Below are 144,179 nucleotides of genomic sequence, written 5' to 3' on the forward strand. Positions count from 1 at the left end.
GACCCTTTTCTTCTGCATTTAGAGCGCCAAGATGCCTTCTGTGGACCGTCCAAGCATTTATCTGACCCATCCCCTAAACCCACGCCAGGCTGCCTTCCAAGGTCACGTCTGCATTCCAGTGGCAGCCCTCTGTGCCTCATCCAAAAAGAGCGAAAGGAAAATTTGCGGCGACCCCAGTGACTGGTGTGACCACAGCTGGAGTCTGCTGGTTCTGTAAAGCCAGCCTTCTCATCACAATCTCATTCTTTGTGCATCTGGCAACTCTCCCCAGGCAACCAGACCTCTCCCCCCAACAAGCCTGACAGGCACTCCTGTCACACCTTGGGGATCTTTGAGGAGGCTCAGGCCATGCTTCTTTTAACCAGTATCGAAAACGGCCTCAAGGGATTTTTTTTCCCTTGGAGGTTCTTTCCTGTATCATGCTAAGCCAAGTTAGGCCAGGTGGGGTTTTAAAAACCTCCACCTCTTGTGTTTTTGTTTTTGTTTTTCCTTATTTCTTGACTCGACACCCTTCATCCTTAGCAGCAAGCAGAGGGCTCATATTCATTCATTCATTCATTCATTCATTCATCAAAGAGTTGTTAAGCACCTACTGTGTGTCAGTCTGAATCCCTGGGGATTCAGTGGGGAGCCACGCCCACAGAACCTTGGTGGCAGGGAGCTGCCAGTCTAACTTAGGAAGCCAGGTTTTAAATGAAAAAACAACAGTGTGAGATGAGGGTTATGGGAAGAATATGGGGAACATCTCAGTCTAGAGGTCAGGGCAAAGGTATGTGTGGGAGATTACCTGAGCACACCTGAAAGCCTAAGAGAAGACAGGGGTCCCTGGGAACCCTGCCGGGAGTTAGGTTCCCCCCAGACACCTTCGAATTCCCCCAAAGTTGAGGGTCCTGTCTATATTGTGGGAAAGGGATCTAATCGGATCTTCTTTCATAGCCCATCTCAATTTAAACTCTGGAGCTGTGGAAGCCTCTGTTTATCCACAGAATATTTTTTTTTTATTGTTTATTTTTGTGAGAGAGAGAGGGCAAATGGGGAGGGGCAGAGAGAGAGAGAGGGCAAATGGGGAGGGGCAGAGAGAGAGAGAGAGAGAGAGAATCCCAAGCAGGCTCCAGCTCTGATGTCAGCACAGAGAACGCCGTGGGGCTTGAACCTATGAACCATGAGATCATGACCTGAACCAAAGTCGGATACTTAACCGACTGAGCCACCCAGGCGCGCCCCGTAAGTCTGTTTTTGACAACTGTCAGCAAGACTCTGTCTAGGGCTCAGCAAGGTCACTGGAGGGTCCTTGCTGACCCTGTTTTCTGGGGGTCAACACAGGCGGACCTTGGCGCCTACTGAGCCTGCGCAGGAAGGCGAAAAGCAGTATCACGAGCAGCGTTTTCTCAGCCTCGTGTGTCTCGGGAAGGGGTGACTCCACTGGTGAGGGCCGGCCTCCGCCTCAGTCCCGTGCGCCTGCGGGACAAGCTGCTCCACAGCCCCTTCCTTCGCCTTCCCGCCAGGTGTCTCCTGCTTCCCACCGTCCCAGGCCGCGCCAGGGCTCGCTCCTTCCAGAAGCACCTGGACCGGGAGGCTTTGAGCGGAGACCCGGCCCCTGGCCGCCGCGGCAAACGTGGAAAATTGCCCCGTTGCCTTCTCCCTGCACATTTGACAAGAATTAAAGCTTCCCCCCGGGGGACCCAATTTCACATCTTGAAACCAAACTGTTTTTCCTTCTTCGAGTCTCTCTCCTCTCGGCCGCGGATTGAAAAGGAGCGGTTGCCTCTGCGAGCCTGCGGCCTGCGCTGCGGGTGCGGCGGGAGACGGCGCCCGCCCGGGGGCGCCCGGTTTAAATTAGGCCGCCGCGGCCGGCCGTTCGCGCTCACGGCTCTGAACGTGTTTCAGGGCTGTCACTACTCATATCCTACCGGGGCAAAACCTTGTTTTTCCCTGGAAAAATAATAAAATGCGGAGCCGGTGCCTTTTAAAATGGCTTCTGTTTCACAATTCAAGTTGAGTTTTCTGTCAGGAAATGATTAGCCATTAGGCCTTTTAAGGTGGAGGAAGGGGGAGGTGAGGCGGGGTGGGGGGAGGGGGGGATGCAGAGAAGGAGGAATTTCGGGGGGGGGGGCTCTGCTCCGTCTGCCCTGAGTCAGCCTGGCTTGGGCCGAACTGGGTGGGCAGGCCCTCGGCCTGTTCCTCAAAGTCTGACGGCATGGAATAATCCAGGCATGGCGGAGCCCACGCTCATGACCAAGCAGCGGCTATTCTATCACTCTTCTGTCTGTGGTGGGGTCACTTATGCAGCTCTGGGCAGGGCCCCATTCAAAACGGACAGGGTCCAGCATAGCTGGACGGAATATACATCTGTAATGAAGCCAGGCAGCCACTGGATGTCAGCAGCCGGTGTCATTTCAGGACCACGGGGATGGGCCAGTGAAAAACCCCAGGCGGCCCTCTACAGGCCAGCCGCCAGGAAAACAAAAGTGGAGATGGTACGGGGCTGGGGAGAGGGGAGCGCGGGCAGACTGGGGAGGGAGCACAGCCATCAGTGTGCACGCCTGGGCGGCGAGTATTGCAAATTGAACGCTAACGCACACGTACGTAGGGCATCGTGGAGCGCGTTGGTGAACATCCCCCAAAGGGCGGAGAGCTCAAATACACATTTGGAATTTTCATTGGAAACACATGCACAATTAAACAAAAATGAAAGCGTATCTTAGAAAAAGTGAACTTGCACCTAGGCAATTAGCAAGCTGGTTCGTTTTGATTTGCTCCGTTGTGGGGCTCAAATCACCAACTCTTGATGCTGTGGCAGAAGTGGAAGTCTAGAAGGTTTTCAGATATGTTTAGTCCTATAGAAGCCTTTCCAGATTCAGGCTATGGCTGGAGGGCAGGCTGGAGGCTGGGCTTTTTATATTTAACACCTTGTGATTCCCAAGTTATTCGGTTTGGAAAAGGGATTTAGAGAGAAAGTATTCATCCTATTTTTAAGCTTTTCATAATGCACAGAGAAGCGTGTCTTCTCAGCTCGATGAGTTTTCTCAAACCAAACACATCTGTGTGGTCAGCATCTAGCTCACAGGAAAGAGCACCAGCAGCCCCCCAGGAGCCCCACTCAGCTCCCTTCCTGGCACTGCTGTTTCCCCCTTGGTCATTATAGTTTAAATGACACTTTCCTTGTCAGCCACCAAGGTGATGATCGTTTATCTTGTGCCTAAACTTGAGGGCAGAGCAAGCCCAGGTCACAGGCATGCTGTGTACCCCAGAGCCCTCCACAGGCTCCCCTGGCTGTGCCTCTACTTCCCTCACACTTTCCAGTGTTACCCAGAGTCTGGCTCAAAGATCGTCTCCCTAAAAACTCTCCAGATTTCTACCGCCTCGATTGCAAGTGGCCCTTGGAGTTTGTAAACGCCCTCAGCTTATCTTACATATTGTCTTAGTCTGTTGCGGTTTCTGCATGGACACCTGGCTTGTCAACAACAGAAATTTATTTCTCACAGTTCTGGAGGCTGAGAAGTCTGGGATCAACGTGCCAACAGATCTTGTGTCTGGTGAGGACCTGACTCCTGGCTCCTAGATGGTTGTCTTCTCCCTGTTTCCTGAAATGGTGGAAGGAACGAATGAGGTCTCTATTACAAGGGTACTAATCCCATTCACAGGACCTGTTAGGTCCCACTCTCATGACCCAATCACCTCCCAAAGGCCCCATCTCCAAATACCATTCACCTTGGGGTTAGAATTTTAATATATGAATTTTGGGAGGATTCAAACATTCAGTCCTATCCCAAACATATTGAGAGCCAACTATTACCAGGCTCTCTGCTCTTGAGAAGCTTAGGGACCTGTGGGGGGAGAAAAACAAGTAAACAACAGGGTGTGGTCACTGCTAAGGCCATAGTCTGCACAGGGGGAGGAAGAGAACCCAAAAAGGGAACATGTAGTTTGGTCTTAAGAGGTCAAGAAAGGCTTCCTAGAAGAAGGGAAGCCTAAACAGGGACCCGGAGGACCAACTCAGAGCCATCCAGGTAAAGGGGAAATGGAGTTCAAAGTAAGGAGAATGGAGTTCAAAGCACGGACAACAGCATGTAAAAAGTGGGAGAAAGGTGAGAGGTGAGGTGGCAGAGATTGGCTGGGATCAGCTCATGAAAGTCCTCTATGCTCTGGGTGACCTGATGTCCCAGTTTGCCCTCATATAGTCTCTACTCACTTCTCTTGTCCCAGCATAAAAGCCACCCCTGCGCCTCCTTCACTTTCAGTAGTGATTGGTTTGGACCACAAAGTGATACGATCGCACTTGCAAGCCATACCAAAGAATCTGAATTCGATCCTGGGGACCCAAGGAGCTGGTGAAGGCCTTTGAGGAAGAGAGACACACGATCACATTCGCAGTTTAAAGACACTACTTTGGTGGCAATAGAAGAATGTTTTGAGGAAATGAATACTGGAGGGAAGAGGTGTTTCAGATTATTGCTTAAATCCAAGGTAGAGATGATGGTGGCCAGGGTGAAGAGATTGAAAGTGATGGTGGATGAATCCAAGATATATGAGAAATATGGAGAAGGAGGAATCACAAAGTCTCTGTCATTTGGCTTACTCTGTGTTCATTAGTCATTTATATGCTGCCTTCTGAGATTTAAAACTGGATTCTGCTGGCAGACTAGTGCTCGGGTTCCAGGAACACAGAACCCTTGGAAGAGCTGGAAGAAGAGAATGACCAGCCCAGCGTGGTGTTTTCCCTCTCTGGAATGCAGAGCTTTCTTGTGCTGAGCCGGTCCCAGCAGTGGCCTGGGTTGAAGCCAAGGTCAGGGCTGGGGCAGGGCGGTGCTGGTTTGGGGTGCTACAGATAGCGATGGGCTTCTCTGCTAAGACTTCACCCTTTGACTGGGAGGCGGGTTCACATCCTGAAAGTTTGAGGAATGTTACAGGCTTGTGAATTACATTTTAAAAAATATTTTATCAACACCTCTAACGTAGAACCAACTCCAGTCAATGCCACATGTGTTTTCCATGTGTGTTGTGACTGTAGGAAGTAACCAAACAACTCTGTATTGAACTTGTCAGAATATAATCAAAAATTCCGCTAATTACTTCAGCATGAAGCCTACCGAGCGCTCTCCCTTAATCATCAGAAGCAGGTCCTATTAGCGAGCACCATGGCTCAATAACACCACTTTATTGTGTTTCTTGGACAACTGCAAAAGCTTATCTTTCACTGCAAGGTTTTCTCATTTTTGGAACCTTCGTCCCCATAACAGTCATCATTACTAACTACATCAAGAGAGCAGTTCTGGGAAAAGTACTGTGCAAAGAAATTCCTGAAATGGGAATGGACATTCATGTTGAAGTGGTGGTTTTTGCCAGAAAGTTAAACTCTAGCAAATGAATTGATTTTTCTAGGCGGCTGGCTTCGTTGCCCGAGCGAACGCAGCAAACAAAAATGTGCTGTGTGTACATGCTAGTTAGCACGTTTGTTTTATCTCTGAGAAGCCAGTAATAACGACAGAACAAAGTTAAAGCAGCTTTGAGGCCAGGAAGAAGAATTAAGAGGTTTGTAACATTTACAAAGAAAAACATGACTTCTCTTTAATCTTTCTTGTCTTTCATTTTGGCTCCCTTTAAGCATCTGCACAGTCTGAGGCTAAAAGGAAAGAAAGAGAGAGAGAGGGAGAGAGGGAGAGAGAGAGAAGGAAGAGAAGCAAGTGAAAACAGGGAAAATAAATAGCAAGTTCCCGAATAGAGAGAATGCATAAGTATTTATATGGATAGGAGAGCCTTACTGCAGCGTCTGTAAATGTTTATATTTTGTTTTTAAATGAAATATGGGAAGCCCCATTTACTATTCAGAAATCCAAATTTATAAAACAGATTTTTTGGTTATTGTTGTTAGCGGGAAGAGGAGGTGGAAATGGGCTGGAATAGGAGTTTGTTCACAAGGCATAAAAATTCTTTACTTCGCAAAATGATTCACTGAAAGCTTCCTTTAAATAACAACTCTGCTGGTGCATTTAATTTACCAAAAAAAATCAATTTTAAACAGAACTTTAGGAATAAAGTCTACGTTATGCGGTGGAAATGTAGTAGGCATTTAAAAATAAAAACAGACTGGAGGGAATATTAAAATAAATTTGCATTCTTTGAATAAACTCTTACTAGGCAAGTATCAGGATGTGGCCCAAGTAAGAGCCTGATGAGAGGGTCAAGTGTGTGTGTGTGTGTGGGGGGGGGGGATGGGGTGCGGGTAAGAGAAGGTTGAGGGAGTAAATTAGGATTAGGTAGGATTAGGTGAGGAGAGTTGGATTTATATTTAAAAACTGGACACAAAATCATTTAAAGAATGAGTTTTCATAGGAGACCTTGCTTCAGTAACAATAACTGAATGGATTTCTAGTTCAAGAGGCAGAGAAGCCCCCTGCATTTAAGCATGCAGGTGATTTCCCCTCCCTGCCCAATTTCCAATTGAAGAAAGCAAATAAATACATAACTGAGAAATCTGCATCAGTGTTTACCTGGTTTCTATAAAAGCAGGAAAGACAGGAAAGAGCACCGAAGCGACGGGCGGCAGACTCTAATATTTCTGGGCTGCTACTCCTGGGAAGATTGATAGAGGTGACTTGAAAGGCCATATACAGGGGCTCCTGGGTGACTCAGTGGGTTAAGGGTCTGACTTCAGCTCAAGTCATGATTTCGCGGTTCATGAGTTCAAGCCCTGTGTTGGGCTCTGTGCTGACAGCTGGGAGCCTGGATCCTGCTTCAGATTCTGTGTCTCCCTCGCTCTGCCCCTCCCCTGCCCACGCTCTGTCTCTCTGTATCTCAAAAATAAACATTTAAAAAAATAATAAAAAAAAGAAAGGCCACATACCTAATGTAAAAAAGTAATTAATATTAGTAATTTGGGTCTAAAAGCTTACATTATTTCAACAGTAAATGTGGAGCAGAGCTGGGGGATATAGAGTTAATAGGCTGTTTCGAATCTTGTTTTACAAGAGGGACAACAAAGAGATATGATTTCTTGCCTGTTTGTGACCAATTTTGGGGTTCAAATATTATTGAAAGGCAACCTCCTGTAAAAACAACAACATAGGAATATAGAGAGATAAAAAAATTATAGCTTAAGTCATGCCAAAAAGAAAAGAGAAGTCCTCGTATCGGTCTTTTCAATATAGAGAGACAATTTGGGGGAAAGACGGAAACTTAAAATCACACGCAAATAAGCATAGCATCCAGAAAAGTTATACCCCTTTTCTAGCATGCTATGTTAATGAGTTTTGGGGATCTGCAAAGGCAGGTAGACTTGCATAGGGGCGAAGAGCTTACCTGTTACCTATGCAGAAGTAAAGGTCCCATGAAGAAGTCAACCTTACATGGTGGGACAATAGTCACCTGTGGAGAAAGGTGGCTGGTAAGAAATCTCTAATGTCAGGATGATCAAAGAATTTTTTTTTTTAATTTTTTTTTCCAACATTTATTTATTTTTGGGACAGAGAGAGACAGAGCATGAACGGGGGAGGGGCAGAGAGAGAGGGAGACACAGAATCGGAAACAGGCTCCAGGCCCTGAGCCATCAGCCCAGAGCCCGACGCGGGGCTCGAACTCACAGACCGCGAGATCGTGACCTGGCTGAAGTCGGACGCTTAACCGACTGCGCCACCCAGGCGCCCCTCAAAGAATTTTTAAGAAGAGGTTTGCCCCATCTGATATTTTGTTTCTTAGGCTGCTGTAACTCACATTCCCTTCACCACCTTGAGTGTTCAGTAAAAGCTTCACAGAAGGTTTGGAAGTAATTAAAAGCTTGTATGAGGTTTGGAGTGACCAGAATATTGAGGGGGATTAAAGGCAGACGGGTGAGAGAACGCATCTGGGCCAGAATGAAACTGTGGGTATCCCAGAGCCACGGCAAGTGCTGCAAAAAATATTGAGGGTGGAAGACACAAACGATCTGAGCAAAATTCACCATGAGAATTTAAGTTCCTAGAAATTTGCCTCATTGAATGTGGAAGAGTGGGTCAATCGTTTTGTTTTTAAAAATCAAGGAGACATGTGACAGCTGGGGTACACAATGTCTATATTATTAGAATTAAAAAGATACATCTATGAAAAAGTAAAATGAACAACACCCACAAAGCATTAAATAAGATATACGAGGTTGGATCAAGTAAAGCAGTTGCTACATTAACTTAACTTGCTCTTAAATGACAAATACTTAGAGACTTGGCTTCGTGGCAGGATGCAGTAGGTCCCAGTTCCCTGATGTTCTCCCTGTAAAATCTAGACAAATTTAGAAATTTTCCAAAATTATATGTTTAAAGACACAGCAGAGTTGTGGAAACAAAGAGAACTAGATGGGTAGGAATTCTGGCAATTATCGGCTAATCTCTTTGCTGAGCCCACTTGCCAATTTGGTTAAAATATGAAGCTGACTGTGTGCTGTTTACGAGAGACTCACCTTAAACAAAATACTGTTTGTATGAGACTTTGTTTATAAGGGCACAAGAAGATGGAAAAGTAGGAAGAAAAAAGATATGCCATACAAACACTAACCAAAACCTAGCAGATATAGCTGCATCACTGGCAAACAACAGGATTTCAGACAAGAAGTGTTAATAGGGACGGAGGGATTTCCATAATGACACAAGAGCCAATTCATCAGGGAGGCACAAAAATTTTAATTTTGTATATACCTACTGGTTATAAAAGCTATAAAGCAAATGTTGATAGACCTAAAAGTGGTAACTGATAATCCACAATTTTAGTTGGAGATTTTAATACACTGTGCTCAGTAAGTGATCATAATTGATAGTAATAAGCAGAGAAAAAAATTAACAGAAACATGGAAGATCTGAATGTAACTGACACATACAGAATATCACACCCAGCAACCACAGAACACACGTTCTTTTCAAGGTTACACGGAACATTTACCAAAATAGACCATATGCTGGATCATATAGTAAGTCTCAAAAAATTTCAAAGGACTAAGGATACACAGAGAATGTTTGTGACCACAGCAGACTTAAACTTGAAAAGAGTAATGGAAAGATAAGAAAATCTCCAACTTTGAATAACACATGTATCAAAAAAGAAATCACCCTAGTAGTTATGAGATATTTTGAAATCAATAATAATAAAAATGTGGCATACCAAAACTTGTGGAATGCCATTTCTGACCAAAGAAAAATGGATAGTTCAAATAAGTATAGGGGGCGCCTGGGTGGCTCAGTCGGTTAAGCGTCCAACTTTGGCTCAGGTCACAATCTCGCGGTCTGTGAGTTCGAGCCCCGCGTCTGGGGGCTGTGCTGACAGCTCAGAGGCTGGAGCCTGCTTCAGATTCTGTGTCTCCCTCTCTCTCTCTCTGCCCCTTCCCCGCTCACGTGTGCACGCGCGCGCTCTCTCTCTCTCTCTGTCAAAAATAAATAAACATTAAAAAAAAGAAAAGAAAATGATGGTCAAATGAAAGTTGACATCCTCAGTTGTGAGAACTCAGCTTCCTCTTTCTTCATTTGGGTCTCAGACAACTACAGCCAGCGTGAACTCACAGAAAATTAATTGATTCCTTTCTTAGAAAACCTCAGAGCCCCAATGAAAAGACTACCTTAATCCTTTCTTGCAAGAACTCTGTGTTTTTAAAGCCCAAAGAATGGGCTTTCAACAGGACCCCAGTGAGACAGTCAGCTGGTGTCCAGGCTCTTGGTTCTCAACATTCTGCACGTCACCTGGAGAGCTTATAACCAATATCCCAAACTGTCCCAGAGGCTCCACCTAATCTGGGCTTCCTACTGCATTTGGAGAAGGATTTAAGACAATTTAATTTGAATGGTAAAAAATACAGAGTGCAGTTGACATCTGGATTATACCTATATGAAGAAAATAGCAAAAAGAGACGAATATCTTAAAAAAATTGCAACGATGTTAAATGCACCCTAATTTAATAAATAAATCATAATATAGGTTTTAACAAAATCAGTCCAATGGTTCTAAATTTTATTCAGAATAATATAAAAGACAAAAAGTTTGAAAGGATAAGGACTTAAAAAGTAAGTAGATTTATTATATAAGATATAAAAATTAATCATAAATTTATAGGAAGTGGTATTTTACATTAGTAGGGAAAGAATAGATTGTACAATGAATTGTGTTACTAACCACTGGAAAAGGGAAAGAGGCATGATTTTATATCTTTTCCAAAGGCTACTTAATGAAAATTTGTGAGAACGAGGGGCATCCCATGTCAAAGTTGGTAACCTTGAGTGTTCCCAGTTTCCCTATTGGTAAAGAAAACATGATTGCAATGGTTGCCTGCTAAGATCCCTCTCAGCTCAAATCCAAACTAAGATGGTTCTGCATTTGTTTGTCTTTTTCAAAGCTCAATTGAGCGGTGGCATTTGGTAAATCAAAATAGAAAGACAAAAGTTAAAATAAACTTGTCTGGCTTTCTCTCTTGAAAGAAGAGGAAAGATGTCTGAGATGGCCCATTCTGGCCTCGGGGGCCTGAGGGACTCCTGGAGCTTTTTGACATGCACTGTTTGTTTTCAATGGGAAATTACTCAAAATGTAATAAGGAAATATTTTGCTGAGTAAATAGATTCGTTTACATCTTGTGGCATGGACGGTTAAAAAGAATCCTGGCCTTTTAGCTCACTTGGCTGAAATCCCTCATCCAAGAGAGGGATTTCTCTTTTCACTAGTACTTCTGTCTTTCCAAGGGGTTCTTCCTCCTCCTTCTTTTGAAATCAGATATTTTAAGAAATTCGAAATCCAGAGAGGGAAAATAGACTTTATTCTACTGCAATGGGGAAGAAAATTATTAATGTTTTGTGGCCACAGCCTTTCCTGGACCTCCTGTGCCTCTCTCAAGAGAATTCTGGCTTTGTCAGCTCGGAGCCTACGTTTAGGATGTGGAGGGAGGCAGTGGCTCAGACAGACACACAACTGGACAAGGGAGGACAGGGGGGTTGATGCTGGAAAGGGCAAGATTATTCATGAAAAAGAAAGCAGAGATGAATGGGAGGAGGAAGATGAGGAGTAGTGCGACTGGGCCACGGAGAGACCTGGGACTGGGAGCTGAGAGGGAGGGAGACCAGGTCTGGGCTCAGCTGCCATCTTGGGGGTGAGCACTGGCAGTGGGCAGCCTTGGAGACAGGACTCCGCATGACCGGCTGCACTGAGCGTGTAGCTTTCTCCACGTTTCTTGGCAATTTTTCTGTAAGTGCAAGTTGGAACTGATTTCATTTATATTTTTCAGCAGAGTGTGGTTCTTTGAATCAAAACGTATGTGCCGAAGCCGGGCCAAGTGGGTTCCAGTTATATTTGGGTTACGCCACAAAAGCCAAAGGTTGGATCACTCTTGGCCCTTGTCACTCACTTTTCTCTTGGCCTTGCCCCATCTTTTTGCCTCATATAAGGGTTCTCCTGTTCCTTGCTCATGGGCCTTCTCTCTGCAGGCTGCCCTTTCCCAATTCCTTTAATCTCCGTATAGGTAAAAACACATCAAGAAAAAAAAAATCAATCTCAAGTACTACCAGTGTCACCTCATCTTTGTCCTCATTTGCAGACTCTGAAGAAAATTTCTAATATATTCCTTTTCTTAAATGTATCTGTTTTAAGACAGAGAGAATGAACAGGGGAGGGGCAGAGAGAGAGAGAGAGAGAGAGAGAGAGAAAGAATCCCAAACAGGCTCTGCACTATCAATGTGGAGCCCGATGAGGGACTTGAACTCATGAACTGTGAGATCAGGACCTGAGGCAAAATGAAGAGCCAGATGCTTAACTGACTGAGTCACCCAGGCACCACTCTGGAAAAAACTGTTTGGAAATGATTACTTGTTTTAAAATGACTGCAGGATGTTCCCTACCAACTGGCTATCTACACACATAATGGTATTATTTTTGAATTACAAAACCCAGGTCTCCAGGGTCACCTGGGCGGCTCAGTTGGTTGAGTGTCCGACTTTGGCTCAGGTCGTGATCTCACAGTTCATGGGTTTGAGCCCCGCATCAGGCTCTGTGCTGACAGCTCAGAGCCTGGAACCTGCTTTGATTCTGTGTCTCCCTCTCTCTCTGCCCCTCCCCCATTCACACTGTCTCTCTCTTTCTCTCTCAAAAATAAATAAAAACATTAAAAAAACAAAACAAAACCCAAGTCTCTAGTGGAAATGTGCAATGCTGGGTCCTTGCTTCCTCACGTACCCTCCTTCTGTTTCCAAACACACAAGCACTCACTGAAAGGCAGTTGCCAACACCTACATGTTATATGCATGCTTCCATTCAATGAATAGTTATCAAATGCCCGTGTGCCAGGCACTCTCCAAGTGTGAGGATGTGGCAAGACAAAAAGACAGAACAAAACAGATTAAAAAAAAATCTGCTTTCATGTGTTTACAATCTGGGGGATATATATTAGATAGATAGTGGTGAGCATTAAGAGTTAAAACTGAAGGGAAGATAAGGCTAGAAGCTATCAGGATAGATGGAGACAGTTGAAGTTTTTGATGAGGTGGCCAGTGAGTTCTCACAGAGGAGGTGATGTTTAAGTAAAGACCTGAAGGACGTAAGAAGGAGAGCATTTCAGTAGAAGGAACAGCTAGAGGAAGGCTGTGAGGAAGGTGCCTGCCGGAGTATTTGCAGAAGACTGAGTGACTGGGGGAGGGGAGGCAGGGGAGCCACACAAGATGATTTCCGAGAAGTTGTGGGGGCATAGGGGAGATCACAGGGGGCCTTGCAGGTCATAGTGAGGACTCGGGCTTTTACTTTATGTGAGATGGGAACCCACTGGAGGAATTTGAGAAGAGAAGGGACAGGATGTGACAAATTATAACAGGGTCATTTTGGCTTCTGTTTTGAGCAGAGAGTGAAGCTGAGGAGAGAAGCAAGGAGGCCAGCTATGGAGCTTCTGCAGTGATTAGATGAAAGAGGATGGAGGCTGGCCCCAGGGTAATAGCACTAGAAGGGAGGAAGACTAGATTCCATTATATTTTAAGGAAAAGCTGATGAGATTTGCTGGCCATTTAGATACAGGATGTATGGGAACTAGAAGATTCAAAAGTGATTCTAGACGTTCGGTAGGATAGAGTTCCTATTCACCAAGAAAGAGGAAAACTGGATGGAGCCGACCTGGATGGGAACATCAAGAACTTGGTTTTGGGCATGTTAAGTTTAAGATATCTAGAAGACATCCAAATGGGGCTACCAGGTAGGTAGCTGTACCGATAAGTTCAAGGCAATGGCTGGGACTGTAGATGTAGATCAGGGAGCTGCCATTACATGGTTGTTATTTAAAGACACAAGACAGTTTATGATCAACAGGAGAGCGTCTATAGATGGACAAGAGAAGATACCCAAGGACGGAGAACTGGAGTACATCAATGTTTAAAAGTCAGGGAGTGAGGGAGAACCAGAAGAGGAGACTTAAAAGGTGTGGCCAGAAATGGGTTGTCCTGGAAGCACAGGGAAGAAAGCACTTCAGGAAGGACTACGTGATCAGATGTCAAATGCCGCTGATGGGTCAAAGAAACTGAGGATGAGATTTGACCACTGGATGTAGCAAAGTGGAGTTTATCAGTGGCATGGACAAAAGCAATTTCAGTGGAGTGGTATGGGTGAAAATCTTGCTAAAGTGCTGCACACAAAGAGGGAAATTAATAGAAAGAGGGAAGAATTGCTGGAGCAATGTCCTTTAATACTGAAGGGAAGGCAATATCGAACGTACAAGTAAATGGGTTGGCTTCAGTTTGGTGTATGGATCCTAACTGGAGAGAATCTGGAGAATATGGGAACAAAAGAGGATTTGTGGATGGATGTGGTGATTGGAACTAGTGGAAGACCCCCCCTTCTTTTAATTTATTTTATTTATTCTTTTTATTTATTTTGAGAGAGGGAGAGAGAGAGCAGACACAAAGGGGAGAGGCAGAGACAGAGAAGGGAGAGAGAATCCCAAACAGGTTCTGAGCTGTCAGCGCAGAGCCCAATGCAGGGCTTGAACCCACAAGTCATGAGTCGAACCTATGAACTGTGAGATCATGACCTGAGCTGAAATCAAGAGTAGCATGCTTAACTGATTGAGCCACCAAGGCACTCCTAGTGGGAGACTTTTGATTACTGTCTTTCTTTTTTTTTTTTTTTTTTTTAAGATGAAATAAGATTATAAGCTGGGAGGGAAGGTGGAGAAAGAAGCATGAAATGGTTTTCTAGGTTTTCTGAGATAGGAGAGTGAACAGACTGAAAAAAAAATCTGTTTAACCAACAAATAACATGAAACATCCATTAGAAGTTAGTGATCATGAATTAAAACAAGACCAGTGAATGTGGTCTTAAAACAAGACCAGTGAAATCTACCCCCAGACAGCTGTTCCAAATAGAGTTGGATTTAACCACAGTTGGGATTTTGTCATGGTAATACCCTGAAGCAAGAGAAAAGCCAAGGCACTGTGGGTATATATGAGGGTGTGAGTGAAATTTTAGTTGACTCAAGAGCAAAATGAGAATATGAAGGAGGTAAGGGACGGTGGAAAGGTGGTAGGATTAATAAATTGAAAGTTCTACTGTCTAAGGACTTGCTGGTGTTGGGGTAACAGAAAGAACGAACTGGAAAGAGAGGAGATATTGGATAGAGGACAAGAGCTTTGAACTCGAGAAAGAGGATTTGAAATTTCTGTTAATGTCAGGGTAAAACATGTGACCAAAGGAGTGAGTGACCGAAATAGGATGGTGACAAGACCACTGGAGAGGAGGTGCTGAAGGAACTGGTTTGCCAGGGTTTTGGAATGATCCTGGGAAGGGCTGAGGGTTAGGGGACAATGAGGGGTAGGAAGACATGGAATCTGAAGATAAGGGATCCACAGAGTTGTGGATAGTGGTGTGCTGGAAATCTCTAGCAATTGGCTCTCTAAATATATGTATATTGTTTATTATAGACTTTTACTGATATAAAGGATATGTAGTAGCATACAGTTAATAAATAGTAATAAAATATAAATACCTATGACAATATAAACAATAATCTTCATTCTAAATAACATACACCTGTCACTTCACTGCACCCTTTTTATCTTGCAAAATCTACTATAGTTATTTTTTATTGTGGTAAAATATACATAACACAAAACTTACCATTTTAGTCATTTTTAAGTATGCAGTTCAGTGGCATTAGCACATTCACGCTGTGCAACCATCACCGCCATCTATCTCCAGAACTTTTCATTATCCTATACTGAAACTCTGTATCCATTGAATAATAATAACTCCCTATTCTCTCCTCCCTCTAGCCCCTGGGACATTGTTCTCCTTTCAGTATCTATGAATTTGACTCTTTTAGGTCCTCATATTAGTGGACTCATACACTAATGAGTGTACCCTTTTGTGTCTTTCTTTTTTCACTTAGCATAATGTGTCCAAGTTTCATCCATTTTGTAGCATTTGTCAGAATCCTATTCCCTCTGTAAGGCTGAAAAATGTTCCACTGTATGTATATATTGCGTTTTGCTTATTTACCCCTCAATGGACACTTCAGTTGTTTCATCTTTTGGCTATTGTGAATAATGCTGCTATGAATAAGGGTGTAAAAACATCTCCTTGAGTCCCTGCATATAATTCTTTTGGGTATATACACAGAAATGGATTTGTTGGATCATATGGTGATTCTGTGTTTACTTTTTTGAGGAACCCTCCTAGCATTCACTATGGTAACTGCACCATTTACATCCCCACCAGCAGTGCACAAAGGTTCCAGTTTCCCTAAATCCTCACTAACACTGTTTTATTTATCTATTTTTTGGTAATAGACAACATAATGGGTATGAAATGGCATCTCATGGATTTGATTTGTATCTCCCTAATGATTAGTGATGTTGAGAACCTTTTCATGTGCTTATAGGACATCTTGTATATGTTCTTTGGGGGAATGCCTATTCAATTCTTTTGTTTAGTTTTAAATTACATTTTGGTTTTGTTTTGTTTTGTTGTAGGAGATCTTGATATATTCTGGTTACTAATCCTTTTCAGATATATGATTTGCAAATATTTTCTCCCATTCTGTGGATTCCTTTTTTTTTTCTCTGTAGATGTGTCTTTTGATTCACAAAAGCTTTGAATTTTGATGAAGTTCTATTTGTCTATTTTTTCATTCATTGCCTGTGCTTTTGGTGTCATACCCAATAAATAATTGCCAGATCCAATGTTCTGAAACTTTCCCTTATGTTTTCTTCTTAGAGTTTTATAGTTTTAGCTGTCATATTTAGGCCTTTGATTCATCTTGAGTTAATTTTTATATATGGTGTTAGGTTAAGGGATCAACTTCATTCATTTGCATTTGGATATCCAGTTTGTTTGTTTGTTTGTTTTCAGCACACTTGTTGAAAATTTTCTCATTAACTGGTCCTGGCCCCCTTATTGAAAATCATTTGATCATGTATTCAAGGGGTGATTTCTAGGCTTCTTATTCTGTTCTATTGGTCTGTATAACTGTCTTTATGCTAGTACCACACTCTTTTAATTACTGTAGCTTTGTAATAAGTTTTGAAGACAAGAAGTATGAGTCCTCCAGTTTGATCTTTTTCAGATTGTTTTGGCTATTCATGGTCCCTTGAGTATTTTAAAATGGATTTTTCTATTTCTGCAAAGATGACATTAGAATTTTGTCAGGGATTGTCTTGAATCTATAGGTTACTTTGAACCATATTGACATCTTGACAACATTAAATCTTCTATCCATGAACATGGGATGTCTTTCCATTTATTGATGTCCTCTTTAATATTTTTCAGCAATGTTTTGTAGTTTTCAGTGTACAAGTCTTTCAGATCCTTGGTTAAATTAACTCATAAGTATTTTGCTCCTTTTGATGCTATAGTAAATAGAATTGTTTTCTTAATTTCTTTTTTGGATTGTTGATTGTTAGTGTTTAGAATGCAACTGATTTTGTGTGTTGGTTTTGTATCCTGATGGATTTCTTGTGGAATCTTTATGGTTTTTACATACGTGATAATTTTATTTATTCCTTTCCAATTTGAATGCCTCCCCCCTTCCCTTGTTGCCTAATTGCTCTAGCTAGAGGTTCCAATACTAAGTTGGATAGAAGTGCCAAGAGCAAAAATCCTTGTCCTTATCTTAGAGGAAAAGACTTTAATCTTTCACAAGTCACCATAATGTTAGCTGTGGATTTTTCATATATGACCTTTATTATGTTGAAGTAGTTTCCTTCCATTTCTAGTTTGTTGAGTGTTTTTATCATTGAAAGGTTGAATTTTTTCAAATATTTTTCTGCATCAATGGAGATGATCATGTGGATTTTTTCTTTCATTCTGTTAAAGTGCTGTTTTACATTGATTAATTTTTGTATGTTTAATATCCTTATACCCCAGGAATAAATCCTGTTTGGTCATGCTGTATAATACTTTTAATATGTTACTGCATTTGGTTGATAGTACTTTTTTGAGGATTTTTGCATCAATATTTATCAGGGATATAGGTCTGTAGTTTGTCTGTTTTCTGTGTAGTGTCTTTGGCTATAGTATCAGAATAATGCTGGCCTCATAGAATGAATTAGGAAGTGTTTTCTCCTCTTCAACTTTTTAGGAAGGATTTGAGAAAAACTGGTGTTAGTTCTTCTTTAAATGTTTGGTATAATTCACTAATGAAGACATCTGGTGCAGGGAATTTTTGATTATTGATTCTAATTCCATACTATTCAGATTTTCTCTTTCTCATGAGTTAGTTTTGATAGGTTTTATGTTTCTAAGAACTTGTCATTTCATCTAGGTTATCCAGCTTGTTGATATACAATTGCTCATAGTACCCTCTTGTAATCCTTCTAATCCATAGAATCAGCAGTAATGTCCTTGCTTTCGCTTTGGATTTTAGTAATTTCAGGCTTATCTCTCTTTTCTTAGTTGTCTAGTTCAAGTTTGGTGAATTTTGTTGATCTCTAATGATTTTTTTTTGTTTTGTTCATTTTCTTTATCTTTCTTTTCTAGTCTCTATCTTATTTATCTTGACTCTGAGCTCTAATTTTTCCTACCTTCCATTACCTTTAGGTTTAGTTTTTTCTTCTTTTCTAGATGCTTAAATTGCAAAGTTAGGTTGTTGATTTGAGATCTCTCTTCTTTATTGATGTATGTGGTTACAGCTATATATTTTCCTCTTAGCACTGTTTCACAGCATCCAATAAATCTTTGATGTGTTGTGCTTTTGTTTTTATTCATTTCTAAATATTTCTAAATTTCCCTGGTGATTTCTTCTTTGATTCATTGGTTGTGTGAGTATTTTGTTTAATTTCCACTATTTGTGACTTTTTCAGTTTTATTTTTGTTATTGATTTTCAACTAGATCTTGTTGTAGTTGGAGGAGATAACTTCATATATCTATATTTCTAAATCCACAAGGCTTGTTTTGTGGACTAACATATGGTCTATTTTGAGGAATGTCCCATATGCATTCTGTAGTTGTTGGATGAATTATAAAGCATATATCTATTAGGTTTAGTTGGTTTATTGTGCTGTTTTAGTCCTCAATTTCCTTACTTCTATCTGGTTGTTTTATTCACTATTGAGATTGGTATATTGAAATATCCAATTGTTATTGTAGAATTATTTCTCTCTTCAATTCTGTTGATTTTTGCTTCATATATTTTGAAGATCTGTTATTAGGTGCACAAGTGTTTATAATTATTATATCTTCTTATACTGAGTTTTTTATTAGTATATAATTTCCTTCTTTGTCTTTTGTGAAGTGGTAAATTTTAATTTCTTTTTCTTTAAAGTTTACTTATTTTGAGAGAGAGAGAGAGAGAGAGTGCAAGCAGGGCAGGGGCAGAGAGAGGGAGAGAGAATCCCAAGAAGGCCCTGCTCTGTTAGCTCAGAGCCCAATGAGGGGCTCAAACTCACAGACTGTGAGATTATGACCTGACCTGAGATCAAGAGTCAGATGCTTAACTGACTGAACCACCCAGGAGCCCCTAAAATTCATTTCTATTTTGTCTGCCATTAGTATAGCCATCCAGCTTTCTTTTAGTTACTATTTGCATGAAATATTTTTTTACATCTTTTCACTTTTTTTTTTTAATTTTTTTTTTCAACGTTTTTATTTTTATTTTTGGGACAGAGAGAGACAGAGCATGAACGGGGGAGGGGCAGAGAGAGAGGGAGACACAGAATCGGAAACAGGCTCCAGGCTCTGAGCCATCAGCCCAGAGCCCGACGCGGGGCTCGAACTCACGGACCGCGAGATCGTGACCTGGCTGAAGTCGGACGCTTAACCGACTGCGCCACCCAGGCGCCCCAACATCTTTTCACTTTTAATCTATGTTTCTGGATCTAAAGTGAGACTGTTGTAAACAGCATATATTTAGAGTATATATAGTTAGATTATATATAAAAATATATAATCTAACTATATGCTCTTTCCAGGAGTCTCACTATTTATATGTGTGTGTGTGTGTGTGTATTATATATATATATATATATATATAGTTGTGGTTAGAGGAGATAACTTCATATATCTATCTTTCTAAATCTGCAAGGCTTGATTTGTGGACTAACATATATATATATATATATATATATATATATATATATATAACCCATTCTTCTGGTGTCTATTTTTTGATTGGACAGACTAGTCCATTTACATTTAAAGTAATTACTGATGGGACTTATTTCTGCCATTTTGTCATTTGTTTTCTCTATGCCTTATAGCTTTTTTGTTTGTTTCTTCTTTTAAAAATTTTTTAAAAAATATTTATTTATTTTTTTAGAGAGAGAGACAGAGTGTGAGTGGGTAAGGGACAGAGAGAGAAGCGAACACAGAATCTGAAGCAGGCTCGAACTCGAGAACCATGAGGTCATGACCTGAATCAAAGTCGGATGCTCAACGAAGTTGGATGCCGAAGTCAGGCACCCAGGTGCCCCTTTTTAATTTTTTATTTCCTTCATTACTGTTTCCTTTTGTAGTGAGTTGATTTTTTTTTTTTGTAGTGAAATGCTTAAATTTATTTCTCATTTTCTTTAGTGTATAGTCTATGGCTATTCATGCTATTTTCTTCAAAGCCCTTACCATAGGCTTTACATTTAACATCATAAAGTTATAACACTCTAAGTTGACATTATACCAGCTTAATTTTAATAGCATATAAAAATTCTGTTCCAATATAGCTCTGTCCCAACCCCATCAACTTACTGATGTTACAGATTACATCTTTATACATTGTGAGTCCAAAAACTTAGAGTAATATTTTCTTAATAAATTAGTCTTTTTAACCATGTGGAAACTGAAAAGTGGTGTCACAAACCAAAATTATAATAAAACTAATTTTTATAATTGTCCATATATTTCCCTTTACTGAAGATATTTATTTCTTCATATAATTTATAGATACTGTCCAGCATCCTTTTATTTCAACATGAAGGATTCCCTTTTACACTTCTTATAAGGCAGATCCAGTGGTAATGAATTCCTTTAGCTTTCTTTATCTAGAAATTTCTTAATTTATCCCTCATGTTTTTTTTAAAGTTTATTTATTTTGAGGGGGGGGGCACAAATTGGGGAGGGACAGAGAGAGGGGGGAGAGAGAGAGAATCCTAAGCAGGCTCTGCACTGTCAGTGCATAGCCTGACATGGGGCTTGAACTCACAAACTGTGAGATTATGACCTGAGCCATGATCAAGAGTCAGATGCTTAACCAACTGAACCACCCAGGTGCCCCTATCCCTCATATTTGGAAGGACAGTTTTGCTACATAAAAGTCAAAAGTTTGAAAAGTTTTTTCTTTCAGCACTTTGAATATATCATCCCACTGTCTTCTGGCTCCAAAGTTTCTGATAAGAAATCTGCTAATCTTATTGAGACAATGTATGTGACAAGTCATTTCTGTCTTGAATATTCAAGGTTCTCTTTGTGTTTGTCTTTTGACAGTTTGATTATAATGTATTTCTGGGAGAGGTCTTTTTAAGATTATAGAACTTGTAATTTGCAAGCTTCTTGGCTTTGCAGATTCATATTTTACATCATATTCAGGAAGTTTTTGGCCATTACTTTTTCAAATAATCTCTCTGCCCTTTTATCTCTTCATCTTCTAAGACTCCCACAATACATGTGTTGGTTGGCTTGATGCCCAGGTTCCTTGAGCTCTATTCACTTTTCTTTGATCTTTTTTCTTTGTGCTTCTCAGAGTTAATATTTCAGTTGTCTATCTTTATATTCACTGAGCTTTCTTCTGTCTGCCTAATCTGCTTTTGAATACTTCTAGTAAATTTTTCATTTTAGTTATGTAATTTTCAACTCCAAAAATTATTTTGTTTTCTATCCCTCTCTTGATAACATCTATTTTATTTTGTTCATACATTATTTGCTTGAATTTGTCAATATGTTACTTTACCCCATTAGAATCTTTAAAATAGTTATTTTAAAATCTTTGTCTAGTAAGTCTGCCATCTGATCTTCCTCATAGATGTTTTCTGTTGATTTATTTTTTCCTTTGAATTTTTTTTAATGTTTATTTATTTTTGAAAGAGAGATAGAGCATGAGCGGGGGAGGAGCAGAGAGAGAGGGAGACACAGAATCTAAAATGGGCTCCAGGCTTTGAGCTGTCAGCACAGAGCCCGACACAGGGCTCAAACTCACAAACCATGAGATCATGACCTGAACTGAAGTTGGATGCTTAACCGAGTGAGCCACCCAGGTGCCCCAATGTATTTTCTCCTTTGAATGGGACATATTTTTCTGCTTTTTAAAAAATATCTTGTGATTTTTTTGTTTGTTTAAAACTGGACATTTGAATATTATGTTAAGTCTGGAAATCAGATGCTTCCCTCTCACCAGGGTTTGATATTAAAAAAATATTATAGGGTGTCTCTGTGCTGGGAAGAAACCTAATATATAAATTTAAGATCTTCTTAGATTTTTAGATTTTTTTCTGAGCCTATGTCTTTCCTTGAGCATATTGGTGACTGTATAAATTGCTGCACATGTTTGGTTGCTTTTGAATGTCCTAGTCCTAAATATCTGGCTCCCAAATGTAAAAAAAAAAAAAAAAGGGAAAAATAAAGGGGGGTTAAAAATAAGCTTGGTTTCTTTAAATTCCTAAGAAGTCACTTTAGCCAGTGGATGGGGCTTCCAACAGTGGTGGCCCACCTCTGTGTCTGCACCTCTACAATCAAGCAGCAATCAGTGATCAGAACACAGATTCCAAATATGTGAGGGACAAGGTCCTTTTTGGCTACCTTGGTTCCCACAAGTTGCTTCAGGAATGTTGGCATGGATGCCTGCCATAGGGTTAGGAGCTGGGGACTGGAAAGGCACTACTATGCTAAATGCTGATATTGACTGAATTTACCCTCAATTTACAGGCCAAGCTTTCCCCTGGAAGCTGCAAACTTTTAAATAGACTGAAGAGTTCTAAAATATGTACATCAGACGGATCCTAACAATACAGTTGTCATGTAGGTGGAGAGATGGATTTCTGGAGCTATGCACTCTGTTGTCTTCCCTGACGTCATTCCTCCACTAGCAAGTTTTATACCCGCATCATGAAATCAGGCTGGAAATAATACTTGATTACTGTATGATTTAGCAAATAAATCACCCACATCATTAGTGTTGGCTGATATTTTTGTTTATTTTGCTTAAGACGAAAGTGAAGCAAACTAGAAGTATGCCAGAACTTCACTTGTTTGGTAATGATGTGAAAGATTTCTTTGTTGGATAATAGTTGGATAATAGTTTCCGAACACTGAGAACATATTTACTCAATTTTTTGTACTATTCATAATGTAACACTAAGAGACACAACACTCTTAATTTTAATGTTTAAGAATCTGCATTCTTAACATTTCCTTCTCATTTTCCTAAATCTAGACCAGATCAGAAAACTATTTCTGTAAAGAACCACATAGTAAATATTTCTGCCTTGCAAGCCATACTCTCTCTGGTGCAATGACTTAACTTTGACAATAGAGCGCAAATTAGTGATAGACAATACATAAACATGGCTATGTTCCAATACAGCTTATTTATAGATGCTAACATTTGAATTTTTTGTAGTTTTCACAAGTCATGCAATATTATTCTCTTTGTGAAATGAATGAACTAAGCATTCCTGACCACTCTTCTAATTGCACAACCTGCCCCAACTCCTCACATTCTTCCATAAACCCTCTGTTCATAGTTTTTCATACCACTCAGCACGAGCTGAAACCATTTTGTTCATTTACATGTTTTCTCGTTTACTCTCTTTCTCTCCACTTTAGAATGGGAGCTTGATGAGAACAGAGAGACCTTATGATTTAGCTTCTTGTCTCTAGCACCTATAACTGTGCCTGCCATCTGGTAAGAGCTTATGTTGACTTTTTTTAAAAGAAAGAATGGAATTCAAGAGTAAATCCATATTCACCTTACCATCACTTTCACTCTGGTATGTATTTTTATGCGACAGGGCCAAAGAATATTTCACATTACAAATGATGTGGAGAATTCCCGCTCCATTTTGCTCCTAGAAAAGCTGCAAAGAGCCATGCCCTGAGAGCACGCTTGTGTCTGCAGGAGGTCCTATAGCTCCTTATAGAACGAAAGCACTGTTTCAGCCAGGGCAGCTATATAAGGCAACGCTCTGTTGGAAGTTGGTTGAAAAATATTTGTGAGAAATGTTTTCCTTAGTGTTCACAGCTTAATGGAAAGTTGTTATTTTAAAGGTGCTGCACGAAGCCAGTCGTGTTCCTCGAACTGGTTCTCTATGAAACAGCTCTAAATGAGTTTCAGGCTCTCTGGGGACTTTTTTGATAGAGACCAAATTTCACAGTTCCTGACTTGGCTGTGTTTGCTCAGGGAGACAGTCTTGTTTGTCCTGCTCAGTAATTGTGAGGCGGAGCTTCCTGAGAAACCAGCCAGTTTCACCAAGGCCTTGGGTGCGGGCGGGTGGCTGATGCTCCTGGCCTCCTCTCAATGTGTTTTAAATCTGTCTTCTAACTCAAGGTGGATCTGCTGACCTGTAAAACTTGGAATAGGTGTCACTGCAAGATGCATGCTAATACAAATTATCATCTTTAAAACTGACCTGTGTCCCTGTCGTGATCATGGAAACAACATCTGCAATCATATCCAAATAGAGCATTTTCAGTATTCTTTGTCACTTTTATCATAGGTTTCAGAGTTTATAAGGCAACAGAACCTTGTTAGTTGGAATGTCAGTATTACCTAGATCAACAAAAATTCTTACAATTTGTATGTATAACTGCACTCCAGAGCCATATAGTTTAAGCAGATTTTCCACAAGTGTCTCAAACTCATCAAGTTAAAAAAGAAAAAGAAAAGAAAAGAAAAGGAAAGAAAAGAAAAGAAAAGAAAAAATAAAGAAAAGAAAAGAAATGAAAAGAAAAGAAGAAAGAAAAAGAAAAGAAAAGAAAAGAAAAGGAAAGAAAAGAAACCAAACTTTCCCTCATAATACCGCTGACCTGACCTGGTTCCCATGAAATGTATGCTACCTCTGTCTTTCTTTTATTCTTCCAGTCACCCAGTTACTACTCTCCCGGACCCTCTGCCCTCATTTAGGACTGAGCGCTTTCATTTCTCTGGAAGCATCCATCAGAAGGCTCCCCACCTGCTCTGTGCTCTACTCTCCCCGCTTCCCCTGCCACAAAGCCTGCCCCACACCCACCATTCTTCCACTTCCAGGCCTCAGGAACTTTGCCCTGTCCATTTTGTGTCTTTAGAGCTTCATGGAGTCCCTGGTTGTGGTGATCTTGCAGAAAGTAAACAGAGAGGATCTCAAACTCCACGAATATCCTCTGAGTCCAAGGGCAAGGAGAAGTGGCCAGAGAAGGGCACCCCTGGTTACAGTACCTTTGGCCAGCATGAAGAAGGTTTGGTCCCCAGACTTAGACAAAGGCAACCATAGCAAGGGCATGGGAACCCAGAGAGCAGCACTGGGGGAAGAGGCCACGATAAGGGTCTTCTGTCAACATATTACCTTTTAGGAGCTGGGTCAAGGGAAAGTGTGTGGCTCTGGGAGGCCCTCCAGGCCGTGGTCAGTGGTAGGCATTAGAAGGTTTCTTAAGCAGCAGCAGCAGGCAGAAGGCCAAGCAAAGAGATTGGCTGGGCTAGGAGGCCGTGGGGGCCACCATGGCATGCAGGGGCCAGCTGTGTCTTTGAGCAGAGGTTGTTCTGGGAGTGGCAGACCCAGGAGGAAGCTCAGATACCAGGAAGCCAGAGAGCAAGACCCTGGCAGAGCAGCTTTGCCGGAAGCAGACTGGAGTTCCACTGCCAGGAGAGTCCCAAACCCTGTCCTCAGCCCCCAGTTAGTGGATCCCACCAGCTTAAGAACATAAGGGGGCTTTGGAGCAGAATCCTTTTGGCATAAATACTAGGCCTGCATGGAACCCTCCTTGTTCAAAAACGAGTGGAAAGGAAACAAAAGCAGCCAACAATGTGGAGGTCATTTTTTCCTGCTTGTTCTTAGATTCCCTGCCTCTGGAGACCGCTCTGTATCAAAGGCCTTCTTGCTCTCTGGAGGCACCAGCCAGAGACCAGAAGGAGGGAGAAAAGTAGAAACCAGGATGTTCTGTCTTTGCTTGGAAGGCCGCTCCGCAGTGGCCCCCAGAGCTCCAGCTCCCACCGGACGGCTCCTCCTTTCTCTCTGTGGTCCCAGCCCCCTGTGCAGCTAGGGCCAGGGAGCTTGGCTCCTGGCTTCCCCTAGCTCCTCTGCTCTCATCTCCTCCCTCAACCCTGTAGCTAGTTCTCTTTATATAACTTCCCAGTTTAAAATACCCCGGGTGTTTATGCTTTCCTGATTGAACCCTGACTCATACAGGATTAGGAAGAAATTCTCCAACACAAGAAGGAAAACATAGCCTTCAAAAGGCTATGGGAACGTAATTTTATAAAAGATCTGTTGCAGAAAAAGGAAGTCATATTTAGGCAGCATCTGCTAAGGACTCAATCAAATTTAAGAAAACATGGACTTTATGAAATGGGACTGAAATCAGTCATCAAGCTAAGATTCTCTTGAAAAGCTAAATGGGGTATGGAAAGAATGCTATGAAATACAAGATGAAATAAAATATCTGAATTGCTATCCTGGAACACCAAGTTAGTAACATGGAAGACAAGCTTAAAAAAAAAACCTCACAAAAGAGACAAGGAGGAAAACATATTCTGAGAGAAGAAAATAGTTATAGAGGCCATCTTTCTAAACTTAGTAAAGAGTTTTATATTTTGGTTAATGCAAGATAGAAAATTTATTATAAAGCCAAGGGACATTTGGCTAAATTTCCCCTCTTCCTGTTTGTCAAATTTAAACTTTAGTTAACATATAGTGTGTTGGTTTTAGGAGTTGAATTCAGTGATTCATCACTTACATACAACACCCAGTGCTCATCACAGCAAGTGCCCTCCTTAGTAAGCATCACCAATCTAGCCCATCTCCCACCCATCTCCCTCCGTCAACCCATAATTTGTTCTCTATCATTAAGAGTCTCTTGCGGTTTCCTTCTCTTCTCTTCCCTGCCTCCCATATACCCATCTGTTTTATTTCTTAAATTCCACGTATGAAATCATATGGTATTTGTCTTTCTCTGATTGACTTGTTTCGCCTAGCATAATACATTCTAGTTCTCTCCATGTCATTGCAAATGGCAAGATTTCATTCTTTTTTTATTGCCAAGTAATATTCCATATATATATATATATATATATATATATATATATATATATATGGTGGAATATCTTCTTTATCCATTCATCGGTTGATGGACATTTGGGTTCTCTCCATAGTTTGGCTATTGTTGATAATTCTGCTATAAACATCAGATGCATGTACCCCTTTGAATCTGTATATTTGTATCCTTTGGGTAAATACCTAATAGTGCAATTGCTGGATCACAGGGTAGTTCTATTTTTAGTTTCTTGAGGAACCTCCATACGGGTTTCTAGAGTGGCTATACCAGTTTGCATTCCCACCAGCAGTATAAGAGTGTTTCCCTCTCTCCGTATCCTCACCAAACCCTGTTGTTTCTTGTGTTGTTAATTTTAGCCATCCTGACAGGTGTGAGGTGATATCTCATCATGATTTTGATTTGTTATTCCCTGATGATGAGTGATGTTGAGCATCTTTTTCATCTTTTCATGTGTTGGTTAGCCATCTGGAAGTCTTCTTTTGAAAAGTGTCTATTCATGTCTTTTGACTATTTCTTAACTGGGTTATTTGCTTCTTGGGTGTTGAGTTTAATAAGTTCTTTATAGATTCTGCATACTCGCCCTTTGTCAGATATGTCATTTGCAAATATTTTCTCCCATTCTGGAAGCTGCTTTTTAGTTTTGTTGATTGTTTCCTTTGCTGTGCAGAAAATTTTATCTTATTAAGGTCCCAATAGTTCATGTTTCTTTTGTTTCCCTCGCCTTCAGCAATGTGTCTAGTAAGAAATTGCTCTGGCTGATGTCAAAGAGGTTGCTGTCTGTGTTCTCCTCTAGGATTTTGATGGCTCCCTGTCTCACATTTAGGTCTTTCATCCATTTTGAATTTGTTTTTGGATATGGTGTAAGAAAGTGGTCCAGTTTTGGTGCATCTGGATGGTTCAGTCGGTTAAATGTCTGACTTTGGCTCAGGTCATGATCTTATGGTTCGTGAGTTTGAGCCCCATATGGGGCTCGCTGTTGTCAGTGTGGAGCCTGCTTTGCATCCTTTGTCCCCCTCTCTCTCTGCCTATCCCCTGCTCATGCTCTCTCTCAAAAATAAATAAACATAAAAAAAAGAAAAGAAAGTGGTCCAGTTTCATTCTTCTGCATGTTGCCATCCAGTTTTCCCAACACTGTTTATTGAAAAGACTGTCTTTTTTCCATTGGGTATCCTTTCCTGCTTTTTCAAAGATTAGTTGATCATATAGTTGTTGATTGGCTAATTTTTTTAAAAGTTAGATTTTGAGCAAGATATAAATGTGTGTCATATGGAACGCCTGGGTGGCTCAGTCGCGTAAGCATCCGACTCCGGCTCAGGTCATGATCTCACAGTCTGTGAGTTCAAGCCCCGCATCAGGGTCTGTGCTGACAGCTCAGAGCCTGGGGCCTATTTCAGATTGTGTTGTCTGCCTCTCTCTCTGACCCTCCCCCGTTCATGCTCTGTCTCTCTCTGTCTCAAAAATAAATAAAAATGTTAAAAAATTTTAAATGTGTGTCATAGTTTGTATCAGGAATTCTAAAAACCAGTTGTGAATCAGATTCACCTGAGAACTGTTAACAAACAAAAAATTCATGAACCCTGGCCTCAGACGGTTTTTGAGTAGGTCTGGGACAGAGCATGAGACTCTGTAATTCAAAAAATGATCTCAGCTCATTTTGACACAGCTAGCTCTGACCAGGGTTTTAAAACTATGGGTTTGAACAAAAAGTTAAATTACTGCACCATCTGGTGGCAGGATACCCTAACTGCAGATTCTGTGTGTTGATGGTGGGGGGGTGGTTCCTGTCTGGAATAGGTCCTGATTTCTCTTTCTTCTTTCTTGCTTTCTTGCTTTCTTGCTTTCTTCTTTCTCTTTTTAAAGTTTATTTATTTACTTAATTTTAGTAACCTCTACATCCAGTGTGGGACTCAAACCGATAACACTGAGATCACGAGCCAGTCAGATGTGCTGGACCTGATTTCTTTTAACTGAGTTAATGCTATTGAACAAAAATTAGGCTCAGGTCATGATATGGCAGTGTGTGAGTTTGAGCCCCACGTGGGGCTCGCATTGGGCTCACCACTGTCAGCACAGAGCTTGCTTCCGAGCCTGTCTCCCTCTCTCTCTGCCCCTCCCCTGCTTGCTTGCTTGGTCTCTCTCAAAAATAAACACTTAAAAAAATTATCTCAATAGATGTGAAATAAACATCTATTAACGTTCAATATTCATTCATGATATTGGCTGCAAATGTTTGGGGAAGGAAGAAGGAGATCATTAAGTGAGCTGGGCATGAAAAGACAAAAGAAGTACCAACGTCCATAATGAATTAAGGCCCAAATACCCTTCCATTAGTTTTCAAGCGGGACGCTCTTTTTTGAGAGAGGTCCTAAGCCTCTCCCTGCCATAGACACTCTGCTGTCAGGGTCATGCTGGCCTCTGGGACTCAATGAATCCTTAAGGCACTCAGGCCTAAAAAATGGCAGAGGCCAAAAATTGACTCCCTGAGAAAAATTCTTCAATCATAGATAAGGATAACCAAAGGGAAAAAAAATGTACAAAATACTGAAAATGAAGGGAGTTTACCTTGTGCGGTAGTGTGCAGCCCAAGTCGCAACCACTTGTGGGACACCTGAGTATCAAATCCAGCCTTGTTTTGAGACTTTCTTTTCTGGGTGTCAATTTAAAAATGCCATATTTAACAACCACCATTCAGGAGTGTTTTCCCCCTCCCCCTGCAGATGTTAGACCCTGTGATGTTCTGACCAAGAAAAGCTGAACCCTATTTCACACCTACCTAGGTCCGTGCTCTTGGTTCCAATTTCCTTTTTTGAAGCTCAGCTTCTTTCCCAAAAAAGCTGGCCCAAGAATCACTCCATCTTTCCAGTGAGACTCCACCTACCAACGAGAGTGCAATCCAGCCCTTGTGGATTCAACAGTAAAACCGTATTAAAACACAACACAACCATGTCATTTTCATTCTACAAGACACCCAAATACGGTAAAGAGTTGTTTACAGAAAGAAGTGTTCACATTGGGGCTGTTGGTGTATGTGTGCATGCATGTGTGTGTATGTGTGTGTGTTGTTTGTTTTTAGTATCAGAATGCTGACTTCAACTCAGAAATGAATTGCTAAGTAGCTATATAAAGAAGAAAAAGGAGGGGCGCCTGGGTGGCTCAGTCGGTTGAGCGTCCGACTTCAGCTCAGGTCACGATCTTGCGGTCCGCGAGTTCGAGCCCCGCGTCGGGCTCTGGGCTGATGGCTCAGAGCCTGGAGCTTGCTTCCAATTCTGTGTGTCTCTCTCTCTCTGCCCCTCCCCCATTCATGCTGTGTCTCTGTCTGTCTCAAAAATAAATAAACGTTAAAAAAAATTTTAATAAAGAAGAAAAAGGAGACAGAAAAGGAAAATAATTAATTAAAAAGGAGTCCGAAAGTAAAACCAAAGGGTGGGGCTCGGTTAAAAAAATCGTGTGCTTGCATAGGCTATTTCTGAGGACAATGGTGGAGGAGAGAGTGAAATGTAATTCCAGATACTTTATTGCAGCTACACTTTGAGCTAAGAGGGCAGCACAGGAAGCAGTCAGCTCCGTTCTGGTTTAACGTGATCAGGAGCCTTCCCTCTGGGATGAGATGCTAAATCCACTGGCTCCTTTCTGAAAGGTCTTAATGAGCCAGCTCAAAGTTGAAGCTGTTTCTCCATTGGTCAATGGCAAAAGTATGGAAAATTCCAGACAGTAGATAAACAAAAATCTTCGAATGTATTTGGCTTTGGGGGTGCATGATATATGATGGTAGAGTTTTCAGTAGCAGATTTCCTTCCTAATGATGTTTTTCTTCGGCTAATAAGGCAGTCCCCCTCTCTGTGCCTGCACATTTGTGGCTGCACCAGCTCACCCTGCCTCAGAAGCTCTGCCACTCTGGTTTTCGCCACTGTCACCTGCGCATGTGCAAGTCCTTCTGATGATTCTTAACAAACATAAGCAGATAAATGCAGTTAAGCTCTACTGCTTATTGTAGAAGCTTGAACCTGGCATTGTCTGTGGTGACCGGGTAAAATAACTTAAATATTTGGTATACATATTGGTATGCTCTCTCTTTCTCTCTCTCTTTTGTGTCTATGTGACAAATACGATTTCCTGAGAAATCTGAAAATAAGCTTTATAGGAACCAGCATTGACTCTAACTGGGAGTCATTGGGTAGAGACTCCAACGACATGAAAGCAAAGTCACTAAATGTCAATTGATTTCATGACCAATTTCCTCAATTAATGAGGATTTCTCCCCAAGTTTGGTGTTGCTTTGACTTGGCCACAGGTCTCTGACCCTGCCCGCTTCTGTCCTTGTCACTTGTGTATGCAAGTGGCCAGCTTTCCGGTAACTACACAAGATGCTGACTGTCTTCTACTCCAACAGATTTTGCCCCTGACCTGGTATTTGCGTTTTCAGCAGTATCTGCCCCTGCGTCTATAGCGTTTTAGAGAGAGGAGGATCCTTCCTGAAACAGGGCCCTCTCTGTTTTTGCTGATTTGACCACTGCTTCTGCAGCCCCACCCTTGCCAGGTGCCTGTACCTGCCGCCTGCCTCTGGCAGTGAGACCGCAGCAAACTGGTCGCCTGGTGTGAGGGATTTAGGGCCTGGGCAGAGGTCACACTGGCCACCAGCCCACTTGGTGATTTGGAACACCGGCTCCGTGATTTGCCTGCTTCGTGGCCCCACCTCCTGCTGAGGCTGTGGCTCTTCATGGCCACGGTTGGGGAGGGGCTGCAGAGGGACAGGAGCCTGGTGATGGTACCTGCCCAGGTCTCCACGCCCCCCAGGGAACTGGGCAAGTGCTTTTGTTAAATCTCAGCGGTGTCCAAGGGAATTGCCTCAGTGCCCATGGCAGGGGGACTACTCAAGGGGGTGTCACAGCCTGCCTGCGAAGCGAGGCAGGGGGACCCAGGGTGGGACTGTTTGGGGAGGGGAAGCGTGGGAGACAGAGGTCAAGGTGGCACCTCCAGGAGGACGGCCCAGGAATGGAGAAATGGTGGAACCGGGTGGAGAGAGATCCACCCGCACATAGTCAAAGGGCCTTTCGTTCTGAGTGAGGACAGAGGATCCAGGGGCAGGACGGTAATGATGTACATTTACTCAGGTTCTCTCGGAAAAGGTAAATGTGAGGGGTGCCTGGGCGGCTCAGTCGGTTAAACAGCCAACTTTTGGTTTAGGCTCAGGTCATGATCTCCCAAACTGAGATCGAGCCCCCGCATCCAGCTCTGCACTGGCAGCGTGGAGCCTGCTTGGGATCCTCTCTCTGCCCCTCCCCTACTCTCTGTGTCTCTCGCTCTCAAAAATAAATAATTAAATCTTAAAAAAAAAAGAGAGAGAGAAAAAGAAAAGGTAAATGTAGAGGAAGTAAAAGTCCTGAAGTTACTTTCTGATGTCTTTTTATTACTTTTTTACTTTTTACTTCTTATTTTTTTTTAACTTTTTTTTTTTGAGAGAGAGAGGGTGCAAGTGTGTGAGGGGGCAGAGAGAGAGGGAGAGAGAGAGAAGTGGGGTTCACCTGGAGCGGGGCTCAAGCTTGCAAGCCATGAGATTATAACGGTATATATAATGTATGTATTATATATATATTACCGAAAAACACAGAAATACAATTTTTAAGTGTACAATTAAGTGGCATTAATTACACCCATAATGTTGAACAACCATCACCACTATCTATTTCCGGCATTTCCTTACTTCCAACAAGAAACTCTGTACCCATTAAGCAGTAACTGTGCATTGCCTCTTCCTTGGCTCCTGGTGACCTTTATTCTACTTTCTGTCTCTGTGAATTCATCTCTTCTAGATACCTCAGTTAGGTGGAATCATAAAATATCTTTCCTCTAGTGTTTGGCTTCTGTTACTTAGCATAATGTCTTCAAGGTTCATGTATGTTGTACACGTGTCAAAATTTCTTTCGGTTTTATGGCTGAATAATATTCGATGTCTCTTTTTTGACCGCTGGATTTCTCCCACTTTGCAAAAACACAGAGTACTCCATGGCATATATGAAGCCGTGCACATCATTGAAGGCTTTGTCTTAAAAAAAAGACACCAGGGCTGGTGGCGAAGCGGCCCCTGGCAGTTCAGGTTGCTGAAGAAAAGAGTTGCCGCCTTAATAAATCCACTCTTTCTTTCCACGGACATCTCCTCCCCATCAAGAACTGACCACATTTGACCTTTCTGAGTTGGGTAAACTTGGAAGAATGACCCGGCAAGGAGTTAAATATATGGAGAAAGATGATTCAGAGTCCATTTTAATCTTTGCCTACACCTTAAAGGAAAAGAAATGTTCCTAATTTGTGGTTATTTACAGCACTGTAAATCAAGCAAATGCCATGAAGTGCCAATAAAAATTTTTAAAAATCAGCCTTAAATAGCTAAACTCTCAACAGCAGCTCATAAAGTGAGGCTTGGCAGTTGTTAGGTAGTTATGGTTAAATTGACAGTCCTTTGGGGAGTTAAGATATCCAAGAAGCAGAGGTAGTTCAGACTATAGTGATAAATGGTTGGGCTTGTTGGTTGAAGAGATTTTATAGCACGCATTTAAGCTTCACCGCCTGTGAGAAGGTGAACAGGAAAAAGAGGTTATCACTTCTTCATAGCCGCTCCATTCATTATCGACCTCAGGGGGTCTTGAGGCACCCTGGAAAAGGCAAGGCGGAGGCTATTTAAAGGCGGATCATTTCTAGGTAATGTGATATTGTCAGGCAGAGAGAGATAGGGAGGGAGGGAGTTAGAGAGTTGTGCAAATCTAGTAAAGATCCAGAAAGAGAACGTTAAAAAAAATATATATATATCAGAAAAGGAATTTTTAAGACCACAACAAAGAAAAATAACAAAAATGTAATTTCCTCTGAGACTCTCTGACAGAAGATGGTAGGGCACAGTTATACTGACTCCACTCCCTATGCTAGAAGCTCCCCAAATAACAAGAAGAAAAGCAAAACAAAAGAGGGCACAGTTCCATAGTTGATGAAACTTGGCTTGGGCTCAACCACAGGGTATGATGAATATCTGTTGTATGCCGTGACATTTTCACCAGATGAGTCCTACCTCTCAGGCAGGGGAGTGCTCTGAAAGCAAGTGGAACAAAATGCTAAAATAGCCAACTAACTCTCCCTTACTTAGAAAGACAAGGACTTGGGTCATGAGGAGACACAGGAAAAAGTGTAAATCCTGATGGGCTTTTCGTTTCTTAACCTAGAGCTAGAGGGAAGGCCAGACTTATTTTCCCCTATCCAGAAATGGATGAGAAGTGAGACAGGCCTGAACAAAAGACAGAAAACATGACCTGGCTTCCAGTCACTTACCTGAGTCAGCTGAACAAAGAAGTCAACGGTGAGAGCTGCCATATTTCACTATGAGCTTTTTCAAGTCCTGCCTGGGACACCTGCTCCTCCTGGAGAGAAGAGTTATGCCCTCATACAGAGCAGATTGCCTGAGAAGTATGAGCCCAATGTTGTTTTGAAGCACATACCTGGACTGAAGTTGCCAGGGACACTTTGCCCTCCCTGGTCCCACAACCATTTTTTAAAGTTTACTTATTTATTGGGGGGGGGGGTCAGAGAGAGAGGGAGAGGGAGAGAATCCCCAACAGGCTCCACCCTGTCAGCGTAGAGCCCAACATGGGGCTCGAACCCACGAACGATGAGATCATGACCTGAGCTGAAACCAAGAGTTGAAGGCTTAACTAACTGAGCCGCCCAGGTGCCCTGGTCCCACACCATTTTTGAGCAAAGAGTAGTAGTAAGTTTAAGGACAAAAGGTGGGACCTGAATGTTATTTTCAAAAAGGACAAAATCAAACAGAACAAGCAAAAAGCAAGTGCAGAACCTATATGAAAAGAAAATTTCCAGAAAAAGAATAACATTTATGACAAATATTACTCTATGTACTCTACCCAGAAACTAAAAAGGAAATACATTTTGAAAAGCAATCTCACGGGGCGCCTGGGTGGCACAGTCGGTTAAGCGTCCGACTTCAGCCAGGTCACGATCTCGCGGTCCGTGAGTTCGAGCCCCGCGTCGGGCTCTGGGCTGATGGCTCAGAGCCTGGAGCCTGTTTCCGATTCTGTGTCTCCCTCTCTCTCTGCCCCTTCCCCGTTCATGCTCTGTCTCTCTCTGTCCCAAAAATAAATAAACGTTGAAAAAAAAAAAAAAAAAAAAGAAAAGCAATCTCAAAGAAGATATAAATGATATAATTATCACAGAGGAGAGAATAATAAGGGCATGAAAAGTGAGCCTCCTAAGGGCAAGAAAGAAATGCAAGATAATTTAAAAAATAAAACAGGGGTGCCTGGGTGGCTCAGTCGGTTGAGCATCTGACTTCGGCTCAGGTCATGATCTCACGGTTTGTGAGTTCGAGTCCCGCGACAGGTTCTGTGCTGACAGCTCGGAACCTGGAGCCTGCTTCGGATTCTGTGTCTCCCTCTCTCTCTGCCCCTCCCTCCCTCGCACTCTGTCTCTATCTCTCTCAAAAATAAATAAACATTAAAAAATTAAAAACAACAACAACAACACCCATAGAGATGTGAAAACAGAAAAAGGAAAACTCAATACCACTAAACTTAAGATGAAAGACTGAAATAGGAGATTTAACTAGAATTTGACTCTACTCTGTTAGTATGCATGACTGATACCCAACACCTAGTAGAGTGTCTGGTGCAGTGTAGGTACATATCATTGAATAAATGAATCAGGAAAATGGCAATTTTGAAGAAGGGAACAGAAAAGGGAACTGAAGAAATAATTTAGATATAAGAATTTTTTTTTCCTGAAATAAATTAGATTTCAGTCTGTAGACCCAGAAGACACAGAATGCTGTAGAATGCTTCAGATGGTTAAGTTGCTGAACTTTTAAGTGTAAACAAAGAGTTGTATGGGCCTTCAGGCAAAAACAAAACAAAACAAAACAAAAGACAAAAACAAAAACAAGTAATGGATTGGCGAGAATATAGATAATGTAGGGCTGGCCTCAGAGTTTCCCACCACACCATCTCATTAGTCAGTTAGTAGTGGAGCAATGACAAGAGTTCCAAGTGGGAAAGTAAGACCCAGACTCATATACTTTTCTAGATTGTTATGAATGTATAAGGGAACAAAGGACAGCTGCCACCTGAGAGAATACAACATTCATGAGCACGTCTTGGAAAAAGAAAACTATAAAAAACAAAATCCATCCAATCACATGATAAATGAGAATAGAGAACTCAGAAAAGGGAAGCAGTGTACAAAAGGACTCATAGTGAGCGTTAAACCCATTTTTGTAACAGTGGGACCTATGATTTCAGAGAATAAGTAGCACAAATACCAACAATGTAAAATTAACAAGAAAAGTGTTTAAATGGCCTGTGAGAATGAAAAGAAGTATGAGTTTTAGTGACTTCATCCTTCATATTGAGGATTCAGCAGATAGTATTTAAAGTGTGTAGCTCTAGGGGCGCCTGGGTGGCTCAGTCGGTGAAGCGTCCGACTTCGGCTCAGGTCATGATCTCACGGTCTGTGAGTTCGAGCCCCGTGTCAGGCTCTGTGCTGACAGCTCAGAGCCTGGAGCCCGTTTCAGATTCTGTGTCTCCCTCTCTCTGACCCTCCCCTGTTCATGCTCTGTCTCTCCCTGTCTCAAAAAAAAAAAAAAAAAAAAAAAGTTAAAAAAAATTAAAAAAAAAAAAAGTGTGTAGCTCTAGAAATAGAGAAGGGGAAGATGGCAGTACATGTGTGCTTCTCAGCTGCCCTTTCCCCCGCTGCTGGTTCCTACTCAATGCCTGAAGAAGCTGCTCTTACGTTGTCAGGCAGAACCTATGGAGTTAAGAGGAAAGAGAGAGAGGGAGAGGGAGGGAGATTGTAAGGAGAAGAGGGAGAGAAAACCAAGGAAGAGTAGGAAGGGGAGGAGAGAAGGAAGTGGGGGAGGGAGGTGATTTATTTGTTTCCTTTTGTCCAGACCAGAACTTAGAGAAGAGCCCCAAGGTGAGTATGGAGCTCCAAGTTCTTAAAGAAAGTCTACCTTGTGAAAATAGAGAGCTCTCTGAGAAGGCAGCTTAGGCAGGGTGAGGCCCTGACCTTCAAAGCACTCTGGGATTGCTAAGCAATTAGTCAGGGTCTTCTTTTTTGTGGTTCTGCAGTCTGGTGAGCAGAAGGGATGACTGTAGGTGCCTTAACAGGGCATTACAGCTTGCCAAGTGGTCCATCTCCTGATCACAAGGGCTGAAAGTGTCTGTCCCATCCCCATAACCCATAAGTTGTCCACTGCCTAAGATGAACTTGGGTTCACATCGAAGAAAGTCTTGAGCAGGCAATGAAAATGGGGATTGAGCAGCCAGAGAAAGAATAACAAACACAATCAATGAAACAGGCAGTTTCTACTGAAACGATGGCTGGAGGAGAACTATTACAACTGGATAACAAACAAATAGACAAACAAACGCATTTAAGGAAGTTCAAGCATAGTATTTTGCAAGATATTTTCTGTAAGAAACCTCCTACATACACACACACATACATACACATGAACACAAACATGCACATCTGCATATCCAGAATGTATTAAGAAACACTTTAAAATCAGTGAGAAAAGGAACAACCTAATACAACAATGGGCAAAAAAGTTGAAAAGGCACTCCACAATATGCAAATAGTCGATACATAACAAACCCACAAATTAAATATTAATTAAATTTAATATTAAATGGTATTAATATTAAATAATATGAATCTATAATATTATTTTGTTTTAATATTAAAAAAACAAATTAAAACTACAGTGAGAGGCATCTGCAAATCTACCATAATGACTAAAACATTAAAAACTGTGTAGCAAATAGGTCTCTCAGATCCTGCTTGTGGAGATGTAATCTGGTGCACTATAATGGAAAATTGTTTGATAATATCCACTGAAACTAAAATATAACTCAGTAAGTTCACTTCTATCTAGCAGAAATACATACCTAAATTTACCAAAAGAAATGTACAAGGATGTGTTTATAGTAGCATTATTTTTCATAGCCCCCTAATCGGAAACCAATCCGAATATCCATCAAGAGTAGGATATATTAGGGATGCCTGTGTGGCTCAGTTGGTTAAATGTCTGACTGTTGATTTCGGCTCAGGTCATGATTTCAGGGTTGGTGGGTTCAAACCCCACACTGGGCTCTATACTGACGGCATGAAGCCTGATTGGGATTCTGTCTTCCTCTCTTTCTGCTCCTCCCCCTGCTCACACATCCATCTCAAAATAAATAAACATTTCAAAAAAAAGGATAGGATGTATTAATAATTTGTGGTATATTCATATAATGATATAATAATATATAGCAATAAAAAAAATGAATCGGGGCGCCTGCGTGGTTCAGTTGGTTAAGCGTCTTGATTTTGGCTCAGGTCCGTGAGTTCCAGCCCTGCCTCTGGCTCCACACTGATAAAATGGAGCCTGCTTAGGATTCTCTCTCTCCCTCTCTCTCTGCCTCTCCTCCGCTCATGTGCTCACTTTCTCTCTCTCTCTTTCAAAATAAATAAACTTTATTTATTTATTTAATTAATTTTTTAAATTTTATTTACTTTTGAGAGAGACAGACAGAGCGAGCATGAGCAGGGGAGGGGCAGAGAGAGAAGGAGACAAAGAATCCGAAGCAAACTCCAGGCTCCAGCTGTCAGCACAGAGCCTAACTCAGGGCTCAAACTCACCAACCCCAAATCATGACTAGAGCCAAAGTTGGATGCTTAACAGACTGAACCACCCAGGCACTCCTAAATAAACTATTTTAAAAAGAAGACTGAATTGCTGCTATATGCAACAAGAGGGATGAATCTCACAAATCCAATACCGAGCAAAAGAAGACAGAAAAAAGGGTATAACTCTATGACTCCATTTATTTAAATTTCAAAAATAGGCAGAAGTCAGACAAATGTTTACCTTTAGGGGGGAGCTTCTGGAATATTTCTAATGATTTTCATCTTCATTTGTGTATAAATCGTGTATAAATCAACATGCATTTATAATAAAATCTTTCAGTAAATAAAGAATGAAAGAATATTGTTAAAATATAAAAAAACTAACACTACAAACCAAGATCTTTTATTACATATCATATTTAAATACTACCGGTGAGCCCATTAATGTCAGGAAAAATACGAGGAAGCTCACTATCACTTATATCATTAAAAAATTGTTCTGGTGGAAAAAATGTTCTGGGAATGTTAGTCAACTCTGCAGGTAAGAGAAATAGAGTATAAATATCAGAAAGGGGTCAATAAATTTCATTATTTGGGAATAATATGATTGTATACCTGGAAATCCAAATGATACATCTGAAAAATTAATTTAAAGACTAGGTGAGATGGCTAGCTAAAAAAACCCTCAATATTTAAATATCAATAGTTTGTCTATAGACAAATGATAATTAAGATCATAAAAAATAGAAAAATCACATTCACAATGTAATACAAAAATAAGTATCAATGAATAAAAATTAAGATACATGAAGAAAAATAAAACTGTTGAGGATCAAATGAAAGAAGAAAATTAGACAATAAAACTCAATATTGCAAAGTGTCAATTGCCCTATATATTCATGCAATCCATAAATACCCACACAATTCTGGGAAGAGTGGGGATTTGATAAAGTAATTTATCATGTTTATCTCTAAAAGTTAAGATGAGGAGGGGCACCTAGGTGGCTCAGTAGGTTCAGTGTCGAACTCTTGATTTCGGCTCAGGTCATGATCTCACAGTTTGTGAGACTGAGCCCCACATCAGGCTCTGTGCTAACAGCATGGAGCCTGCTTGGGATTCTCTCTTTCCTTCTCTCTCTGCCTCTCCACTACTCATGCGCGCTCTCTCTCTCTCTCTCAAAATAATAAATAAACTTAAAATTAAAAAAGTTAAGATGAGGAAAAACCAGGAAAATTATGAGAAGGGATAATAAAAATGAACTCTATACTCACTACTGTAATAAGAAACTGAAGAGAGAGTTCAAAAGCAACTATTTAGTAGATTATCTAGCAAGTTGTTTTGAGACACCAGTTAGGTTTTCATTTGTGGGATGGGGGCGGGGGTAGGAACCAGATACCTAGTTCACTTTTTAAAATGTAAAACCTTTTTATTTAGACTTTATCTTTTAAAAGCAGTTTTAAGTTCACAGCAAAATTTAGGGGAAAGGTACAGAGATTTCCCATATGCACCATGTCCCTACACATGCATATCTTCTTTCATGTTCAACATCCTCCACCAGAGTAGTATATTTGTTACAATTGATGAACCTACATTGACACATCATTACACTGAAAGCCCATAGTTTACATTACAGTTCACTCTTGGTGTTGTACATTCTATGGGTTGTACAAATGTGTAATGACACGTGTCCATCATTATGGTATCACACAGAGTGTATTAAATGCTCTAAAACTCTTCTGTGCGCTGCCTACTCACCCTTCCCCATCCCCACCTCCTGAAAACCACTGATCTTTTTTCCATCTCCTTAGTTTTGCCTATTCTAGAATACTATATTGCTGGAATCATACAGTATGTACCCTATTTCACATATTACTAAGTGAAAGTTTGGCTACTTTCCTCTGTGTCTTTTCATGGCTTGATAGCTCATTGCTTTTTAGCACTGAATCATTCTACTGTCTGGTTATACCACAGGTTATTTATTCATTCATCTTCTGAAGAACATTTTTGGTTGCTTCCAAGTTTGGGCAATTATGAATAAAGCTTCATCTTTGTGTGTAAGTTTTTGTGCGGACATAAGTTCCCAACTCTTTTAGGTAACTAACAAGGAGTGTGATTACTGGTTCATACGGTATGCCTAGTTTTATAAGAAACTTTCCAACTGTCTTCCAAAGTGGCTATATCATTTATGCTAGCAATGAATGAGGACTTCTTGCTGTTCCATACTCTTGCCAGCATTTAGTGTGGTCGGTGTTCTGGACTTTGGCCATTCTAATAGGTATATAGTTGTATCTATTGCTGTTTTAATTTCAACTTCCTGATGACATATGATGTGGAGCATCTTTTCCCATGTTTACTTGCCATGTGGGTATCTTCGATGAGTTGTCAGAAAAGGTCCTTGGCCCATTTAAAAACTAATCAGGCTTTCTTATTGTTAAGTTTTAGGAGTTCATTGTATACTTTGGATAAAAGTCATATTTATCAGTCATAGTTATCATATGTGTCTTTTGCAATTTTTTTTTCAGTCTGTAGCTTGTCTGCTCATTCTCTTGGCATTGTCTTTCAGAAGATTTTAATTTTAATGAAGTACAGTTTACCTATTGTTTCATTTATTGTGCCTTTGGTGTTGTATCTAAAATGTCATCGTCACCCTAAGGTCAGCTAGATTTTCTCTTATGTTATCTTCTAGGACTTTTATAGTTTTGCATTTTACATTTAGGTCTACATTTTGAATTAGTTTTTGTGAAAGATGTAAAGTCTATGCCTAGGTTTATTATTTTTTGCATGTGGGTATCCAATTGTTCCAGCACCATTTTCTAAATTTTATCTTTTCTTTCAAAAATTCTTCTTGAAATTTACCATTTTATCTTCTCCATTTTATTGCCTTTGCTACTTTGTTAAATATAAGTTGTATATAGTTGTGTGGGCCCATTTCTGGGTTCTGTATTGTTTCATCATTTAATTTGTACATTTTTTCACCCATACCATGCTGCCTTGATTACTGTTTAAGTAATCTAATTAAGTAAGTGATTTAATTTAAGTAAGCTAATTACTATTAGCTTTATAGTAGATCTTAAAGTCTGGTAATGTCAGTCCTCCGCCTTTGCTGTTCTTCAATGTTATATTGGCTATTCTGGGTCTTTTGCCTCTCCATATAAACTTTAGAGTCATTTTGTTGATATCCACAATATAACTTGCTGGGATTTTGAGTGGGATTGCATTGAATCTATAGATCAAGCTGGGAAGAACTGACATCTCAGCAATATTGAGTCTTCCCATCTATGAACATGGACTATCTCTCCATTTATTTAGTTCTTATTTAATTTCATTAATCAGTTTTGTCATTTTCTTCATATGGTTCTTGTACATTATTTTGTTAGGTTTATAAATAAAGATTTCATTTTGAGAGGGGTGCCTAGATCATTTTTTTATGCCAAAATAAATTGCCAATGGATATAAGGTTTAAACGTACAAAAGTAAACCATAATACTAACAGCAGAAAAGATGGATGAATTTTTGTATGATCTTGGCACTAAGTGTGAGGTACCATGATTGCAAGTGCTTTATATATAATAGCTAATTTAATCCTCACAACTCGACTAAGTAATCATTTTTATGGTCCGTATGTTACAGATAAGGAAACAGAGGCTAGATAGGTTAAGTGTCTTGTCCAAGATTATAGAACTAGTAAGCAGAACAGATAAGATTTGAATATCAGAAGTCTAGCTCCAGAGTTTGTGTTTGGAATACTACACTGCTTCTCTGGTAACCAAATATATGCAGTGCCCTCCTACACATCCTATGTATATGCACAGATGATATTTAAGTTTCTGAATTTAAAAACATTACGCAAAGTAAAAAATATTTATAAAAAGCAATCTTGGAAAATATTTACACTATATATTATAGACAAGGTACAGAATTTTCAAATATGCAAATAATGTACAAAGCACTAACAAACGGATGACAAAAAGGAAGGAAAAAGAGGCCAACAAAAATAGAAAGACATGAACAAGCTGTTGATTGAAAACAAATACCAATGGCCAATAAGCTTATATGTGCCATTCATCTTGAAAAAGTACCAGTTAAAACAATGATAAAATATCACTTTTGTCTACCACACTGTCAAGTATTGAAAAGTTTAATAAAAATCAAGGTTTTGAACAAGTTGAGGAAAAACAGACACATACTACTGTCAAAAGTGTAAACTGGTAGAAGTTTGACATGGTGATTTGGCAGCATCCATCAAAAAAATTAACGTAACTATCATTTGACCCATTAATTACACCTCTAAGTATTTATTCCATAGATGGAATGAGTGGCTGAAGATACATATGCACCAGAATGTTTGCTGCATCAGTATTTATAACAGTGGTGTTGAAGTATAGTCTATATGATGATGACAATTCACCAGTTGTTGGTTATTAGTCTGCGAGGAGATAAGGGATCGGAATATACATCAACTAAGAGTACTGTGAGTTCACGTGACATTTTTTTTCATAGAAGTTTTTCGTGCAGTATGTTGGTTTATATTTGGGGCAAGCTCCTTATCTCAGTGTGAAATAGCACTTTGAATAGCACTAGTTTATAATAACTAAAAAATGGAAATAACCCAAAAGTCCACCCAGGAGGTATTTGCTAAGCAAATCATATTAGATACAAAATAAAATTCTACACATTCACTTAAAATAATGAACTCTACACACACACACACACACACACACACACACGATGGAATGGAAAAAAATATTGCAGAACAATATGAATATAGTAAGAAGTGCAAGATGAAAAAGTACAATTTTGTGTATGCATTGAGTTTCCGAAAATACACACAAGACATTGTTAACCATGGTTATCTTTGGGGTGTGGGATGGGGTCATGGGGAGATAGGGTACGGAGTTTTTTACCTTATGCCCTTCTACACTGCTTACATGTTTCTACAACTAGCATAAGTTACATTTGTACTTTTTCAAAACATGATTTCAAATTTTAAATTTTATTTAAAAGTTGTGAATATAAGTCAGAATGAGACTCACTGCAGATCAAATTTCCAGAAACTGGCTTTGGGCTGCAGTTTGTTTCAGAAGACTTACTGAGGCAATCTTTGCATGAATTTCCACGGAGTCATCTGTGTAAAGATGTAAAAAGCACATCAGCTTGTTTGTCCAAACTCAGAAATTGGTTTTTCTCACCTTAAAAAAAAAGAGTTTATTATGGGCAATGCATACACTTCTCAAACCAAATTTTTAGTCCATTTCTAAGATGTGTCTGAATAGTCAGGATTCTGTCCCTGCAGTGTGACAATCACTCACCTTATTCTGACCATAATTGTTATAAAGAAGTATAGGATCAGGAGACTGTTCAGGAAGGCCCAAAGATGGTAGACCACAGTATGAATTGGACAAAATCTGGGGGTCCTACATGCTTCATGGACGCCACAGTTTATATTGCCAAAACTTACGGGATATTAGGCCTTTCTGAGTCATCTGGAACACATTAATAATCATTACCAGTTGTACAGTACATGCAGTTTGCAAAGTACTTTTATATCCACTGTCTTACTTAATCCTCACAACAGATCTTTGGAGTAGGTGAATTTCATAGATCAAATTTTATAGATGCAAACACTGGGTATACAAGGCTTATTGCTTATTCCCCAAAGTCACTAAGCAGCGAAGAGGCAAAGCCAGGTTATGCCAGTCCAAGTTCTTACCACCACCCCGCACTGCTTTCCAAGGCATGGCCGACCTAAGCTGCCCCAGACAGAAGAGTCTGGGAGGCTTGCTTATTCTCTGTGTTTATTTGCATGATGTTATGCTGTTGAGCTGGAGGAGTTTAAAAGCAGACCATGGCTGTTGCCACTGTTTGTTAAACACTGCTACTTGGAGCAAGCAGAGAACACAGACCGCAGCTTGAGTTCTTAGTCATCTTGAAGAAGATCAGGCAGGATGAATACAGGGAAAAGCAATTCTAGTTGATATGGATGAAGGAAGCTCTCGCACATGCTGTTTTCTATTGGTATGTCTGTTCTTTCCTACCTTTGTTCTACTTTGTGCTTTTCTCCATGAAGTTCAAAGTAATGATAATAAAATGATCTTTCTTGAAGGTGTTCCCAACTCTGATCCCAACTGTTAGTACTTCAAATGTTTATTTATATTTTTCAGGGAAAGAGTGCATGTACATGTTGGGGGAGGGGCAGAGGAAGAAGGAGAGACAGAGAGTCCCAAGAAGGCTCCATGTTCTCAGCACAGAGCCTCATGTGGGGCTTGATCTCACGAACCATGAGATCATGACCTGAGCCGAAGCCAAGAGTGGGGTGCTTAGCCAATTGAATCACCCTGGAACCCCAACTATTATTACCTCACAGCAGTCTTTCGTGTCAGATAGCTTTCCTTTCCCAAGGCTCTTCATTAAACTATCCTTTTCTCATATTCCATGTGTATTTCTACTTGCACTCAAACCTTATATAGAGGAATTATAATTATATGATAACACTTTCCATTTATTAAGCACCTTTTAATACCAGGCACCGTGGTAGGCACTTTATATATCCTATGTGATGATCTCTAAACCTTGTATCAAATCAAGGTATGACTCATTCTTCTCACTTTGCAGATGAAGAAACCCAAGCCCAGAAGTGACTGAATCTGGATCTTATAGTAGTGAGTGGGAAGAGCTGAGATTCAAACATAGATCTGTCTAGCTTGAAAGTCAAGATTGTCTCCAGTACATACATAGCACATGGTAATAATGCTTATTGTCATAGCTACTGAAAGAAGGTATTTAGTGAAAATGTTCATTTTGAAGTTATGTATTTTAACAGCATCATACTCTCTTTTCCTCGGCTCTTAAAAGGTGGGTTGGTGGTCTAAGGTGATGAAAGTCAAACCTAATACAAATGCAGTACTCCCATATCATATCCCTTACCAACCTAAAGAGAGTTACAACATATAATGGACCCTTCTGTTCTTTCTCCACCTGGTCAACTCTCAAAGGAAAACAAAATTCATATGATCATTGAGGTCTAGAAATTAACTTTTATTTTCAATCTGTCAAGAACTCCTGGCAGTTATTAATTTTATTAAAATGATTACATATGGCAAAACAAAGAATAGAGGTAATTCTATTTCTCTACAACATAAATTATGAGTTAGATTCTTAGCTGCTGGCTCAGCATTGTTCAGGATTCTTTTAAAGGATTTGGGAGGGGAGACTTTAATTTCCAGAAAATGTTAAAGCAGCAAGAGAAAAAATAAATTAAGAGTAATTGCAAATGGAGATATTGCCAAGGATGTCCTAATTATAAAATCTTCTTGATGTGTTTATAGGCCAGATTCCAAGGTTTGGTATTAAAAAAAAAATCATGTGAAAGCTCTCCTATATTGGCTTGTCATCCATATTTTATATCATAGAGCAAATCTGCTGATTCTTTTTAAAAAGATGGCAAAAGTGAATTATGACTAATTCAAACAAAAAACAACCAGCATCCATTCATCTAACTGAAATATGTCAAAACAAAATCAATTTTATTAAAATATTTAATACCAGAATAACTTATAATAGTATGAAAAAGAGTGAAGTACTTGTCCTTAGTTTTCTCTGACATGATCACATTTTGACAAATTAATTTATAAAGATTCCAAAGTTTTTATCATGGATCCGTAACTACTTAAGGATGTAAACCAAAAGAACTCATACTTCATCCGATCATACAGTCATAACTTAACATATCTTGCTTTGCACTTACTGTTACTGCAAACAGCAATTTAGAAAACAAAGTAAAAATATATATATACAAAATATTTTTATATCAAATTATCTTCATTACACTAAATAAACCCAATCCCCAAATGCTATGTTACATGAAAAAGTGTCCTACAATTTATATCAAGAATGATATTGTCCATGTATCAACTAGAGCAGCCTTTGGTTTTAAAAGCGTTTTGCAAAATAAGGAAAAATATCACCACACGGCTGCACTACTGGCTCTCATTCACACTCACAAAAATGCTTTCCAGTTAAAAAAAAATTACAAAATAGATTACATACCCAGAAAAAACATCCCACCATAAAAGAGTCAAATCCTTTTTTACTTCTCTGTAGCACATATACTCTGTTATATTTGGCATCTCTGGTGTTTATTCAAGTTTCAAGTCTCCCCAAGCTGATTAGAATATTATTGTTTGATTGAAACCTATATTCTTCTTTCTTGATATTGATTATTCTCACTCAGTGATAGTCTAATTTAGAAACAAAATGTTCTTTCTTTTAATGCATGATTTCACTTAATTTTTACTTAAATGTCCTACTTGGCAAATTCAAAGACTGTCAATGTTTTGTTTTCCATATGTTTTAAATTTAAAAATCAATTTTATGTCTGTATATGTATATTCACATAGAGATACATTTCTTTCATTGTCTTGTTCTCGTTGCAATATAAATTGTCCATCAGCAATTATAATTTGAAATGAACCAAATAAAGGGTTTTCAGCCATTCCATATGAAAAAGTTTCCATCACAAAAAGCACTGACCTCTAATGCAAACAGGATTATGTGTTAAAACTAAACTACAGGTTTAGTTCTGCACAGGAAAAATCTGAGTAACTTACGTAATAAAATTTTAAAACACTTATGCAAAACTTAAGAAAGAGAAAATCCAAATTACTTCTAAAGGGCATTGTGGTGTTTCCCAGCAGTGCTTGGAAAAAGTTTTCCAGATCACAACGGATTCACTGGGATTCTTCTTAAATAAACATATTATGTGATTGCCGCTCCTTTCATTTTGGACCTTTGTAGTGTGTCAGATAGGCAGGCAAGATACATGCATGAAATTCTCACTGTCACTCTGAAAAGCATGCTGAACAATTTTAAGTACTGCAGCAGTTTTTTGTTTTTTAAAGGAACATCTCATTTGGGCTGTGTAGATTTCCAAGTTTTAACATGTGAATTACTGAAAACATTTTGAGGGCTTTCAGCAGTTCTGGTTTCTGTCCTGAAATGGTTAGGCCCATCTGGAAGGACACACACGGACTAACAAGCATTGTGGCGTTGTCATTTGAGGCACAGCAGCTCTGCTGTGCCCACGTTGTTGCTTATTTTGGGGGGAAGCAAGGCACTTACTGTAATGGCAATGCAGACACTTTATGCATAGTTTGAGTAACATAAAATAAGTTACTACTTTTGATTAAAGTGAGGTTTTTATAATTTATATGTCTCTTATAGAAGCAACTAAATGATATATTTAGGATAATTAAAAACAAGAAGAGGTTTGAAAGGGAGTCATTTTCACTTTTGCTTCGGCTCTTAAGATGAGGGTTGATGGGAAAACACTGACACGAAGAGCAGCCGTAGGTCTGAAAAGTGACAAACCCTTAAAATGGCTGAACCAGTGGCACTTTGACCGTCTTTACTTCTGCTATATGTGATGACTTCTGGATGATGCAGCTGGTTGTTCCCTGCAGTGTGTCTTTGCCCTGTGCAAGATTGGTTAAGGCCATCGCTGCATTAATCTCCTTCCAGTATGTATCGTCCTTGCTTGGTCCCTTCCTATTGGCTGCACTGGATTTAAGCAAAAAAGAAAGAAAATGATCAAACTCATTGCAGCATACACAGAAAATGCCATCAGCGAAACGCATAAATGGCAAATAAAAACATATTTCTCACCTGTCACCCTTATTGGATCCATTTTCCAGAGCGTCTGTAAAGACAAGCAAAAATTCAATTACTTTTCTTTTTTTCTTTCTTTTTTAACGTTAGGAGCTGCATCATTAATTTACCGGCATAGAGATTCATCAGGAAATCTGGTTGAAATTAATTAATTTTTTTTTACAAAGAAAAAGTAGTTTAAATTAAGATACAAAAGAAATCTCTTTGCAAAGAAGCAGGATGAGAACAGGTAATAAAGAATTAAAAATAGCTTTCATAAGTAAACAAAAATCTGATGTTAATGTATGCTGAAAAATTGGGCCTTTTCATGAGGAGGAAGACAGCACAGGGACAGGAACACTAGCTCTTCCTGGGCCAGGTTCTGGTCTCACTCCCTCACTCACCTGCTGTCTACCTTTGGATAGACTATGATGCCCCCACAGTCTGGGATGCAGTTTCCTCAACTATAAAATAAGGGAGTTCCCAGAAGATCTTTAGAGCGCCTCTGTGATTTCATGGGACTCAAACCTTCATCCCAGAAAAAGGACTGGCAAATAGTTCCCTCTGACTAGCTAGCCAGAGTGACAGATTCAACACTGGCAGCAGCACTGGACTTCTGGCATGTTAGAGTAAGCAGACATCAGTCTTCAAGCTGCAAAGGAAACCCTCTTACTGTAGGAAATGAGCATTAGGGTGTGAGCTTTGCTTATGCACTCTCTCTATTGGTGTAGATTCCCTCCCTCTCTCAGGCACTAACGTCTACCAATGCAAACATCGTTATCAAGAAGGACGAAGTGGCCTCTTGGTCTTGATTAAATCTCCCTACGTAGCTCTCAGGCTAAAAGAATATGGTATTGGGAACACAAAAAATAGACATGCTGGAGGGAAAGATGCTCAGAAGGTAAAGAGGGTCCGCTAGCATGGCATGGGAAGTGGGGACAAAAGAGTAGAATTGAAACTCCCCATCAGCCTACGAGTCTCCAAAACTAGGTTAAGTCACCACCACCACCACCATCATCATCAACAACTATAGCTACAGAGTGAGGCACTTTGCCCCACACAGGAAACATGAAAAACACAATGTGTGCTCAAGGCCTTCTTCTGTTTCTATGGCCTTTGGAAAGCTGTCTTTTGCTGCCTGCAGTCCTCTCCCTTTGTTTTACCTCCCCCCAGCTCAAAAGGTAGTTTTTTTTTTTCTCTGCAATGCTCAAGGCTAGTTGGGTCAGACAGCATAATTTCCAGATTTGGGCTCTAAGAGAGTCATGGGACTTGAGAATAAGAGCATCAACATAATCATAATACAGTGTGACCAGGATAAAATTCTCCAAGGAAGATATGGTCAAGAGAAAATGATTAAATGTCCATGGAGATGAGGCAGCTGAACTCCTATGTCCTTTAGGAAGGAAAAAGAATTGGGAAAGCCTGTTAGTGCATCCTGAGTCAGGCCTCAGGTCGCTGTGAGCTCTTTTGGATCACCCTTGCTAGAGACCCAGGAAGTTAAAAAAGAAAGAAGGCAAGTAAACAAAACAAAAACATAAATGACAAGGTTGTTATGAAGAATAAACGAGATGTTATGTGTCTGGCCCCAAACAGAACAACAAACATTAGTCTCTTTCTTTGATCTTTCACTTATCCTTTGGGGAAATAGCTGGGTCTGTGAGCAGATGGATGGTCACCATCTGGATCTTCTGGTCCCTACTAGGTTGCCCTGGATGGTTAGCTATATTTCTGCTGCTTTTGATATTTTGAATTATAAGATTACTTATGTAATTGGAGGCAAAGAATGACAAGTTTTAATTCATGGAACTCCAATAATCTTAGTTTACAGGTCACTTTCTATGTGCTAGGCACTATTCTAAACACTTTGTGTCTTAGCTTATTTAGTATTAGTGACTTTCTATGTGCACAGTATGTCTCTGTTATGTCCGCTAAGTCATTCTTTGTTTCATACTATTATCTGTAAATCTTTACTCAGGAATGACAGAGACAAGGCACTACTAAAACAGAGAACAAGTCAAGGCCTTTGTTTAGGAGGAGGGAAGCCAGCAACATTGGATATTTTACAGAGGAAAAAAAAAAAGATCTAGGCCTTTGCTCAATTTTGCCCACAAATTGCAACAATTCTGTTGCCAAAGTGAAGCAATAGGTTATGGAGATATTTATTCAATGGAAAGACTTGGCAAAAGCAGAATAAGTTCCATGAAGCTTAAATAACATTAGGGAAATAACAAAACATAATTTAGAAAAGACCATGTAACTGATGCTCTGGCTTACAAACAAAGCAGTCTCACAGATTCAAAGAGGACCAGAGTCAGATTCCCTACCTGAATGGTCAACCCGAGAGTGATTGCTGCATAGATGACAAGAAGGAAGCCTGGGGCTATCAAATATGTAATGGGTTACAGAACCCAGAAATGCCCTAAATGAGTGGAGGAGCCTGCACGTGAAAGGGGAACATGTAATTCACTGTTAAGGTCCATGGAGAGCTTGCATTTAAGACGAAGAGTGAACTTGTATGTCCTGCAGCCCCATTTATGGCTGGATACTGCTGGCACTCCCTGGGGCTGCCTCCCTGAACTCATTCCACTGAGAAACAAGTTTACTACAGCCAACTGTGAAATTATAAAACTCTGCTTACTCTTGGGGTGTATGTGTTTTACAGTTTGGTGCCTATGAAAATACCTTTGAAGTGTAAAACATAGATTCCAATGCCTGTTTGGGTATTCTTAATTAGTTTCACAAATTTCAACAATATGCTCGCCTGTATTCAAAAGAACGCATCCTGTATTTTATTTCTCAGGCAGATGGGTATGTTTAATGTCATTAGGTATGGATTTAGGTTTTTCCCCATCAACAGTAGAAAAGTCTTCATTAAAAAGTAATGAACAGAAGAAAACATTTTGCTTCTCTATCAATAGCAATGCTAAAACAGTGTGTAACAAAACTCAATGTCAAACATTTCAAACCAACAAGAAAGAGGTGACCACTACTTTTTTTTTTTTTTTTGGTGGGGGAGGAGTCTCCGTGTCCAGGGTGCTTTTGGTTTAAACATAAATTGGTATTAGGAGGACATGCTTTTCCTGTTGCTGTTATTGGTGAGTTGCCTGCTGTCACTAGGATATTATGCGTCCAAGAGCCACCTCCTTCAGAGCTGGGTGTTCTAGTTCCCAGAAGAACCAGCAACAGGAAGATAGCAAACAGGGGTCGTTTTACTCTGAAACATTTGTGCTTTTGTAGGAAAGCAAAGGACAATCAAGATCTGGTAGTTTGGGGAGACTGTTTTTCTATTCCTCATGTGGAGATGAAATCTGGGGAGATACCCCAGCTATTTTAGAGAACTGATATCATTTGAGGGGAACTCAGAAAATTTACAATCCACTCGTTATATTCAATAACTGTATTAAACGTGAAGATGTTTTTTTCTTATGCTGGCTCTTATCTGATTCAAGTATTTTGTGTCTTTTCAGCCAATAGTTAAGAGCAGTGGGTCTACGGACCCATCACCAGGGCTCAGGGGGCTCATGCCACTTCTGTCACTACAGACAGGTGGTCTCACAGGCTCGCCTCCAGAAGTGGCATCGAGGAACAATCTGACAGGAGAAGGAAGGATTCTGTAATGCTGCTGAAAAGAGAGAAATCTGAAGTCTGAGCCAGAGCAGACGTTTCACTGCTGTTAATTAACATGCACAGACTTAGGGTCTGACTGCCCCACATTCAGCTCAGCTGTATCTCTCACTCTGCAAGTAGCTTGGCTCGGCCTCTCCAAAGTCTGGGCTAAAACGCCTTTTTAGATTGTAAGGTTCCAAAAATCAGCTACGCTGTCAATTACCATAAAAGCAACTGGTTGGCAGGAACAACTTATTGAACCAGCCAAAAGAGCGTGTTTTAAGACCAAAAAAGAAAAGGAAAGAAAAAAAGAGGTGCGTAGTTAGGAAAATCTTGGATGCCGTAAAACCCAAACCATGTTAAAACTTAAAGTGGGGCTATCCTCAGTTTGGACATGTGTTTCCTTATAAAGTTACGTAGAGAAACAATTATATTGAAAACCACTTCTATTGCAATTCGAGATGTGTAAGCACCGAGCTCTGTGGGCAAAGTGTCCACTCAATTTTGATAAGTGCAATTTAGAAACGTATTAGTTCTGATATATATTCCTGAAGTAAAGAGTTATAGTCATAAAAAGAGACAAAAATATGGCCAAATCTGTTTCTCTGAGATTTTTTTTCCAAATGTAATCAATAAGCCCTAAAGTTAGGAATGTTTCAAAAATTCTGCAAATGTGAAGTAGTAACTCACACCACTGAAATGTAAATAAAGAATATAAGGATTAAAAAAAATAATCTAAAAATCATGCTTTATGTATTTCCCTAACTTAAAATGGAGACAGTCAGAGCTCCAGATGCTTGACAACTGTGTTCTTTCACACTGTGTCCGTTTTGGGGCTATTACTGCGAACAGCAGGTGTGGACAGCCAGGGTTTGATGTGTTTCTGATCTTGGACGTCCTGAGAGCCCCCGGGACGCCAGATCAGTTTCTGGAGTGATTTACATACTTGGAACAACTGAAGTAAAGAACGCAACCCTGGCGAACTGGGCAGACGGAAGACCTCTCTGAAGATTACAAACTACTGATGGCTCAAAATCTGCAGGACCTTACACCAAATGGACGGAGCGATCCTTGGGGCTCCCTGCTCCCACTTTCCATGGTCTCTATCTCTACTTCCCCCACATACTACTAGATCCAGGCAGGGCCACACACACACCTACAGATTGTGACTCTATGCTTCTTTGCTTTTAAAATTAGCATTGATGGGGAGCCTGGGTGGCTTGGTTGGTTGAGCATCCGACTTCAGCTCAGGTCATGATCTCGCAGTTGGTGAGTCCCAGCCCCGCGTCGGGCTCTGTGCTGTCACCTGGGAGCCTGGAGCCGGCTTCGGATTCTGTGTGTGTCTCTCTCTCTGCCCCTCCCTTGCTTACACATTCTCTCTCTCAAAAATAAAACATTAAAATTTTTTTAAAATTAGCATATGCTGTTTTTCTCTAATAAGAAAGGAACACAGGTTCACTGCAGAAAATCTGGGGAAAAATATACAAGAGAGAAAAAAAGGAAATTTAGGGATAATGAATATAATATTTGTATATATGGCTTTCCAAGCAAGTTTATATACGTTTTTAAAAATGGGGTCATTCCGTACATGTTTGCTTTTTTTCACTGAACTTCTACTTTTGCCTTACACTTTGTTAATAAATAAGGTAATAATCTGCCATTTGGCTTTCCCTGATGTGACAATGGTTTTTGTCTGTGAAATAGAAACAGATTGAAAGAATTCAAAATCCGGCTTCATCTAGTTTAAACTTGAATATTGACAGACCCCGATGTTACATGAAGGGGTTATCTTTAAAATAAAGTAAACAATTACTAACATTGATTGAATGCTTATTCAGATTCCAGGCACTATGCCAGGAGCTCTAAACCGTTATCTGCTGAAATGCTTACAATAACTTTGTGGAAGAACATCATGGCCCTTATTTACAAATGACACTGTAGCTTAGAGGGGTCCAGAAACTTACAAAGGACTCAGTTTGGCAGTGGGGGTGGTGAGTCTCAGCTCTACATCAGTTGACTCTGAAAGTCATGTTTTTTTTTTTTTAACTCTTGCATTCAATTATTTGAGTGCTCTCTGTTGATAAAGCCACCTTCAAAGACCACGGCAAGGTTTAATGCACTGTTTACATGGAAAGCCTGTGGAATGACAACCTATTAAAAATCTATTGGAGCGCCTGGGTGGCTCAGTCAGTTAGACGTCTGACTCTTGACTTCAACTCAGGTCATGATCTCATGGTTTGTGAACTCGAGCCCCACATTGGGCCCTGTGCTGGCAGTGTGGAGCCTGCTTGGGATTCTCTCTTTCCCTTTCTCTCTGTCCCTCTCCCACTTGTTCTCTCTCTTTCTCTCTCTCTCTCAAAATAAGTAAAAATAAGCTTTAAAAAATCTATTAAGCACATTTTCTGTTCTTTTTGTTAGTATTTTAGACCACAGAGGTGCAAAAAGAGACTTTTTTTCTGCCTATAATGTCATCTGTAATATAAAAAAAAAATCTGTCCAAATCACAGAGTAGGAACTCTAAGCTCTCTTGAGCTCTTCCCCATGCTTTAATTAGGGTGACATTTTAATAGATGTGATAGCCTTATAACCACTCTTCTCTTGACCAGAGTGAATTACTGCTAAATAACTCCTAGACAGCTGTGGCTGCATCACTTTTAGAGGAAATTTCTGTGGTTAGCCATTCTTTGGGGGTAGTTGGAGCTTCTGAATGAGTAATGATAAATCATTCTAAGTGAAGTCTGCCCCAATAGGAAGGAAAAAAAAATACCCAACAACCTGTAACACTTATCTTTTGATGACTGAACTGCTTCTTCCAGTTCTACCACAACCAAAAGTGGGTTCTACTCGAATACTTCAGCATGACAGGACAAGATTGTAACTGAACTTGGGGAGGTACCACGGACATTGCTCATTGAGTTTTGAGAGCCTTGAGGTGGGGGAGTTTTGAAAGCTTTCTGAATAGTGAGAATTATAAAATGAAACCCACCCCATCTTCATGGGTAGAGTTAGTATTTTTTCCCCCTTTTGCAATATGCTAGCTAAATTATTTATCCTGAGGCCTTAAAGAATGAGTGGCTTCCAAAATCATTTCAGAGTTTGAAGAAAAATCTTTTCCAAAAATTAAGCCAGTGTTTCCTCCAGCCATGACTTCTACCATCTGGCCCAAAATTCTTTTCCTTCCTGCTACCTCTCATGTGGGCTGGCCCCTCACTATGGCTAATGATGCCCAGATGTCCTGGATCCACAGGATCCCCACCTTCAGCTGCCTCTCTGTCAATGCATCATCTCCTCTAACTCCTGCCAGGAAATAAAAATTGGAAACCACACCCCTCTCTTTTGAACCAATCACGAAGAGCTCCCTGGTCAGGGTGTAGGTAAGTTGATATCTCAAAGCTTTCAGGATAAGATTATATTTCCATTAACAACAACAGAACATCTTTATTGTTTCCGTAGTACCCATGTCTGCGTGTAAACCTGTAAAAGTGTTGCTTGGCTCCTTATTGGTCAGGGAGTAGTAGCCTTGAGGGCGTTCCTTAGCTCCCTTTCTTACTGTGAAACAGGTATTCTGACCTCATTAGTCTAGGCTGGAGGACTAAAGGTGTAAGAAGTGGGATTTGTAACTTGAAAGTAACTTTTCAATAAGCAGAGTACCACCCAGTTATAATGTCTCAACTTCACTTTTAATCTTTTTCACTAAATATATTAAATATCCTTGATGCTAAGTTATTCTGCATATTCCTATCTGCTAAGATTGCTCCTCTATGATCTCAAAGACTCCACCTTCCCAAAGTCTAAAACATTCAGTCTGAAACTTCACTTTGAAGATTAGAATGCAGTCTATGGGGAGGAAATTGTTGGTGAATGACCAGAAAGGGGGTCTGGAAATGTTAAATATTCTCATTTCTATTCTTAGCTCATCGCTATTAACTACGAGGGTGGTCTGGTGTGAGGCATGGAGGCAGCTCAGGGCAGTGGTTGGAGCCCAGACCCTGGAACTAGAAGCAGGAGTTGGATCCCTGCTCTAACACTTACTATCTGTGTGACAGCTGGCCAGCTCCTTGACTTCTCTGTGCTTCAACTTTGTCACCTATACAATGGGGCTAACAGTACTAGACTCATAAGCTTCTTATGAGGACCATATGAGTGAACATTTTCTGAAAGAGAAGGGAACCTGAGTATATATACCAAACACTATATAAACCCTTGTAAAATAATAATAATAAAAAAATTAACCTCCTTTCTGACTTTTTTACATCTAAGATATGGGGTTGAATGTAGTCACTAGGAAAATTAGTATGGTTCAGAGATTTAATAAGAAAACCATTATGTAGGGGCGCCTGGGTGGCTCACTTGGTTGAGTGTCTGACTCTTGATATTGGCTGAGGTCATTATCTCACGGTTCATGGGATCAAGCCCCACGTCAGGCTCTTTGCTGACAGCATGCAGCCTGCTTGAGATTTTTTTTCTCCCTCTCTCTCTCTGCCCCTATACCCCACCCCACCCACCCCCACCCCCTGTACGCATGCTATCTCTCTCAAAATAAATAAAATAATTAAAAAAAAAAAAAAAAGAAAACCATTATGGAAGAACAAAATACTTTAACTCTGGGCAAAGCCCATAGCTCAGATTCATGGATTAAGTGTGCAGAATCTATCATCTTCAAGGACAAAATGGCTTTTCTGATGTAGTTTTGTGCCAAACTAACACAACATGCCAAGATAAAGAATCCTGGAGCCACAAGAAAGAATAGCTACAAACTTTAAGTGTCTAATGGATTCTGTTACTCCATTTTCTCAAGGGGAATACTGGAGATGTTACCCAAAATGTTTCATCCATGAAAGCTAGGTTTCCAGCCAAAGTCTCAGAAAGTGACTTCCTAACGATGCATGAATAACTTCTGTGTGTGCCTGTGTGTTGCAAGGAGCATTAATTGTTTATAAAATCACTCCTTTTACATGCAAGTTGGGCTACTAGTTCTGACAACTGAATGGACTTACCAATTCTTAGCTAAATCTTAATTTTGGTCCAAAGTTGATATCGATACTCATTCTCTAAATTCTACAATAGCACAAGAACTCTTTCTTCCGAGATCAATTTTATAGCTGCCACACTGTAGTTCTAGAAGGTTGACTTGTTTAATGAATATATAACTGCATAGTATTAGGTTATGAAGTATTAATATGTGTTTCTTCAGCAAAAAGAAATGGAAAATATGCATTTGTAATAATCTAGAAACTGGCTGGAGAGTGTGGCTCCATCTATGTATTTTTAAGCTCTTCAGTATCTCTGAAAAACCATCAGAAAGGATTTTTCCTTTGATATATGAACCGTAGTGTATCTTTGAATTGGCTCACATTTTTGCCATGCTTTTCAAATTCCTCAAATTACCATCTCCAGAAATGGCACTGGAGACCAGGAGACCTTGCTGTTAAACCTGTCTGACTGCATTAACACCAGAAATGACACAGTAAAAGAGATGACGTTCACAAACTTCTTGGATCTTTCCGAGGAGTAAGTAGCAAATGACAGCTTCTCTACTCACAGTTCATCTGCTGTATTTATTAATAGAAAAGAAACATATTTTAGACATAAGATGAACAGTATTACCAGCCCTTCTACTTTTCAAATACATTTCAATGTTCTTAATATACTTAAAATGTTAAAACTGTACTTGGCATGTCAGTGTTCTATGTTCACACATTTCTACATTTAAAGGTTCTGTGATTTTCTGCTTTTCATTTCAGAAACAGTCACTTAAAGTCTCAAGTGGGGTGGGGAGGGCTTTGAAATGAAGATTGGGAATATTTTTGCCAATGATATTGAAGGACATGAGAATTTAAAAAAGGAAGTAGATGTAGGGTGCATCGATGACTCGGTTGGTTAAGCATTGGACTTGCGCTCAGGTCATGATCTCGTGGTTTGTGAGTTCAAGCCCCGTGTCAGGCTCTGTGCTGACAGCTCGGAGCCTGGAGCCTGCTTCAGATTCTGTGTCTCCCTCTCTCTCTGCCCCTCCCCTGCTCATGCTCATGCTCTGTCTGTCTCTCTCTCTCTCTCTCAAAAATAAATAAACATTTAAAAAATTAAAAAAAATGGAAGTAGGCATAAGGGGGAGGTAAAATTCCTTCCTATGCTTTGGCTGTGGTTGGAGTTCTCAGAGTATTTATTCCCAGTCTAGAGGTCTTCTGATGATCTGTTTTGACCAAGAGCATACCAAATACCCCGTGCCCCCCACTTTAAATCTTGCCAGAGGTATCCACTCTAGATTTTGTTCAGGAATCTACATCCCAGAGCATATATTAAATTCCAGTGGAATACAGATCCCAATCCACTATTATCACTTACATTTAGAACTACAAGAGATTTCTAGGAAAAAAAGTGGGGGATAAATTGCTGAATATTAATAAGTTGATTTGTTTGGGGGGCGGGAAACAAATACATTTTATGGATCAAAACCCACCTTTTTGTACAATAATTTGTTGAAGCACAGGATGTGTCCTAGGACTATAGGAAAATAGCCGACTCATGAGGTATGTGACCTTGTGTAAATTATTTATGCACACTGCATCCAAGTGTCTTCGTCTATAGCATGGGGATAATAGTAACACCTACTTCCCCCTGGGGTTGCTGTGAGGACTAAATGAGGTGTTAAACTCTTGGAACGGTGCCTGACCCGAAGGAAAGTCTATGGCGTCACGATTCCTGAAGTGAAGAAGAGACACTTGTCAGTCATTCTTCACCAGTCACAGGGCTATGTCGAATTCCATGGAGAGGCTAAGCCCCATAAGGGGCTTCCACCACCACGTCCTAACCTCTAACGCATATTCTCGAGATGGTGTAGAGCATTGGAATACACAAGGGAACTTCTCCAAAGGGCAGGCTCCTGGATCCCACGTCTGAGATGATGATTCTGTAGGTCACAGGGATGCCAAGGCACGTGCCTTTGAACAAACTCTGCAGGTGTTCTAATGCAGATGGGAAGAGGGCTGCCACTGGAGAAAACTGCTCTGGAGCATTAGGAGTGGCTAATTCCCAGCCACTGGAATTCTTGGGTTTTCACTCAAGTGTAGCAGCATGAGGCAGAATTTCTTTGGTAGTTTTCAAAAATCATTATGGATTCTTGGTGTTCCAACAAGGGTCAAATAACAAGGCTGTATTCAACAAACCAAGTTCTTGATTCTACCTTCATGTGAATAGGAAATATAACACTTTTGTTGGAAAATATTGTTCAGAAATGGGCACTCCAGCTTCAGAGATACTTTTTTACTATTTTTTGCTCAAAAAGAAATATAATAACACTAAAAATGACTTTTTAAAGATTTTTTATTCTTTTATTTTAAAGTAATCTCTACATTCAATGTGGGGCTCAAACTCACTAACCCAGATCAAGAGTCACATGCTCCACTGACTGAGCCAGCCAGGTGCCCCCCAAAATGCCTTTTTTTGGGGGGGATAAAACTTCACTTTACTTGCATTGCTTTCCCAGTTATTATAATTTTTAAATTTTTTTTAATGTTTATTTTTCAGGGAGACAGAGACAGAGTGTGAGCAGGGGAGGGGCAGAGAGAGACACACACACACAGAAATTGAAGCAAACTTCAGGCTCTGAGCTGTTAGCACAGAGCCTGATGCGGCGCTTGAACTCTGTGAACCATGAGATCATGACCTGAGTGGAAGTCCGATGCTTAACCCACTGAGCCACCCAGGCGGCCCCCCAGTTATTATAATTTTTGATATGCTATGACATATAATTAAGGGACAGTAGTTACAAATACAAACTTGAGAATAAAGAAACCCAAGATTTTCACTGTAATATATTACAGAATACTTCAGAAAAATCAAATCATCCTCTTCTAATTGGAACAGTGATGGTAACAATATACTGTTATAAGATCTGTGTTTTCTGTTTTGAAAATAAACATGTTGGCACAGCTCTATATTGCTGTGATGGTGGGGTCTTTATTTTTGTAACTCTTTTATTTTTTTATCTTTCCTTTGGGAAAATAGGGTGACAGTTAGTAATCCACATAGGGTCATCAAAAACTAATTATTCAACCTAACACAGAATTTTTTATTTCTAGGGTAGGATAATAAGCTTTTTTAAACTAAAGTAAACTTAGTTTCTGCTGCCTTTAGTAGAATATTTTATTCAGGCCTGTCTCAAAAAGAAAAGAGCATTGTTTTATTATACATCAACATAGTGATGAGGTTCTACAAACAGCTTTTGGCTATTTTTAATGTTATTTTTACAGCAACACTGAGACGTAGCTAGAGCTATATGATCTCTACACAGGAACACGGATAAGGGGTACAGAACCACCATGGAATAAGGATTAGGGGTACAGAACCACCATACACCAAGGCCAAAATCACTAAAATTGAATGCAGTGGTTATGATGTTGAATACAGTTCCGAAGAAGGATTGAGAGGGTCCTGTCCTAGATTTTCTTTTGAACAATGGCAGAATGCCAAGGCATCTGTGACCAAAGGACTGAAGAGAACCAGAGTGCTAATGGTGGTTGCCTCAAAGCCACCTAATGGTCCATGAGCAGGCTGAGAACTCAGAATGACTCTTGGCTGGGTGTCTGTGGAAGGGTGAGCTGAGAATGTTCTTTCCCCAGAGTATGCAGACTCATTCTGTGTTGAGGTCACTACTGCCAAGGGCCTACCAAAATTAGACATAGCAAGTCTAAAATGACAAATTTCCACCATAGCCTTAAGAAACGTAGTATTCAGGGGCGCCTGGGTGGCTCAGTCAGTTGAGCATTCGACTTTGGCTCAGGTCATGATCTCACAGGTCGTGGGTTTGAGCCCCACATAGGGCTCTGTGCTGACACCTCAGAGCCTGGAGCCTGCTTCGGATTCTGTGCCTCCCTCTCTCCCTGCCCCTAACCCACTCGCATTCTGTCTCTGTCTGTCTCAAAAATAAATAAACATTAAAAAAAATTTTTTTAAAATAAAAGAAATGTAGTATTCAGGAGGGGTACTTCTATGAGCATTACAAGTATTAAAAAAAAGAAACGTAGTATTCAGGAGGGGTACTTCTATGAGCATTACAAGTATTAAAAATGACAAGTATTAAAAATATAGTACTTAAGCATGGAAACAAATCATAAAGAGAAAAGCAATCACCCTTAAGATCATACATAAAAAACCCCAAAAACCAGAGCTCAATGACTACCAGGAAAGGAGAACAAGTACAAAATACAAAAAAGTTCTCGCGAAGCCATTTCATAACAATTTAAATACAAAAGAATGGCATGCTTTCATGATTTAAATATATTTAAATACAAGCAGCTACCATGCATATTGTCTTATAAATATCATATGCTATTATAAGTCAGGCACCTTTAAAAATAAAAAAGTAAAGATTTATTTTAGTCATTAAAAATTACTGATTTAGAGAAAGGAACGATGAACCTAATGCTTTTTCCAGATTAAAAGTAATCCTCTGCTATTCTTTATATTTTCTACCCCTTCCCATATTTTTTGGACTTTAGAGACATATGTAGTATTTTAACAAATAATACAAGCCATTTTTTTAAAGTTTATTCATTTAGTTTGAGAGAGAGAGAGAGAGAGAGTGCATGTGAGTGGGGGAGGGTCAGAAAGAGAGGGAGAAAGAGAATCCCAAGTAGGCTCTGTGGGGGGCTCAATCCCATAAACCGTGAGATCATGACCTGAGACAAAATAAAGAGTTGTATGCTCAACCAACTGAGCCACCCAGGTCCTCCTAAACCAATTTTAAACAAAAGAGAGATAGAAGGGAAAGGCAGAAAGTTGTGCAAAGAATAAAAGAAAGCAAAAGTTACATTTCCAGAACAAACTAGACCCACTTACCCACTCTTTTGTTTCTGGTGATAGAATACAAGAAACATTCTTAAAAATAATTTAAAAATGAAATTATTCAATTATAAATTTTGTCCAGACACCCAGAAATAGATGGTGAATAAGAAATGAGAAAAAGATAGTCATTATTGCCTTGAATCAAAGTATTGTATAAAAGAGCCTGGCTCTCATACATAAGAGTAAACAAACTACATATTTTCATCATGAAAGCACACAAAAAAATTGCCCTTTTCTTTGGGGTGGGGGGAGACTAATAAGAGCCAGAAAAATCATACATTCCTTGTAAGATTCCCAAACTCTTGTAGATATGTGGCCTTCTCCCCTCCCTAATAGGATCTGGTAGTTCTAGTCACTTCCACGCCCAGGAGGTGGAAGCAAGAGGGGCTGCTATTCAAGGGCAGACTAGTTTTGCACAAGAAACCAAGAACTGTGAAGTCCCCTGACCCTAGAAAAGTACCACAGCACCATTGTTCATGACATCTTCTGTTATTTCAGATGCACACCCAGTTAATTCCCTGCTTGAGTGCACCACTCTCTATTATGCATACAGGTTGCACATGGGTCCAAAGCCAAGGTTGCTGAAGGCGTCTACTGAGCATTGGAGGAGAAACCATCCTTCCTAGGCCACCCACAATGGGAGCTGAACAAAAGTTACAAAACATACATGAAGAAGTGAGCCATTGTTTCAGGCCTCAGGGCAGCACTTAGTTACACAGACCTCAGTGTCAGATGAGAACAGGAGGTGAGAAGATGGAGTTGGCCAGTAAGGCATTTTAGAAAAAGTATTTCTCTTATTTTCCAAATTTGAAGTAGCTGCATATAGTTTCCAGTTGATTTTCAGCCTACTTTAGGAGGTTTATAAAAGCCGTTCTATAAGATAGACAGTTTATTAGACAACATAATACATTGATTCTCACTTGGACAAGAAGATGACCAAGAATACTCTCAAAGTGAAAGAAACAAGAAATTTGAGTTGACTTATAGGAGCTCATAGGAGAAGAAAGAGTAAAGAAATGAAAGATGAGCAGTGATGAAGAGCCCTAGGTAAAAATGCATTTAATTATTCACATGAATAATCAGTATAGTAATAAAAATAATTGGCAGGGCTAGAAAAAGCAGAAAGTGGTCCCAGAAATAGAAAAAAGATGATTTTTATACTGAAGAAAAGAGGAAGTAATGGGAGTTGCATGGGGGCAAGTGTCGAAAGCATCTATCAAGAGGTTGCTTTAGAACTGAGAAACTTAACAGAAACCCATGGGGGAGGGGAAGGAAAAAAAAAAAAAAAGAGGTTAGAGTGGGAGAGAGCCAAAGTATAAGAGACTTAAAAACCGAGAACAGACTGAGGGTTGATGATGGGAGGGAGGGTAGGGTAGGTGATGGGTATTGAAGAGGGCATCTTTTGGGATGAGCACTGGGTGTTGTATGGAAACAAATTTGACAATAAATTTCATATATTAAAAAAAAAGAAATGGGAGTCAGAGTTTATGATTAATTGAAGAATTTTTCAAATGGGATCCCATGTTAACTTTAGCAGTCTTGGAGGCACACAGAAAGAGAATAACCAATTAGTTATTCAATTCCTTCAGCTGCTTTAATGGGATTCGTGCCTTTGTTTCGGTTTATCATGAATTAAGTACACCTGTTCCCTGCTAATCAGTGCAAACTGTGAAGGATGCAATCACTTAACCACACTTGATTCCCCCCAAAGTAAAATACACTGTTGTGTATAGATTTGGAAGCAGATAGGTTGGGGTCTGAATCCCAGTTATGCTGCATGTTAGCATGTGGTGTGGGGCAAGTTACTTCATCTCTCTGAGCCTCTTTTTTCTCATCTGCAAGATAGATACAAAAAATACTGAACAATGAGGAGTACTGTAGAAATTAGAAATAATCACTGTAAGACACAAGGCACCCAGTAATACTCAATACACGGCAGCTACAATTATTCCGCAATTGGAAATACGTTCTTTCTAATGGTAGCAATCTTTGATGAATGTTGGATTTACCTTGAAGGGGAGCAGATAACAAGTAACATAACAAGTTGAAATAGTTTCTGTATTTGAATCATCTAAGCTAGGTCAAGGACAGCCATGTTATGTCTACGATGCTCTAGTGTGCAGAATTCTCAAAGCAGCAAGACTGCATATTATGAAGGCTTCAGTTTTGCAATGGCTTAGAGAATATCACTTCACTTGCTCTAGTAGCCATAATATGCAAAACATGAGCACGGAATCTTCGGTGAAAGTGAGAATGAGCATACCAAGGCAAATTCCAGGATTATGTCAGCAACTGCTCTTCTGCTGCTCATTTTGGGGTAGGCCCATGTAACAGCTATTGGACCAGTGGTTTTCATGTGTTACCACACAATCATATAGCTATGTTGCAGTGTTTACTCTTAATTGCCTGGAGAAAGTTTTAAATGTGAAGGCCCTTACTCAAGATAGAATATAGCACTTGAATTTGGGGAAACAGCTTTGGAAATTCCCAATTCTTACAAGCTACTTCTCTCATATTTGTTATTAAGAATTTTCTATGAAGATCTGACTAACTTATATACCTGTCCTTTTCACAAGGAATAAAATGACTACTTAAATAATATTTAAAAGATGTTAATTGCATCACTGCTTTATCCTAAACAACTGTATTTGATATCCTTAAATTCTTGACTGATTGGAAAAAGAATATATAATTTCAAATACTCATGATATGTTACAAAGAGACTGATAATTATTAAAAGTTCTTCCCACTGCATGTCAGAATAGGAAGAACACTTGATTTCTTCTAGATTTTTTTGTCATTTTGGATGGCTGGCATTTGATAGAGAATGTATAACCGCATTACAGTGACTCTGAACTGTAGAAAACCAAATTATCTTCTTGTGTCAAATGGAAAATTATACTTTGTACATATCATTTCATTTCCCTATATCCCCCCTGCCTTTTTGGGGGCATAGTTAAGGGCTAGGTTAACACAATTCAGGTGTTGATAATATTTTATTGAGCATTTTGCAAGTCATAAATGTGCAATTTATCTCATTTCCTTTGTGCACATATATCATCTACCCGATTTTATATTGTGGAAATTGAGACTCAGAAAAAATGACAGGTCCAAGGCCAAATTGTTAGTAAACAATAGGGTTAGTACTAGAAGCCAAATCTTTTAATGTTCAGTGCAACAGAATTTGCTCTTCTCCAAGTTGTCTTTATTTACATTATTTACTTATTCATGAGTCCATGGTTCATGCAGCAAATATTTACTGAATGTATCTTATATGCCAGGCACTGTTGTAGGCCTTAGAAATACAGACCACAAATGGACTTCATCCCTAAGCAACTCATACTTTGAAAAATAAATGACAACAGCTCCTGATGGGAAGTGCTGTGGAAGCAAGGAAGGGAGGAAGCCAAGGTTGGTGGGGGTGGGGGTGGGTCGTGAAAGGAGAAGATACCCTCGGGCAGCAGGTAGAAGCCTCCCTTCATGCCAGCATGCCCAACCAATGTTATCATCATTTGAGTGCCAAGTCCTGGAAAAGATGGGAAAGCACAGGCCTGGGGTACAGATGAGCAGGAGTTACTCAGGGGAAGAACATGGGGAAAAGCCTTCCAAGGAAAGGGAACGGCTGGCTGTGTGAAAGCACAATGTCATGACGTTGTATGGCTCCTTTGGGAAACTCTTTTTGGCGTAGTTGAAACGAATGAGGCTTGAGACAGGGCAGTAGGGAAATAAACCAAGAGAGATTAGCAGAGGCCAGGCACTGAGGGGTTTATGGGTTTGTGTACCAAGATAAAGAATGTGAACTCTACCCTGAAAGGTATGGGAAGTGAGCAAAGGATATTTAGCAGTGGTATGATGAGATCTGGGTCTTAGAAAGCCCTCTCTTGCCCTAGTGGAAGACCCGATTGGAGGAGCCAGGCAGGATCACGGCAGGGACCTGCAGCAGAAGTGAGGAGTCCTTGAATTAAGGAGGTAACAGTGGGGGTGGCAAGCCAAGATTTGAGACATAAGGGGGCAGACTTGTTGAATGACTAGGTGGGTGCAGGGATGGGAGGCAGCAGTCTGAGATGTCCCTTAAATTTTTGTCTGGGATGACTGGGTGGACAGTGATGACATTCTCTGAGTCAGGGAAGAAAGGCAGAAAAACAAATTTCCCTTTGGAGGAGGCAGGCCATACTATGTCCGATTCTGACATGTTGAGAGTATGAGATGCTTTGACAACCTTTAGGTGTGGATACTGATGTATTCATAGAGATGTATGATGCCACCCTTAACGTAAAAGAGAAAACTGTGTTTCTGGATAATTTTTAGGGATTTTTTGATATTTTCGACTGAAAGCATTTATTTTACCATGGAAATTCATCAACATATAGGAAAAGTAGGTATACAAATAAGTAAAGGTGGGTCTTACAGGAATCTAAATACAGAAGCACATAGATCTAAATATTTTTCCATGTGCTCTGTTAATATTATTCAAATATATGATTTTAAAAAGCATGTAAAATACCAATCTTGAACAGTGAATTATTTAAAAATCTTTATTAGTCCCACACCCATAAGACATACTGCATTTACTCTGAGAAGGAAATGTACACCCGAAGGGGGAAGGGGAAAAAATAGTTTCCTTGAGTGAAGGAATGGGAAGAGCCGATCTGTCTGGCCGCTAGCCAAGTGAGAGAATATTGAAAAAGCTAGATGTTTCAAGATAAATCTCCATTAATCCATCTTTTACCAAAGTTATCACTTAAAGTCCACCTTTTGACATGAAATATTTAATAGGAACTTATTTTAGTCACAAAGCACCCTTTAAAAGAATATAATATTGGACCCTGTACTAGGCTAAAAGAAGAAGGTATTAGGTGACTGAAAAGAAACTTGCATTTTAAAAAAAGGGGTGGGGAGGGGTGCCTGGGTGGCTCAGTTAAGCATCCTACTTCAGCTCAGGTCATGATCTCAGGGCTTGTGAGTTCAAGCCCCACATCAGGCTCTTTGCTGACAGCTCAGAGCCTGGAGCCTGCTTCAGATTCTGTCTCCCTCTCTCTCTGCCCCTCCACTGCTCGTGTGCTATCTCTCTCTCTCTCTCTCTCTCTCTCTCAGAAATAAATAAAAACATTTAAAAAGTTTTTTAAAAAAAGGGATGGGGAGAAGGGACTTGTGGAAAGCCAAAAGTTCATGAGAGTTTCTATTGAAAACTGAAAGGTTAATGACAACACAAAAGTTTCTTTGCTGTTGAGGACAGACGCTTCTTATAGAATGGATAAATCAATAAAGTTCATTTTCTAGTGGCATCTGGAACCACAATTTCAATCTGTTGAAATGGCACAAAGACAAAGAACAAAGCACTAATAAACACAAAAAGGTTGTCTTTTAGCAAGAAGCTCCGTTTAAATGGCTTCCACTCTGGCAGCTTATATTCAGCTCCCTGATGGGGACCAAGTCCCTCAGGAAGGTGTCTTTTTGTTGGGGGCGTCCATGATGTTCATTCGTCTTGCATAGAAAAATTAGAACATAACAAGCTTCTAATCATCACTTGTTAATTCAAAACAAAAAGAATTCTTTATTTTTCCATTGAAAGCAGATTGTAGTAAGAAAGCAGCATTCTCCAAGGTCATATGCTGTTGGCAAAGCTCAAAAAAACCTTGTAGTCCAACTTGCTTATGTTCAGCTGTGTTTACTTAGACTTAACATGACAAAGTCTGCCTCTGATTATACTATTATACTGTGCAGTCATCTGCCCACAGATAAATAGATATTACACAAACTTTTGGAGAGAATGACATTTGGCCTCCATAATTTTGGAATAATTTACTAGGTACCTTCAACTGAAAACACCAAAACGATCCACAATATGTTTTTGGGAATGAAACATAAATATTTCATCTTACAAAGGGAGCCGTCTCCCTGACCTTTATGGATTTTAGGTGATTTACTAACAAAGTATGGTACTGGTTTGGAAGGTGTGGGGTAGCTCTGCAACAGGCACTTTGAGGCAACATTTATTTCAGTCTTTTCAATAACCATCAAGATTTCAAGGAATTTCTGTAAACACACTGTCACTTAAAGAAAATAACTTTCCATCAACTTTTGCAACAATTCTCCAGAACAGAACATGCATATAAAAATAAGAGTTAACTAAATTATTTCCAGAGACTGCATCTTGGAGTCATGTTTATACTATTGGTAGAAAGCAAAAGCTCAATGTTTTACCACCATAGCTTACACTAAACGCACAATTTTGCTTTTGGAGTAATGTAAACCATTTCCACAGCATACAGTCTGTTCCCGATTACCTAAGAATTGATGCTGGCCCATCATATTTACTTTGCTTGCTGTTGTATTTACGTAACAAAAGGTGTACATACTTTCCTCTCCAAACTAAGACCGTTTCCAAGGTGGGAGTACTTATTATATTCCCTGGCTATCGGTCAGTAAACCAATCAATCAACAGATCTTTAGTGCACTTTGCTAACAGCTGGTAATACAGTAGTGAACCAGAAGGAGACGGTTCTGCCTTCTGAAATTTACCTAATGAGAAAAATGATAAATGGAACACATGCTGTCACTTTCTGGGTTGCTCAGTTTAATTTATATAATTATGAAGGGTTTTCCTCCACTGAAATGGATATATTCTCAACCCTGACTCTCATTTTGTTATTGAATTAACTTAGGGCTGGAGCCCTTCATTCGGAATTGCGGTCTGTCAAGGGAGCCCCAGGTGCTGTGTTGTGCCAGGCCCTCTACCAGCTTAGGCCATGTCTGTGAAAGGATTAGGTTTGGACTGATTCATAAAAGCCTTCTATTTTGGCTTTTATTCCAATTTACTAAATTTGCTTTGATAAGCGCTCTGTAAAGGGAACTTACGTAAAGGAGGGCACTGCCACTGTTTTAGCAACTGCCGCTTACACTTAATAAGCAAAGATCTCCAAAAGCCTTCCCCTCTAAAGAACTGAATCGACCCACGTACCTTACGGCACATTCCCCCATTGTCTTCTTTTACCGACTTTGAGATTCACAAAAGATGATCTCATGTGTGTGTGTGTATGTATGTGCATATATGGAATATCTTTCTAAATGTGCATGCCTTTAAGGTCAGCAAACAAATCCATAACATGTGCTGGAAACTACTGTCCTCCTCATACCAGTCTCTGCAAGAGAATACATTTAAGCCTCATTAGCTTTCAATGTAAAACTGCACCCACAAACATTCTAGAAAGGGCAGATTTCTCAGATTCGACGCGTAGTCAGAGAACTGAATCCAGGAAAATGAGGGAGTACGAAATTCTCTTCTGAAGCCCAGCCACATGACAAAGCCACTGATGAAACAGCAAGCCCGGTGAGAAGGCTGCTGCTGCTCAAAAGAAATGACTTTCACAGCCTGACATGTAGGTCCTGTGAGAGCTGCCTCAAAGAGGAAGGTAAGTGGTGTCAGAAAACATGGGGGACATGCGGATGACCACACAGTTTACTTTCCAAACATGGGGGCCGGGGTGGGGCAGGTGATATATTAAAGTAATGAAAACCCTTTAAGTTCCAAGCCAATACTCAATCACTTGCTGGGTGATTTCTTACAGAGGAAAAGTAAATTTGCAAATCTTGTTAGATTGGACCGAGACATAACCAAGTACTTGCACAAAAACTAGGACAGAAGCTCATTTTTAAAAGGAATACTAACATCCTATATGCACAAATTATTTTCCATTCAGTCCCGGCTACCGGGCGGCAGTGTTAGGTCTAAGAAAGGAACAGCAGCCATCGGTATCTCCAGACAAGCAGTTCACTCTCTAAAACACAGAATTTAACACAAAAGAAAATGTTAGTTAGCAGATCACTGATGGGTATTAGTTTGCAGAAGACATGTAATTGAATCAAACTTATACGGCTCTCAATGTTAACCAAAGTTGGAAGGAAAAAAAAAAAAAAAAAAGGAAAGCTTTCACAACCAAAAATCTTGAAAAATTTCCTCTATTTTCTGGTTTCATTTTTCCCAGAACTGAAACACCACAAAATAACACCACCTCAGTGCACTCACTTCCAGCTCAGTCAGGAAGTGCTGAGGTACATAAACATTTTTTTATTTCACTTTTTTACAAGAAGGTGACCAACATTTTCTTAGCCTTCCAAAAAGCTTCAGGTTTGGAATACATTTTGGTTAAATGTCAGCAAAGGAATTTGCTCATCGTTCAAAAAGCACTTTTTCTTTCCAACCTTGGAATATACGTAGCAACCGTGTTGTGAATGGAATGACAAAAAGGCTCTGAGCCACAAAAGGGGAATCCAGTTTTACAATTCCGAAAAGAGTTGTGTGGGGAAGCATTCTGTACAGGAGGAAACAGGAATAACAAGGGACATTCATAAAGCACAGCTTGTCGAGTGCTTTCACGATCATTATCCATAGCTCTGGGAGGCAGGAAATTTTCTTTCCCTCATTTTACAGATATGGAAATAAATCAGGGAAGCTAGATGATTTATCTAATGTTTCTCTGTTAGTGGTAGAGAAAAAAATATCTGAACCCAGATCTTCAAAGTCTAAAGCCATAACTGGAAGGCATGGATTGAAAACCAAACGCCAGCATCGTGCATAATGGGAAAAAACGAGAAGTGTTGCCACAAAGGTCAGAAGCAAGATAAGAATGTACACCTTCATCACTACTATTTAACACTGTACTTGGGGGTGTAAGTCAATGCAATAAGCCAGGGAAACAAACTCACGGCAAAAAGTTCAGAAGGGAGTTAAAACCATCACTCTTTGCATGTGATGCAATTGTATTACTAGAAAACAAGGAAGTCAAGTGAACACTCCCCAAAGTAATAAGTAAATTAAGGTGGTACCAGAGTATAATGTTAACAATTGGAAATTAATAGCATTCTCACATAAAAAAAACAACTAGTTAGAAAGATGCGATGGAAGAAAGGACTCGACTTACAGCAAAACATAAAAACAATAAAATACCTAAGAATAAATTTAAAAAGAAATATTCGAGACTTATTTAGAACATTTTAGAGCCCTACTAATGGCCGCAAAAGAAGACACGGACAGATATACCACATGTTTGGATAAGATGATTCTACATCCTAAAAATATCAATTTTCTGTAATTAATTTGTAAATGTAACACAATTCCAACACAAATAACAAAAGGTTTTTTTGTAGTAGACAAGTTGATCTTAAAGTTAATATGAAAAAATAATCAAGCAACAATATCTAGACAAACTGAAAAAAGAAGAATGAAAGTAAGCACTGCCAGATATTAAACATATTCTAAAGCCTCACTAATTAAAACAGTGTGAGACTGGAACATGAGTAAAAAGAGAATTCAGTAGAGAATAATGGAAAGATAAGATAGGCTCAGTTTAAAATGTGGTATTTCCAACCAGGGAGGAAGGAAAAAGATACATTGATCAATAAATGGTATTAGGATAACTGAGTAGCTACGTGGAAAAAAAGTTGAATATTTTTTTTTCACGTCATGTGATACCATATCTCAAACTAAGATGCATTCCAAATAGAGAAAAGACTAAAGGTAACAATTGAGACCATGGAAATATTAGAAGAAAACTTGTGATACTCCCTTCAAAGTTGTTAAGTGAGAAAGTTCTATCGCTTAAAATCTAGAAGTCATACAGGGAAAAAGTATGAAATGTAATTACATTTTTTAAAGGTGAATACTTGGGGAAAAATCAAAAGGAAAATAAATACATGTATATTTAACCGGGACAAAATATTTGTTACTCACAAGTATCTCCCTACTCCATAAAGTGTTCTTCAAATTAATAAAATATTATCCACGAGAGAATCCCATATCAAAAAAAAATATGAATAGATACACACACTGGAAAAATGAAATTTTGTGACTGGCTTATTTCATTTAAAATAATGTCTTTAAGGTTCATCCATTTTATAGCATGTGTCAGAACTTCCTTCCTTCTTAAAGCTCGAATCGTGTAAACACCACATTTGTTTATCCATTCATGTGTCAGCAGACACTGGAGTTGCTTCTACTTTTTGGCTATTGTGAACAATGATGTTATGAATGTGGGTGGACAAGTATCTGCTCGAGTCCCTGTTTTCAGTCCTTTTAGATGTGTACCCAGAAGGAGAGTTGCTGGATCATGTGGTAATTCTATTTTTGCTTTTTATGAAGAATTAGCATACTGTTTTCTATAGGGGCTGCCCTGTTTTGTATTCCCACCAGTGGTGTACAAGGGTCCCAATTTTTTCACATCCTCGCCAATAGTTGTTAATTTTTTTTAAATGCTTATTTATTTTTGAGTGAGAGAGAGAGAGAGAACACAAGCAGGCAGGGGCAGAAAGAGAGAGGGAGACACAGAATCTGAAGCAGCCTCCAGGCTCTGAGCTGTCAGCACAGAGCCCGACGTGGGGCTTGAACTCATGGACTACAAGATCATGACATGAGCCAAGTCGGACGCTCAACTGACTGAGCCACCCAGGCATCCCGAATTTTTGTTTTTTTTGATAGTAGCTATCCGAATGGGTATGAAGTGGTACCCCATTGTGGTTTTGATTTGCATTTCTCTAATGTTGAGCGTCTTTTCATGATTTGCCATTTGTATATCTTCTTTGGAAAAATGTCTATTCAAGTCCTTTGCCCATTTTTAATCGGGTTGTATTTTGTTGCTGAGTTGAACAGTCTAACTTTTATATAAAATAGGGAAAATAATAACTTATATTCATATTTTCTTTTAAATATATAAGGAATCTCTGCAAGGGCACATTAAAAGTCAAATATTTAAAAAATGTACTTAGATGACATCCCTCTGTTACATATTTATAGCGTCCTGTATTTCTTTGTAGTATTTGGCACACCTCTTTGTTCAATGCTTGTTTCCCACAATATGCTGTCTGTCATGTTCATTGTTTTAGCTCCACGTAGCAGGAAGGATTCTTACTGATTCTTTGATAACAGACTCACTAACTGATGAAGAGAGTCATTTATCATGTTAGAACATATTATGTTATGAGGATGCTAAACTGTCAGATTACAAATAGTAGTAGTCATGTTGGAAAGCAGAAGAAAGGACCTGAGGGAATTAAGCAGTAAGTTCAGGGCTGCATTATGATTTTTGTGTGCTCTAGGTACCTTTGTCTTTGCATACTCTTTCCTACATAAAAAAATGTTAAAGTTATATATATGTGTGTATGTGTGTGTGTGTGTGTGTGTGTGTGTATAATGCTTATTTGTTTTTGAGAGAGAGACAGAGTGTGAGGAGGGGAGGAGCAGAGAGGGAGACACAGAATCCAAAGCAGGCTCCAGGCTCCGAGCTGTCAGCATGGAGCCCCATGCGGGGCTCAAACTCACAAACCACAGGATCATGACCTGAGCCGAAGTAGGACGCTTGACCAACTGAGCCACCCAGGCACCCATGTTAAAGTTATATTTTATGACTACATCAACATATTGATGTATATAAGCCACGTTTCCTATATATGCATTACTATTATGTTCATTTTTCTTTTGATTTTAAAAGAAATTAAAATGGAAGTATTTCCATGGGTCCTAGGCTTTGTGCTACTGTGGGAAGTTGGCTCTCAGAGAAGTAACCAAGGGAAAAAGTAGTGGATGTGAAGTATTTTTCTTAAAGGAAGCAGACTTATGATACCAAAGACTTGGTCCTGGGGGATGAGAGGCAACATAAGTATGCATGAGCCCAGCATGCACAAAGACAGGTAAAAGAAACACAAATTCAACAATATTGGGGCTCATCTTCCCTACTCCCGCACGACTGTTCCTTGGCCCTCTCAGACAATCACTTGCCACAGTAGTTGGCATCCACCGGCACCAAATATGGGCGAATCTTGCAAAACTAACTTAGTAAGTTTTGAATTTCAAAGACAATGAAAAATAAAATAGAACTTTCTTCCCACCATACTCTCTAAAATGTTCCTTTAGTTAAATCACTTGAAATTTCAAGGGAAATTTATTTTAAAAACAACCCTGCTTTTCTAAATGGAAGCTTATGGTCTATAAAAAAATTCTATTTGAAAGCATAGTGACTCATGTCGTACATGTGCAGATGAAGTTAAAGTGGCCTGTGCGTGATTCCATCAGAAATGAGCAGCAATAAAACCAAGGTCAACTCTGCACCCTTAAAAAGATGGAAAAGTGGATAATACTACCTTCTGTAAATTTTCTAAATAATTTTCTCCTACAGTCCATGAAGAGGGAAACTATTACCTCTCTTCACTGATTTAAAGAATTTTTTTTAAGAAATTCTTCCAACCCGAGAATATTAAAGTATTTAACACCTAGTGTGACATGAACAGCAGCCACTTAGAAGAGATGTTGGCTGTACAGAAAGGGGCCACTGGTACACACTGTCGGGTGTTTTATGCTTTGTTGTAGAAAAAACTTGGCTTCCAACCTCACGTGTTCTTCCCTCTGGTTTAGTTCACTGACCATCACAAAGTCTTTAAAAATTTTTTTTTTTTATTTTGAGAGAGACAGAGAGAAAGAGAGAGAGACAGAGTGGGGCAAGGGCAGAGAGAGAGACAGGGGGAGAGAGAATCCCAAGCAAGCTCCGTGCTGACAGCATGGCTCCATCTCACCAACTGTGAGATCATGACGGAGCCGAAATCGAGAGTCCGAAGCTTAACTGACTGAGCCACCCAGGCTCCCCACAAGGCCTTTGATCTTTTGCCTGAATCTATACAGAACCTATATTTTTCTTGTGAACCATTCATTTATGTAGCCATTCATTCATCTATGCATTTTCTTTATACCTTAACACACACACAAAATCAACTACAGATCAGTTTTGTTGGGTGCTAGGGATGAATGAGACAGAACCTGTATTTTAAGGAAGTCAAAATGTAAGTAGGGCAACAAACTCGTTCTTTCCTTCACACTGATTTCTGGCAGTTCTGGTGACAAGAACAAAGGTGAGCTACAGATGTGGCTCCCTACCATACGCATGAACGGCCATGAAGATAGCAGGGTTTCTTTAAGAGTATAATTCTGTGCTCGTCTAGAGTGGGACTGAAGGTGTATCAACCAGTTTTCAGCCAAATGGAACTCTGATTTCCTTATCTTTGACGCCTCTTCCTTGACAATCACAGGTTGTAATGAGAAGCTCTTTCCCTAACTTGCTGCCTACAGCCACCACAAAGGCACTGCTGTCCAAAAGAATCACAGTGTGAGCCACACACGCAAACTACATAAGCAATTTTCAATTTTCTAGTAGCCACACTTAAAAAAAGTAAAAGGGAAAAGATAAAAATTATTTTAATAAAATATTTTTTATCTCAATATAGCCCCAGATATTATCATCTCAACATCCGATCAATATAAAAAGCAATGATATATTTTCCATGCTTTTCCCCCCCATACATTTAAACACATTTCAATTTGGATTAGTCACCTTTTAAGTGCTCAGTACCCTCATGTGACTAGAGGCTGCTATATTGGACAGCACAGTTCTAAGTGACTCCAGATAGAGAGTGGACACATGAACCACTCTATGAGTCATTCCTTAACTCTCACAGTGATATAGTGAATTCCAAGGAATCTTAAAAAGTACAGAAAATGTGCATAGTTTCCTACAGCATTCCTGTGAAAGCAGAGATTCCTAGAATTGTCCCACAATGAAAAAGCTGAAGATAAGACAGGGCTTGACTATGGCCATATATTTTGCTTTCTATTTTTAATCCCTGGTTTAAAGAAAACTCTTATTCCAGATTCACTGCTAACTGGTCACGATGACCATTTCCCCTTTTTACCAGCTTATCTTCAGTTTCTGCATTAGTACGAGAAGGAAAGATTCCTTGATGTTGTTGACTCGGTGCACGTTTCAATACGCTCTTTTCCCCTTCACAGTCCCTTCTTATCTTATTTATGGGACTGTGGGAGAAGACTGAACAAGGCTTATAAAAGGCTTATACGTAAGCCCCGGTACTACTCAATAAATAAAGAATATCAGTTTAAAGACACACCGGCACTACTCAAGATGGAATCCACAAATTCCTTCAAGAGCCTATTCAGGCCTAACTTGTCAATAATTCCCGGTATTTAAAAATTCTCTGATCCTTTGGCATGCAGAACGTGGCCTGGAAATAGCCATTCTTCAGTTCTATTCTGATTTTCCCTTCTTCCTTCAGCGCTTTCCTTTCTCAATCCAAGTAACTTTTCAAGTGTTCTTTTCCCCACATCACTATGGAGTGTTTTTTTGGAGGTTTCTCCTCTAGATTTTCTTTCCTATTATACATTTCCTCTGCCTTTCTATTTCTGATACCTTTATTTTTTATACCTGGCATGTAATCATATTTATACTTTCTATCTTTGCTCTAGATTATTCTCTCTCAAAATCAGATTCCCTAGCTCTGTGTAAAGATAGAGTTATCTGATGCATAGTCAAATATTAAAACAGTCCTTTCTTCCCAGGAAAGAAGTTTACATATAGTTTACTTCAAGTACCCAAATTTAAAAGATCAATGGTTAAAACAAAGAGGTGAATGAAGTGACTTTTGACTCTGGCTGAGTCTTTTTATGACAGCAGAAAGAATTTGAAGAAAATAGTCTAATTGTGATGAGCTGGTTAGAGAAGGCAAAATGTGTCTGAACTTGCTCCTTTATTTTAACATCCCCCCCAGCCTTCCTCTGGTTGATCGGTCAGAGAGTAAGCTAAGGATCAGGGAATCACAGAAGCTACTCCAGTGCTTGTGGGAAACATGCACAGGGCCTGATTTCCAGTTTGAAGATTTCTACCTCATCAACACAAGGTTATGATGACATTTCTGGTCTACCCGTAAGTCCATACCTCTGCCAGTTTCTCAACAAAAATGTTCACTAGTGATATTTCTAAGTCCCATCGTGGCACTGAACAGGATGTTTCCTTCAGAAATACGATACACTGTAGCCCAATCCTATCCCTGCTTTCAAGTAAGATGAAAATCTTTTTGTCCTGCTCAATCACAGGTAAGAACAAGACTATACATGCTAGATAACCTTGGAAATGGAAATAGAATGAAAGCAGCAATGCTTTAAAATCACAGACCATCAACAACAAGGGAAAACCTATCACTGGGGGAAAGAATGTATCTCTTAGAATAACACAGTTTCAAATTGGGATCAAATGGAAGAAATTATCTAATCTACTCCTTTCTTAAAATACTATCCAGGGGCACCTGGGGGGCTCAGTTAGTTAAGCGACTGACTTTGGCTCAGGTCATGATCTTGCAGTTTGTGAGTTTGAGCCCCACATCAGGCTCTGCTGACAGCTCAGAGCCTGGAGCCTGCTTCAGATTCTGTGTCTCTCCCTCTCTCTCTCTACCCCTCCCCTGCTTATGCTCTATGTCTCTCTGTCTCTCAATGATAAATAAATGTTAAAGAAAAAATGTTTAAATCATTATCCATTTTTTTACACCATTTTCTATTCCTATATTATGTTCTTGAGTTTTCCTCATCATATATGTTTCATTTTCTTAAAGAACATCTCATGAACCAAAGTGTTTTCTGTTGGATTCATTGATTTGTTTTCTTCTTTTCCCCAGAAGCTTTAATACCACCCTCAGTTTCCCGACTGGCCAGGGGGATGGAATGGGCAAGTCCATTACAGAGATGACCTCCACACCAGCTGTCCTGACCTGGATCCAACCCCACGGAGGTCGTGAGAGCACCCTGTGCCTAATCATCAACTCTGCTCCAAAGAGGAACTCCGAGAAAGTTCTTTTTTTTTTTAATACATTTTTTTAATGTTTATTTATTTTTGAGACAGAGAGAGACAGAGCATGAATGGGGGAGGGTCAGAGAGAGAGAGACACACAGAATCTGAAAGAGGCTCCAGGCTCTGAGTGGTCAGCACAGAGCCCGACTCGGGGCTCGAACTCACAGACCGTGAGATCGTGACCTAAGCCGAAGTCGGACGCTTAACCGACTGAGCCACCCAGGCGCCCCTCCGAGAAAGTTCTAAATTCACACAGCCCCAAGGAGACTAGAAACTCCAGAACTATCTTCAACTGGGGTTCCAAACCTAGGGGTAATAATGGTTGGGTTTTAAGGAATCCTCGAGACTCCGAAAATCATAAAGACTTAGAGCTGAAGAAGAGAAGCTCCCATTTAATATCACAAATACCTTATAAGGAAAGGGAAGGGAAGGAGCCCCAAGGCCCCTTCAGTTTGCTTAGCATCCTGGTGGGTGGGTTTGAGCATGCAAAGGTAGGCCTGGAACAGAGTTTGGGAGCTGAAGCTGGAGACAGCTGGATTACACTTACACTGAGTGAAAAGAACTTGGAGCGTTTGAGGCAACTGGGGACCTAGAGGGTAGCAGGAAAGGGGGGGAAGGAGGAAGCGTGAAACTAGTGAGATGCTGTTAGGCTGTGGACCACACAACAGGAAGGGAAGACTCCCATGTGGGATGTCTAAAGGACACTTAAGAACAAGGAAAAGTAGTGCTCCGTATGTGACTGCTGCGATAGAAGTCCCTCCTCCGTTCCTTCCACATGGTGCATACGGTCTGCTACATGCAAGCGTCTCCTGAGAGTGGAAGGCCTTGCTGGCACTTGAGGAAGGGAGTATATCTCCTATCTGAATCAGTGTGATGCGCAACAGGGACTGCATATGTGGGATGGCAAAGTAACCCATAAACTGAATATAGTTTGGAAAGTACATGGCGACAGATGCTTTGAAGACAGAACCCTCAGGCATAGTCAGAAATCCTCAGAAGGGCTCAATCTTACATAGCATGAATAAAGTGTGTCCAAGAGAATCCTCCTGAGATCTAAAGAATCAGAGAAAGCTCTTCTGCCACGTGGGTCACACTACAGTGTGGGGTGGGGAGAGTGGATGTGAGTTCCACTGGAGAAGGATCCAAAGCTTTTTATCCAGTTTTCAAAGCAGCCCGTGTACAAAAGGGGGAACAGCTCCAAATAAGTTAAGAGTCACTGCTTTGGAGAGTTCTACTCCATAAATGATTTTTTATTTTGAGTGCACTTCACCAGGATGGAAAACACCGTAAAATCAAGTGGAAAGAGCCTGAAAGAGTTGCTGAGAGACTCAACTTCTCTTTCTGGCTCTGCCATTAAGTAGCTATGTATCAGTGGGTCACTCCTTCCCACTCCGCGAGAAAGCAGGAGTAATTATCCTTATTTTTACCACGCAGAGTTGTAGTGGCGATCAAACGAAATAACAGATGTTCATGTGCTTTCTAAAGTACATAGAGCAACACAATATATTATTAGCTCTAATCTGGCATTAGAGTTGCTAACCTAATACCAGAATAGTAAGTACAAAAATGACCTTAGTAAAAATATTTTTACAATTCAATCATGGATACGATCCCCTTTTCTTGCCATAATAAACAATGGGATTCTGCTTTAAAGGATATTTTTATCGTGCATCCAACTTGTGGAGTCTCACTGGGTTCTAGCTTCACTTGACAACTTCTATTTTGTGACTCTTCTGACCTACTGCCTTGCTCCTCTGCAGGCGAGCACGTCAAACTTGTGCACAGGAAAAAGAGGTTTTGCTTGCTTCATCTACGCATGGCAACGGGGCATGACATTTGATCTCAACACAGGGATTAAGTCATTCACAAGCAGAGCCCAAAGGGAGGAACAGCTCCAGAAAAACAACCAGCCTTGCTGGTACTACAACGTCCAGAAATTCACAGTCACTTCTGCTACAGTTCTAATTTGTAGTCTGTCTGGCCCTGAGAAATCCAACTGCAGTCTCTGTGGTTTAAATAAAATGTATCTACAGCAGCTTGGAGCCATGTTTTAAAATGTTCCATGTTATTTTAGTTCAAGGACAAGCTTTTAAAATTAAAAGAAAACTTTGGCTTTAATTATAGATTACAAGTGAGGGTTTTATTTTTTCTTTTTTATAAAGGAATGCTATTGAGTCCAACTTTTGGGGAAAGCATTTAAAACAAAAAAATTAATTCTTCCCCTGAAGTAACAATCTTCATTAATACAGGAAGATCAAACACCGAGAACATACGCTCACATGTAAAGACAACATTTTTTGTGGTTTGAAAACTAGGATAGTCACAGTGTATGTACTCAGTATGATATTTTCCAGTAACTTCAGTTACATTTCACGACCAGGATGCAATATTTTAATAGGCATTACTGCTGACACAGTGACAGACCTAATAAAAGGCAGTTGATATTGTTGTTTAACCTTAAATGTAAGAAAGAACCAATATCTCACAATATAAACTTAAGAAGCAGAAGCTGAGTTACATTGTTCATATAACACAAGGATTCAGTGCAGGCGTCTGAAAATACCAAGTGTCTACACTATCCTTAAAACTTGGTTTAATTTAAATCTAATGTTTGTGAAATGTATCTATTCTGCAATTCAAGGCACAATTTTTCTGTGGATTTATATAGAGTGGCTTCAAGTAGAAGCCACTAGCAGGGGCTGTAAGGGAAACCCTAGACGTCTACCCCAGGCTCCAGGCAAGTGCCAGCTCCTTTCCTGCCTCAGCATTCTGGGGCCACTCAGGATGTTACAGGAAGGGCTCTGACTGTAGCCCTGCTCATTTTCTCAACATATTTGTTTCCACTTCCAAAGGAACAGGCCCCTGTAATAACGGGCCCATATCACCCCTGCTCTGTGTGATTGCTGGGGAAGGAAGATAATTCCTTCTCCACATGTTTGGACTCCACAGCTCTCAGGGAGATTGCTTCAGGCAGATGCTTGCTTCCCTCTGGCCACTGTTATGTCCCTGGATTCCTTCTCCTCTCTATAGAGATGCTCTGTGCTTCTTCCTGGGATTCTATGGCCTGAGTGCCATTGCCTCTCCTACAGAGAAAGCTCTGTCCTCATGACATCATCTCCAGCCTCAAATGCCCGACGGGGACCCTGAAAGAAAGAGGCTGCGGTACGATAAAGGAAGTGATGACATAAATTCTGGACTAAGGTTGTAGCCAAAGATGAAGGAGCCACAAGGCTGACACTAATCTTCTGGAATGGGGACACGATTAGGATGGCCCAGAGAAGCCAAGGAGTCTCCTTTGAAACTCTCGCACACATTCAATCACTTAGAGATTTACAAGTTCTGCTTTCAAAATACCGTGTGGGAAATGGGGGATGATAACGGTACCTATTTCAAGGGGATCTTATGAGGATTAAGTAAGAAAATGCATGTCAAGTACTTAGCACAGTGCCTAGCACTTGATAAGTGCTCAGTGATTACCAGCTATTATTACTATCATTGTTATGCCCCAAACTATTTAGACCATGCTGTTTCATCTCATGGTGGGGGATTCCCCACAGCATAAGGACATAGGCTCCTTTGGAGGTAACAAAAGGGAGCCAGGAGGTAGAAGGTGGCTTAGAAAAGGAGGCAGGAGGATCTCCCAAGGATAAACTACAATCTTTGTAACTTTCCCTAGGTATGTGAAAAAATAAAGGACAGTTGTGCAGAGCAAGGTTTTAGAGTCAAACAGATCTGATCTCAGATCCTGGCTCTGCAGCATCACAGCTTATGTGGGCAAATTTTGCTAAGTCTGTTCTCTCAAACCAAGGATAGTACAACATAGATCATAGAACTACTGTGGGGGCTGAATAAGATAGCACATGAGGGTAAAGCACAACACAAACACATTGTAAGTGTTCAATAAATGGCAGCTGCTGTTACTATGTGTAGTCAATATTCATCATCCCACTGGTAACCATCTAGGCATCTACCTTAGAAATACATTGTCAGGGGGCACCTGGGTGGCTCAGTCGGTTAAGCGTCTGACTTTGGCTCACATCATGATCTCGTGGTTTGTGAGTTTGAGCCCCATGTTGGGCACTGTACTGACAGCTCAGAGCCTGGAGCCTGCTTTGGATTCTGTCTCCCTCTCTGTCTGCACCCCCCCCCCTCAAAAATAAATGAACATTAAAAAAAAAAAAAGAAATACACTGTCAGTTGTCTGATGGTTGCCAGAATGTTAAAACGTCGGCCTCATGTTATGAGATAAAAGCATTGTTAAGGAAAGCAAGACTAACCAAATGTATAAAGGGAATACATATGTGTGATTTTTGTGCTCATATGTAACTAATTATGTAAATCTCAACTAATTTATTTAGACAAGATTTGATTACCCATTTTATTTTTTATTTATTTATTTATTTTTAACATTTTATTTTTATTTTTGAGACAGAGAGAGACAGAGCATGAACGGGGGAGGGGCAGAGAGAGAGGGAGACACAGAATCGGAAGCAGGCTCCAGGCTCCGAGCCATCAGCCCAGAGCCCAACGCGGGGCTCGAACCCACGGACCGCGAGATCGTGACCTGAGCTGAAGTCGGACGCTTAACCGACTGCGCCACCCAGGCGCCCCTGATTACCCATTTTAAAGACCGTCCATACCGAAAGCATTTAAAGCAGTATATTTTTCATACGTGATAATCAAAAGATCACACTAATGATAATGCTTGTTGTCTAAACTTGCGAGGTTGAATGGGCAAAATCTTATCTAAATCCCCATAACTAAGTGATCTCTGCTGGGATAGGCAGAATTTTGCCCCCATGAGTTTTCTCCCAGGGTCCCATCTGTGAATATGTTACATTACATGTTAAAAGCGGTGCTGCAGATACAATTAGGATGATCGATCAGTTGACCTTAGAATATGGAGATTATCCTGGATTATCTGGGTGGACTCAGTTAAATCACATGTGTCCTTTAACTCAGAGTGTCTCCTGTGGGGGCGCAGGGCAGAGAGATTCAAGTGTGAGAAGGAACCTATGTGCTGTTGCTGGTTAGAAAATGCAGGGGACCAGGCAGAGGAATGGGGCAGCCTCTAGAAGCCAAGAGTCAAAGAAGTGGGGACCTCAGTCCTACAACTACAGGGAAATGAATTATGCCAAAGCTTAAGTAAGCTTGTGAGTGAGCTCCTGTCCGGTACCCCCAGCTAAGAGCCCAGTGTGACTGGCACCTTGATGTCAGCCTAATGAGACTCTGAGCAGAGAATCCAGTCATGAATGCCACACTTCTGACCTACAAAACTCGGAGATAATTAATGGTGTTAAGTTGCTGTTTGTGGTAATTTTTATTTTTAATTTTAGAGACAGAGAGGGTGCATGAACGGGGAGACAGGCAGGGGGATAGAAGAGAGAGACAGAGAGACAGACAGAGACAGAGAATCCCAAGCAGGCTCCATGCCCAGCACAGACCCCAACACGGAGCTAGATCCCACGACCCTGGGATCATGACCTGAGCCAAAATCAAGAATCAGATGCTCAACCGACTGAACCCACCCAGGCGCCCCTGTTTGTGGCTGTACCAAGAGAAAACCAACACCTAGGCATAAGAACTGTTCTTTGCTTTATAACCACAGCTATCCCTTTTGAATCTGTCATGGTTAATTAATTTAAAAATATTCATTTCCTGACTGTGACAAAAAGCTGTCTATTCCTAGTAATGTACATGCCATGATCTCAAGCTGGCCTTCTGGCATTTCTATCACCCTTCTTAGTTTCAAGGCCTTCACTCCATATTTTCTTAGAATAACTGCTTGGATATACTGCTGCCCGTTAGCATATTCGACAGAGGCTGTACAGGATCATTGGAAAAGAAAGCCCTTCAAATCTCTATCTTCCAGGAAAAGCCTTCTTGTGAGGGAGGCAGTGCCTGCAACGTCTGGCTAAGGATCGTGTCTTATGTGTACCGCTTACTCTCTCTGTCCAACACAGGACATGGACCAGTGATGGTAGGTAAAGCCCTCGACCTCATCGGTATGATTCGAGTGCTTCAAAGCCTATACCAAAGCATTTGCTGTCTAATTCGGGGAAGGACCCACCCAGTGTTACAGAGACAGCCTAACACAATGACAATTAAGTTACCATAAGCAAAAGACTCTGAAAATGTTAGGTGTTCCAATAAAAGAGGGTGCTGCTCTAGGAAAGATACTGGGAACAGTGGTCTATTTTATATTAATTACTGTATAAATAGTACAGTTTCCACATGTTGACAGCTGGACAATCAAGCATATCCCTGAGGGAAGAAAGAAAACTCATAGAAAAGTATTCTGTGGTCAGTCCATCGCTGCCCAGAGACATGGAAATGTGGCGAAATATTCAGTCAGCTTAGCCACAGTTGAACAAACTGAGGAAGAATCTGGATAGCAGAGCCCTGAACAAAGACCATGCCCTTTACTGTTTAAAAAAAAAAAAAAGAAAAGAAAAAGTAGAGAGAAAGAGGAGAGAGTGAGGGAAGAAGGAAAGGAAGGAAGGAAGGAAGGAAGGAAGGAAGGAAGGAAGGAAGAAAGGAAGGAAGGAAGAAGGAAGGAAGAAGGAAGGAAGGAAGGAAGAAAAAAGGTATTAGAGAAAGTTGAGATATTTTAATAACATGCAAATTTTAATATGCAATTCATTAATATGATATTTTTGAAATATAACCCTTTCCCTCTCACAGTATATTTTGATGTATAACTTTAATCAGCTACATTTATCGCACTAGCTAAAAATTATTAAAGCAATCCAAGTATAAAAGGGTAAAAGAAACCAATCTGAAGCATATGATTTTTTAATGCTCCATTAATTGATAATTTTGCTTGAAGGAAAGATTGGCAAAAAGAAATGGAATTTTTAGCTCCTTGTTTTTACTTAAAAATTCCCAACAGTATTCACTCAAACAAAGGACTTAAGTTCTCCACTGGAAGGATAAAAAGAAAAGTTAGTTCTAGCATATCCTGCCACATGCTTAACTACAGGGTAAAGCAGTATCTATTCAGATTCTAATCACATTCTAGAAGTGTAGTATTTATTAGGTTGAAGACTGCCAAGTACTACTATATCATAATTACAGACATTTTTAAATTTAAATTATATTTAGCTCTTTAATTCAAGCACTGTAGTTTGGAAAGTGTTACCCATCAAAATGTGTCATGTTTACGTACTGAAACCTAGCAAGAATATTCCAGGAGTTCCCATGTTCCATTCTGTATATAATTACTCTTTATTCATTACTCCTTTGATATTCAGAATCTATGCATAATTCTGAATGTGTGCAAACTCCCACTAAAAACTATCAGCAACAAACATCTTTTATAATGAAATCACTTACTAACAGTCTGTATTACAGAGTTCCCTTTAAGATGGTGCACTGAATAAGCTTCATTTACTTTTCTCTCAAAATCCCATTAAAACTACAGAATGTAAATTTAAAAACAGATAAATGCCAAGCAGTGCTCGAAAACAATAAAGGGCACCGTCGTCAAATCAGAAAAGCTGAAAAATTCATGAAAGATGAAATGGCATTAAACTGATGAGGAAATCTAAACAGAGAACCACAACTCAAAACAGGTGGAGATCAAGACTGTGGCAAAGTGTTAGCTGCTTTTCCCAACAGGGAAGGTACTGCAATTCAGCAGTTCACAGAGAATAAAAGTGGCCCACGGGAAGAATCATGAAGGTTACCAGTTAAAGCACAGACATCAGGGGGCACCTGGGTGGCTCAGTTGGTTAAGCGTCCGACTTCGGCTGAGGTCATGATCTCACAGTTTGTGAGTTCGAGCCCCGTGTTGGGCTCTGTGCTGACAGCTCGGAGCCTAGAGCCCGCTTCAGATTCTGTGTCCCCCTCTCTCTCTGCCCCTCCCCTGCTCACGTTCTGTCTCTGTCTCTCTCTCTCAAAAATAAATAGACATCTTAAAAAAATTAAAAAAAAAAGAAGTAGAGAGTAGAAATTCAGGTAACCCCTAATCTCTATAGGGGTTGTGACTGCTATGAAAAAGGAATAAGATGTTCTTGGAAAATAAAAACATGATACCAAAATTAAAAGAAAGACTGCAGCAGAAAGGTTGATCAGTAGAATGGATGGGGCAAAGCTGAAGACCAAGCAAGAGATCTGGAAGGTGAAGACGAGGCAGCTGTAAATGACGTGGAAGGGAAAGATGAGAAAAGGTGTAAGAGGAAGAATAGAGAACCAAGGGATCCCAGACCAAGATGATTTCACAGGTGAACTCGCTCCAATCTTCAAGACATGCAGAAAAGCTAATCCTTACTTTGTTTAAACTTTTCCAGAGCAGAAAAAAGATGAAGAACTTTCTAGCTCATTCCACAAGACTGGCATACCTGGAATATCAAACTTGTGCAAGGAGAGCACTAGAAAAAAAGAAAACCATAGACAAAGCTCACTTGAGAATTTTGATATAAAATGGCTAAATAGTTAACGAATCAAATCCAGAAATATATTAAAATAATGATACATTGTGATGGAACAGAATTTTTCCCAAGGATTTAAGGAAATTTAAACACTAGGAAATTTACTCAATATAAGTAGGTTAAAAGGGACAGTCAAATGGTATTAAAAATTGTGGGATTAGTGTCTGATAATTACAATAACCTATTTAGGTATGAGTGTGTTTTGGGAGTGGGGAGAATCTCTTATTAAATAATCTAGGAATGACAAGGGGATCCTTACCTTGATAAAGTGATTATATCAGAAATTTTCTGCCAACATTATACTCAATGGTAAAATATAAGAATAGTAAAATATAAGAAATATAAGAATATAAGAAATATAAGATAAAATATATAATATTCATATATATATATATATATATATATATATATATATATATATAAGAAAAATATAAGAAAAACTCCCTTTAAAGCCTGCCATCACTACAACATTGTTTTGGAAAATTTGGTCAATGGAATGTAACTGCTGAAGGGAAGGAGGAAGGGAAACAGAGAAAAAAGGAAAATAAATATATAAAACTGTTACTATCTGACAGTTATATGCTTGTGTGTACTCTGACAATATTATATCAATATTATATATCAATTACATATTATATCAATATTATATAAGAAAAATGTACAAAATACAACAGATTTCCTACATATCCATGATAACTATTATAATATGTAATAGATAAGAACTCATCCAGAATGGAAACAATAAGAATAACAAAATAAGACATCTAATAATTAAAAAAAATTTTTTTTAACATTTATTCATTATTGAGACACAGAGAGAGAGACAGAGCACGAGCATGGGAGGGGCAGAGAGAGGGGGAGACACAGAATCTGAAGCAGGCTCCAGGCTCTGAGCTGTCAGCACAGAGCCCGACGCGGGGCTTGAACCCACGAGCAGTGAGATCATGACCTGAGCCAAAGTCAGACGTCTAACCGACTAAGCCACCCAGGTGCCCCAAAACATCTAATAATTTAATGAGAAATATGCAAACTCTATGTAAAGAAAACTATAAAAATTTATTGAATGCCCTGAAAAATAATCAGAATAAGTGGAAAAATATACTATGTTCCTGAGTGGAAAGACTTGGTATAGTAAGGATAAAAATATTCCCCAAATTAATACATAAATTCAATGTACTCCCAAATGAATTTCCAATGAAATTTTTAAAATGGAACTTGTCAATCTTATTCCAAAGTTCAACTGGAAAGGCAAATTCAAGAGACTTGATGAGAATATTTTGAAAAAATTGCAAGCGGACATACCTTGCCATATGTCAAAATGCACAATAAGGCTACAGTCATGAAAACAGTGTGCTACTGATGTAGAAGTGTTTTAAAAAGTTTGGCGGAATACATTAGAGTCTAGAAATAGACACATATAAAGGAAGGTAGAGTATACTAATGGTAGCATTTCTTTTCTTTTTTTTTAATGTTTATTTTTTCAGAGAGAGAGAGAGAAAGAGAAAGAATGAGCAGGGGAGGGGCAGAGACAGAGAGTGACAACACTGACAACAGCAGAATCCGACGCAGGGCTTGAACTCAACCAACTGTGAGATTATGACCTGAACCTAAATTGTAAGTTTAACCGACTGAACCACCCAGGCGTCCGTAAAGGTAGCATTTCAAGTCAGTAAGGAAATGTGGAAGTGCTCGATAAATTGTATTGGAACAGATCGTGTTGGGGAAAAACCAGAAGTCAGATCTTTACTTCACATAACTTACAAAACATTGTAGGTAGATTATAATTATACAAGTGTACAATTAAAATAATAAAAGTAGTAGAAGAAAATGTAAAAGCGAACTTTTATAATCTTGGGACAGGTATTCCTAAAAGTGACACAAGACATAAAGAACACAGCCCTTTCCCCTCTTGGCCTCCTTACCCACTCAGGGCCCAATACCCTCCTTGGGCAAGGTCCTTTACCTGCCACCATGGGGGCTTACTATAGCTATGCCCCCTGAAGCTCCTTTGAAATGTTTCTGAGCTTGGAGCCCAAGTCCTGGTTCTAATAGTGACAAAATGGTATGCATTTAACTACAACTTTCTGTCAACCGTGGGCTTCCTTATCTCCCTATGCATTTCATAGAATCCCTGATTATCAAAGGCAGAAGGCAATGACGCGTCCTCATTTGACAGCTGAAGGAAGGAAGGCCCCGGTGAATAAAGAGACTTGCCTTGGAACACATCCCCAGTTGCTGGCAGTTCTGGCTAAATACAGTGCTCCCAGTTTCTAAGGCAAATCTGCTCTCTCCACATTATAACTTCCTGTGGCCTAATCTATAAGTGGGTAATCTCAGGTCAGGTAAGGAGGCTGACTACAGAGAAAATCTAGACCCAGCAAAGTCATTTTCCAAACCACATACGAAACAGTAGGGATTTAACTATAGCCAAGATACAGATTAAACTTGTATTGTTTCAACAGAGTCTCTACTCAGACCTTTACACTGTCATTTTAATAAAGCACCTAAGAGACAGGATGTGGTCAAACAGAATATAGATAGGTCATTTGTCTTTATTGTTCTTCTCTGAGCTTCCTACTAGCATTTCACTGAGTGTGTATGTTAGAGGGTAGGGATTAGGAATGGTATTTGGGGGTTGGTAATATGTCATGAAATCATAAAGTTGAGCTTTTTTATATTTTCCTAATGAGAGGAAAGTTATTGTAACTATAAACTAAATTTTACTGCTTCAATCATAGTAACCATGAAATAGTCCTCAAACACCTTTCAAGATAGTTGAAAATTACTATTCCAGATGATTTATGTTTATACTTTTTAAAGCACAATTTTAAGGAAAAAATATAAATAAATAAATCTGAAGGAAAAAAGTACACAGGTTAGATAAACCAGAGGCCCCATGGGTTATGAGTAAATCTGAACTGGTGCCATATTTCTGAAAAGGACTAAAGTAAAGGAACCCAGGAGACACAGTAAAAACTAAGACACGACCAATTGCACTACTGACAAGGTTGTGAAAAAACTCCTTGATCCAGCTGGATAGATTTAGCAGCTCAGAAAGAATTAAAGGAGGGAGGGAGGGAGAAAGAGGGAGAGAGGGAGAGGGAGGGGGAGAGAGAGAGAGAGAGACAGAGACAGAGAACAAACACCAAGACAAAAAATGCAGTCAAGACAAGGATAAAAGAAAATGCAAAACAATGGCTCTCCACCTCAGTTGCAAACTAGAGAAGGCTACGTGGGTTCTCAAGTAGCCACAATATTGCAACCATCTTGCTTGGAGTTAGGCTGAGACATCACACCAAAGGCACGTGGCACCAAGCAGCTTCTGGCCAGGGATTTTACATTTAGAAATGTAAGACCCAGTAACATTTAAGGAATTCTCCCTCCTGCCAGATAGCCATCCTCTTGCCCCGAAGCCATGTGACAAATGATCCTGAATACCACGTTGCCTTTTATGCATCTGTTGTCTAAATCAGTGTAGAAACTGGAAGGAGAGACTCTGAATTCTGGCCCTTAGCAAAAGGGTACATTTTAGTGTCATAATGACAGTTTTGGCAGAATGGGGCATTCTTACTTGAAATGTCTCTGCCATACTGAGAGCTTTGTCCACCATAACCTGAGTCTGGCTCAGTCAAAGGGACTACCAGTTCTAAATTTTAAATACATGAGCAACTATGTAAAAATTTAAAGAGCAAACTGTTTCTTGGACATCCCATTTCATGAATGTCTCTGATCACCTTTCAGCACTTGCAAAGTTTTCGTTTTCATTTGTGCTGTTTTCCAGTTTAATGTTATATCACCCAAATATTCCTTTCAAAGTCACCGTTTAAAGTTTTTTGTTGTCTTTATCGCTTGATCAAAGGTAAAACGGTTTTTGCGTACTCTGTGTGTGTGTGTGCGTGTGTGTGTGTGTGTGTGTAATGGCATCACAAAGGGAACACATTCTTTCTGTCAGAGATATCCATCTTGGTCACTGTATCAAAGAGACTCCAAAGCACTGAAGTAAGTGGGCAAGAGGCTGTTTTTAACCCTATCTGTAGTTCAGGGATTGTGGGAGACACAACACGCACTTGAGAGCATCCTCACATGCCATCACCAAGGGGCTGCCCGAATCTGTGACACAGCGAAGTCTAAACTTCAGTTTTACCTCTTCTAGGTACATCTGGATGGGTCTGACCTGAAGAAATGCTAAAGGTGAATCAGACTCTGCAGTACCTCAGCGCGTCTTGCACCAGTGTCTTACTTGCCTGAGAAAAACAGTTCATGGCTCCTCCTCTGACGGGAAGGACCTAACATCATTGGAAGTGGATGACTGATGTTGTTGCTCAAACCTGACACTAATCTATCTTCCCCAAACCACGTTCCATTGGGTTGTTGTTATCACCCGAGCTTTTTTCTGACCACTGCCAGGTAAGGAAGGACTCAACGCCTCCAGTGTGCACCAAAGGGACAGGGAAGATATCACTGGTCACTTTCAAAAGCCGCTTTGTCTTCCTAACTACATTCAATTCAGTTATTACCACTATGACCATACATATGTGCAGAGAGAGATGCACACTAGCGGTATTAGCTTTTAGCCATTTTCTGCAAATCATTCATATTTCCCTTAGTAAGCAAAGGAGGATCCCTAGGTAATGATGTCTATTACAACCTGTAGTCTAAAAACGTGTGTAAAGACCTTTTTACTGCAGCCGTTACAATAGAGAAAAGAATTAAAAAAAATTTTTTTTTCAACGTTTATTTATTTTTGGGACAGAGAGAGACAGAGCATGAACGGGGGAGGGGCAGAGAGAGAGGGAGACACAGAATCGGAAACAGGCTCCAGGCTCTGAGCCATCAGCCCAGAGCCCGACGCGGGGCTCGAACTCACGGACCGCGAGATCGTGACCTGGCTGAAGTCAGACGCTTAACCGACTGCGCCACCCAGGCACCCCATAAGTATTTACTTTTATTTAAAAGTAAAAGTAAAAGTAAAAGATCTCATGGTTCATGAGTTCAAGCCCTGCGTCAGGCTCTGTGCTGACAGCTCAGAGCCTGGAGCCTGCTTCAGATTCTGTGTCTCCCTGTCTCTGCCCCTCCCCCACTCGTGTTCTGTCTCTCTCTGTCTCTCAAGGGTGAATAAACGTTTAAATAAATAAATAAATAAATAAACAAATAAAAGTAAATGTCAATTAAGCAGCTGAAATTGCCCAAAGCAATCAGACTAATTGTACCAAGGGTCTGGATCATATCTCCAAGCAATCAAGCAACTCATTTCCAAAAAAACTAACAATTTCAATGCTTAGTATAGAGCCTATAGCAATTTCCAAATCTGCAAATTCAAGAATTGAACTAGAGGATCCTTCCAAGTTCGCTGTTGGATTTATAAAAATCGTTGACTATTTCTTCAGTACAATGAATATGAGAGAAATTGGGTAACAAAGTTGTGAAAGAAGAAAGGGAGAAAAGAGGCATTATGCATTAAACATGCTGTCTTGCGTGTAAACTGAAAACGAAGAGAAAATTCAAATTTTGTAAAAGAACTATCTCATTTGTGAGGGAACAAAGTTGTTACTTTTTTGCTTCCCCCAAACTCATAATTATAAATGATATAATTTCTAACAGAAAACAAGAGCAGAAGCTTCCAAAATTTAAAAGTACCAAAATTTTGGCCTGGAAGAAAACACATATTTATTCTGAGTAAAAATTCTGTTACATCAACAAGACACATTTTGACATAGAAAAATACCTGTTTAATTTTAGAAACAAAGTAGGGAGGCAGAAGGGAAAAACTAACTACAGCTAACCAAAAAAGAAAGAAAGAAAAGAAACCACTTCCATATTCATTAAATAGAATGTCTTGTTATTTTCACAGGCAGTAAAAACTTTTTGACATCCCATTTAGTCTCAGACTGGAGAGGTGTCAATGGATCTTATTTGACCTCTTCAGTGTGTAAAGAGTTTACAAACCTAACCAAATTTAGAATTAGTGGGAGTTACACACTTATGTTCCTTATACATAAGAGAAGAAAAAAAGGCCCTTTTATGCCAGCTTGGAGTTGGGCTTGAATTTTTATGACTTATTTAGAAGCCCTAGGGAATGAAAAAAGTCTCTGAATGGAAATACTGACACAGGCTTAAATATAGTGACATGGACAAGCACGTCTATGAAACAGCACCAGGATGTGACTGACCACTCCAGCACGTCTGAAATGCAGGCAACATCATACAATCAATTACAATGGACTCAGTTCCTATAGAAATGTAATGGCAAGTTAGAGAATCAAAATTTCAGGTTGGTAAACTTGTTTTTAACAGGAAAATATGCAAAATGTACGGGATGTTTACTCTGATATGCGGAGGAAAGAGAAAATGTAAAATTTCTGCATAGACTCTCTCCAATTGTATTACAGGATTAAAAACAGTCACTCTTAAAAAAAAAAAAAAAGTCCAAGCTGTCATGTCAATCCTGAGAGCAAATGTGGCTCAAGAGTTTAAATCAGTGGATCTGAATCTGTGCTTTCTTTCTCAGATCTTACATGGTTTTGTGCTAGACAGAGACAGACAACAAATATTTGTTTTTGTTTGTCTATTTGCTATATTTTTAATTCTTTGGTGGTTTTTTAAAAACTAGCTAAACTTTTCCATTTATCATCCTTTCATTTTCCTGAAAGTCACTTTTTTTTACTTGAAAATTGGTTTAGTTTCATTTTATAGTTTCTCAGTTATTATTTTGAATCCCTTCAACACCTCAGAGTTTCCAGCTACATTTTTTTTTTTTACTATTTTCCTCTGGTTTTAAATTTTTCACATTTGTCTTTTTTTTTTGAAAGCCATTCAAACGTATTCAAGATCATTTTCTTTCTTTTGTCATGTTCACAGATACAGATCAACATATATATGTGCACATTAAAATGTCTTTCATGGTTTAAGAAGCAAAAAAGACCACATCATTAAAACACTAACTCGTTTAAGTAACGGTTATGGGCAAATATGTGAAAGACGCTGTACTAAGTGCTAAGGGGACTATAAAATGAATAAAACGCCACTTTAGGGCCTCAAAGAGCTTTTAATACACATAAGGCAGTGAGTATCAGCACAAAAGAAGAGACAATGTCGCTACATTTCAGAAAAACAGTGTTTCTAACATTCACACAAATGTGATATCACTGTTGCTATCATTCTTAGGTAACACATGGAAGAAACACAATGTAAAAGGGTAGAAAACATTGGGATCAAAAACAGTCCTTAAAAATTTTCTAAACTAACCTGCCATATACTTTCAATTTGTTTGTAAGCCATGTTGTTTTCTGGGGCTGTAGGTCTCAGTATTTACACTTAGGTTTTTCCAGCCTCTCACATGATACCAAGTAACAAAGCAAATGAAAAGCTACCCCTTAAGGAGCCAGCAAACTGCTCATGCCAATATTTGTTCTCTTTTTCTATTATTGTTTGCCATTAATCTCTCAGTTTCGAACAGGAGATGGAACACTTATGCAATTTCATTTCAATTTTGCAAGTGAATCTATAATGAACATTTAATTTAAAAAATCAAGCTACTTTAAAAAATTCCATATGAATGTTTTGCCATCATCACTGACATATACTTAAAAATCTATGGTGTTCTGAATATCATGCTTAAGTTTTGATATTTCTATAGTAACCCTATGCGTACCCAAAAATCACTTCTGTAGATCTCACTTAAACCATCACTGCTTTGGAGTGAGTAATTAGGAAGAATTCTTTTCAACAGGCTATCAGAAAGACATCATTCTTTATTCAAAGCTGTTAGGGGCAAGTTTGGAACTGTGGTTAACCCAACATTACTGATTTAAAAGGATGGAATATCATATAAAAAGCAATAGGAGGAGGTAGTTTAGAGGAGAGAGGATATTGAAGCACACTTCACATGCTGTGTTTAATATTATAAGCTTAGGAGAGCAGAAAATTCTGTATTTTTAAAACCAGTACTTAAATTTCTATCTGGAAATTTCACTTATGTGGAATACCTCATTCCCAGATGGTGTCAGATAGGTGAGGTATTATTGTAGTAAGGATACAAGACAAGAAATTGGATAACCTTTCAAGTATCCTTTAAATGTCACTAACTGGGATGGTGATAGAGGGTTTTTTATTCTCTGCTGGAGTACATCAGCAGTCATTTGCATGCCAGGAAAGAACGTCTGGAATAATCCAAAAGGGCAAAGCTTAGTTCTTTCACCAAAAACAAGGACGTGACAGGCACAAAAAGGGAAATGAAACAGGATAAAAGCATCCAAAGCAGACTTACTGTTCAACAAAATCCCACAGAGAAACTAGCATGTACACAGAGACACATACCATCTTAACAATCGGTTCCTGACAAAGCCTTCTCTTGACTACTACGATGCTTTCTTTAAGCTACTCACAGACACAAAACCCAAAATTGATGAAACATATAAATTAGGAGTGAGTATTCACTGTTCAAAAAGATCTGCCAAGACAGCTCTTTAAATCTTTCTTCTGCTTCTTTTAACGAGGGTTTCTTGGATGAGCAGCCTAGCACAAAACACAGGGCTTCAGTGAGCCTAGAACAGGGCCTGTGTAGAGTGGCTCTTAATGAACATTTTTGTGTGTGGAATGAATGCATGAAAGAGTACCTCTCGTAAGGGTGGACTGTATCTCAGAAATGTACCTGTGAAGTCGGCTGTTTAGAACGGAAGAGAGCACAACTCCAAAGAAGCCATGCTATACATAAATTAAGGTTAAATCCAGGCTAATCCAATGGTGTTCTGAACTCATTAGCATACCTGGGTTATACTACTGATAATGCCAGCTTCAATTCTGAAGTACATGCATATGCAGGAAGAGAGAGAGAAAAAGGAACATTTCTCCTCTTGGTGCGCATCATTAGCTGAGAAAAAAAAAAAATGTTTGGAAATGGCATTTAGCCTCTGGCATCCATTCACACTTTCTACCTCCTACTTCTTTCCTTAGTGACCAAAATCCCTGGTTCTTTTTGCTCCAACTTTTTGCAGGCCATCCAAAGGGACTCTATCTTCCAGAGAATTCCATGCACCAAATAAGTGACTTCTTTTTTCTCTCAATCAAAAATCTCCATTTCTTCAGGGATATTCACCTCAGTCAAGTGGAAGGGAAGCTAATCTGGTTAATTCACACTAACATAGAAAAGAGTTCTATGTTCCTATGTATGTTTTTGCTGCACCAGATGTGTCTAATTAAGAGGGATTTTAGACAGTTTAACAAGATGAAGTTTAAGCATTCAGCCTGTGGGAGCTGGTTAAATTTATGAATTATATACTTGCAGAGCAGTGGGGCTCAGAGAATAACCATTCGAATGTACTAGCCATTTATAAGCTGTGAGCTGCAAAAAGAAAGAACATAACAGGGACTTGTCCTCAAGCCGAGCAAAAGAAGTACGGGGAAGTCCACACATTTTATTTCAAGACTTGCCTGATTTTCCCCTCGTCAGTACACTTCTTAGAAACCTCCCTGCTCTCCTTCAGCAAAGAAGGAAATTTAATAGGCTTTTAAGGGTAAATCAGACTCGAACGCAAGTCAGGAAAGGCTCCAATGAGAACTTACTCTGTAGGTGGGACAGATGGCAGATGGCTCCTGCACGGATGGTCGCATCTGGAGAATATCAGTACTGATTCAATAGGAGTGGAGGTGGATATTAAAGACACCTCAGAGGGCAGACCCATCGAAGGCTTAGAGGCCTTGAGGTCAGTTTGTAATGGGAATTCACTCCATCAAATACCTGAAAATTGTCATCCATTAACCTAACATGATGATAAGTATTATAATTTAATGCAGACAACTTAATTCAACAGACAACACTGAGTAACTAAATCTTCTTGAGTAGTATTTTTTTTTAGAAGCAATAGCCTTAATAATTCTAATCAATTCTAACGGTATAATTTCTGCTCTCAGAAATGTGTTTTTTTTTAGCCAATATGTGTTGAAAGTCTATTACACCCCATGAAAATAAAAATCTTTCTTTTTCTACACGACGAGGAGACTTAAGATTACAGAGAAATATTTAATGTCTATATAAAATCAACAGAAACATGTTTGTATCTACGTTGATGTTGTCAGTCAGGTGGAGAGAAAGCTAATCTGATTAATTCACACTAACTTAGAAAAGAGTTCTATTCACCTACATGTTTCAATTAGGATTACTTTATAATCTAGTGGGCTTAACTCTCCTAGAATTTTACAAGAACAAGTGAAATAAAACTCAGCGATGCATTATCCTTCCACATACCAACTCTTTCATTTGGCCTTTGGGTTCCATATCATTAATGAAATGCATCATAAGATAGCAAAAATGTGTGGAAAAATGAATAAAATTTTTTAGCATAGATAAACTAAGAAATTGTGTTTAAAGGTGATCTATTCTTGAAAAACAATTTGAAAGTTGAAATCTTTGCACTACTGTAAAACTGGGGTGGGGGAGGGGAGTGGTGTTTAATAGCAGATTTAGAGGGTTTCTGTTTAGGTGAAGAAAGAAAGATATAACCAGAAGGAATTGAAGGAATTCAGAATAAGCCTGTATGCCAGCGAAAACCATAGTAGTTGCTCAGAAAGTATTTATTGAAATCCCCTGTTCTATTTATGCATGAGTGGCATCAGCCAGATACAATTGCAGCAACGTTGTCATTCGCTTCCCCCAGAAGACAGCCATTTATTGTTTCGGGCTGAGATTTAGCAGACCAGTCTTAGACCACCAGTCCTTCTCAATTCTCTATCCACAAAACCAAAAAATGTATTCTGTTCTTTTAAAAGTTTATACACAGGCATGGAAAACCAGAAGTTTACGTGTCTAGGCTGCTTTCTCATTGCTTGCAAAACTAAAAAATAGGTTTTTATTTAAAAATAGAACTTGGCAAATGAATAGGCCATTGAAGACTTTAATAAAAATAAACGGCCAAGATATTTCACTTTGAGAAGCATCAACTATCCAGGCATGCTAATCACTCTTTGGTTTTCTAATTTATTTTCTTTGAAAAGAGCATGCATTTTCTTTTTTTAAGTAATTGTTTTAATATTTATTTTTGAGACAGAGAGAGAGAGAGAGAGAGAGAGAGAAAGAACAAGAAGCAGGGGAGGGGCAGAGAGATTGAGAGACAGAATCTAAAGCAGGCTCCAGGCTCCGAGCTATCAGCCCACAGCCCTATGAGGGGCTCTAACTCACAAACCGTGAGATCATGACCTGAGCCGAAGTTGGACCCTTCCGCATTTTCTTAAGACGCATCTCACTGGGTAAATTTCAAATTTGTTTTTACTGGGCAACATAAAGAAATGTGTAAGAAATTTACAAAAGTAACAGACCTTCAATTATTCCATCTAATCAAAATTAATTTTCATTGTTCCAAAAAATCTTCCTTGTTTTTGTCCATACATATTTGTAATGTCACAATTGCATTCAATGTTTCCACAATTTTAAATTGTTTTTCACTTAACCTTATGTTATCAATATTCCTCATGTTGCTTTATAGTCAGTATCAGTATCATAAATAAAAAGGTTGATTTTTATGCTATTTTAATCTGGCTTTGGATTAGGATAACATTTACATTTTTAAAAACCGACATACTTCCCATATTTTTACATGCTTGAGAAAAATGCAGAAAGCATGAGAATTAATTACTTCTTCAAAGTTTGGGGAAAAATCCACTGAATATCAAATCATGTGCTTTGGAAATGGAGTTTTACTAAAAACCTTGATTTTTCCTGCATCAGTGGTCATTTACAACTTTTCTCATTATAATTTTATAATTTAATTTGTGTGGATAATACCAATTCATCTACACATTTGCATATGGTATACTGTCAAACAACTGTGCATAATACACCATAATTTAAAAATATTTTTAATAACTATATATTGATTGCTATAGCTCTTTTTTCACTACCAATTTTATTCCGTACCAATTTTTGCTTTTTTCTTTTAGTATTTCTTTCAGAGTGAAGTCTTAATTTATCTAGTTTTCAGCTTTCCATTCTAACTTTTTTTGTTTTATTTTTATTCTTTTCATTTATCTGTACTTGAATGACTTGATTTCCTATCCTTTCTTATCTCTTCAAATAAAATTCAACAAAGCTTTAAATCATCTCCAAGTTCTGTCCGCTCTGCTCACACTAGATATACGTAGTTTTAAATTTTTAAAATTATTAGCAAAATAGTCTTTTATTGCATCTTTTACTTCTTCCTAGACCCAATCATTATTTACAAGACTCATTTTATATCTCAGAGCATTTAGAGTTGTTTTCACTGTTGGCGCCGGAACAGCAAACAAACAATGTGGCTAATTTAAGTCTTTAAAATGTGTTGAGGGGGCGCCTGGGTGGCTCAATCAGTTAAATGTTCGACTTTGGCTCAGGTCATGATCTCATGATTCATGGGTTCAAGCCTCACATCAGGCTCTGTGCTGACAGCTCAGGGCCTGGAACCTGCTTCAGATTCTGTATCTCCCTCTCTCTCTGCCCCTCCCCCGCTCATGCTTTCCTTCTCCCTCAAAAAATAAAAAAAACATTAAAAAATTTTTAAGTAAAAAGAAAAACGTGTTGAGATGTCCTCTGAATCCTCACAGATAACACATCTTACTTGAAAAGAAGACCTCTGGTTAAATAATCTGAAAGGTATATTAAATAGACCAAATTTAAATTCCTTTATAAAGCCCTACTATTCACATATCAAGGTCTTTACAAGGGTCACCTGCAGCAAAGTTTGTGCAGTATTTAGCAGAGGGCCTAGCATGTCATAACTACTCAATAAATGATTGGAGGTAGTAGATATAATAATAACAGTCATCAGGGTCTGGTAGTAGTTATGTTTTCCTACCTCTTATTCAGGCTCAGCTGTATTACTGATCTGGAGAAGAGTAACTAGCTATGCGTTTCTGGTCTGGGTTTTCTTATTAATGATCTAAGATGGCTGGACTAGATGCTTCCTGAGGTTATTTCCAGCTCTAACATTTCTAAGTCTCATTTGAAGGCATTTCCAGGACCTGGACTCTTATCTATACCAGATGTAGGTCACACATATCCTTTGGTCTGAAGCAAGTTGCTCAAACACTCTTTATGAGCAAAACTCTCTGGAAACTGAAGTCAAGACAGAAATTTTTACCAAACTCACTACTCCACCAGAAAGATCTGGACAGGCAGAAATCAATCATTTTTGGAATAAAAGTAAAAATTTCAAAGCTATGTATCAGCTCTACTTGTGCTTTCCAGGAATAAAAGTAAAATTTCCAAAGCAATTTAAGCCAAACCTACACTTTTCCTTCACAAGAGTCTTGGCACCCATGCTAATTTGTGTTCATTTTCCATCACTATTAGCAATCATCTTAAGAGAAAAGATGAAATACAAAGTATTTGCATGGCTGGTTATAATTCAGGGCATTCCTCCTCCAAGAATGTGTACCATTGAGATTAAAAATTACTGTGAAGAATGAAAATTCTCATATTCATCATTAAGAGTGAAAATCCCCAGTAGACCATAATCCACTAAGAAGCACATCTGGTAATTAGACACAAAACAAAGCTTTCAAATTAAATTATGGGCTATATGTGAATAATCTTGTGCAAAAGCAATAAAAATTATGCCTTTATACCTGATGAAATAAACCCCTTGCTGCAGTTTTAGTGTTGTTTTAAACAAGGTGTCATGAAAAGCACGGACTTACCTGTACGATAGACAAAGTTGCCTTCGGTTTCCGATGATGAAGGAGACACCAATTCTTCCTCAAATTCGTTGGAGCTAAAAGATCCCGAATGGTTTCTTTGCCTTGTCTTTCCCATCATGGCAGCGTTTGTGGCCATGACGTGTCTCAAAGAGTCGTTAAGGTAACGATTCAATAAGCTGCTCTTGTATTTTGGGGGTGATACGTAGTCCTCACTGGCCCGTGACTCTGGCCTCACTCCAGCTTTTATGACTGAGCTCTCACTTTTAATCACAGGATGGTGAACTGGGTTATTATAGCCCCCTTCATTTATGTGGTTTCTTGGAGGATTTTCTCCGTCTAAGGGAGAAAAATATCACTAGGTAATACTTACATATACTTTTCTCCCAGCCACCCAACTGTTACAGTTAATCACTGAATATATACATAAAGAAAGAACATTTATTTAAAGTGTATAAAATTGTCATTGATATTCAAGATTAATTTTTAGGCACAGGAAGCAGGAATCTATGTAATCTCTCCCTATGGTATTTTAATTTTAATGAATTTCAGAGAAAATGTTATTCTGATACACAATAAATCTATAAACAAGAGGAAGCAGCCATAATTCTGTTGGTCATTTATAGTATTGTAAAAGTGAAGTTACTTCATGCAATAAAAAAGAACCATTATGGCACCATAATGTTTTGTGGAGTCAACCTTAAAAAGAGCAATTGGGGTGAACTTCCTGGTAATGGAGGCAAAGCAAAATAAAAATATTAACAAACCTTCGGAACACGAATCATCGCTGCTTACACTAAGCCGCTCAGCATTTCCTTGAACGTATTTGTTGTACAACTTTATTCTTAAAGCCCAGCTTAAATCTGGCTGTCGAACAGTATTCTTAAGCCGACGTCTTGCATTAGCAAACCAATTTGACACCTAAAAAAGTTTTATTTTTCAATTAACAAAACATAAAATACGACCCATTACATAATTACTTTCCCACAAAGGACCAAAGCCTTTCTCAGTATATCTGATCATTAAGTATTCTCTGAATGTAATAGGATTAGACATTCATTCCATTCATTCATTCAACAAACATGCTGAGCACTTACTATAGAGACTGAGTGCATACTGTATTCTGGGAATAAACAAACAACAACAACAACAAAAACCAAAAAACAGGCCTTGCAATCAAATGTTCAGTATAGTAAGAGGGCTAGGAAAGTGTACAAATAACTTGAAAAATTTTTTTTGATGTTTATTTATTTTTGAGAAAGAGAGAGAGACAGAGCATGAGCAGGGGAGGGGCAGAGAGAGTGGGAGACACAGAATCGGAAGCAGGTTCCAGGCTCTGAGTTGTCAACACAGAGCCCAATGCATGGCTCGAACTCATGAGCTGTGAGATCATGTCCTGAACTGAAGTCAGCCGCTCAACCAACTAAGCCACCCAGGTGCCCCTAAATAACTTTAATATAGGAAAGAATGTGATGAATGGCTTAAAAGGCATTGAAATATAATGATACAGGAATCCAAAGGAAGGAGGAGTTACTTTCATATATGACTCAAGACATCATGAGGAATTAAGTGAAGAGTTGAAGGAATGTATCATGTATAATGGATAGGGAAGTGTGTTCCCAATAAAGAGGACCTGGGAACAAATATAAGTCAAATTCCAGAGATATTGTGGTGGGCAAGGAAGACAGAAAAGTTAAAGATGACCTTGAGTCATCCCTGTGTAATCAAGAGAAGGACAGTGCCATTTTGAGAAAGAAAGTAGAACTGTTTAAGGATGAAATGATGTGCTTGGTTTGGGGAATGATTAGTTTGAGGTACTAGAAAAGCATACTGGTGAGATGGGCAGAAAGAAAACAAAAATGATATCTGAGACTTAAGGGAGAGGAAGATCAGACACGGGTCAAATGCACAGAAGTGACAGCAGGCAGTTTTGAGTAGGCAGAAAGGTGGTTGAAGACCAAACCCTGGACACCTCTAGAGATCCAAGGGCAGGAATATAAAAGAGGAGCTAGGAAAACAATCAAATAGAGCAATCAGACAAGTAGAGGAAGAAAAAATGCCAACTAACACCCAGCTTTAAGTTGAAAGTCAAGTGCTTCTAAAGCAAATAGGTGAAGACAAAGAAACAAACACTGTAAAACAAAGGAAAGGTATTTCCATGTTTGTAAAAGATGCTGTTGGATTTCCAGAGGTTAAGATGGTACTTGAGATTTCCTTCAAAATATCAGGCTATCATCAGGGAAAAGATATATAAGTAAATAACCAGAAAGGCCAATACTGGCTTTTAAAAGAATGAAATGTGGAAAGAGAATTACATCTTTCTGCCAATTTATTCTAGAACATGAGTCCACATTTCTATAATAGTTTGTGTGGCAATGCTTGCATTGGAAGTTTCTTTTTTATTTTTTTAGATTTATAATATAAATATACAGTTCTACACATTGCCGAAGACCTAATTATTGAATGAGCCTATAGTGAATCCTCCTTTTTTAAAAAACAAAACCACGACTTTTTCCTCTTTATCTCCAGGGGTTTTTAAAGCATAGTAGCTTTCCCCAATTTACACACACATACACATACATGCACACATGTATACAAAACATATCATATATAATATATACATTCAATATTAATTACTTTCTTTGTGTTTTAAGTAACAACTGTCCTCTTAAATTTATGTGCATTGATGTGATAACTCACGTGGCTTTTCAGAAGTCTTAGTCTTTATCAACCCCTCTTTCCTATTAAGTTGTGCTATTATAGCTATGATTTCATCTGGCTTCAAATTCTCAGTCTTCTCCAACCTCTATAGACAGACAACTTCTGGGACTATTCATTCAACAAATATATACTGAGTAGCTCTTGTGCTCTAGCCATGGTGGTCAGTGATAGGAATGTTTACTGTTAAGATAAATTTCGTCCCCTGCACACATGGAAGGATTAGCAGAGAACTACATATTAACTGTGATATATGGGTGAACATTCACTATGGAAGCACGAAATGCCTAGTGCACATCATGGCCGATGTATTCACCCATGTCCTTATTAGTAATAACTGGGAATTTTAGAACATTATTTTCCTGAACTTCCATATCTTCCATTCTATGAACTTGAATGAATCTTCACCACCACCATCAAATTCAAGTGTTGATGTGCCATTATGATTTAAATGCTTACCTCTTCAAATCCTCATTAGTGTCCTGTTATCCTATAACTGTGGTGTAAATGGAAAGAGACCTAGTTTCCTGTTTTGAATTTGCCAAATACATGTGTGGATTTGGGAAGTCACTCAACTTTTCTGAACTTCAAACTCTTCATGTATAAAATGCATTAGATGGTTCCTAACATCCTGGCCAACCCTGAAAACTAAGATCTGTGAATATAGTCTACACTCTCCTACAGAAGTGTTAATTCATTCCGTTTACAGTCGGTACCAACCTATCTTCTGCTCTTGACCACCACCCTTTCAGGCAATCAGACATGTGTGTTTATGTCCTTCTCTGCCCCCTTGACATGCAGAAGACAAACCACAACTTCTCCTATGCCTATGTAACTTATATTTATCAGAATTCAGCACCAAAACTTTATTACTTTCTTTACTAAACATCATATAATTCAAACTAACTTTAAATCTTAACTAACCTTAAATCTTAGTACAACCATCACATAGTACAGTATAAAATACAATTCTTATGCAAGTCTTCATATTTTTATTAAAATGCAATGGCCTTCTAATTTCAAAAACATTAATACACTATAATTCTAACATACAAAAATGGGGACCTTTATTTTTTATTTTAATTTTTAAAAAATGTTTATTTATTTTTGAGAGAGAGAGAAAGATAGAGTGTGTGTGAGTGGGGGAGGGGCAGAGAGAGAGAGAGAGAGAGAGAGAGAGAGAGACACAGAATCTGAAGCAGGCTCTAGGCTCTGAGCTGTCAGCACAGAGCCTGATGCAGGGCTCGAACTCATGAACTGTGAGATCATGACCCTAGCAGAAGTCGGAAGATCAAATGACTGCACCACCCAGGTGCCCCAAAATGGGGACCTTTAAATGTCATGGTGGGATTACATTTTCATATACAGGGATCATATCCTTTTTTTGTGCTCTATATACTCAGCTCTTACCATAATATATTAATTACATATGAGAAGATTTCCCAGAAAGGTTTGCTGATACCTAACATGGGCTGTCTCTGACCTGATTTCATAACTTTGACTGGCAAAAAAAAATGCTAATATATTTACTCTGCCAGTATTTTATTGCCAGAAATTTACAGTATAATTAAGGATGGGATATAGTCCAAGGTGCTTAATATCTGCTTGCATTAAGTCATGCAAACAGCAAACAAACAGTTGGTTAAGAAATTTGCATAAATGCTGTTTTGCAATTTTTTTTCCTGATGAATTAATGTAAATTCCATCTGTTTCACAGAAGGTAAAAATACCAGTTCAGATTTTCTACCTTTAACTTACTATGGATTCCTTGCAAATCTCATTAACTTCTATTTTACATGAAATAGGCCTCCGTGGTAACATGGATAGGTTCTGCAACAGCATTTTGATATCAAACTCAGAGCTTTAAAAACACTGTATTTTATAGTGAAAGCTTGGAGAACCAAATATCTAGAAGTTGGAAGGGGAAACTAAGTAGTTTTCATCCCTACTCTAACAGAGGTGTTTACATTGATCGTATTGACAGAGCAATCATTGTAGTAAGCCCAAAGGGATAAGATGGCATCTGTCCACCTTTGAATATATAGAATTAACAAACTTATTCTGAGTTACTCAACGGAAACATTGAAAACCTCATTTCCACACCATGTAGTGTAACACTTGGAATAATGTAGAAAGAGCAATCTGAGATTCTGTTGAATATTTAACAGTTGCCATAATCCTTGCAGTTGATAACTACATATATATCTCAACAGAAGCACTCAGCTAGCAAAAAAGGCGCTATGTCAACAGAAGGGGCAAAATCTTAGAAAGTAGCAATTTTAACCAATGGCACATGGACATTATCATAGGAATGTGAAACTTCTATAAAAAGGGGAAGCATTAACATTCAGTCATTAAATGGAATCTCAAACTAACTCCACATGCATTGCACTCTGTATTGTGATCATGAAAGAAGGCATTCCAAGAAGACATTTCACTCTTATAAACAAGTAAGTAAATAAATAAATATGTGTATGTATATATACATACATATATATGTATATATACATACACATATTTAAAAATATATACACATGAACAATGGGAAAATTTGAAATCAAATATAGCCCCCATCTGCCCTTCTCTGAAAAACTTCTTCCAAGGCAATTATTCTGTAGTAAGCTCTATATCCTATGATAATACAAAACACCAACTGTATACCATTTTGTGTTATTCCACAATAAAGCTGTTTACATTTAGGCACTACAGAGTATATTTTTTATAATGTTGAAACAGTGGGCATCCATGGAAATTAAGCACAATGGAATATTTTGGCTGATTAAAGTACACACACACACACACACACACACGTCATTACCTGTCAATTTTATGAAAATGTTTATATCTCGTTAGGAAGATGCCAGATTAACAATAAATAGCTCTTTCTGCTTCGTTTTTCAGGGCTATATAAAATGTAGCCATGGATTAATGTCCTTAGAACTTGTATCTGTCAGAAAAAGTACCTTTTGTGGTCCTGAAGATATTTCTTCCACTAAAGTTTCAGTTTCTTGCTTCTAGGTCTAGTGGAGACTGCTGACCAGGTTTTATGCCCTTCCTTATCAATTTAAGAGCAACAAAACAAGGCAAAACTACATTTCATGAGAAGTTTAACAATTTGACACACAGCCAAAAGGAAAATGTTAAGTGTAAAAGACATTCTTGAAATAGGATACTCTTGTAATTAAGGAATAAAAGTTAGGTTAGCCACTTATTAACATCAGTCATGAGAAACAGATAGGAGGTACTGCAATAAACGACGAAAAGGAGTTTGGAACCAGAAATAAGGGGAACACTCCATATTTGTCCACCGACACGAAAATACAACATATTTCCAGATATACTGAAAATAATAAAATGAGTTTTATTCTTGCTAGTCTATAAGCCATCATATAGCATTAAAGATAATGTGTGTTCAATGGAATGTATTTTAAAACTAGAATATCTTGGTCAGATTTCAAGACATTAACCAAGTTTCAGAATGGTGTTTTGGAAAACCACATGGTGATTATAATGGTATTCCCCAATTAGACCTCTTCACTCTACAAACATGTACGAACAGTTTATGGAAAGTACAGTGCTGGGGTGATATGGGGGTATTGAAAGACATGAAAAAGACATGATTGCTCTACTCAAGAAGCCTGACTCCACAGGAGAAATTTATTCACTGGGGTCTAATTTGCAGGGATCAAAAGCTTTATTCAGCTCACAGGTTTATATTTTTTCCTCCAGAAGTGTAAAGTATTTACATAATTTATTTGGTTTCCCATAGAGTCAGAATTTGCTTGGATGCTTAATGTATGTTTGACTTTCACAAACTGTCCCACATATATCAACATAAGTACAGTTGACTCTTGAACAACACAAGTTTGAACTGCATGGGACCACTTATACAGTTTTTTCAACAAAATACAATACTGTAAATGTATTTTCTCTTCCTTACAATTTTCTTAATAACATTTTCATTTCTCTAGCTTACTTTATTGTAAGAATACACTACAGAATATGTATAACATACAAAATATGTGTTGATCGACTATTCATGTTATTGGTAAGGCTTACAGTCAACAGTAGGCTACTAGTAGTTAAGTTTTTGGGGAGTCAAAAATATGTGGATTTTTTACTTGTGGGGAGGGTTGGCACCCTAACACTTGTGTTGTTCAAGGGTCAGGTGTAGATAGATATATATGTGTGTGTACATATATATACATGTATACATATATATTTACATATATATATGTATATTCTTACATAGATATCCTATTATGCCTAATTGAAAATAACTAGACCCAAATTGGATTACTACATTTAACATCCCTTGGCTATTCTATACATTTTGATTTTTTCCATTTATCACTACACAGTTCCAGAAACCAACTTCATTTCCTATAAAAATTTGGAAATCGTTAGGCAGGGATGACTTATTATTATAAACAATTATCTTTGCCCCATTTAAAAATTAAATAATTTAGTGCACTTTTATTTTCTGAGATTTAGTGTAAGAGAAAGAAAATGTAATGACAAGTTTTCACTACATGAATGAAAACTTCACGTTAATTAGAAGACTGTAACAGGGTTACCAAGATCTTTAATACAAAAAGAATGATTATTTGTGTTCAAACTATCATTAGAGGTAGAAAATAATTTGATTCTGTATTAAAATTACAACTGTGTGGACTGCATCTCAACAAAGCCACTGTACACAAAAATTTAAACGTCTCTGCTAATGACAATATTAGTTTTCATAATTAAAAAATGTTCTAGTGTGGGGGCAGCTGGGTGGCTCAGTCGGTTAAGCCTCGGACTCTTGATTTTGGCTCAGATCATGGTCTTCCCTTTCATGGGTTCGAGACCTACGTCGGGCTCTTACCTCACTGTGAGGAGCCTATTTGGGATTCTCTCTCTCTCAAAATAAATAAATAAACTTAAAAATTAAAAAAAAATGTCCTGGGGTTCTGGGTGGCTCAGTCAGTTAAGTGTCTGACCTTGATTTCAGCTCAGGTCTTGAGCTGAACTCACAACTCCTGGTCGTGAGATCAAGCCCTGAGATAGGCTCCATGCTAAGCATGGAGCCTGCTTAAGATTCTCGCTCTCTCTCTCTCTCTCTCTCTCTCTCTCTGTCTCTCTCTCTCTCCCCTCTATGCCTTACCCACTCATGCTCTCCCTTCTCTTTCTCTCTCAAAAAAAAAATGCTCTAGCTATGTCATATATATTTTTTTTGCTTTCTGTATGAAAGAATGCAAGCATTAAATATGGAACTGTATGATAAACCAAATTAATCTAATGCTTTATTGCTGACATCATTGTGAAACATTCAAATAGCTCTATAAACTGGTGTATTTTCAAAATAAATAGCATACCTGTTTAAACTGAAATTTGAACATATGCATTTATTTTCACAAGTCAAGTTTTTCTGACTGGAATCACTGAAAATTCATAGTTTTACGTTAAACAGATATTAAGCCAAGAACACTAAATAAATTTTCCCCTCCAGTGCTGCAGCAAATCACTATTAATACTATTGCCTGTTAACATGAAGCAAAACAGATGTTTTCCCCTACAATTGTATTCTGAATATAAGCAGACAAATGCATATTATAGTTTTAATAAGCTTGAATACAAGTCAACTTTCATGCTTTGTCAAACTTTCCAGCAATTCCTAAAATGACAATTTTAAATACTCTGGAAAGCAAGTTTTATTTTATCTAGTAGTTAAATATTGTCTTTATTTGGGGTCTCCCTCACTATAAATTTAATGAAATAACCAAAACTTCACAGATGCAGTCATGTAGTACTACTATAATATATGAAACTTCTTAGCTCATTTAGCTCCTCCTATTTCTGAATAAATTTGCTCTGTTTGCATGCATAAAAGTTCATGCCACCAAATTTATTAAAGAAGACTGTGGTGTGTTGGAAAAAGCATTTGATCTGGAATTACATTATTTTCAGGCCCACCTCTACCCCTTACTAACACTTAACTTCCACAGTGCCTTGGTCACATCATCTGTAAAATGCTGATAACTGCTCTTCCTCGCCATGTTTCTGTGAATATCAAATAAGACTCTGTAGGGAAAAATTTAGTCAAATGTTGTTGGTTGGAGTGTTGTTGGTTGGAGAAGAAACAAACTTGTATCCTTTCTCTACTCTTGACAAAGTAAACCAACTACTTGAAATTGGTCTCTTCCTAACCACAGTGGGAAGATTCCAGAAGCAAAATTTGTGGCTTCTATCTAACACTTGGGATATCTCATATTAAAAAAAAAAAAAAAAAAAAAAAAAAATTCAAAGCCCACTTCTTGCCCTTCCACTCCATCTCCTAGGTCTGTCAGTAAAGGCAATTTTTAAAGTTATCCTGTACTTGACCTTTCATATGGGGCCCTAATGTGGAATGCCTTTCTGCATGGCTCTCAAAGCATCATCCAGGGCCAGCAGCTTCGGCATCATCCAGAGAAGTTGTTAGAAATGCAAATCATCCACCCCACCCCAGACCTACTACTGAATCAAAAACTCTGGTGTGGGGCCCAGCAATGTGAGTTTGAGCAAGTCCCCCGAGGGATTCCAACGCACACTCAGGTTTGAAAATCACTGCAGATAGTCCCATCTGTAGCCATCTAGGTGCCGCACACCGGTCCAGATTCCCAGGCACCTTCTCATAACTCGCAGCTGACTTTTCACCGCCCTCCCTAACAAAACACCGAGCAGTCCCGCCTGAACGGGGCATGCGCACTGAATTGGTAGCTAAGCTTGAGAGGAAACCCAGAAACTTCCTACAACACAACTCTGCCCCCGTGCCAAGCCCTCAGCATCCTCGGAGGCAGGAGGCTGAGCACCTGGACGGGCCACCAGGGGCCTGATCCCTGCGCGGCGGGAGGCGCGCCACGTGCAGATCCGCGCAAAGTCGACGCGCGCCCGCGCCTCGGCCGCGGTTACCTGCACTAGCGTCATCTGCGAGCCCAGCGCCAGGAGGATCTTCTCGGTCTTGGTGGGGTACGGGTTGTCACGGTGCTTGTAAAGCCACTGCTTGAGGGGCCGCGCCATGTCCTGCAGAGCCTGCCGCTTGTGCCTCACCTTCCCGCCATTCTGCCTGGCCCTGGACACCGGGAGAGGAAGCCCGGGTGAGCCGCGCCGCCCGGCTGCAGCGCTCCCCACCCCCGGGGTCCCCCGCGTCTGGACACCTTCGCGCCCGCGGCCACGCGCCCACCGGGAACGGCTGCCGACCCCGCGTCTCGCACCCCGGGGCATCCGGCTGGGAGGTAGGTGCCCGCCAGGCGCCTCCAGGCTGAGGCGAGGCTGGGGCGGGAGCCACAGGGCTTCTGGGCGCGAAAATCCTTCCCTGGCCACCTCTCTTTGAAATGGCCTGGCCGTCGCAGGGGGTCAGGTGGCAGTGAGGGATACTAAGTTTATCTTGCAAGAGGGGATATCTTGAAGCCAGCACCCAGGGGTTAGAGGTTTAGGTGACGAAGGCTAAGTCATCTGACTGGCGACCCCTCGCCCCCCTGCACCGCGCCCTTGAGAGGCTGTGGCCTTGCGGGTTGGGTCAGGCTGCTGCCAGCTCTCGAACGTTCTTTTGCGGAACTCACGCCTGGCTTCCAGGCGCTCAGGCCTTCCAGTCGCCCGTGGTCAGGTTGCCCACTGGACGTCGGGAATAAAGCAAGGAATGACGGCCGTCCCCTCCCCCCGCCCCGCTTCTCTTCTCGCTCTCTACTTCCTTTGGTCTTCTGGAAACAGGGGGAACTTTCCAAGCAAGTTGTTTGTAGAGAATAGAGGCTGAACCTAAAAAACACTCTAGGGGCCTTTTCCCGACTTAAGGTAGGGTTAAAAAGCATGGAGCACTCCGTCTCATTGGGTAAAGTTAAGGAAAAAGAAAAGAAAAAAAAAAAAAGAAAGAAAACCCTGAGGAAAATCACATTCAAAGGAGGAAGAGGCCTGAGTAGCCCGGAGCCGGGTGCCGGGCGCTGCGCTCCCCCGCGGCTCCGGGAGGTGTCGCCGCGCGGCCGCTCGCGCGGCCGGCTACTCAGGGAGGCTCGCGCGCCTGCGCCTTAGCCTCCAGGACTTTCGCCTCTTTAAACACTTTGAAATGCAACTCCATCCGAAAGGACTGGTAGTAACATTTTGACGAAACCTAATCTCTATTTTACTAACCAACAACGCCGCAGAACAAGCAGCTGATGCAATCTCTCAGGTGGAGACGCCCAGGACGGCTCCCCCTCCCCCCCGCGGGGCGCCCCGGTAGCAGCCGCGACGCCTCCGCAGCAGGCGCTGCGGGCCCACCCGCGAGCTCTAGGCTCCCCGGCAGCCCCTCACCCGGCTAAACCGAAACTCGGTCCGGCAGGCCCGCGGCCTCCCCCTCCGGGCTCGCAGCGGGCCCCGCCGAGCCGCGCGCGCGTCCCGGGCGTCCTGCGGAGAGCCGACCTTGCCAACACCTTGGCCGAGGCACCTCGAGCTTCGAGGCCGTGGCGTGGCCCTGTCGTGACATGAGAGGGGAAGCCCACGGGGCTGGCCTGACCTGGGAAGCCCCGATTGCTTGCCCCTGCCCTGTTCCTGGGCGTCCCGCTCAGTCCTTTCTGCCTCGCTCTCATCCGCTCTTCTGCACCCGCGGTCCACAGAGGGGCAGGGAGCCCCCTACCCTGAGGTCCAGGTATGGGAGGACTGAGGCACCGTTTCCAACAAGCCTTTTGAGCTATCTTGATGAACCGATTCCCCTATATTTTGAGAAACTAATGCCTTAAAAGGACAATCCGCGAGACCAGGGGCGGAGACCTGCCCTCCCGGGAGCTCCGGGCCCCTGACCCCCGGGCTGCGGCTGCGGCTGCGGCTGCCACTCCCACCCCTCCAGGCTGCAGGCGGGCAGGGGTCCCGGCAGGGTGCGCATACCCAGTCCTGCGGTGTCTGAGGCCGAGGTTGTCCTTGAGGGGCGGGCCGTCCGGAATGCCCACCTCGGGGCGGGCGTGGGGACTGTCTAGGACGCCACCATAGGGCCGGCTGCCCCTTTCCCGTTCGGGAGCACCGCGGTCCTCAAAAAGCACGGCGCCGCTGAGCTTGTTGAAGACGATGGTGTTCATGGTGCCGGCAGGCAGAGGCGCGCCGCGCGGCCGCTGCGCCTTGAGGCCTGGCCGCCGGGAGCTCCGCAGGGCTCGGGTTCTAGGAGAAGATGCATCACGTTACTCGCTCAGTGCTCACCTCCCTACGCGTCCCGAGCCCCGGACTCCGCGGAGGTTCTGGCCTGGGGAGCCGAGAGGAGGAGCGGCGGCGCCACACCTGGACAAGGGAACCCTTGCCTCTCCCCACCTGGCTACACCGCTCCTCCCTTCGCACCAATCCCCCGCACGCTCCTGGTCTCTACCCTCTTCCTAGTCCCGGCGATCGTTCCAAGGAACCTCAACCAGGGATAATTTACCCGCGTAGGCAAAGGGAAGTAATTCCTAAAGGAGTTCTTTTCTCGGTTTTAATCTGGAAGAAGTGCACTCGGGTTAGCGGAGCGGAATAGGCGCGGCGGAGTGGGGGGGGGGGGGGTGGCGTTCTTCAGCCACAACGGAAGTCTAAAGCATCTCGGAGCTCTCGGGTTGGAAGGAGGGGTTGGAAGGAAGGGAAATTTTTGGGTAATATGAACAACTGCATCTGCAAGCCCCGGTTAATGAGTCCCAGGCCACACCGGGATTCCGGGGATTTTCATGTTTTCTAGATCCTGGATGGTTTGGCTGAAACCCCGAAATTCTTATTCCGGCTGAGGTCCCTGGGGGGTGGAGGTAAGGGCAGGGAAAGTGAGCTGACTTCTAAGCTACAAAGTTAAGTGGCACCAGGGACAAATGTACCACATAGTCTCCCTCCCCCAAGTCTTCCTACCACCCCCCTGCCCGCTACAGGACGCGCAAGGTCCCGGCTGGTCAAAGGCGCCGGAGTCCCGGGGCTCCCAGAACCCGCTGTCAGTGCTGTCCTCTTACGCAGCGTGGGTGTGAGCCTCGAACTCGAAGCCCTGACTCACCCGCCCCTTTCTGGGGTCTCGGGGAACCATTTCAGAGGTTGCATAGATGTTAGGAGCGGAAGGAGGCGTCGCGGTCCGCGCACCACCAAGCCTGCGGCTGCCGTCATTGAAAAAGCTTTCAGCTCACCTCCCAGGTCGCGGCGGCCGGGAGCCTCCTGCCGAAGAGCGCAGGCCTCAGGTTCAAGTCTGCGCCGCCGCTTAGCAGTGGCGTTATCGCCCCCATCACCCCGCCCTCGCGCTTCGGGGTAGCTCCTGTTTCTTCCCAGTAGCCTGGGCACAACTGCCAGAGCCCCCTCACCCCGCCCCGCCGCAGCGGGGGCTGCTACCCCTAACACACACACATATCATCAGCCATGCCGAGCTCGCACACTTGCCAACGCCCCCTGCCCCGCCCTCCAGCCATCACAGGAGCGGCCACGCGCGACATTTAGGGCCGTGACCACAGAGGCTAAGCGACGGCTACCGTCAGTGTTCGTGGAGAGGTGAAGTCAGACTTCTGCTGGCTGCCCCGTGTACCACAAGGCTGAGTCCTCCCACGCAGACAGGTACGTGTCTGGAGTGTGCACGCAGCCTCGGCGAAAAGTGTCAAAGCAAATTTCCGTGCTCGCAGCCTCTGTTCTAAGGTCAGGACTAGCCATTTTTTTTTTTTTTTTAAATCGGTGCGCTTAGTGCTTTGCGTTCACGCTGCGCTATTTGTAAAACACGCCCTTTTCCAGTCCCACAGTGTTTCCCCACCACAGTCCTGTCCTCCTATATTCAACGGCTAGTTTTTCCTAGCGACTCCGCTGCGAGGTTTGCCCTACCGGACCCTTCCGCGCTGTCCCAAGCCCACATAGACATCGCAACCACAGACACCCGGCGCGGTCCGGGTCTGCAGGCAGCAAGCGAGGTGGCCGGGGGCTGCGAAGGTCCGAGAACTGGGTCCTGACTCGAGGGGTTGCGGGGTGGGGGAGGGCATGTGAAGCGCGGTACCTGGACCTCACCCGGCGCCCCACCACGGTCCTCAGCACCTCTTCTCCGCTCCAGTGCTCCCCACTTACCCTCACCCTGACTCACTCCAAACTGTTGCTTGGGGAGCTCCTTCCCCGCGGAACTACCCCGCCCAACGCCCGCGAGCAATTTTAAAGCCAAGGAGGGGCAATCAGGTGGGCGACCAGGCGCCTCGCGGACCCTCTGGCCAGCCTTGGCCACCACCCGGGCGCGTGCCCACTGGACCTCGGAGGGAAGTGGGGGAAGGGCGGGGACAGCGGAGGCTCCCGGGGCAGAGGGAAGGAGTAGCTCCGGGGCCAGAGCGAGCCTCCCGTCCCGAGGCCCTGAGCTGGGACGCCGGGACCCGCGGGCTGTACCTGTGGCGGTGGGGCCGGCGGCCGGCGGCAGGGCGGCTGGCTCTCCCGCGTCGAGGCTAGGCGCACTCCCATCCCCGCCTCATGTTCTCCGCGCGGGCTCCAGCGCGCTCACCGCCGCCACCGCCGTCGTCTCGGCTTTATTTACTCAGACGGGCGCGCGCGGCCCGGGAACAGGAATACCGAGGCCTTCTCATGTTTCTTGACTGCCGGGCCCAGCCGGCGAACATCCTGCAGGCGCGGTATCCACGTTCCCGGGCCGGCGAGAGGAAGCCTCAGCACCCTCCCGGCAGCGGGCACTGCAGTTAACCCTCGCAGAGGAGCCGCCGCTGCAGGCGCCGCCGGGGAGTCCCCGGCCCGCCGCGTCTTCCCCAGTGGGGCCCCGCTCTCAGATCCGCCGGCCCCGCAGGCGCTGAGCAAAAGGGGCTATTTCCTTCGCACTTAGGGGAGAAATCGGAGAAGCCGCAAGTAGCGCCGGGCTTGGGCTCTAGAAGCCGAGACGCTGCGGTGCAAATCCCGCGTGTTAGCTGGCCCGAGAGCTGGAAATTTAGCCACGCGTGGCTAGGCGGGAGAGAGCTTTACGACGCGCCCTTAATTTTCTTCGCGATTAGCTGGAGTAGTACAGTTAGAGCACGGGTTTGTGTCTACAACGCGTGAGCGTATTGCAGAAGGTGCTTGGCGCCCCGGGAGCTTCTTTTCTGCTGTCACTGGGCTTCTGAGGTCCGCGCTGTTTCAAAGCCAGACACACATTCACCGTCCGAGGCCAGGGCTGGAGAGGCTGCGCTCGCCACGGGACGTAGGGGTGGAGGGAGGCAAGGCCGGAGCGAGCGAGCCCAGGTGCCCAACCCACTGTGACCCAGGTATGGAAGAGAAGGCGAGCCCAGGGCCAGGCATCTGCATGGAGGAAGGGGGATGGCACTTGGGAAAATCCCGAGCTGGGACACAGTGCAAGGGGAGAGAATGCCTCTCAGATTCCTTTATTGGTGATGGTTCCCTTCCCACCATCACCCCAAATAGGAGAGTAACAAAAGCTGTGGTTTAGGTGCAACTGGAAGCTTGGAGCTTCTGGCAGCCTTGAAGATCCGCAAGGCGCCGAGCACGAAGCGGTCCGCCTTCTCGCCGCCGGCCTTGAGGCAGCAGCGACACCTTCATCTTTTTATAAGAGCGAAAGTAGATTTTTCCAAACCTGAAAGTTATGGCATCATTTGTTCTTTTCTCCTTCAAGGTGGCTGGCCAGCTCTGGGGCAGTGGCCCACCTAAGCATCTTCCATTTATGTGGCCTGGAAGTGGTTAAAATATATGTTAAAGCTATTATTGCTAAGACTAATCACACCTTCGAATTTTCCTCTATGTTATCTCCCAAACTATGCGACGGCAAACGGGCGGTGGCACAATCTAAAGCATAGAAGGATGAACTTTTAAGTTTTTGCGCATTAGGTAGATAAATATTATCATTTGATCACATTTTCCAATGTCCGTGTTTTCTTTCATTGTATCATTTGCGGTTGGGCATTCTCATTTCATCATTGGCGCTGCACTTGACTTGTTGCAGTGTGAGTTCAATAGACACAGAGGTCTACGGACCTCGCTGTGGGAATTTAAAGTGAGGGAAACATCAGAACATTTCAGCCACAGACTTACAGTGAGTAAATTTCACAACAACTGGTATTTGATAATTCACAAGAGGAAATAGCCCGGTTTTCCCCTATCCTCTCTATAACACTCTCTATAATGTGGTCACCAGACATTATCAGGAAATCAGCTGTAAAACGCCCCTCTGACATATATTTTGGTCAGCTGCTCTGGTAAAGCAATGGGCAGTATGTAGTCGCTTGCAATTTCATAGTACCATACTGACTCATGGACTCATGGAGCAGGATACTTTAGTATAAGATACTACTTTTGTTGCTTTAGTCTTAACTGCATTTACACAACTTAAAAATGCATTTAGAGGACTTTGACTTAAGATCAATTTACATGTGAGATGTGTTTTCTTAAAGTCTGATATAAAATATACAGCAAAAAATGTTGCAAAAAATTTTTAATTTGGCATAGGAATAATATACACCTTAGACTTAAGTCACTGAAAAAGTAATGCAGAATTACTTTAGAATATAGTAATTAGAATCCATTTTAAAATGAAAAAACAAAACCCACAATGGAGGGTAGGTTTTAAAATGAAATAGTATGGAGAATCCTTCTGTAATGTACAAATAAGCATGTATTTTGCGATGGACCAAAATTTTATTTTTGCAAGTTTCATTCTCTATGCAAGAGTGAAGTTTCTTCTTTATTTTAACCCACAGTTCAAATACAGTTATCATTATCTTTAATTCCACCTTTTCCAAAGGTGAATTTTACTTAGCTTCTAATGCTGTATTCTAAAGTCAGTACATGAAATGCTATATCATAATCCTCAGAACTAAACCGTGCAATTTTAGAAAGCACTATCAGAAGCTTTAGAGAGTATATAGTTTGTGGGAGATAGCCATATGCAGGGAAAAGAGAAAAACAGTTCAGGCCAGAAGTCAGAAAAGTTGAGTCCAAATTCTCAAAATCGAGTCTGAATTCTGGTTAATTTGATGTTGGCTTAGTCTGAATTTACTAAAGTATAAAATGAAGATGTCAATTTTTCCATAAATTTGCCATATACTATTATTAAGATATTTTTTAAATGTGAAAGTAACGTATTGCAATTGCTAAAGCTCAAAAAATGTCAAGTAGAACATTTGGCAGAAATCTTAATTCGTTCTGTTAGACCTAGAGTGTAGTTATAAATATAAATAATTTTCCTTTCTTACAAGAAAAAAAGAAGCTTTCATTTTAAGCATTTTGATATTTTACCAAGGGACCTGATGTTTCACAACAAATATTGGTCAAAGTTTTTGAAAATAAGGATTGCTTTTAAACTCTCTTTTCTGGTTATTACTTATAGGCAATGAAATAAATTACAAAGCCAGGGAAATTCTGTCACTTTCCATCCAAATGTTATTAAATAGTAAATTTATGGACAAATAGCAGGTTCAACCTCACACTTGGCCAGCATGAGTCGTAGAGATACATGTTGAAGTGCGTAAGTGGAACAACATAACAAGCAGAGAAAGACACAGCTGCAGAAACATCGTGGGCAAACTAGTAGAATAGGAGCCCTCCAAATTCCGCACAAGGCATTTTCACTTTGTTTATGATTTGACTTTGATTGCATTAATAATGCAGGATAAGTTCTGTCAGAGAGGGGGTCTTCTCCATAAATTCATTCTCAAGCAAGGAACAGAGTCCAAGTGAAAGTCCCTCTTCTGCTAGCTCCACCCAGTCACGTTCCTGAGACTCAACCACCGAGAGGTGGCCACCGCTGGTTTGATGTGTATCCTCTCGATGGTTTTCTCTGCGTTCACATCCATGAATACAAACAAAACATAATAGTTTTGTTTTATGACCTTCTGAAAGAAATGAGACCATACCTTACAGAAGGGTATACACATACAGAGACACACAGAACTAAACTAAAACTTGCTTTCTCATTCAATTTCATAGAGAATTTTCATGTGAGTACCTATAAATACAAATCCATAGTTTTAACTGTTACATAATGCTCCATAATCTATTTAGCCATTCCTCATCATCATTTCTGCCTTTTCAATGTTCACTATTATAAGCTTTACACACCCTTGTTTATGATTATTTCTGCACACGTGTAAACATTTTTCTAGGAATCGCTACACAGACATAGAATTACTGGGTTGAAGGAATCATGATTTTAAAATTTTGATAAATATTTCCAAATTTCCCTCCAACCTGTACCTCCACAAAGTCTCCATTTCCTGACATGCTAACACAGCATATGTTTCATATGTTTGGACTTCATAATGTTTGCCAGTATGATGGGTAAAATAATGTCTTCTTGTTTGAGAACCTTTTCATTTGTTTATAAGCCAGTTGGGTTTCTTCATTGAAGAAACTTGCTTATATCTTTATTAGATGCCTTGTCGCTTTTATAAAGTCTTTATAAATGATTTTTCCATGATATATATGCTTTATATATTGCAAGTGTCATCTGGCCTGACATCCACCTTTTGCCTTTTTGGTTTTGCCTCACAGAAGGCAAATTCACCTCACAGAAGGTGAATATAGGTCAATAGGTCTGCATTTTCCTTTTTGAATTATGGGTTTTGTGTCTTCCTTACAAAGGCTTTTAAAATATTTTCTTCTAATACTTTAAAAAATTGTTTTCATTTGGCTCTTTAATCCTTCTGGAATTAATCTGTATATGTTGTGAGATAGAGCTCTAATTTGGCTTTTTTTTTTCTTCAGTTGAATAGTCAGTTATTCCTATGGTGTCTATTAAAGAGTTTCCCCTCATTGATTTAAAATTACTTTTCTCGTATATATGGCGTATTCCTTTCCACATGTAGGTTGGTCTAAGAAGGCTTTAAGAGATGTTGCAAAACCCAATAGACTATAATAAATTTAATCTTCAAAAATTTAAAAGCATCCTGCCCGCCAAAGACTTCCAATATTATTCTGTTTCTAATTTCAGAGCATGTCAAGTATCGAAATAGTAATATGCATGGCCTGGTTATGGTTCTAATTTAGAAGGCTAATTCAATACTGTTCTAGGACGAACTTGCCGTTTATTTTGTCGCGGTCCTGCTCAGAAGGAAGAGAGCAGTTTCAGGCAGCCATATTCTCCAGGGTAGAGTACGGCTGCACAGAGTTTTTCAAATGCATCACAGAACCAAATGATAACCGACCATGAGCAATATAAGGTTATTTGTAAAAGTGATGAGTCCCTGCTATCCGTGATTTGTGAAAGTAAAATGCATCTTTTTTCTTGCTCAACTTTTTGTGAAATGTGATTCCCCCCCTTCCCCACCGCCCTCCATTCCCGCCCCCCCCCCCCCCCCCCCCCGCAAAGCAACCTGTTAAGATGAGAACCTTCAATCTGATTGCATATGAGTCAAATTCACTCTGGACAAAAATGCAAATATCTTCTTGCCCTCATTTCTACAAAACATTAGCTACATAAAAGTACAGAAATGCAAATGGTAAACAGTCAGTAGCATTGAGATCCAGGTGGATTGCTGTTTTTTGTTCTACTTCATAGAGCTTGAGACAGGACCTGAAGTAACCCTGGGACACTAATACCTCATCTTTTCCCTTGATTCCAAAATATTTTCAGTAGCCACCGACAATCACAGAGTCTCTATTCCATTACACACATGAAAATACACTATAGACTGGGGTCATAAGGAGAATCTGGAGAACATTTTATCCTCGAAGTGTACATTGAAATACAAGAATTTCTCCCAGGAGATTACTGTAGCTTGAAAATCAATTTGCTCGCACATCAAAAAGTGGCCATTTTAATAAATTTAGCAAAGACTTTTGATCACAAGTTAGTATGACTCTATATTTGGAACCTAATGGACTTCAGGTACTTAAGTTTTAAGATTTAATTACTATATGTACCTCATGCTGTTTCAAGCTTTTGACTGACCACATCCACTTTTCCTGCTTTCATTTTCATCCTCCTGTTTTCACCTATGTGTAGAATATTTGAATAAGTTCACCAAAGGAATACACGTGAGCAAAAGTGATGTGTTCAACTTTTGCTTAACATGCTTAAAAAGAAATTGCTTGCCCTCCTCTTTAACTCTTCCCAGTTACCAAGGGCTAGAACACGGATGTGGCCGTGGTCCACACCTACTAATCAGATAACAACTCAAAGAACAGCAGAGCCACAAGATGAAAGCAATCTGGGACCTTGCATGGACCACATGGGTGAGAGCTTCTGGGCCTGGACTCAGCTAACTTTTTCTGGAAAGGGCTGGACAGTAAATATTTTAGGTTTTGTGGGTCATAAATTCTGTGTTCAACTCTGCCAATTACAGTGTGAAAACCGCCATAGATAATGCTTAACTATGAATGAGTCAATGAATGAGCGTTGCTGTGTCTCAGCGAAACTATTTAATGCACACTGAAGATTCAATTTTATGGGATTTTCCTGTGCCACCCAATGTGCTTCCTTTGACATTTTTTCAGCCATATGTAAAAACCGTTCTTCCTTCAGAAACAGAAACAGTCAGCAGGCTAGATGTGACCTGAGGTTGTGTTTGCTGATCCCCTGGATGTGGCCTTCTCAGCTGGACTGATATGAGAGACAAATAAACTGCCCCTCCTGGAAGTCACTGTATTAGGGGGTTTCCTGGCCAAGAGGACTTAGTCCGTACCCTACATAATGCATGCCTGTACAAAGTTAATACCAGTGGGGTTAAGCAAAGTGCTTTTTAGATGACTAGAGGCTGCCACAAACAAAGAGAATGGGAAAGGGGGTGTAAAGAAAGCATGCTTTCTCCCCTCTCCTCCCAAGAACGTGTTACATGTGTGTAGAGAATCAACCTCATTATTTTTACAATATTCTTGATGCTGTTATTATTATTTTTTTTTATTTTAACCACCTTTAAAAAAGGTATTGACATACCTTTAGACCCAGTATTGGTGTTTGAGTTTTGGTGCTTATGTTTTTAAGGAATGGAAAATGGTGATTAATTTGTAAGAATTACTGTTTTCTGGATCCCTTCCTCCTGTCTCTCCCCAAAACCCTACAAAATTCAAATGATTTTTTTCATTGTTTTCTTTTTTAATAATCAACAGTAAATATTTATGGGACACCTGCATGCAAAATCCTGTGCCAAGAACTGCATGATCTTGATTTAAAAGACATGATCCTTGCCTAGCTTACAAACTTGTTAAGAAAGCACCAGAAAACAAACATACCTCATCTAAAACGTTTTAAGGTGCCTGATATAAAGATTTCTTGAATCCAGTAAATCTGTAAATCATCTGTAGAAATGCATGAGGGAGCTTGAAGACGATAGAAGGGCCATTTTATGTGTCTGCTAAAAATTTTGTAACCGTATTACCAACATCCTTCCCGAAAACATGCAAAAAGATCATTACTTCAGAAATTTGAGCCTGATTGAAAAACAGCGTTTTCACCTCTTACATCAGACTTTTTTAAGTTTTATGCCAAAAACCTCTGGATTTCAAGAGAGAGTTTTAGGGCTTCCATTGAAAAAAAAAAATTACAGTGAGAGTAAACACACAGGTTAGCGGGTGATTTTTCTTTCCTCCTTTCCTTGTCCAGGCCTTCCTGCAACCTACCTCTGGCCCTCCACCTTCACACTCCTTTGGAAAACTGTTGAAGGGAGAGAGGGATTGAAGGAGAGGAGTTTTGTGAATAAACTTGTCATATGTGGCGGTGAGGTAATTCTCGAGGCTTGTAGGGAGAAGCCTCCACTGCTCCTCAGCAAGAAGAGACAAATTCTTGCCCAAGTATCTGGACTCCAGGCCCATCAGCAGGCAGCTGATTGGGGTTGGGGGGGTGGGGGCATCAGGTCTGCACCTAGAACTACACAGTGATCTTAAGTCATTAGCCATCCATTTGTTTTGATATTCATTGAAGTTTCCTAGGTGTGCTTTGATGTCATAAATCCTGTTTAGAAAGGAGTGTGGGCTACAGGAAAGGGAAAAGGAAAAAAAGTGTTTTGCCAATGAATTGTGCAATTTAAATAGCCCAAAGTCTAGGATAAGAGAAGCCTTGTGATATCCAAATGTCACAATTTTTTTTTTTTCTTAGACCTGTAGTGGCAGTCAGCTCAAGACACAATATCCTAACATCGCTCTTCTGGACTCTTATAAATGGGGACATAATAAAGGATTTTTTTTTAATTACATAATATGAACACAGCACTTACTATGTACTATTCTAGGCACTTAACTCATTCTCACAGCCACCCTTTGGGGTAAGCACCCATTAGTACCCATTTGGTAGAAGAAGACACAGAGGCATAGACTGGCCCTAAGTCACAGTTTGATTGCTGGTGGAGCCAGGATTTGAATGCAGTCTGGCAGGTGCCAGGGTTTGTTTGCTGAATCACCTAACTATAACCAACTGCCTCTTTGCGGTACATAGGAATGGTAGAAAGAAAGAACTCTAAATACTTGACTGCGTAATTGTAGGCGCAGCTAAATATGTTGCACACCTTTTGGTTCCTCACTTAAGAGCAGGAAATTCAGTGCCAATGTGTTTGCTTTCCTTTCTGTACGTGGCCTTTTTTCTCAGCGTCACCTAGAATGTGATGTCTTCCCACAGCTCCGACATCATGGTCAAAAGGTTGTACTTCATGCTAATCTTCATGTGTGTGGTCACATTCAAGAGCCAATAACTGCTGACTCTTCTGTGGGTTCTCTAAATCTGGAGAACATCCTTCCCACCAGGCAGTAAAGTGGTTCAGCGATGAAAAACAACATGCTTTGGAATAGCCCCAGCAATCTGGAAATGTTGCTTTGTTGTAGGAGTAGACACAGCATGATTATAAGTGGCATACCTCAAGGGAGGTGAAAATCAGTAGCTTTGACTCAGGAGCCTGAGGAAATGATAGTGGCTCCTACAACTTCATGAACTTCTTCTTGCTGTTATGTCTTTGTTCTGTTTTGTTTTGTCTTGTTTTTGTTTGTGATAGTTTTTAGGCCTGCTTCTAGCATTTGTTACAGGACATTAGTCCAAGGCAAGAGTACAAATGAACGCCTACACCCCATATGCCTAAATATTTAAAAATTGCAAATCAAGCTAAAACATTGTTAAATAAACTATGTTGCTTCCCTCTACCTTGACAAATATACTATCATGATGAAAAATCAAAAACTGTAAAGTTATGATTTTTGTTGGGAAAATATCAAAGACAAGTTGGTTTCATTGTTACTGCACATGTCTGGACTCTTTGATGTTGGACTGGCAATGTTGAGATGAGTAATAAAATTAAAGAGACATAATTCATCATTTATTATGTATTTATTTAATTAGATTTATTTTTCTTGTCTTCATTTCAGCAAAAATTGCTATGTTATTGTAACCAGTATTCTCTCAGAATTTGTGTTCTGAAAGATTACAAATAAAATGCAAATCTACTAAAAATATCCAAAACATATTGAATATATGAAATACATGAATATATTTTCATCAAGAATGTACATTAAAATAAGTAGAGAAAAATTCAAAGTTAAATTTATTTTATTATGAAGTGCTATTTTTATTCTAAAATGCTTACATTATATAATAAATAGATTCAAATAGAATTCAAATAGAAAAGAGAAAGCAATAACTAATGAATATAGGATTTTAAGTAAAGCTGAAATTTTATTTAATATTTTGGAACATTAACTTAAAATATCTTATATAAGTAAAATTATTTGTTAACGCTAGTGTTCAATGCACAGCTAGTTGTCAATATAAAGTATTGGTATCTGATTTCATGAATGATTTGTCTAGATCTACACACCAGTCTTTGAGTGATATGAATTGTTTAATATTGCAAAATGTTCTTTTGCTGCCAGGTGCAAACATTGCAAAGATTTGCTAAATACTGAATACCTACAGAGCCGTGGATTAGAGAAGCAAGAAAATGATGCCAGGCAGTCCTGGAAAACAAATACTGCATGAGGTAAGGCTATATTGCATTTATGGGATCTGCTGAGTTGATTAATTTGCCTTTTCTCCTTGCTCTTGGAAGCAGTACTCACCTCCAATGTTCTTAGCAGTACAGCCCAAACCTTTACAATATTTGGATGTGATCACCTTTTACTTTGAGGACATACAGCAAATGATGTGTAGAAGCATTTTATGGGCCCTGAATGATGCTGGTCATGCACGTGCATGCATGCCTCTGTGTGTATGTGTGTGTGTTTGTGTGTGTGTGTGTTTGTGTGTGTGTGTGAGAGAGATGTAGGTCCTTTCAAAGAAAGATTTAGGGTAGTGGCTCTTTGCTTGGGTCTATGGGTGGTACTGGTTGTTTTGAGTGTTTTTAAGTTTTTAAGTATTTATTTATTTATTTATTTACATACTCACTTATTTACTTATTTTTTTGAATTTATTAAACTTGAGCCCTCTGATGAATCAAAATAAAATTACACTTACTGAAACCTTTCCATGAGTTTATCCTTTGATGATCCTGCAATGATTAACACGTGTTACAACCTCTGAAGTTACAGAAAGCAGGGTCAGTTTTAAAGCCCTGACAGGGTAACATACACTTTTAACAGGGGCAATTATTGCAGAGCCATCCTGTAGGAAATAATGTCTTCACTGAGGGTCAGAGGATTATACGCCTGAGTGAAGTCAGCTTTGCAAGTTATTTCCCTTAAGATCAACGAGGAGACAGCTGATTGTGGGCACTGAATATGGTTACCACTTACGTGCCTTATTCACAGGCAACCATGAGCTCCACAAAACGCTTTTTATTTCCTTCACTGCCATGTTTTTAACATGTAGCCCATGAGCCGCCTTAAACAGGGGCGCTTGTTAAAAATGCACATTCCAGATCCCATTTATATATGCTGAAAATCAGGTTTTCTGGGCTTACACCCTATGGTGATGCTGATACGATGTTTCTCCAGCCCTGCTTTGTAAAAGAAATTGATGTAGGGCAATGGTGCATAAGCTTTTTAAATTATACACCCTGATTAGTACAGATATTTTGGGCAGGCGTCTCTAGTATATAATCATTTCTTTGTAAATGGTATACACGTACTATTGTGCTATTATGTAAACTGTAAAACACACACACACACACACACACACAAAACAGATTTTTAAAAGGCAAAGGTGAAATAAACAATATTTTATTTTATTTTATTTTATTAAGTTTATTTACTTATTTTGAGAGACACAGACAGCACTAATGGAAGAGGGGCAGAGAGAGAAGGAGAGAGAGAGAATCCCACATAGGCTCTGCACTGCCATCACAGAGCCCCATGTCGGGCTCGAACCCACGAAGCTGTGAGATAAATAAACAATATTTTAAATTAATTGTTTTATCTCTCAGTGATACAAAAATATTTTTTGCTTCCAGAAAAATACCATTGTTAATAAATACATATTTATTAATATTATCAACAGGCTATTTTTAATGAAAGCAATATAATTTGAATTGCTTCGTGCTTTAAAAAACATCTTGGTTTAGGGGCACCTGGATGGCTCAGTCGGTTAATCATCCGACTTCTGCTCAGGGCCTGATCTCACAGTTCCTAGGTTCGAGCCCCTCGTTGGCCTCTGTGCTGACAGCTGGGAGCCTGGAACCTGCTTCAGATTCTGTGTCTCCCTCGCTCTCTGCCCCTCCCGCACTCATGCTCTGTCTGTCTCTGTCTCTCAAAAATAAATAAACGTTAAAAAAAACTAAAAAAAACTATCTTGGTTTAATAATAGTTTAAAGGTTGGGACTCAAGTTCAGGTTAATTAGAGACTTGTTTTTCATGTCATCTCTAAAAAAGATACTTTGGGACAAGACAGACTCACACAGAAGAGGTGTATTTCTGACTGTACTTACCATTTGTTTTCAGCCCATCCACAAGTTTTGTAAAGAGTTTGCTTAAAATTGTGCTTACAAGTCTTCCGTGATTATCAGCCAGTTCTTGTAAATGAATCACAAAGTGTTACATTTTTATTTTCAGCAAATGCCTTTAATAATTCCCTGAAACTCCTTGAGAGATTTTAAAATAGATGTGAAAATTCTGTTTTCAAGTTTTTAAAGTGTGACAGGAGTTTCCTTAGGTAATTGAAGTCATTTTCAGGAACAAAATCACACAGTGATGGGTACATTTCTAAATCGTGAGTGTCTTTTGGAAAGCAGTTACTTTGTCAATTGTTGTTAAATGTCATCTTTACCTGAAGGGGGCAGATGAAGAGTGTTTTATGTTTTTAAGTAACAAAAGGTAGATTCCCATTGAAAGTCCCATCCTCAAGAAGATGAACAAATTACTGTGGCTTAAATCTCAGGTATAAGAGAAGGAAATGGTGAAAATCACAGTACTGCCAAGAAATGGGCAAAGGCTAGAAAATGGGAGGCCTGTATTTTATGCCCACTCCTTTCATCTGTATCTTGTAAAAATGGAGCAATCATAAATTCTAATTGTAGACATCGCCATTCACTGTGGGAGGGGCACGGAGGCCTCTCAGATGACGCTTAGCCCTAAGTAACCGGGCAGGTCGTGGAATCCTTCACTGTGAGAAAGAATAGTAACAGTAACAAGAGCTGATAATTATGGAACTCTTAGGTGCCAGGCCCTGCTAGGGTTTTCTGTGAATCACTTCATTTACTACTCACACAATGCCCTGGGCACAGTCTTCGGGCTTTTATGGATGAGGAATCTGAGTTTGAGGTCATGTAGCTACTAAATAATGGAGCCAGGAGTCTGGCAAGTTTGGGGACTTCATTTGTGGACATGAGGAGTTAAAATGCAGGTATGACCCCAGACCTACTGATTATCACTCAACTCTGGCTTCCCAGTAAGATGGAGGAGATGTGGGAGGGTGCCTGGGGGCTGGATGCTACACCCTCAGGAAGCACCCTCCCTCCTGCTGAAGGAGCCCTCTGCATTCCCAAATCTGCAAACAGAGCAGAGGGTTGAGTATCTGAAATCATCAGTTGATCTTGTGGAGCATTGATTTCCTGAAGCCTACAGACTTCCTGGCAGAAGTTCTCTGTATGGTTGTTTTGGATATCATTTACTACGGAATGTGTTTCTTTAATTTCTGTGACATATAGAGATGTAGCATTAGAGGCTGGGGCATTTTCTTGGACCATTGTAAATATTAGTTTGTGTTTTGTTGGACGGCTTCCTCTGAATGAGTCAATATATAAGCATCCATTCTATTCCAGGCAATGCCTGGATCCAGTGGTTTCAAAAATCTGTCCCTTTACTCTCAGGAAAATTACAGTCTAGCAAGAAGGAGGTAAGTGGGTAGGTAATTAATACAGCGTGTTGAAGTTGTTAATAGGGCTAAAACGTCTGTGCACAGACTCAAGAAGACAGAAGGCTTCCAAAAGGAATGAATGAAGTCAGGTAGGTAGAGTGGTAGGGGCTGTAGAGAAGGCTTCATTCACGTGTATCAGGGTACTTGAAATTTGACATCACGTGTTCTCTCTTTCATTCCTCACTTCTGTCCTTCCTCATTTCTGTCTTCACAAATTTCCTATCATTGCCCTTCTGTTTTTTTTTAATTTTTAATTTTCATTTATTTATTTAATGTTTATTTTTTGAGAGAGCAAGTGGGGGAGGGGCAGAGAAAGAGGGAGAGAGAGAATCCCAAGCAGGCTCCACGCTGTCAGCACAGAGCCAGATGCAGGGCTCAATCTCTCGAACCATGAGATCATGACCTAAAGCCAAAATCAAGAGTCAGATGCTTAACCTACTGAGCCACTCAGGCGCCCCCTGGTTTTTGTTTTTGTTTTTAATTCCTTCCTTCCTTTCAAACAGAATCACTTTCTTATTATCAGAAGTCATATTATTAACAATAAACAAAAGGAGGATAAGCAAATCTTCGCCAATAGCCCTTACCTAGGATTAAAAGTTCTCTGTTTAAAGTTGTCTTTAAAATTATTGCAGTAATCAGTGCCATGTATCAGAAAGACATAAATCCCCAAGGTCTTCGAATCATGGTACTCCTACCCTCAGCGCATAATTCTTATAGTTTGTTTAATAAAGAAATATGTCTTATTGTTTCAAACACTGCATACGTACCTTAAGAAAGCTAGATTTCCCTTTATGTGTAAAAATTTTAATCTTATCTAATTATCTATCACTAATTTTCTCAATTATCCTTAATTATCCTCATAATACACTTTAGAGCTAGTTAGTCCTACATATTGGATCTAGTTTTTATGGCTCTCAGTTTTCTATCCTAGCATCATCCTTAATTTTTTCCCCTTTGTTCAGCAACTTGTTGAATAGACCAGACCAAGGATCTCAACAGACTGATTCATCTTTATTCTGTCTGGGTGCCTTCTGGTGTTGTCATTGCATTCCCCCCATCCCCACTATTTTCTTATGCTGAAAGTTAGGTCTAAACTTTTTTGGGTTCAGGTTAAACATTTTGGCTAGAATATACCATAGGGGATGGTTTGCAGTCTACTATGTGTCACGTCAGGAGATGTATTATTTGATAGCTCCACCATTCTTGGGGCTAAACTTGAGCACTGGATTTGGGTGATGAAAATCTGATCCCTCCATGAATGTACACTTACGTTTTCCTCCTGTGACTAGAAAGAAATCTTTGTGGTATTACTTTGGCACTCTGTGAATGTCAGATTCCCCATAAATCATGTACTTAATGCTTTTAACACTACCTGACAATCCTTGCCTCTGTCAATAATTTCATTAGGGATCAACAATGATTAAAATCTAATTCAATCCTTCCTTTTCTCCTAATAGGTGACATTCTTGTATGAAGTAAATCTTTCTCTCATCAAGTGGGGTTGGGTTTGTTTTTGTTTGTTTGTTTGTTTGTTTTGTTTTGGTTACTCTGTAATATAGTCTAACTGGAGAGGCATAATTAATGTTCAATATTCCCCATTAGATACATGTGTTCAAAGGGAAAACCTTACTCGATTAACTGCCTCAAATGATAATATCTGACAGGGAATGGTGCCTTCCCATTTTTAAGTACCATTCTCTATTCATGGATTTTCATTGATTCATTCAGTGTCCTTACAACCTCGAAACACTTTTGGTCTCAAAAGTTATAAGTTGAGTAATTCAGCATCAGTTGTTTTACACTGCGGTGTTCTTTAAAAGAAACAGATACAGCCAGTTCTACAATTTTACGAATGTTTTGAAAAAATGAGATTGACAAAATGGTGAAAATCCCTTTCACTACACATGATGAGCCACCTGGCTCAGAGTATGCCCTCCACCAGTTGTAGTGTGTGAAGTTCAGTCTGTCAGCCTCACAAGATTAAAATGAATTTACTCTTGGAAAAATGGAGTTACTGAGACTGAAAGGGAGGCACCATTTCAGTAACTGTTCACTTGCACCAGAATCAAGGTAAGATGTCTCTATTTGGGGACTTTTTCTTTTTTATGTAACAACACAGATATTGGACTTTAGATTTTTTTTCTTTTCTTTTTTAAAAATGAGTTGATAAATGGCTAACTACTGGCTTAATGGCACAGTTAATTCTATAGCACATACATTAAAAGAGGTGTGTATTTCTTTCCTTATTATACTGTCTTCTAAAGTGAAGTTAAACCCAGAAGAACATGAAAATGATAAATGTGTATGAGCAGGTACATGTGAGCATGTGCAGACACACATACACACACACACACAGATATATTATTTAAAAACAATTTTTTTTAATTTTAGAGAGAGTGTGAGCAGAGGAGAGGGGCAGAGAGAGAGAGAGAGAGAGAGAGAGAGAGAGAGAAAGAGAATCTTATGTAGGGACCACGGTCAGCACAGAGCCCAACGCAGGCCTTCATCCCATGACCCTGGGATCAAGATTGGAGCTGAAATTAAGAGTCAGACACTCAACTGACTTAGCCGCCCAAGTACCCCAGAAAGACGTATTATTAAATTATAGAGTTCCCAACTGTCTTGACTTTAACATTGAAAGTCTCGTGTTTCAGTAAACACTCCAGTCCCAGGCAAAACGGGATGGTTGGTGACCTGAAAATTGGCAGGTAAAAACAGCATGGAATTCAGCAACAGATCTCTGTTCTTTAAAATTATTTTAAATGTTTATTTGTGTTTGAGAGAGAGAGACAGGGTGTGAGCAGGGGAGAGGCAGAGAGAGAGGGAAGCACAGAGCCCAACTCGGGGCTTAACCTCACGAACCGTGACCACGACCTGAGCTGAAGTCAGACACTTTAACCGACTGAGCCACCCAGGCACCCCTGAATCTTCCTGTTCTTGACTGAGACATTTAATTTTTTTTATTTTTTACATTTATCTATTTTTGATAGACAGAGACAGAGCACAAGTGGGGGAGGGGCAGAGAGAGAAGGAGACACAGAATCCGAAGCAGGCTCCAGGCTCCAAGCTGTCAGCACAGAGCCTGACGCGGGGCTCGAACTCACAAACTGCAAGATCATGACCTGAGCCGAAGTCGGACGCTTAACTGACTGAGCCACCCAGGTGCCCCTTGACTGAGACATTTAATAAGGTCTTTAATTCAGACATGAATTGATGTGTCAAACTGGCGGGAAGATAACTTATTAAGTACATAAGAATATGAATTCAAAGAAGTATCAGGAATGCACTAAAAGTCTTTAAAACTGCTAGTTATGAAAGGGATCAAGAATCTTACTACCTATGTTTTCTTCAGAAGAGGTAACATAATTGCCAGTATTTCTGAATAGTTCAGCTAAAGCTTAGAAAGGAGAATGGTGGAAGGTACAATGTGCTTGAGTTGATTTTCAGTGTGGAATTTTACAGAGACTATTCATTGAATGTTAAGGTGAAAAGGACCTTGAGGAATTATAGAATCTATCTTTCCACATCTAGTCAAGGCCACAACTATATCATGATGGGATTAAACCCAATATATTTTTAAATACTCTTAAAAAAGGATATTCCGTTGTTAATTTTATGCCTTATCGCAAACTCTCATCCTTTATAAAGATCGGATTTTTTGTTTCTGGTTGATGGTAAAAATTGTGAACAGCCAAAACCCATTCTTTGACAAAGGTTATAAGATTATTTTTCAATTTTCTTTAAGTATTTTAATTCTAGAAGCTTTCAACTTTTCTTCAAAGTTTGTACTTTTAAGCCTTTAGTTATATCTGTGTTCTCCTCCAAATCCCTAAAGCATACATTTGGGTATGTTAACCAGCATAAAAGAAATACAAGTTTTTGTATTCTTTAAACTATAGCAGTCACGAAACTGTCATATTTGTAGTGAAAATAGTATTATATAATAATCTGTGTTTTAGAGTCTTAATAATTTGATGTTTCAAGAAATCAAATCATTAGTTTAATAGACTGCAGAATCTCCAAATGGTTTTACAGATATGATAATAATACCTTATTGTTAAGGATTTGGACTGAAATCTCATTCTTCATCCTCAGGAACAGAGAGATAAGCAAAATCCTAGGTGCTTTTGAGTTAAAAAAAATTCCTTTGAGATCATAAAAGGGAAAGAATGTGATCCTATGAGACATATATTTTATTTTAGTTCTTTTTCTGGTTTCCAGATATTTGACCTGAGTTATTGTGTTTGGTGGGTAGATTAAGAATACAGAAATATTTTATTTAGGTTGTTGAGTTTTTTAAGATTGAAAGAGCTAACAGAAGTTAAAGGATATTTGCTACTTGATATCAGTGCAGGAGAATTAAAAAGCAGTATTTTAAACTTGAACGTGCATGCGAAGTCACCTGAAGGATCTTATTAAAATCAGCTTATGATTCAGTGTAGCACAAGATTCTGCATTCCTAACTAGCTACTAGGTGGTGCTGATGACCTAAGGACCATACTTTTTTCTCTTTTTTCTTTCTTTCTTTCTTTCTTTCTTTCTTTCTTTCTTTCTTTCTTTCTTTCTTTCTTTCTTTCGCTTAATTGAAGTATAGCTGACACACAATGTTACTTTAGTTTCAGGTGCAGAGCATAGTGATTTGGTAACTGTATATGTTATGCTGTGCTCACCACAAGTGTAACTACCGTCTGTCGCCATACAACACTATTTCAGTATCATTGACTGTATTCCCTATGATGTGACTTTCATCCTCGTGATTTATTCATTCCCTACGTGGAAACCTGTACCTCCACTCCCCTTCACCCAATTGCCCTTCCCTCAACTGTCCTTCCCTCTGGCAACCATCAGTTTGTTTTCTGTATTTATGGGTCTGTTTTTGCTTTTTTGTTTGTTTGCCTTTGTTTTGTCTTTTTAAGGACCACGCTTTGAATAGCAAGTTTGTAAAGAGCTTAGCTATAGCTTAGTTCAGACTTTCTCTTGTTAACCTGGAAAGACAAATAGTACCCTGTGATACTCTCTTTATAGGAAGTGATGGGAACATGGATAGGGATGGAAAAACTACTTCAATGGTATTGTTGGTATGGAGAAGTATTTGTAAAAACTAATTAAGAAAGCTATTTCTGGGGGCACCTGAGTGGCTCAGTCAGTTGGGCGTCCGACTTTGGCTCAGGTCATGATCTCGTGGTTTGTGAGTTTGAGCCCCACATCGGGCTCTGTGCTGAGAGCTGGGAGCCTGGAGCCTGCTTCAGATTCTGTGTCTCTCTCTCTCTCTCTCTGCCCCTCCCCTGCTCACTCTCTGTCTCTCTCTGTCTCTCAATAATAAATAAACCTTAAACATTTTTTTTTAAAGAAAGCTATTTCTGGGGCGCCTGGGTGGCTTGATCGGTTGAACGTCCGACTTCGGCTCAGGTCATGATCTCACACTCTGTGAGTTTGAGCCTCATGTCAGGCTCTGTGCTGACAGCTCAGAGCCTGGAGTCTGCTTCAGATTCTGTGTCTCCCCCTCTCTCTGCCCCTCCCCTGCTCATGCTCTGTCTCTCTCTGTCTCAAAAATAAATTTAAAAAAATTTTAAAAAAATTAAAAAAAAAAGAAAGCTATTTCTGTAACACAGTGACTAGACTATGATGTAAATATGAATACTATATATAATAGCAGATTATCCTATAATTGCTGAGTGTTTTAGTTATGAATTTTTAATTTATACTTTATAAGTAGATTTAGATTTGTTTTACTCCCCTTTGATGAAATTAATTTTTCATATCATGCATATATCAAATTACCTTCTACAAAGAAAGTTCATTTACAGAAATGAGGTATTGCAAATTTAAACCAAATACATTTTTTTACCTTGTAACTAGAGTTGACATTTAGATTATTTGAGCCAAACCCTGATAGCCTTATTTCATGTAGTGGCTACTTCAATTCATGGTCATTTATTATTTCAGTAAAAATTATTTATTGAGCAGCTCCTTATTTATTTCCTGTGCTTTTTGAATCTTTGCCTGATCTGTTAGGATTATTTGATTGGGATTATCAGAAAAAGCCTAATCAAAATGGTTCAACCTGGATAATAGTTTACCTACCTATTTCTTGTATATCCAGGGATCCAACCTGACATTCCAAGATATCAAAGATCTAGTCATCTCCTGTCTTGTTACTTCTCCAAGGCATGACTTTCTGTCCTGAGATTATTATCTGGTCCAAGATGGCTGCTGGAGTTTCAGTCATTGTGACCCCATTCCAGTAAGCAGAAAGGGAGAACAGGAGAAAGAAATACATGCTTCTTCCACCCCCACATTACTTCTCTTTGTATCTCACAGATCACGTGTAATCACATGACTGCACTTAGCTGCAAGGAGAGCTGGGAAATGCAATCTTTATTCCAAGTGGCCATGGTGGCCATCTACAAAATTTAGGATACTATTACTTTGGAAGAGGGGTTGGCAAACTATGACCCGCAGGCCAAATCTGACCACTGCTTATTTTTGTAAGTAAAATTTTATTAAGTCATAACCATGCCCATTCATTTACATAATGTCTATTGTTTCTTTCACACTATAATGGCAGAGCTGAGTAGTTGTGAAAGGAAACATACAGGCCACAAAATCTAAACTATTTTCTGTCTGGTCCTTTACCGAAAATGTTTACTGATCCCTGCTATGAAGGAAAAGGAAGACAAACCTGCAGCTTCTGTTACATATTTTAGGCTATTTTTCCTTCCTTTCTCAACTTCAGCTCATTTATAAAAACCAGTAGCTTCTACAAAATGCTAAAAAAAAATAGGGCTTAAGTGAGAATTGCACTTATCCTGGAGGTTGAGTAGACTATTTGAGTAAATTACTCAAATGTTCCCACATGGTATTTTTCTTTATTTTATCAATAAGATTTATAATTGTTCCATATTTTGGTCTTGTATCAGTCAGGATTTAATTGATGTAAACAGAATCTATTCTAGCTAGTTTAATCAGGAAGGAATTACAGGATATTAAACAACATAGGAAATCATTAAGAGCTTAAGACTGGGGACAAGAGAGGTGCTAAATAGGTAAATTCTAGGTAGATTTTTTGGAAACGACTCCCTAAGTGCACTACAAAGCGGGACCACCAAAAAAGCTTCCATGTCTCGTCCCTGATCAGGGAGCTACTGGCTCCAGAACACCACCACCCTGTGTCATTGTCAAGAATTGCCATAATGAAGAAGCCACCACTTCTGCTGGTTCCAGAACTATGATTCACACAAGCAGCCTCAAGGTCCTGCACTGTGCCTCTGATACCCATTGACCTTGTGTGTGGACACTGCAGCATCTGCCGAGGGTGGCATGAAAAACTTCAGATGTCTCTGTGAGGAGGCTTGCCAGAAGAAATGGCAAAACAGCTGAGGCAAGGCCTCTACCTTACTCCCAAATGCCAAATCTGCTGCAGAGTGCATCTGATTTGCCAAACCAAATCACATTCAGAATCCAAGCTGCAAGGTAGTCTGGGAAATGTACCTCTTAAGTTTCTAGTCTTCATAGCCTGAGGAGACTAGAAAAAGACTAGAAAAAGGGTGGAATGAATGGTAGGCACCAATACTTGCCCTGTTCTAGAACAGAAACAACATCTATATGGAATGATGTCCTTTTTTCTTGATTATGGCAAGTCAGTACATCGACAATCTTCCTGAACTTGGTCAGATCATGAAAGTGTTATATTCTCAGAAGTATACCAGAATGAGGCAATATTAAAGTTTGTTTATTTATTTTGAGAGAGAGAGAGAGAGCAGGGGAGGGGCAGAGACAGAGGGAGAGAGAGAATCCCAAGCAGGCTCTGCACGGGCAGCACAGAGCCTGACGTGGGGCTTGAACTCACAAACCATGACATCATGACCTGAGCCACAACCAAGAGTCAGACGCTTACCTGACTGAGTCACCCAGGCGCCTCCAGAATGATCATTTGTATTTTTTGTATCGGTGCCTTCACATATATATATTTTTAGCATTCTTCTGGTAAAATATCCCTTGGAAACATTATATGTAAGTAAATAAATAAATAGTTGCTCTCATCAAAGCAACAATAGGGCCTGTTCCAGAAGGCGTGTGCTCCCTGTATATTCCAGATGCTTGCTTATGTTTTCCAGACTCCCTTGAACTTAGGTTAACACCATGTGACTGCATTCCTGCCAATGAAACATGTCACACTTAGCTGGCCCTAAAACCCCTGTGGACCCTCCATTTCTCTCTTCCCCATTGCAGCAACAGTGGCGTCCATGTATTGATATAGTAGCATCACACCATAACAGCTGGACCCTAGACTTACCAGATAGAAGAGAAGGCCTTTTGCCGTACTCTGGTGTTTGTGGGGAGAGAAATAAACACTTGCATGATGCCGCTGAGATCAGATGTCATCACGACATAGCGTGTCTCTCTTGACAATATGGGCCTGAAGTCTTGTAGTCCCCACCTCTCATCCCTCCACTGCCAGCCTCTCACTGCCTCTCCTTTTCTCTCTGCTTTCTACCCACCTCCCAAGACAGCTTCAAGTAGCTATTTTGGGGGGCACAGTTTATAAACCATTACTTTAGGCTTTTCAATACCCTTTCCTCTGGTTTTGGAATGTAAACAGTTGTATAAAAAATGAGTATTACTTTTCAGGTAAATGAGGATGGGGAAGGCAGGTGCTGATCTCTTACTGCACTTTATTGAGAACAGCTCTGAATTTATGTTTTACAGACAGAATTCCCACTCTTCAGAAAGAGTATGAAAACTATCATATTCAGGTTTTAAGTTATTATATATGGAATCCAGCTTTTACTGGAAACAGCATTGTTTGTCAAAGTGATACAATTGGATATCATTTGAATCTGACTTTTCCATAAAAATGATGTTAACATAGGCACTAAGGGTCCTGACTGAAAGCCCAGTTTCTGAAACAAAAACTACTACAGACAATATATTTAACCAGCTGGAAATAGTGTGTTTGATTAGCAATAGAAATAAAGTTGTATTATTCAAATAAATGGGAACTGTATTAACCAATCACAGAACATTTTACTTAATAAAGTACATTGTCATAGTACACTGTAACTAATCAGCAATCTCAACAGAGTACACAAAATTCAGAAGGACTTCTAAGAAAGAATGGCAGATTTGGGGGCTGGGGGAACAGACCTATTGCATGACTCACCCAGGAATTTGAAGACTTTCTTTTCCTCATCAAACATTTCCTTGTAATAACCTTAGGCATCAGAGGTCAAGCAGTTGACCTTACTGATACATTGGATGTTGGACTTCTCTCTTGTGTTCCATGGTGTCGATGCATGTCTAGAAGGTCAGGAGAAAAAAACGTGAGTGGACTGAATATGGATCTCTCTGTTTTTACAAAGTGAGCTTCTAATCCATTCAGGCCTCAGCTCACATGTCACCTCTTCAGGGAGATCTTCCCTGACCACCTTATCTGAAATAGCTGTATCTTCCTCCCCTATCACTTTCCAGGCTTCACTCACTTTACCTTATTTTCTTCATACCACTAATCACTAATTGAAACTATGTTGTTTTTTGTCCCATTTATTCACTAGCATTTAAGCTCCATGAAGGGAGAGCTTTTAACACCACTGTAACTCCAACAAATACATTGCCTGGTACATCACGTAGTAAGTATTCAGTATTTTTTCAGTTTCTCTGCCAGAAACAAGAGGGGGATTTTCTCTGATCTTTGCTATGAGAACGTGGTAAGGCTCTTGGAGGTAAAACTCCTAAAAGTGCCACCCACCTTCCCAAGGCTGGATCCCACTCTGGAGTTTTTAATTCTCAAACTTGTCAGCACATAGCCTCCAGGATTTGTCAATTACAATTTAGGTTTCCTACCCTGGTGCTGGGTCTCTAGGTGGTTTTTCCTGGTGGGATTCACCTGTCTGTCCATAATTTTGGGGGCAGAGGTTTGTCCTGTGACCTCAGTTCTCTAATGGATCCCAGATGACTTGTTGATTTCAGTTTATTCAGCTTTTTTTTTTTTTTTTTTTGGTATGGATAGGAGAAATGACTTCTAAACTTCTTACGTGCTGGACTGTAAATTGGAAACCATTTGCTAATTTTTAATAAATAAGTGAATAAATGCTATTGAGAATGTATAGCTATCAGCTGGTTCACTACAATTGTTTGGTCTAGTTTTGCAAATCGGAACTTTGTTTTAATCAATCACAACACAATGATATAGGAGGAGATGAATCTTCATAGCAGTGAATGGCACTTCTCTGATGATTGAACTTTTTACGACATCGGATTGTTTGCATAGTACAGAGAGTTGTATATAAAAGTTACATTATCCATTAATTAATAATTCCTTAAACTGGGGTGCTTGGGTGGCTCAGCTGGTTCAGCATCCAGACTCTTGATTTCAGTTCAGGTCGTGATCTCATGGTTAATGAGTTCAACCTTCCCTTAGGCTCTGCTCTGACAGCACACACACACCACACACACACACACACACACACACAGATGCGCTCTCTCTCTCTCTCTCTCTCTCTCTCAAAATAAATAAGTAAAACATTAAAAAAATAATTCCTTAAACAGAAAGCAACATATTCTAAATGTAGGGATTATAGTACAGGCTAAGTTACAATAACAAATACTTCCATAAGTCACTGGTTCAGACATAAAAGTGTATTTCTCTCCCATGCAGTCTGAAAGGACGTGGTTTCCCAGGTTGGGTGGGCAAAAGATCAGGTAGAGACCCAGGCTGAATTTAAAGAGAATATGTAATGTGGATGCTGGCTGTTTAGTTAGGAAGGACTACATATGATCCAAATATAAAGTGTGTACATGTGTGTGTATATGGGGTTCAGATGAATCAATTTTAGCATAGCGTTCTGTTTGAAGAATATATAGTCCTGTAGCCCAAAATGAATTAAAAGACATTTTAATATTTTATATGCATTTCTCAAGGACTGTTAGGGAGATCTGTGCCATAATCCATAACAATACTTTAAAAGATATCATCTCTCTTCCACACTTCTTTCATACTCTGTATTTGTTCCAGAGTCTTCTTGAAATTCCCCAGTTCCCCTGACCCCCACCTTTTCTCGCTTTTCTGTCTCTTTCCTCCTGCCTCCACCTCAAGCTCTTTCTTATTGAGATCAATTTAGAATTGAACTTCTTTTTTATGGTTTCATTTCTGCTTTGCTCATTACCTGGATTCTCCACAAGAAAGAACCCAGGGCTGACCCAGAAAGCAAATCTCTTTTCCCTTTTTCTTCAAGCATCTTTGGCCCAGTTGCTCTCCCTGTCTTCTAGTTTTGCGTTACAAAAACACCAAGAACTAGACTGGCAAAAAAAAAAAAAAATTGCTTACGGTGGTGGGGGGAAGGGTAGAATCTGCACGGACAGGAATGGGGAGGCCATGAATACTTACGCGTTAAAACGTCTTGTTTCCATCACACATATATCATTAAGAGCTCAAGTGAGGATAATGTGCGCCGCTGTAACTCCAAAACAGATGGAAAATCTCTCAGTTTAAAAATATTCACAAAGCTGGATTTATACAGATGTTCCACCTGAAGGCAGAGCTGAACAAATTAATGCTCACAGTGGACTATGAAAGTCTAATCTATAAAGTGAAAAGGGAAGGGAAGGAAACTGAAAATTACTGAGCACTTACTCAAGTATTGTGTTAAGCTCTTTAAACAATGTCATGTCATTTAAAACCCCCCATAACCTTTCAGATCAGTGTTCTCGGCTTGGGGATATACTATTCTCAGTAGAACACGAGTGGTGAGATTTTAAAGTGCTTGTGTTTTCATACCAAAAATAACATGAAAATGCTTAACACGATACAGTGTGAGTGCCTTATGATAAGCTTTTTTGATTGTCATGTAAGTGGCTGACATTAAGCTTTTGGTTGCTGAGCTATCCATTTCAAATATAACCATCTCAAATAAACACGCAGCCGGCGGTGTGACACGGCCACTAGCTGAACAACTAGATGAGGAGTTAGGGTGCCCCCACTTGGGAAGTCCCCTTTCCAGAAAGCCCTGTATAACCTAGATAACTGACTGCTTGAGTGGTCCTGCTTTTTCCTCCCTGGACCCCAATTCCTGCCTTCTTATGTTCTAAATTCACCAAGAAAGAGTGAACCCAAGAAAACCCACACTTGGACCCAGTAATGTCAAAGCTGGGGGACCAGGTCCACGGTCCCTCCCTCTCTCTCTATGACCTCGTTATGTGGCCCTTGGACATGTTGTGTATCTTCCAGGACTTGTAATATTCCTCTCCGCCCCCCCCCCCGCCCCACCTCCCACCAAGTTCCCTTGTGGTTGTTGCTGAGGTGTGTCTTGTGTCTTCCAGTTGTAAGAACACAAAGTCTGGTTCAGCCACATCCATTGGCTCTGGTCAGGGGAAATGTCTATAGAAGGCTGCTGTAAGTAATATGGGCCCAGGTCATTGGCCTCGGGCGTTCCTGGCCCAACGTCTTAGTAACAATTAGGCTGACAGAAACACTGGGGCATGTTCTAGATCATCAGGAGGATTATCTTATGATCAAATAATTATAACCAAAGAGTCACATAGTATCTCATTGCTACCTTAATTGAGGTAGACTACTGAAAAAGGCACAAAGTCAGACTTAATATGTAAATGATATGTGTATGCCAAGTAGAGGTCAAAAGACCTCGTACCGTATGAAATGAATGATGACTTTGCAGGAGATCAAATTCAGAATTGGGCTAAGAGATTGAGACATCCCCTGGCATATGGTAGGACAGTCATATTCTAAAGAATGTGCATCACAGCAGTATTAACATTTGAACACTGATATGGTTGAGGAAGAAAACATCATCACGTCGTTAATGCTGTTTCCTTGAGTTTTGTTGTTTTTACGAGTATTTTAACAAATTTACAAATATGTGTTAATTTATATCAGTGTGGTAAATTGGATTATTCTTCCCAATTTTTCTCTGTTTCTCTATTATACGATTATATGGCCAAGCTTGTGTCCTGTGACTTTTTGCTAGAGAAGGCAGAGCACCTTTTGCTACAGACGGCAGAATGGTATAGGGGACTGAGGGAAAAAAAGCAACCTGTTTAGGCGGCAACAAAACATTGGCAAAACTGCCGCTTTCAGTAACACAAAGGCAAAAAAAAAAAAAAAAAAAACTGTACCTAATGGACCCGTGGCATTGGACAAGGGGGTTCTCAATGAGAATGTTGATAATGTGAACAGGCTGCACTTCGCTGTATTTGAAAAGGTGGAACAAGAAAGTGATGAGCTCAGAAAAATTGGCCAGTTGCAGGTAAAACCGAGAAGGAATGTAGAGAGCCTAGAAATTCCAGAAGCTGTAAGGTTGATAAATAAAATTCTCATTTCCAATCAGTGAAAGATAATATTGAAAAATACCTTGTATCTAACAGACCTACTAAAATAGCCTCATGGAAATAACAAAATCCAGGCACCACCTCATTAAGACAAGCCTTAAGGCAATGTCTGGCAGTCGATACTTTCACCTGGACAAAATGACTTTGAGGAAAGTGGTTATGAACCCAAAGTACTTGTAATTAAGTCTAGAGAGAGACAAGCCTCACAAAAATTACAGTGTGGATTTTGGCACAAGGATTGGCCATAATTAACTGCATCAAAAATCCAACAGGCTTGTGAGAGCCCTGTTTGCAGAAGCACCGCCATGCTGGATTAAGAGGCTGACTTTGAGATGGATAAAAGAGCTCTGGGCTCCCAACTTTCTGCAAGTAGCAAGTAGACAAGAGAGCTGCTCATATTCTGCAGTTCTGTTTTCAGATGTGGCCCTGAAGGGTGGAAAAGGTGGGTCAGGCCTGAGGCAGAGCAGGGCTATGGAGAAAATGGGACTGGTGTGTTATTCCCAGGGAGCAGTGCTAGGGCTTAGTAAAGGACTGTTCCCTACCCTAGTGGGGAAACTGGCTAATACTTTCCTGTTTCAGAGTTCCTACGGACCAGGTGACCCCTATATGCCTCCCATTCTTTCCCTTTGCAAATAGGAGTATTTACTATTTCTCGTCCCTGTTTCCTGACAGTATGTTGGCATATAGGGTGACAGATTCCTTGTTTTTGTTTTAGCTTATAAATATCTGGATCAAGGAGAGCCACACCAATGCTCTGGTTTCTCTTCAGATCACATAAATCTTTCGCCTTTTACTAAAGAAGAGCCACATCTGGCCCCAGTGTAAAGCACAGATCCTGAACCTTGAGCCTGCTGCCATGATTGGATGAGACTTTTTACCTGTCTTGAGAGGCAGCAGGGAAGTACATCACATCAGGGAGCAAAGTGAATAATTATTATTTGAAGGAGACTGTGGTGGATTGAACTATTGTTCTCAATTCTTCATATACTTCCTGTTAGAGATCTATTCATCCATGTACTTTGCCATGAGACTTTGCCGTGTCTCCACTAGAGTCAGCTAAGGATATTTCCTTGCCCCACTGAGGCTGGACCTGGTTGGAATGTTAGTAAACATGATGAGGCTTAAATACATGTGCATGATTTGGCGTGGCCTCTTCAGTCCTGTGATACATCATTAAAAAAAACAAACAACCCCCCCCCCCAAAACCCAAGAGCCAAAAAACACCAAACAACAACAAAACAAAACCCCCCTAGCCCCTGTACCCTCTGATCTCAAAATGAAGACATGAGGAGAAGTGATTCTACTTGTAACCTCGTACTAGTCCCCACCTAGTCCAGCTGACACCAGCCAAACCAAACAGTAAATAAAAACCCTAAATATTTCATGTGCAAGCGACTGAGACTTTGGGAGTTGTCAGTTATGCAGTTAGTATTAGTTGATTGATATAATTCACATAAGAGGTGTAAGCACAAAGGACTCATACCTCATTTTATGTTTATACACAGCTCAGTAACATTTTGAGTTAACAATAGGGTTCTTTTTTTTTTTTTAAAGGTCTCCAAGGATTAATCAAGTTTTAGAAATTCTGCCTTAGGTAGTTCTGATTAAACCCATTCTATAGATGAGGACATGGAAGCAACTCAAGAGAGGTCGGTGGCTTTAGGGCATAGGGTCTGATGAGGGCTTGCCTGCTTTCAACATAAAGATTTTTCTACTATCTGCCTTGCTGCCTCTTTTTATTAGTTTCAAATATTTTCCCTTTTGTTGAGGTGACTATTACAAGTAAAATTTGCTATCAGGTCATACAGAGATTAAAAGACAGAAAAGAATGTTTTCTTTCTTTCTTTGAAAATATAATTTATTGTCAAATTGGTTTCCATACAACACCCAGTGCTCATCCCAACAAGTGCCCTCCTCCCTGCCCATCACCCACTTTCCTCTCTCCCTCATCCCTCATCTACTCTTGGTTTCTAAAAAGAAAGATAGAAAGTAAAAAGATAAACTGCCAAATGCAGATGATGAAACCTGGCAGAATAACCATAAGCAGAACTCCGAGTGTCCAAATCCTGTCAGATACTTTTACCATCAAGGAATTGCCGTACAAGGCTCATGTGTCCCTACTATTGCAGGCAAGAGCTGCTTTCAAAATATTTCCGGACTTGGGACCATCCACTAATAGGGCTGATGCTAACATCAAGAGTGCAGCCTGAAAAAAAGAGAATCCTGCAGAATTAGTCCAGGTATGAGAGGCCCTTTGGGAATAAAAATGAAGATTACAAAACAAGTAGAATCTTTTTTTTTCTCTCTCTCTCTTATGTCTCTCTCTCTCTTTCTTTTTCACTTGAGAGAGAGGGAGAGGGTCCGAGTCTCCACACACCTGGAGGAGAGGAGCAGAGGGAAGGAGAGAGAGAATCTTAAGGCTCCATGCTCAGTGCAGAACAGACCTGGGGCTCGATCTCATGCCCCTGGGGTCATGACCTGAGCCAAAATCAAGAGTGGGACGTTCAACTGACTGACCACTCAGGAGCTCCAAAACAAGTAGATTCTTTTTTTTTTTTTTTTTTTTTTTTAATTTTTTTCAACGTTTATTTATTTTTGGGACAGAGAGAGACAGAGCATGAACAGGGGAGGGGCAGAGAGAGAGGGAGACACAGAATCGGAAACAGGCTCCAGGCTCTGAGCCATCCGCCCAGAGCCCGACGCGGGGCTCGAACTCACGGACCGCGAGATCGTGACCTGGCTGAAGTCGGACGCTTAACCGACTGCGCCACCCAGGCGCCCCACAAGTAGATTCTTTTAATGTTCAAGAGAGATTTTCTTGTTGAAGTTTTCCTCCTAGACCATAATTTGAGTAGCTTTAGACATTAATCACATCATAGAGGGGTTAAAAACCTCTCCAGAGATTTATTATTTTTTTTTTATGAGACTCATTGTTAACATGCCTTTTTTAAAAAAAAGTTTATTTATTTTGAAAGAGAGAGGGAGAGAGGACAAGCAGGAGAGGGCCAGAGAGAGAGGGAGAGAGAACCCCAAGCGTTCTCCACACTGCCAGCAGAGAACCTGATGTGGGGCTCAAACTCATGAACCATGAGATCATAACCTGAGCTGAAACCAAGAGTTGGAATTTTAACTGACTGAGCCACCCAGGTGCCCCACACGCCTTTTTAGACATAGAAGAAATGTGTAAACTCCTTGGAGGTTTCCACGAACCATCCCTAAGATGAACCATCCAGAACCCCATTGTCAGTCATGCCATGATGAAACCTTGCTTCCTTAAGTCATTGCTTCCTTTGGGTGAGCAGAGACCCAAACAGCACAGACACTAGAGCAGCTCCAGTGCCAGTCTGTCTTTCTAGAGAGAGCTATGGCATCTACACAGGTTGCTTTCACAGAGGCAAGCTGATAACATGAACGTGTTGTTTTTGAGTATTACTTCCTCAAGGAGTGTTGTGGGGATACTAAAGTGGTAAAAAGAAGAAAAGGGAATACTAATAAGGAAAGGAGGTTAAATCCTCTACCTCTAGCCACCTATAACCAATTTTCTCACTTTAGAAAACTTCATTCCTGAAGGCTCTCAAAACATGCCCACTTCTTAATTTTACTGACCATCTCTTTGGAAATAGTATTCCCCTCCCTCATATGACACGATAAATAAGATACAGTTGCTCTGGCAGCAGTTGGGATCAGAGAAGGATGGTCATCCCATAAATGCGGGGTCTCTTTCAGGAAATAATGCAGAGTGGTTCAGGCTTGGGAGGTGAAACTCCTTAGAAAGGTGGTGCTTGTAGTCTCACTGTCTGGTAAGGTCACCCTGATTTGGAGGTTCTCAGCAAGTGCCTGTGCCCAGGCTTCTTTGTCGTTAATGGCTCTGGGGACAAAGAGAGCAACTGTTTAGCAACGTCAAGCTCTGCTCTGGAACACTGTGAGGAAAATCACACTTCACACAAATCAAATTCACATTGATTCACATCATGGATTTTTTGGGTCAAAATTGAGACTTGCATGGTTATTTTTATTATTGGTTGAATGAGTGCTCTTTTCATGATCACAGGTGAAACCACTTCATTTCCATCTTTTCCTTTTCTACAACTCCCCTGAACGCCAGTTCCTTTTCAGGGGGTGCTAATCCAATTCCTTGTGTTGTGAGGGTGGACACAGAAAAGGAGAATGGTGAAAATTTTGGAAGGTTAAAAATTTGGAAGTGAGGGGGTATGGATCTTACTCTCAGTGCATTTTTTGTAGTGCAGTTTTTTAAAAACCATATTGAGCTTCTAAGATGTTCGAAACAAGTTGATAGGAGAAAAATGGATATAAACACAGTTTTGTCAATTTTTAAAAATATTCAAATTTATTACTTAAATGAAATATCAAAATAATCTCAAAAGCTTGAAGTGACATGTCTAGTTTTTTATTGAATTGGTTTTTGTTCTCTCTAATCCTAAAGTTAGATGTGAATTGATTATAGTCCTGGGAAAATGTGACATATTTCTGATACATAGATCTGGAAGACCACTGTACATTTTCTTATCTTTAATAATTAATTTTTGATATATATATATTAGGTTCTTTTTAATTTAAAATTCTTTTAAAATCAGGAAAACTATTCTATTTTAACACATTTATTTTTATCAAAAATAAAGCTCTCTAAATAAAGAATAAGCAATAATTTATTTGATATTGGCCACAGAAACATTTTTCTACATATGTCTCCTCAGGCAAGGGAAATAAAAGCAAAAATAAACTATTTGGAGTCCATCAAAAAAACCTTTTTTTTTTGGAAATATTTCAAATTATTCAGAGTTACATAAAAAATATT

At 40.1% G+C, this 144,179-nt stretch overlaps 1 protein-coding gene across 5 annotated transcripts; it reads right to left on the reverse strand.

The window, feature by feature from the left end:
• Window positions 1–45,320: 45,320 nt before the first annotated feature.
• Window positions 45,321–113,723, reverse strand: MKX (mohawk homeobox). Of its 5 annotated transcripts, none has more exons than XM_045463334.1 (7): window positions 113,212–113,723; window positions 110,758–111,024; window positions 108,814–108,973; window positions 99,933–100,086; window positions 99,169–99,504; window positions 47,967–48,000; window positions 45,321–47,861 (listed from the first exon to the last, which is right to left on the reverse strand). In XM_045463334.1, the coding sequence occupies exons 2-7, from the start codon at window positions 110,943–110,945 to the stop codon at window positions 47,675–47,677; spliced, it is 1,059 nt and encodes a 352-aa protein (XP_045319290.1). In that variant the 5' UTR covers window positions 110,946–111,024; window positions 113,212–113,723; the 3' UTR covers window positions 45,321–47,674. The 5 variants fall into 5 exon arrangements, with proteins under 5 accessions (XP_045319290.1, XP_045319291.1, XP_045319288.1 ...); XM_045463335.1 differs by lacking the exon at window positions 113,212–113,723 and adding an exon at window positions 111,993–112,260; XM_045463332.1 differs by lacking the exon at window positions 113,212–113,723 and adding an exon at window positions 111,866–112,260.
• Window positions 113,724–144,179: the final 30,456 nt, after the last annotated feature.

Source organism: Leopardus geoffroyi, chromosome B4, assembly GCF_018350155.1.
Source record: "Leopardus geoffroyi isolate Oge1 chromosome B4, O.geoffroyi_Oge1_pat1.0, whole genome shotgun sequence".
Lineage (NCBI taxonomy): Eukaryota > Metazoa > Chordata > Mammalia > Carnivora > Felidae > Leopardus > Leopardus geoffroyi.

Excerpts from the sequence above, each read along its gene's own strand:
- MKX (XM_045463332.1), bottom strand. The coding sequence starts at position 111,972 with ATGACGGCAGCCGCAGGCTTGGTGGTGCGCGGACCGCGACGCCTCCTT. Across the intron at positions 111,025-111,865 it reads GAGACCCCAGAAAGGGGCGG|AACCCGAGCCCTGCGGAGCT; the intron begins GTGAGTCAGGGC and ends ATCTTCTCCTAG. Across the intron at positions 48,001-99,168 it reads CAACTTTGTCTATCGTACAG|ACGCTCTGGAAAATGGATCC; the intron begins GTAAGTCCGTGC and ends TTGTCTTTACAG.